Below are 144,179 nucleotides of genomic sequence, written 5' to 3' on the forward strand. Positions count from 1 at the left end.
GGTATAGACATTCAGATATTAAAGGCTAATCCAAGCATCTTCAAGGCACATCGAAGGGAAAGGAATCCACTGGCTTTTGAGAACTCAAAACTCATGCTATTGAGGACTATTCAGATTTGGTACAAGTGTGTCAACTATTGTCAAGGTTTGAAGTCATATGAGTAGTCTCTGGACCTAGGTATTTGGATTTTATTCTACACTGTTCAATACTGAAAAAAAGAAACTGACCTCTCAAATTGACAAAGATAAATTTATATGGAAGCAAAAGGAAATTCTTTATTAAATATGTTTATGGCATTTAAGTTTGTACTTCAAGTTTGCAAGTTTGGCCTATATCATACTGGTCCTTGATGTCTTAGTTTCTCTACCTTGGTGTTTCATCATTCTGTTGATTAGTTTTTGTAGAGAATTAATTGAAACCAAACTTTCTATGGAATATACATTTTTTCTTGGCTAAGTATGAGGTTTAAGCACTTTCAAAGACTCTGCAAATCCTGAAAATTCTTCTGCACCGTTGTTGGCTTCTTCATCCTCACTTCATCATATATTACCTGTCTTAAGGTTTTGGCTTGACTTGTAGGCAGGGGTGATAGCACTGAAGTGTCCTCATGTCATTTTACTCAAGAAACCTACCAAGAATCCAAAACCAGAACTTTGCAGGGTAGGAATCAATGGATTATAAGGTGATTATAAAATGTACAAAGAACATTTTAAAAGAACAAATCTCCATTTCTTCCGCCTTGTCTCTGCACCTTTTGCAAAGCCTCCAGCAGCACCATGTGGGGGCACAGCATCCAGAGGCTCATGACTTCTGGGATCTGCAGGAGCCGCCGTGAGGAAGGAACAGGGAAGAAGTTGCCATTTTCAGTGGAAAATAAGTGGCAGTTACTAATTATGACTTTGTACTTTGTGCTGGATTCGCTACACCTTTCTTTATAGTAAGACACCAATTGCTTAAGAAATAAGGATGCTTTAGTTCAACCATGAAACGTCATAAGAAGCACAATCCAGGAAAGTAGTTCAAATTCTTTTGAAATTGTGTAGCATACTGGGTATGTTTGTAAATAAACTTACTACATGGGGCGGGGGGTGGGGTGGGGTGGGAGAATGAATCCCAGCAATTCCTCCAGCCACTGTGATATTGGCCCACATAATGGAAGGTGCTGGCAGACTTTGGCTGCCCTGTTTACCTGGCCAATCTTTGGGCATTCCAACCCAATTGGATTCAGGAGTATTCTACTGTTTTGTTTTGTTTTTTGGCGGTGTTGGGGATTGAACCCAGGACCTCATGCATGGAAAACAGGTGCTCAACACTTGAGCTACATCTACTCCCCTCTAATGATTTTTATATCAGCAGGCACAGAAAATGGGAGAATACTTGAGAAAGAAGTATCAGGAAGGATCAGGGCTAGAAAATCAGGGAGAGTGAGGACTGGGGTGATATTTCACCTTTTATTCTGGTTTATCTAGCCACAGATGAGCTATGAGAATCTTGGATAATTAGAGAAACCATGGTCTGTTCTTATTCTCTTTTATGAATGTAAACCTTTTAATGATTGTTTAAATATATTGTCCTTCTTTAGGTAACATTAAGTTCTGATCCTTCAGGTTGTTCACATGGCCTTCACGTTTCCTGTCATACTCCTATTCAGGGTTGTGGTGTGCAAGTCAGTGATGGCTAATAAAAATGATTTTTTTAAAGATTCATGTCCTTAATTCTTAAATATTCAGTGAGCTCATATTTATGTTCAAGTTATCCCCTGTGGTGCCTTCACCTGCCCCAGTAGTCATACCTTTTCACTCTAACTTTCAAACCTTCCCACTACATCTACCTACCCACAAGCATGGACATATTTCCTTCTTTTTTAAAGATTTATTTATTTCCCTCCCCTCCTGCCCTCCCCACTCCGGTTGTCTGTTCTCTTTGTCTATTTGCTGCATCTTCTTTGTCCACATCTGTTGTCAGAGGCACGGGAATCTGCGTTTCTTTTCGTTGCCGTCATCTTGCTGTGTCAGCTCTCCGTGTGGGCTTCACCATTCCTGGGCAGGCTGCACTTTCTTTCGTGCTGGGCGGCTCTCCTTACCGGGTGCACTCCTTGTGCGTGGGGCTCCCCTACGTGGGGGACACCCCCGCGTGGCACGGCACTCCCTGTGTGCATCAGCACTGCACCTAGGCCAGCTCCACACGGGTCAAGGAGGCCCGGGGTTTGAACCGCGGACCTCCCATGTGGTAGACGGACGCCCTAACCACTGGGCCAAGCCCTCCGCCGACATATTTCCTTCTTACCATCATTAATCTTACTTTTAGAAATTTGAGCCTGTAGATTTTTAAATATTACTTGAAAAATATCTTTTGAAGTATCATGTTTAAATGAAGCAACATAACTTATAGGGAGAGGCCTGGAAGCAAAGTACTAGTTTTTCCCACTTGTATTAGTCAGCTTTCTCCAAGGAAACAGAACCAATATGAGATATATATATATACACGCACATACATCATGATATACATGTATATATGATTTGTATATATTATGAGATTTATTATAGGAATTGGCTGACATGACTGTGGGAATGGGAATTCTGTAGGGCAGGCTGCAACCTGACAACTCTGAGGAAGGTGACAGTGAATTCATCAGGAAAAGCTGACTGGGTGAAGGAGACAGAAGTTCTTTCTGACTGCAGAAATCATCAATTCTCCCTTTAAGGTCTTCAGCTGATTGGAAGAGACTTCTGTCATTGTTGAAGGCAATATCTTTGTTGATTCAATATCTATGTTGTATTCAGCCATAGATACAATCAACTGACTAGTGATTTAATATCACAAAATATCCTTACAGTAACAATCAGGTCAGTGCTTGCTTGACCAAAAAACTGGACACCATAACCTGGCCAAATTGACATATGAACTTAACCATCACCCCACTCAAGCTTTCACCCTACATGAACATGCTTATATTGAACCCCTGATGAAATGCTTCTCTTGGGGTGCATATTTTCATGCTACATCATACATTTGGTGAACAACTCCATGAGCCACTAAATCTTTTTTAGCTGGGATTCAAGATGGGCCACCCTACAGTGCTATATAATTCAGACATAAGCTGGGTTCCTTTTTCAGGTAGTGAATTTCAAAGTGCTGTGGGAAATGAAGCGTTTGTCCAGTGGCTCCTTTCCGTGCTAGTTTTTATACCAATATGGAGAAACTATCCTGCAGAAACAGAGGGCCTTCCTGAAATGCTTATTCATAGAACTCTCTAAAAAGTTCATCTCTGTAGGAAGTGGAGATCTTGTGTAGCATTTTGTTTGCAGCTCCCATTCTATAAAAAATAAAACATGAGAATTTAAATCCCTTTTGAACCTTAGATTCATGGAACTGGATAGGACCCAAAGGATTTTAATTTATACAGTAAGATTCATACAATTCATATAATACAGGATGAGGTCTAAAGCCAACCAGAAAATATGATTCTAATCTGCCCTGAACTTCTCAAAAGGAAATCTCCTTTGGTCTCCCATCCCAGTTTTTAATCATCCTGACTACCAGAACATTCTTTCTTATATTTAACCTTATTTTTTAATGCTCACTCTAATTAAAGCTCATTTCCTCTTGTTTTGTTTTTGGTAGAGACAGAAAGAAGTGAAAGCCTTCCTTGTCTTGAATCATACTTCTTATATTTGAAGGTCATTATTAAATTAGCCATTTGGTGGAATCAATTACAGGGCCTTTAACCTTTATTCAGAGAGTGTGTTTTGAAGCTATTGTTCACCTCTGTCACTCTCTTGGAGCTTCTTAACTACTCTTGGCATCAGACACTTCATCTTAAAAATGAGGGTGTTGGACCAGTTCCCAAAGATCCCTTCCAGCTCTGGAGTTCTACAAGAATTTCAATATGCTGAAAATAAGATAGTTCCCAGAGCTGTTGAAACTCTAACTACAATCAGCTATTAAAAAAAACTGAAGGCATTCTACAGTGGCACTGCTTGGGCCAGTTGCAGATTGCCAGCTGGTGGAGCTGCAGCTGAGGAGAGTGGGTTGGGCATTTCCTGCGGGATCCCCATCCCTGCAGTGTGAGTCCCCCCGGCCTGTGGTGAAGCAATCAGTCTTCCCAGATGAAGTTCTTGGGTCTAGCAATTGGGCAGCAGCAGACTTAGGTAATGCAGAGAGAAAACAAGTTCTTGAGACTTATGGGTGCAGGAGAGAAAGAACCAACTTTAGCCCTCTTGTTTTAGGAGACCACAAATCAACATTTCATTTTGGAACAGGGGAAGAAGACAAGAAAATTGAAGAGGAAGTGGGGTCTTAATATATGCAAAGTATGGACTGTAAATTAATAGTAGGATATTGAGGATATGGTGGTCATCATGTCAGTAAGCTAGAAGATCATGATGGAGAAAGTGATGTGGCTGGAGATGGTGGTGATGATGATGATTCACCTGATCCTAAAAGTCCAAATGACTCCGAAAGTGATTCAGAGTCTGAGAAAGAAGAATCTGCCAAAGAACAAGCCAGTGAACACCTTAATGAAGTGGAGGATCACCTCAACAAAAAAAGATGCAAAAAGCAATTATAAAACAATGTTAAATCCAGTGGTTCATAACATAGTCTCTGTATTAAAAGTAAGACTTATTGTCATAATGCACAGGTGGAGGATTGCTTATAGAGCACAGATCTTTGTATTACTATATAAAAAAAGAGAGTTATTTTATTTCTCCCTACCCTCTCGTTGTTTGCACTTGCTGTGTCTGTTCATCTACTTTGTTTCTTTAGAGGCACTGGAAACTGAACCTGGGATCTCTGATGTAGGAGAGAGGTGCCTAACTGCTTGAGCCACCTCTGTTCCCTGTATTACAATTTTTAAAAAGTCCCTTTTAAATAATTACAAAGAGTGTTTGCTTTCAGAAAACATGGATAACACTTTTATGGACATGACTATAATTTTATAAAGAATTAGAGTTGTATAAAATAAGAAATAAATGCAATACTCAGCTTCAGAAAGAAAGAGAAAGAGAGTGAGAGAAAAAAAGAAAAGGAAGGAAGGAAGGAGGAAAGGAGGGAGGGAAGGAAAGAAGGAAGGAAGGAAAAAAGGAAGGAAGGAAGGAAAGAAACTGGAAATGGATTGAAGTAACCAAGTGTTCAAATCAGTGAACACAGTGAAGGCACAGAAAAGGACTAAGAGTCAGAAGACTCCATCTCTGCTTTTATGGCTAATAGTGGGACTTTGGAAAATGGTCATTTTCTTCTGTGTAAAATGAGCACCGTGTAACCTGTATACCTCTGTCTATGAGACTCATATTTGAATGATTAAATGAATAAATATTGTAAAGCAAATATTATAACAATAGTTTGTATAGAATCCAAAACAAGTGGTGCCATTAGGATATTTTTTCATTGGCAGAAAATTTATGTCACCTAGTCTTTTTTTGAGCCACTGTGCTTTTGTCCCATCAGCTCTTCTTAAAACTTAATGAATATAGCAGAGTAAAATTAAAGTAAACATGAAAGTGAAAGCTTACTAGGACCTTAATGAAGTCATGATAAATGTAAACAAAGCTAAAAAGTATAAAATGAATAAAATATTTTCCTTTCAAGTTTGTTCTTTGTAAAACCATGTTTATTATAAAAATTTTTAAAGTCTTTCTCTAGTTGACCCTTTCCCCGAATTTATATTTATCTTATTGTTGAGTTGTGATATGTTTCTGGTTAGATCTTAGAAACCAGAGGTCAAAGGACCACGTCTAATCTGTTCTTTAACAATTCAATACCTGTAACAATGTCATGCATCTGGTAGTTACTCAGTAAATGCTATTTGTTGCCTAGTAATGGAAGAGGTTAACTGCTAAATACAAATAGGACCATGAAAATTTTGCAGTCCAGATAGAATTTTTGTGGGTCTAATGAATTCTGAGAACCCTAAAGCTGATTTAAAGCATCTTAGACAATGACAAATATCTCGTGATATTCATGAGGCCAATTATAATATGGAATAATGAGGCTTAGAAAACCAAACAACAAACACAAGAATTTATGTACCCAAATGAATGCTGATCTTCAAAATAGGGAGGCTCAATGCTTTCCCCAGTGATACTGCCATTATGCCAAATAGTATGCAAATTTCTCTTTTTTGGAATTTTGTTCTGAATCAGATTGTCAGTCTTCATGGAGTCAGCCTCATTACTTATAGTCACACATGTAGTTAGTGGTGTTTCTTTTTCCTCTCTTGTTGTCATCTATTCCCTCTATTAAGCATCCGTCATCAAACTGGGTGTTTCGTACGAGTACCAGTGACACTATACCAATTATGGTATAATTGGAGTTAAAGATAGGCCCTGCCTAAGAGGAGGGGAAACTAACATCATGGAGCGGAGATTGACATCGTTCTTACTACAACCCTTAGGTAGTACTTTTGTCAAGAATAGGGATCCATTCAAGGACATACCTATCCTGGGCCATGGGTGGGTCCAGACCGGCTGTGCAGAGTCTGAAGATGCAGATGGTCATCACTCCTGCTGAGAGTCACCTGGTGCATTGCTCGCTGGAAAACCCTCTCAGGACACAGCAAAACCATTACAGACTCTTAGCCTAGCAGCAGTGCTCATAATGGCTGTGGAAGTTGTTAGCTTTGGTCAAGTTCCCAACCCACTTTCTGGTGTGGGGACTAAGAGTGTTAACCTGGGCAGTGCCAGGCAGTCCTGAGGCCAACTCTGCTCCTCTAGGAGAGAACCTAGAGGAAGGAACCACCTTCTTCCCTTCTCAACCCCTCCCAGTCCTCTCCTCCTCCCCCGGGGTGGTCTAACCTCCTCCTAATCTATTGATTAAGGATAAATGTTATGGTCTGTCTCACGGGTGTTTGGGTTTTGATGCTTTCAACAAACAAACAAAACAACAAACCAAGTTTTGGCTTTTAAAACAATTGTTACATTAGGGCCAATTGGAAATTTTGAATGTAGGGCCAATTGAAATTTTTTCAGTTCATTTTTCATGAACTGAGAAAAGCAGGTTGTGAAACTTATGTACGGTCTAAGTTCTTTTTCAGATCCAGAAGGCTCTACACTAAGGGGTTTCATTAAGAGCCTTTGGGGGAAGTGAATGTGGTTCAAACGATTGGGCTCCTGCCTACCACATGGAAGGTCCATGGTTCAGTTCCCAGTGCCTCCTAAAGAAGACAGTGAGTTGGTGTGATGGGCAGGCATGGCAAGCTGACCCAATGATGACACAACAAAAGACACAAGAGGAAAATCATAACGAGAGACACAACAAAATAGGAAATGGAGTGGCTTAAGTGATTAGGTGCCTCCCTCCCACATTGGAGGTCCTGGGTTTGGTTCCTGGTGCCTTTTAAAGAAACAAGATGAACAGACACAGCAAGTGCAAGCAACAAGGGGGTGAGGAGAGAAATCTTTTAAAAAAATTCTTTGGGTGGTAGAAATACATAATTTTGCATGTCTATTCTAATTTTTGCGGTACACAGGTATTGCTTCTTTCTGTAATAATAAAAGGTTATTTTTAAAAAAATGATTTTGATTACTTTTTTTAGGAATATATTTAGGAAGTCAAAAACTAAGCATTATTTATTTTTCTTTACTTTGCTATTAAGCATTCTCTTTTTACATGAGGTAATGGAAGCCTTAGACTGAAAAAGGGGAGGGTCAGGTATACTGAAATGGGGAAAGGAATACAGGAAAAGCAAAAGACAAGCCATAGACAAAGGACTAGATATCCAGAATACATAATGAATTCTTATAAATCAATAGGGAAAAGACACTACCAGTAGAAAATGGGAATGGAATAAAAAAGGAACGGACACTTTACAACAGAGAAAATCCAAATGGCCAATAAATGAAACAATGCTCAACCTAAAAGTAATCAGGGAAATGCATATTGAGGCTACAAGGAGATAGGGTTACACATTCACCAGAATGACTAAAATCTGTCTTTGAATACTGAAAAAGAACAAGAACTTTCTTACATTGCTGCTGGAAGTGAAAAGTAGCGCAGCCCTTTGGAAAGTAATTTATCATTATCTTACACAGTCTAAAATAAACATACCTCATGACCTAACATTTTCTTTCTGGGGTATATTCTCTAGAAAAATGCATGCCCTGAACCCTAAGATCTAATAATATTTGCAATAGCATTGTTCATAATAGCTCCAAACTGGAAACAACCTCCAAATCCACCTGCAATAGACAAATTATGGCATAGTCATTTGATGGGATACAGGACAACAGTGACACATGCCCTGTATGAAACTCACAAACATAATGATTAATGAAAGACTCAAAGGATTTCATATAATTGATTTTATTTTGTACAAATTTCAAATTATAAAAATAAATTGTATTGTTTAGGGAGGCATGAGAGGTGGTGAATATATAACCAGGAGCTAAGCATTGACTATCACCATGTCAGACAGTATAGAATGAGAGGGTTAGGGGCAGGGAGGAGCATCAGGCATGGAGTCCTGTCCCATCTTCCAACTTAGGTGGTGGTTACTTTAGAGTTCTTTTTCATTTTAAATTTTGAAATAATTATAGAGTCACTGGAAGTTGCAAAGGTAATACAGGGAGGTCACTTGTATCCTTCACTGAGTTTCCCCAATCGTTACTCTTTCCCCCACCCTGAGTGACTCCTTGTCTGCCTGCTCATTGTCTGCTTGCTGTGTCCACTCATTGTGTTTTCTTTAGGAAGCACTGGGAACTGAATCCAGGACCTCACATGTGGGAGGTGGGCACCCAACTGCTTGAGCCACATCTTCTCACCCCACCCGCCCCTCCAGTAGTTACTCTGATACAATCACAAACAGATTGACATTGGTACCATGTGTGTGTATAGCTCTATGTCATTTTATCACACGTGTGGATTCATGTAAGCACCACCACCATCATGTATAGGTTTTTGTGTGGACATACATTTTCACACCTCTGGGATAAATGCCCAGTAGTGCAATTGCTGGGTCACACAGTAGTTGTATGCTTAGATTTACTGAATTATTTTCCAGAGTGCTTATACCGTTTTACATTTCTACTAGCAATGTGTAATTGATGCAGTTTCTCTACAGCCTCACCAGCATTTAGAATATTCACTACTTTTTATTTTTAAAGTTCTAATAGATGTGTAGTGTTACATCATTGTGATCTTAATGTGCATTTCTTTAATGGCTAATAGTGTGGAACATCCCTGAAGCAGGGGCAATGTTGTATCTTCTGATTTAGATTACTTCAGAGTTGGGTTTTAAACTATGCATTTATGCTTTATATACAGCTCTATAGTTATTTTTAATTTCATAATATAATAATTAAGAAGAAATGAAAAATGCCGAGAGGAATATTTTGAGATTTTGCCTTCCTATGTCCATTTTTTAAAAACAGGGTAACTGGTGTAAAGAGATTAAATAACCTGGCTAGTGGTAGAGCAGAGGCAGGCGAGCCTGGGTGTGAAGCCTGTCCTATTTTCACTTGTCCACATCACCTCTGTGTAAAACAGGTTTCCAAAAAAGTAGACCTCGTTCCTAAGCAGACTGACAGGGAGTTTTAGAACACCGAGAAGAAGAAAAACTTCCTTACGCATGTGCATTGCATATGAGTTTCATGATGGAAAGTGGAATGTTCATATCAGAGTAAGTTGAGTGAAAGTGAGAAAGCCAGCACCTCGTTTCCCATTAGTTGCAAAAAGCTTTGAAGAGATGGAAATTTAAGAGCTGGTTTTAAAAGGCTTTTTATTTTTATTTTATTTTTTTATTTTTTATGTTTTTAATTTTTTTCTTTATGTTCTTTTAAATGTTACATTAAAAAAATGTGAGGTTCCCACATACCCCCCACCCCACCCATGCCACCCCTCACCCATCAACAAACTCTTCCATCTTTGTGGCACATCCACTGCACCCGGTGAACACATTCTGGAGAACCACTGCAGCACATGGACATGAGACTGAGATGGGGAGCTATGGGGTAGAGGATTGTCACTTGTCATTATAAGCACTTCCCCACTTTGTCTTAACTTTGATTAGAAAGAACATACAGTCAGATATGGACTATAGTTAGTAAAACTTTAATGATGCCCTTTCATAGTTTGTTACATATGTTTCAAAACATTGCAAGGCATTTGCGGTAGGGTGATGTTTTGAGCCCTGGATGATGTTAGACATGTTTGCTTTGTAAGTTCACAATTTTTACTGTATAGTTACTGTTAATGTGTGTACATGTATGAATGATACTCTTCCACAAATTTTTAAAAGAAAAAAAAGAAAAAAATATAGAAAAGATGGAGGAATTTTGGCATAGCCTTTAAAGGGTAAGAAGAGACAATAAAATTTAAGCAGATTTACAGAAGTAAGCAATTTGCAGGAATTCACAAAGACACCATCCTCAAACTGTGGGGGAAATGATTAATTCTGAATTTTTATGGATTTCCTAGGCACTCCCTCAGGGCTAGGTGACCCCAGAAGTTTTCCTGGTCCTCTGCCTCCTGCTGCTCTTGTGCCAGTTCATTCTGCACAATATTTCCAAAAAGTCACCATGCTACCCATCAAGCCATTCCTCTCCTCCAAAACTCCTGGTGGCTTCCCACTGGCCACTGCATAAAATCCAAACTTTTCATCACGACAGACAGGGGTCTCCATAATTTGACCCCAGTGAGCCTTCACCATCTCCTCTCTCTCTCCCCACACCCTCTAAGGCCCCTCTCCTCCAGCCAAACTGGCCACTTACTCCATCTTTCATTCTCTGAGCCTCAATTTTCTATGTAAAATATCTTTTGATTCAACGTTTCCTCACATACACTCTTCCCATAGACCTTCCTCATGCGACCTTCCTCAGTCAGAAAGCATCTCTCCCTCTTTGGCCTTTGTTTATACCTTTGTTTTAGCATTTACCACATTTACTTGGGGAACCTGTGTCCTTGCATCCACCCTTTGAAGACGCACAGAGCCTAATGCAGCACTTGACATTGAGCAGGGACTCATTTGTTGCATTAATAAGTGCACAATGTTTCTTTTTAACAAGCCCAAATATTTCATTATATTAATCTTTATGGTTATAGATTCTCCTAGGAATTTTAAACTGTCACATTCAATTAACTTGTTTATTCATGCTATTAGTTTATATAACATGAGACAGTAGATAAATAATAATTCCTCAGTATTTGTGGTTTAGTTGCATAATTCATATAGCTTCTCTGTTTTTTTTTTTACTGCAGTTTCCAACTCAGTTTTGTTCTTGACTTGTCTGGAACCCGTCTGGACAGCTTTAAGGGAAAGCTTCAGATCATGTTGAATATAGCCTAATATGACAGTTTTTTTCCTCCAGGATAATCATAATATCATACAATATAATTTAAGAAAAATAAAATCCATTTAGACTATAATTATACTTTAACCAAAGCCCAATGATTGAATTTCTGAATATAAATATCTCACCTAAACAACATCAAACACATAATTTTATTGTACAATGCATTCATGAGGAAGAGTCAATCTTTTTTTTACTAAAAACTTTATTGCAAATTCACAAAAATAAAAGAACAGAAAAAGGCTGCTTTAAAAAGTTATGGAGGGAAACAGATGTGGCTCAAGCAGTTGAGTGTCTGCTTTCCATATGGGAGATCCCAGGTTCATTTCCCAGTGCCTCCGAAAAAAACCTTATGGAAACATTACTCCTAAAAAGTCCTTTTTCAGGACTTTTATTTCATCTGATTTCAACTGCTAATGCAGTTGTTCCTCTGGTGTTCAGAAAGATACATAGATGAACACAGATTATTTAAGTGATGCAGACGACCCTCCCTCCCTCCTTCCTTCCTTCCTTCCTTCCTTCCTTCCTTCCTTCCTTCCTTCCTTCCTTCCTTCCTTCCTTCCTTCCTTCCTTCCTTCCTTCCTTCCTTCCTTCCTTCCTTCCTTCCTTCCTTCCTTCCTTCCCTCCTTCCTTCCTTCCCTCCTTCCTTCCTTTCCCCCTCCCTCCCTCCCTCTGTTCCTCCCTCCCTCCCTCCTTTTCTCTTTCTTTCTTTTTAAGATCAGGACACATGCAATCTTACAGCCATTCACATTTTACACCTTACCCTAAAGTTCTAGAGGTTGAGAAGTGATGTTCATAATGGAGGCTCTTAGGTCATAGACTATTCTGTCTTCAGAAAAGTTCCAATTGTATCCTCTAACCTGGACTTGCTAGGGTAGTAAGTTAGGTTATAACATTTTAGAAAGATGCTGAAGCAAAAAATGTTTCTAGGGTCAAGTTACAGTTATTCAGAAAATTGGGTATCCAAGGTACCTAGGCTTCATTTGCTGGGGCTGTTATAACAAAGACCAATGGTTGTCTTAAGAAATAGGCATTTTTTTGGACTCAGTTTTGGAGGCTAAAATTGCAAAATCAAGATTTTGGCAAGATCATGCTTTCTCCAAAGTCTGTGGCATTCTGGTGGTGGCTTGCCGGCAATCCATAATTCAATCTGCCTTTGTCATTGGGTCATTTGTCTCCTCTCTCCTTATTCCTACCACTACCTCTAAATTTCCTCTGCATATAAGGACTCCAGTCATATTGGATTAAGGCCCACCCTGATTCAGTTTGTGCTCATCTGAAGAGGATCTTCCAGGATCCTATTTTACACATGGGTTCATATCCAAAGGACTGGAGATTAAAATTTGAACATGTCTTTGTGGAGGATGTGATTCAGTTCATAACATACCTCATTCATTCATCTCTCTGCCTTTTGGGATATTGAGATTGGGTTCCAAATAGACTGTCTTTGACCAACAAGGTATTCATTGAAATTAAACAGAGAATGTAGAGTACCATTACAAACACTGTACGTTTGTTAAAAATTTAATTGCCAGTGAGTTGAGATATGAATCCAGATGGACTGGTTCTGTAGTCTGTGTTCTTAGGCACTAGATTATACTATTTCTCATGAAATTAAAACAATAGCAACATAAATGTTAGCAAAGTACTTTTTATAGTACCTTGGCATACAGTAGGTGCTATATGAATGTTATTTTTGTTTTTCTCCCTCTTTATTTTCCTGTTCTTCACTTGACTTGTAATTTTGCAACACAGATATATTTAGGAACCACAGAGTAAAAGAGTTAGTTTGTTTTTTCAGAAATTATTTATATCCTTAAGGTTGTCCATTTCTTGGAGTTTTTCTGCTGCTAGACAAATGACCCTAAAGATAAAACTTGCTTGAAAAGGAGAGAATAAACAGTTCTCAACAATGTTACATTTCATGTGATTTTAGGACAGGCCAAATCTAGAGACATGCAGTAACATGAGCGTGTAGGTAGGATTGACTTCAACTCCTGAATTCTGATTTTAGAGCTCTGAATTTTAAAGAAATGTTGTAAAGATAATTGTGTTCCCACTTACATCTGTGGAAAGTGAGACTTTTTTTTTCCAGGTCATGTCCTGCTTTTGGTAGTGTTAACTTAAGGTTTACTGAAAATGAAACTGAGGATGCCTTTTTGAGCTGGATACGGTTGGTTGTGGGGTTTGATTTTTCCCTACTTAAAAGCTAATAAATTAACCTATTGCTGTTTCATTTATGCAGAAGACAAAGACTCCTGGGTAAGAGAAATAGGACTTTATTATTCATGGTAGAACAAGCAGCATGAGCATCAGCATTTGCACTGATTCCCCTTGTCCTGAAGGCCCAAATGGGCTAATGGATGTTCCATGCTCAGTGGGATTGAGATGAAGCTGAGAAACAGAGAGAAAAAGAGGAATTCTTCATTCCCACTACTGAAGTCCTCAGTTCTCTCTTTAAGGACTCCCATGGTTGGATGTAGTGATTCCTCTCGTTGTTGAAGATGCTCTCCTTTGTTGATTGTAGATGTAACCAGCCAAAATGCTGGCTAATGATTTAAATTCCCAAAACATCCTCACAGTAACAATCAGGCCAGTGCTTGCTTGACAAACAACTGCACACTATAACCTAACCAAGTCGACACATGAAATTCACCATCACACTGCATAAAATCATACAGCGTGCCCTCCATCCTGTTTGGATTCTTTTTCTCTGTGTAATCTTTGGGAAATTCATCCATGTTGTGTGAATCAGTAATTCATTCCTTTTTATTGCTGAGTAGTATTTTGTTGTATGTATATACCATAATTTTTTTCCCATTTTCATGTTGACAAGACATTTGAGTCATCTCTAATTTTTAACTACTATGAATATGGCTGCCACGAATATTCTGTGTAGACCATTAAGGTAAGAAAAAAGTAGTTCAATTACTTAGCTCAGAAACTGCATTAGTTTACAATGGCATTTTGAATCTACCTTGTATTTTCTTTTTATTAAAGATTTTCTGTTTTTATTTATTTATCTCCCCACCCCCCTTTGCTGCTTGCTTGCTGCCTGCTCTCTATGTCCATTCACTGCATGTTCTTCTGTGTCTGCTTGTCTCCCTTTGTTGCATCATCTTGCTGCGCCAGCTCTCCCTGGTTGCGGGCCATCAGCTCTCTGCAGGTGCAGGCTGTCAGCTCTCTGCAGGCATGGACCAGCTTTCCTTCACCAGGAAGCCCTGGGAAGCGAACCCAGGACCTCCCTTATGGTAAATGGGAATCCAATCAGTTGAGCCACATCTGCTTCCCTACCTTGTATTTTTTAGAGGAAAATTGTTATCAAAATATAAGAGGATGGTATCATCAATATGTGTGCTGTAGGCCCCTTATATCATACATTATCATCTAGTGCTCTAATTTACTAGTCATTTGACCTCCCAGATCCTCAATTTCCTCATATGTAAAATAGAGATTAAAAATAGCATCTACCTCATAGGATGATTGTGAGAATTAATGAAAATAATGTGTATGAAGCACTTAGTGTCTGACATATAATAAGTATTCAAAAATTTTAACTCATAATTATTATCATGCAGCATTTTACAACAACTCAATGAGAAAAGCATTCTTACCCCATTTTCAGAGGCAAGAAGCAATTTGTCTTAGTTAAAGAAGCTGCCAACAAGGGACTCAAATTTGGGTCTACTTTGCCACCAAAGCCCAAGTCATTACACCATGTCTGCCAGGTAGGATTTTTTCATGGAGTATGTCTATGAAAAACTCTGTAACTTAATCCTTACACCAATCCTGTTGGATGATTTCTGCCAATATGAAATGAACAAGACGTCTGTGAAGGAAGGAAAATAGTGAACTAAGAAAAAAATAGTATAGATGGAGTCTTGGAGAAACTAATATAATCTGGTTTGCTGTGTTTTTTCTCGAATGGTATAGCATAGATGCAGTCTATTTCATAGTATCCTCTTAAAATCCTTTTTATTTCCATGGGGTCAACAATAATTTTCTCCTTTCCCTTTCTGACTTCAGTTTTTTGTGTACTCTCTCTCTTTCTTTTTTTCATTGCCAGTCTAGCTAAAGGTTTATCAATTTTATCAATTTTTTCAAAGAACCAACTTTTGAATTTGTTGAGTCTCTCTATTGTTTTTTCCCTCCATTTTATTTATCTCCACACTAATCTTTGTTTTTCCTTCCTCCTACTTGCTTTGGGTTTGGTTTGCTCTTTTTTCTCTAGTTCTTGCTGTTTTGAGGTTAGGTTTCTGATTTGAGATCTTCTTTTTTAATGTAAGCATTTAATGTATACATTTCCCTCTCACCTCTGCCTTTGCTGTATCCCATAAGTTTTGATATGTTGTATTTTCATTCATCTCAAGATATTTCCTAATTTCCCTTGTAATTTCCTCTTTAACCCATTGATTAGGAGTGTGCTGCTTAATTTCCACATATTTGGGAATTTTCCATTTCTCTGTTTGATATTGATTTCTAACTTCTTTTCATTGTGGTTGGAGAAGATACATTATATGATTTCAATATTTTTAAATTTACTGACACTTGTTTAGTGAACTAATACATGGTCTATCCTGGAGAATGATCCATGTGCACTCAGAAGATTGTGTATTCTGTTGTTGTTGGGTGAATGGCTCCATATATGTCTGTTAGGTCTAGTAGGTTTAGAATACTGTTTAAGTCTGTATTTCTTGATTTTCTGTATAGATGTTCTAGCCATTGTTGAGAATGGTTTATATGGAAATCTCCTACCATTAGTGTAGAACAATCAATTTCTCCCTCTAAATCTTTTAGTATTTGCTTCATATATTTTGGTGCTCTGATGTTAGGTACATATATATTTATAATTTCTACATCTTCTTGTGAAATATATGTAATATCCTTTATCAGTATATAATACCCATTTTTGTGCCTTATAACTGTATTTGACTTACAGTCTATTTTATCTGATATCTACCCTAGCTCTCTTTTGATTAGTACATGTATAGTATTTTTTTCCTGTCCTTTCACTATCAACCTACTTGCTTGAATTTAACATGAGTCTCTTGAAGGAGCCTGCCTTTTTATCCATTTTGCCCATTTCTGCCTTTTGCCTGGAGGGTTTAAGCCATTTACATTTAAAGTCACTACTGATAATGCAGGATTTTCTTCTGCCATTTTACTTTTTATTCTTCGTAAGTCATATACCTTTTTTGTCTTTCAGCTCCTCCATTAATACCTGCTTTCATATTTATTTGACTTTTTTTTTTTTTTTGCATTGTGCCTTGTTGAGTGACTTCTCATTTCTATCTGGGTATTTTTCATATATTTTCCTGTGGTTACCATGGGTTTAAATTTTAACATCCTAAATATATAACAATCATTTAGTTTGATACCAACTTGACTTCAAGAGTATACACATACACTTTTCCTATACCCCTGTTCCCCTACCTTCTTTTGTACTTACTATTATTTATATCTTTGTACATTGTATGTCCTAAACCATAGATTTATTATTACTTTTTTTTTTTTTGAGGTATCACTATTGGGGATTGAACCCAGACCTTGTATTTGGGAAGCTGGTGCTCAACCACTGGGTCACATGTCTCCCCTGAACTGGTTTTTCTGTTTTTTGTTTGTTTGTTTCTTTTTTGTTTTTAGGAGGCACCAGAACCAAATCCAGATCTCCCATGTGGGAAGCAGGCACTCAACTACTTGAGCTACAACCACTCCCCATCATTACCTTTTATGCATTTGTATGTTAGCACCTATAGGAAGTTAGAAGTGGAGTTATATACAGAAAAATACAATACAGTAGTACTGGTCAAATGGTTACCTTTACCAGAGGCATTTATTTCTTTATGCTGCTTTGAACTACTGTCTAGTGTACTTTCATTTTCAGTCTGAAGAACTCCCTTTAGCATTGCTCGTAGGGCAGGTCTAGTGGTAACGACCTCCCTCAGCTTTTGTTTATCTGAGAATGTCTTACTTTTGCCCTCATTTTTGAAAAAGAGTCTTTACAGATATAAAATTCTTGATTGGTAATTGTCTTTTTAAAAAAAAAAGATTTATTTATTTATTTCTCTCCCCTCCCCCCCAGTTGTTTGCTCTCTGTGTCCATTCGCTGTGTGCTTGTCTGTGTCTGCTTGCATTCCTGTCAGCAGCATCTGGAATCTATGTCTCTTTTTGTTGCATCATCTTGCTGTCAGCTCTCCGTGTGTGTGGTGCCATTCCTGGACAGGCTGCACTTTTTTTGCACTGGCTGGCTCTCCTTACGGGGCACACTCCTTGCATGTGGGGCTTCCCTACATGGGGGACACCCTTGCATGGCACGGCACTCCTTGTGTGCATCAGCACTGCGTGTGGGCCAGCTTATCACATGGGTCAGGAGGCCCTGGGTTTGAACCTTGGACCTCCCATGTCATAGGCAGACACCCTACACATTGGGCCAAATCTGCTTCCCTAATTGTCTTCTTTTAGCACTTGAAGTATGTCTACCTATGGCTTTCTTACCTCCATGATCTTTGATAAGAAATTGACAATCTAATTGGACTCCTTTGTACATAAAACACTGCTTTTCTCTTGTAGCTTTCAGAACTTTCTCCTTGACTTTGAATTAGACAGTTGGATCAATACTGGATGGTGTGTGTGTTTTCTTCATGTTATCCTGTTTGGTGTTCTCTGTGCTTCTTGGATGTGCATATTCATATCTTTTGCTAAATGTGGGAAATTCTCTGCCATTATTTCTTTGAGTATTCCTTCTTCCCCTTTCTTTCTTCTCCTTCTGGGACTCCTATAATGCATATATTGGTGTGTTTGATGGTATCCTAGAGATCTCTTAGGGTATTTTTGCTTTTATAATTCTTTTTTCTTTCTGCTCCTCAGCCTGACTCATTTCAATTGTCCTGTCTTTGAGTTTGCTGATTCTTTCTTCTGCAAGCTCCAATCTGCTGTTGGAAACCCCTTGGTAATATTTCATTTTGGTTATTATGGTCTTCAACTCCAGTAGTCTGCTTGGTTCCTTTTTAAAATTTCTCTCTCTTTACTAATATTCTCATATCACTCATTCATTATTTCCTGTTTTCCTTTAGTTCTTTTTCTGTATTTTCCTTCATCTCCTTGAGCAATTTTAAAATCACTTTTTAAAAGTCTTTGGTTGGTATGTCCACATTCTGGTCTTCTTCATTGGTGTTTTCTGTATTTTTATCCACTTCCTTTGATGGGCCCATTTCCTATTTCTTTGTCTTGCACTCTTTTCTTGCACATGCACAATTTAATATTTTTAAATGCTAATTTGGAAGTTATTCCCTGAGATGTCTTTTTTCTTGATTTTGTAACAGCTGGTAATATGACAGAGATTTTCTCGAGAGTCAGCCATTCTATCAGGAAAGTCCACCCAAGGCAATAGCTAAGTTCAGCGTCCTCCCTTTCTTGCTGGGCCTGTGTCTTGTCCTGGGCTTGTGCTTGTTAGCTGCTTTGGAGTTCCCCTGTTTACAGGAGTTTGAATGCCCCCACTACTTCCAAGGAATCAGAACTTCTTCTTTTGGGTGTTTAAAACAAGTAATCCTTTGCCCCAGGTCATCTGCCTCAATGAATTCTTACACTGCTTTTGTCTGGAGGGCAAATTGGGGTGGGGGTGGGGGGATGGAGAGGGAAGAGAGGAGTTTTCCAAGGAGGTCCAGGACCCATGAAGTGGGCTCAGACTAGCTCCAAACTCCCTGGGGAGGGGACCAAGAAGGATGCCAGGAGTTTCTTCCTAGGTGTCCCAAGTTGCCCTTTCTTCACCAGCTCAGCAAATGCAACCCTTGAACTGTCCCCTACAGCTCTGTGTATTGTCTTTTTGTCTTCTCAGCCTGGGGCATGTTGGAACAATGGTGGTTGTCAGAGTAATCTGAAGTCACTAATCAAAAGTTGTGAGCAGTGATTGGCTGTGCCCAGCCTTGATCTTGGGTAAGTGGATTTTTGTATTCCTTTTTGTCACCAGTCCAGGGCCATACCCCACAGTAGCCTGTGGCGAGAGTGGGGGATGTGTGCTGGTAACCATCCCAGAAAGAGCAATTTACTGGTCTTACCACACTTTATCAGCCCTCTTCCTCCTGCTGGTCCCAGGATGCCGTGTTACAGTGTTTTACTGGACTCTGCAGTTTCAAAATAGTCGTTTCAGACAGTTCCTGCCTGTTAATGGTTTTTCTGGTGGAGAGACTTAAACTTGGAGCTTCCTATTACCACCATCTTCCCACAATCCTCCAAGTTAATTTTTAGTTTTCTATTAAAGTAATACATGCACATAGTTCAAACGATTAAAAGTGTCAGTGCCCTGCTGGTGTGAATATAAAATGGTGTAGCTGCTATGGAAGACAGTTTTGGCAGTTCCTCAGAAAGTTAAATATAGAATTACCACATGACCTGGCAATCCCATTTCTAGGCACATACACAAAAGAACTGAAATCAGAGACTCTAACAGATATTTACACTTCAGTGTTCCAAGTGGCATTATTCACAATTGCCAAAGGATAGAAGCAACCAGGTGTACAGGAATGGGTGAATGGGTAAACAAAAAGTGATATATAATATACAATGGAATATTATCCAGCTGAGAAAAAAAATGAAGTTCTGATACATTAGACAGCATATATTAAGCTTGAACACCTCATATTGAGTCAAATAAACTAGACACAAAAAGACAAATATTTTATGATATTACTGAAATGAAATAATTGGAATAAGCCAACTCAGTCAGAATCTAGAATATAGGTTACCAGAGGCTCTCTGTGAGCACCAGGCTGGCTCCTGACACACTGAAGCCTGGCTTCAAGTGTCAGAACAACCCCCAGATGTTCAGGAACTTTCCTTTTTCTTTCTGAAAAAGATTTTGTTACAGGGAAGTGGACATGGCTCAAGTAGTTAGGTGCTCACCTATCAAATGGGAGGACCTGGGTTGAGTTCCCAGTGCCTCCTATAGAAGATGAGCGAGACAGCAAACTGATGCGACAGGCTGGTGCATTCAGCATGGTCAGTGAGCTGACGCAACAAGATGATGCAACAAGGTGGTGCAATGAGGAAACACAACCAGGAAACACAATGAGAGTCACAACAAGCACAGAGTGGAAGAAGCTCAAGTAATTGGGCACCTGCCTCCCATATGGGAGTTCCCGAGTTCAGTTTCTGGTGCCTCTTAAAAAGAAGACAAGCAGACACAGAGAGCACACATTGAACAGACACAGAGAACAGACAGTGAGCACAAACAAATGGTATGTGTGTGTGTATGTGGGGGGTAGAAATAAATAAAATCAATCTTTAAAAAAAGATTTTGTTATAAAACAGATGTCCCCTGACCTACCCTTCCCCACTCCTCTCACTTTCCCTCCCTAATGGCAACCATTTTGGGCTGTTTTAGGTGATTCGTCTAGTATTTACCCTGTTCTTTATTTTGAAATAACATATAATGCTAGCTTTGACTAAGCAATTTTGATATTAGCTATTAATTTCCACTTAAAGTATATAAGTAATTAGCTTTTTTTTTTTTTTTTTTACACTCCTTCCTCTCTCTCATCCTCCCATTATAGCTATATTACAAGTTTTGGTTAGTTGATATGCAGAATTTACATTATTTTCTTCATTACTGGGAACACTATCAGGACAACACCACTTGACCTGTACTCCTGTGGGCCTCCCTTGCAGAGGCAAGTTGCTTATCTTGCAGAAAAGGAGGAAAATTTTACCTTGAAAATAGGAGTATATGGAAAGAGTAAGTGACAGCGGCTGAGTCAGTAATGTTTTTCCTTTTTCCAAGCTCATCAATCAAGATGCCATACTCCTCTGCCCTATGGGGTGGTAGATGAGAACCCCAAAAAAGGCCAGCAGTATGCTTCCTCTGTTTTTTGCCTCTGTGGAATAGAAAGGAAATTTCCTCTCTTTAGTAGAAACCTGAGGCAGGAAAATAAACACACCCACCTGCACAGTCCAGAAGATTTGAATTTTTGTGTGCCAGGGACCTGAATCCTACCTGCACTTTTAAACTACGTAAGCTTCTGTTTGGAATTGAGGGTGGCAAGTCGGTACCGAGGAATTAACTGCTTAGAAAGTTCAGGGTGGAGTGTGAGGCAGGTCAGATTCCACTGTTGTTAGCCCATTGCATTGGACTCCACCATTAATCTGCCATGTTCAGTGTCCTGCTAAACAATAGACTTTAAGAATGATATATACACACAGCCCTAAATTTGCTGAGCTATTCTCAAACTCAGCCGAGCTCATTTCAAGGCATTCAGACTGTACCACAATTAGCTGCTGACACTATCCTAAAATAATATGAAGCCAGGACAGTAATTACAAGCTAAAAGAAACTATGTATAGAAAAAACTGATTAACTTGTGGGGTGGTGCAATTTTCCGATCTGGGAACATTTCAGATAGGATGGTATTGCTCTGTTGGTATGGATGAAAATGCAAGTGTAAATCCTTAGCCAAGTATTTCACAGCATTTCGCTCTAAAAGCATCCAAAAGGTCTTTGGCGTACGTGGGTCATAGGATTGAAAAGCATCAGGTCTTTCCCTAGTTTACCTATAGATGGCACTGTGAGAGTAGTGGAGGGAAGACCTACACTAACCTGGCAGCCCTTGTGACCACAGCTGTCACTCAGCATGGTCAGTATCGTTATGATCATCATCATCCTCATCATTGTAGTTATCTTCGTTACCATCATCCGCTTACGAACTAATTGCCTACGGCCTAGTTCTGAACATCATCTCCCTCTAGTCTCTAACCACAAACTTCGACTCCCAGTCAGGTAATCCCATAAGGATATGAACTTGGCTTTGGGATTCCCACCTCCGGGCTTTGCGCCTGTGGTGTCCCTTGAATGGGATGTCCTGTCGTGCCCTCACCTGCCTTTCCTGCTGTAGTCACCACCACCTCACTTGAGTTCCTGAGATGCAGCCCAGGGAGGCCTCTGTCAAACATAACCATTGCCTAAAAAAGGTTTTGCTCTTCTTCCCTGCCACTTTCCTACCCCAGTAAGGTGTTTGCTTCTCTTCTAAGGCCAAGGTCTCCCTAAGTCTTAAGCATCTGTCTCCTGGGCTCCCTTTTGTCTACATCCGTCTCTCCACAGAACCATCCAGAGTGTCAGGTAGCTCCTGCTGTTCCTCATTCATCTGACTGCAGCCCCCTGCCCCTCCTCTGTGCACACAGTGTTTCACAGTATCATTTCCTTGACATTGCTTGTGAGCACCTAACCTTCAGAGTCCTTGTCTTATGTATTGTTATATCCCCAAAGTTAGATGCATGGTTAAGTTGTCAACAAATATTTGTTGAATGAATGAATGAAAGGAGGTGAAAATTAAGTAAAAGAACCCATAATGCACCTCCCTAAAGGCAGGAATTTGAAAAGAAAGAGAAATATCTAAACTTCCTCTCACTTAAATGTTTTACCCCAACTTTAGTGATCTTAACAACTTGTGGGGAAGAAAGCAATCTATGAGAAAGTGTCTGCTTTGAGGAAACAGTATTATATTAGCCCCTTTTGAGGTAGACGTGTTGGATGCCTACCCAACAGCAATTCGTACCCCTTTTCCTTCTTGGCAGAGCCCTAAATTTGTGGCTTCTGTCCCAGTCCCACGGGTGAATAATGATTGATTTTCATGGCCACCTCATTTTCCTTGCTAGGGAATGGTTTAGTCCTGAAGCTGATGGGAGCTGAGGGGATCCTATTAGGAGATTTGGGGAAAGATTTATCTCTCTAAAACAAAGAAACCCATGGGGCAAAAATGTTCTTATTCTTGACTGGATGTTGTTGGGTTGGTGGGTGCTGCCCCGAATACCCACAACCCTCATGGCACGTGGAAGGAGACCTTACTCCAGTTCCGATGAGATGAAAATCCCCTGGCTTTTGAGAATATTGTGGTGCCATGGATTTAACTAGCCTTTGAACCTACCTTTCTTTTGGGCTTATTGTAAGATAATAAATCCCTTATCATTTAAACTTCTATTAGTTGGGCCTACTCTTTCCTATAGCCTAACATGTCGCAATTGAAGCATCTCACAATTTTTTTTTTTCTGTCATGTTTTTCTCAATTATTTCTCCAGTATCAGCTGAGGTCCCTCCCTAAAGTGAGTAGGCAGAGGAGTTGGTTCACTGGGAAGGGTTTGAAGGAATAGAGTTGTGGAATGTGTTGGGTGCTTCCCTTTGCCCTTCTACTTTCCATCCTCCTCCCTGCTCTCTTCTCCAAAAGCCTGAACCACGTGGTCTATCTTGGTTTTATCTCAGTGATGGGATAATAACCAGCACCTTTTGGAGTTCTTGAATATGTCAACAAAGTCTTTCTTCCAAAATTTTCTCTGCACACATCATGTGACCCCCTATTTTCCCTTTTGATTTTACACAAGGCTGAATAAAAAATTGGGGGGCTTATAATTTTATTCCACATATCTGTCAGGGTCCCCACAAGAAACCAACTGCTCACTCAAATTTGGATAATTCAAGCAAGATTTATTTATAAAGGTAAATAAAACGGTGTGAACAGGATGGTAAGGAGCCACAAGGTTAGTGAGAAGTTACCAAATTCTGTGCTTGAATCTACCTCAAGCAAATTCAAATCCAAAATCAGTTAGAAGCCTAGTTCTTCCCAGAGTGTTGCTGGATCAAATGTCACCCACACTTCCTCTTAGTCAAATTCTTCTCTTTCTTTTAGTAGGATCTCAAGTTGCATTTTTTTCTGGAACGTTTCCCTGTCCTTGACTAACCGATACTCACTGGGCTTTCACTTACATTTGTATTCTACATTGCTATTAACACCCAGCCTGTCTTGTAAAACCTCTATAAAACCTCTAATTAAACTAAGCAATACCACCATTATAAAAGGTCATTCTTTATTATGATTATTTTTAAAACAACCTTCCTTACTGAAATATAACAACATGCAGAAAAGTGCCCCAAAGTGTGGGACTTGGGGAATTTTTATAAAATAAACACATATGTAAATCACAGCTCTGATTAAGAAATAGAACATTACCAGCAGCCTAGAAAGCTCCTTTGAGGCTCTCCCAGTCACTACCAAAAGTAACCATCACCCTGACCTTGACCTCTATAGATGAGTTTTAGCTGCTTTTGAATTACTGGAATTATAGTATGAAGTCTTTTGTCTGACTTCTCTTGCTCAATATTACAATTGTGAGGTTTAACCATGTTTCTGCATGTAGCAGTAGTTTGCTCATTTTCATGTTGTATAGTATTTCATCAATGGACTTCTCTAGTTAAATAGGCTATAAACCAGTTTGGGTGTTGCTGAACAAAGTGGAAGTTGTAAGTGATGCAAACTCTGTACAAGTCATATGTGGCATCTCCAACTGGTTGAAAAAAACAAATGACAAAACAAAAACAAAAACAACCCCCCCCCAAAACAAAACAAATGACAATACAACAACAATAGTGTCTTACTTTGCCAGGCTTCTTATAACACATATCACAGACTAGTTGGTTTAAACAACAGGAATTTATTGTCTCACAGTTTTGGTGGCTAGAAGCCCAAAATCAGGTGTTGGCAGGTGTTTTAGTTTCCCACTAAAATAAATCCTATACAATGGGTTGGCTTAACAACAGGAATTAATCAGCTCACAGTTTCAGAGGCTAGAAGTCAAGCTTCCTCCCTGGGTTGTTATCTTCTGGCTGGTTGTCAATCTTTGGGGTTCCTTGGCTTTTCTGTCACATGACAGTGCACATGGCAGTGTCTTTTCCATTCTCTTTTGGTTTCCATCGACTTCTAACTTCTAGCTTCTCCTGTGGCTTCTCTTTCAGTGTCCAATTTCCTTTGCTTATAAGAACTTCAGTCCTATTAGATTAAAGCCCACCTTCACTACATTTGGGCACAGCTTAACTAATAACATCTTTAAAGGTCCTATTTACAAATAGGTTCTCACCCACAGGACCAGGGGTTGGGACCTGAACATAGCTTTTTTTTTTAAGATTTATTTTATTTATTTCTCTCCTCTTCTCCCCCCAACCGCCTGTGTTTTCTGCTCTCTGTGTTCATTCCTGTGTGTTCTTCTGTGTCTGCTTGCATTCTTTGCGGCACAGGGAATCTGTGTCTCTTTTTTTTTGTTGTGTCATCTTGCTGCATCAGTTCTCCATGTGTGTGGTGCCACTCCTGGGTATGCTGTGCTTTTTTCCCATGGGGCAGCTCAATGCGGGGTGCACTCCTTGTGCATGGCGCTCCCCAAAGCAGGGCCACCCCTGCGTGGCACGGCACTCCTTTTGTGTGGCAGCACTGCGCATGGGCCAGCTCATCACATGGGCCAGGAGGCCTTGAGTTTGAACCCTGGACCTCCTGTATGATAGGTGGACGCTCTGTCAGTTGAGCCATGTCTACTTCCCCTGAACATAGCTTTTTGGAGAGGACATGGTTCAATCCCCAATAGTAGATGATGCTCTCTGAAGTATGTGGCATTTCGGTGGTGGCATCTTGGCAAACCATAACTCAGTCTCTGACTCTGTTGCAGGGCCATTTGTCTGCTTCTGTCTCCTCCTCATTCCTATTTCTATGTCCAAATTTCCTCTGCAGTTAAGGACTCTAGTCATATTGGATTAAGGTCCAACCTGATTCAGTTTGGTCTCAACTTAATATGATCTTCAAAGATCCTAGTTACAAATAGGTTCAAGTCCATAGGTTTGGAGATTAGGATTTGAACATGTCTTTGTGGGGGATGTGATCGAATTCATAACAAATAGCAACAACTGTGCTTCACCCCAGAAGCACTGCCCTAGACTTCCATAATTATGTGAGCCAATTAATTTTCCTATTGTTTAAGACAATATGAATTCTATTTTCCTTAATTTGCAGTCCAAGCATCCCGACTAGTATAGTGAGTCAATCCAATAGAAATGTGAGACCGCAGATACTTTTTGTAGGGTGTACCTATTGCTTAATAAGTATGTAAATGTGTGTATGTTCACTTTACTCTGGTGTTGGGTAACCATTTCTCAATTTTAGCAATTGCAAAAATTTCAACAAGTTAAGTTATTTTGGTGCTTCTTGCCTGATGCTGCCATTTCCAGGCTCTAGTTCTTTGATCTGAATATGGTGCCAGCATCTAACACATGGGAGAGACTGTGGAAGAGTAAAAATTCTGATTAAGTTTTTATTTTTGGATTTCACAACTTTTCTGATGTTAGGAGAATATCAATGGGATTTAAGAAAAAAATTCTTAATCCCTTTATGGCATTATCAGAATTCTAGTTAGTAGTCATATAAACTAAGAAAAAAACAGAACTTTGTAATTTAAAAAAATTCCAGTCAAATAGAAAAAGAAAAGAGCTATAATGAAATGATTATTGTGTGGATATGAATGAAATGAATGCATTTATTAATAGATGTAAAACTTATTTTTGTGACTATTCTTTGTGGATATTGTCTTGATCCTAAAGGAAGGCTTTCAGGGTATTAGACTATTTTCCACATGAGGAATGACTGTTTTTTATACTATCTCTAAGATATTCTTTAAACTAGTCATCTGGGAAAAATTGTATGAAATTAAAATGCTTAATTATTCTTGTAATAGTGATGATGAAATGGGAATAAGTGATGATGAAATGGGAATAAAACTACATGACAAATTGAACAGTAGTATATGCTGCCGCAGCCTTTAAGAGTTCTGGAAGTACTGCCTAGTGTTGAAAGATGAGGCAGATGGGGTGTTCTAGGGAACAACTAGAGAGTTTATTTTGGCTTTGAAGCTGGTTACTATTATAAGAGATAGAAAACTGGGCAATGGCAAGCTACAGCAGAAGGAATGGCCTCCACAGATGAGCCCGATATATTATTTTAAGAACCAAATCATAACACCTCATTGCTTTGTATGTAGTAGAAGGTACATTTTCCTTATAGGACTTACTTTCCTTGAAGATGATGGTGAGTTGCATAAATATGGATCTTTTGATATAAAAGTGGTGGAGCTCTTGATTCTATTACAAAATAAAACACCAGATCATTAGTGTATACCTTGTTGGAATAGCTGTGTCCCTTTACAAGTGGCATTCCTTAACCTGTCCCCTGGTTCCATGCTTTTTAATTGGCTGTATGGTGCAGACAGTAAGTTCAACAAATATTCCATGTGCTCCGCTAGTTCTTAGCCTCCCTTGTAATTGGATCGGGGCCTGGGTCTATTTCAGGCCAAAGGGCCATGAGAAAAGGGATTTTTGTCACTTTGGGTCTAAGGTAGTTAAAAACAAGTATACGTTTTTCATTATCTTTCTTCCCTTTGATGGTGACCATTTTGACATGGAGGAGCCACAAGATGGTAACAGCCTCTAATTTTGAATCACCATGTCAAGAAGAACATCACTGGAGTGCTCTTTACCTGAACTGGACATTTGTTGAACAGGAATGAAACTTTTGCTTTGATAAACCATGGAGATTTTGGTTTTTGTTGTTGTTGTTGTTATTGTACCATTGGCTATTATTACACTAATTCTTACAAGTAGTTTTGACTAAACAGCCATAGTGGAATTGGGAACTACTAGCCAATTTACCTTTCATGGTGTTGACGCAATCCCCAGAGCATGATGGTTGCTATCTGCTGTAGATGTGGGCTCATGGAGCTGCTGTGGGCCCTATTTTGGCACTTTTCACTTCTCTCCACTCTGTTACCATGTGAGCAGGGCTGTGCTAAGAACTGTGATGGTATAAACAAACCAGAATTCATCCTATCCCTGATCAGTTCAGCCTAAGCATGAATAACAATAAATTTTAAGTCTAGTAGGAGAGATAGGATAGACTTTAAGAAACTGAAATACAGGGTAGAGCAGGGGTTTCTTAACCTTTTTTGTTCCCCAGACCCCTTTGCCAGTCAGGTAAAAACCACAGACCCCTTATTAAATCCACACTATACTGCGTATTCTTTAATAAATATGTCACACCCACACCAACATGTCTCCACAAGCATCATGGTTTTTTTTGAATTTCAATTCAAGCTCACCAACCCCTGGTTAAGAACTCCTGGGGTAGAGGGATAAAGAACGTTTCACAGGCTTGGGGGGATTACAAATTGCATATTGTACCCTAGCAGGAGAAGACAAGCCACCCACATTAGCCCAAATAGAAAACAAATACGAAGTCCTAAGTATTCATGCTTGAGTTTATGTGTCCTAGAATATAGTACTATATGAATTTGGAAAGTGAAGAGGTTTTTATGAGATTAGATTTTTTGAAGGATAACTTTTTTTTTTTTTTTTGAGATACCAAGGTGGGGATTGAGCCCCAGATCTGTGGGAAGTTGGTGCTCAGCCACTGAGCTACACTGGCCCCCTGAGTTTTTTTTCCCCCCACTTGTTTGCTTGTTTGTTTTGTTTTTGTTTTTAGGAGGTACCAGAGATTGAATGAACCCGGGTTCTCATATGTGGGAAGTAGGTGCTCAACTACTTGAGCTACATCTGCACCTGATAATTTTATTTTTTATGTATAGAAAAGTTAATATTGTACATTTGACCCCATTGAATGGCAAGTTCTTTAGCCTTTGCTTTTCTGGCGTGGCAATGTGAGTCATAGATTTTGGGTCTACCATGTTGCCTACCCATTGATGGCAGACCTCATGAAATCTGTCTTTGTAATTGGTCCTGATATATTCCATCAGCTTAGTCAGAGCTCTTTGAGTTAAATTGTGTGACTGTGACAGTGGTGTAGGACGAGACATTCTAGACTGGCCTTTTCCTTGGTAATGAAGTAGGAAACTCCCATTTTACAGCACAGGGCAGGTAGAAGACAGACCACCAATTTAATGGATGCACGTTGTGTCCACTCACCATCAGCCTGAGCCTTCTAGCTTGCCAACAGTGACAGTGTTGGCTCTTGGTAGGGACTTGCCCTTTGTCTGCTGCTTTCGTCTCAGCTGCGTCAATAGCCTCTGCCTTTTTCCTTGTTTTGTCTTTGGGCTCTACTTGTGGGCCAGCTTAAGAGGTTAAGTAGCTGTTTGGCAGCCTGAAAGCCTGGGCGAATTGGTCAATCACAGGAGGACACTTTCAAATGCTTATGGATGATAACCCTTTGTCAGTGTTGCTAACGTAGTGGGGTCATTTGACAAAGCAGATGGCAGAGGTGATTGCTGCATCCCACTTTGCAGGCCCACCTGGAAATGATAATTTGCTTTTGATTTGAGCGTTTATAAACATTTTTATAAAATTTAAAATTTTCGTCAGAATAATACATGTACATGTTTAAAATGAACAGGCCCCTATCAGGCTTGTTCCCACTTTAGCAACCCATGATGGTTTTCCTTTTGTACAGGGATTTTTCTGATTCTTCTCACAGAAATAAACCTGATTATTCAAGGCCAGTCTACATCTATACTTCTAGAGCTCAACCTATGTAAATGTGACTACAACATTGAGTTTTTTCCCTATAGTAGGGACTTACCTTTTTTTTAAATATCAAATCAATAGTGTCGCTTTTCTTTTTGGTAGGCAAAAATGGATTTTTCATATTCTATAAAGACAGTATCAGTTATTTTTCCCCTCTTGATGAAAGGTATGATATAAGAAGTATTACAAAAATAGTTTATAAATAACTGTACTAAAAGACATGCTGTTGTTTGTCTGTTTTAGCTAAGTTACTTTCTCTTACCTTTGAAATTTTAATAATCTACTAATAAAAAATAGAAAAGAATAAAAATTGGAGCACTTTATTATTGCTAGAATATAAATTATATGCTTAGAAAAATCTGGGCCTGGTATAATTTTCAAAAGAAATTATTCTAGTATATCTGATTATTATATATACTCTGAGCTAACCTCACTAGTTTTTATTTATATTTTTCTCTTGGGAAACATAAACCAGGCATTCCACAGTGGAATAAAAAGCAGATTTGACTTTTGGGAATTGAGAAAGTTCTGGTGAAATGCCAAATGCTGAGCTGCATGTTTTCAAAATGGTTTATTTTCAAGCCCGAATAGTTTGAGGAGATATCACATATAAGCCTCATGTCATTGCTATTGTCAATGAAATAGGTCACCTACCCAGGTGGTATCTAAGGAAAAACCCATGGAAATAGGTAATAAATAAGTCTCTTTTTCAGCCCAGCCTCTATTAGCCATATACGAGGTTCTGCAGGGTTGGTAATCACTACATTTCTTGATTACTCTTCGTGTGGTGGTCTGACTTCTTTATAATCATGATCACAGTTACTGAAAAATCCAAGATTATTATTATTTTTTAACTTTGGAACTTCTAAATCCAGTTTTGATATATTTAGTGTAACTCGTAACTGCCACTCTTGTTCCCAAGGGACACAGGCTTAGGTCTTTGTTTATAGCAAATCAGTCTGGAATTCTAAATGCTGTTGTTCAGATTCTCATTTATGTGGTGAACTAACTGAATGCACATCATGTATGAGGGAGCAGCAGTGAGCATGGAAAGAGAGATGGGAAGATTCCCAGACCTGAATGATACCAGGGGGAAGTGGTAGAGAAAGACCTGGAGCATAGCCCTTAGAGGTGGAGGAAGCTTTTCCTTCTTTGCCCAATGTGGTAAGCCTGTTTCATTAGGAGAAGTGGTTGTAGTTATATTCTTTTAAAATGTTATTTTATTTTTTAAACTCTTTTTTGTAGTAATATAAATACAATTCAAAATTACCCATTTTCACTACTTTCAAATGTACAATACAGTGGTATTAATTAACATTCATGATATTGTGCTTCCACCACCAACCTTCATTGCATACATTTTTTCATCACCTCAAACAAAAATTCTCCACCCATAAAGCAATAATTCTTCCTTCCCCTTGTCCTCTTCCCCTTTATGAATTTGCTTATTCTAAGTATTTCATATAAGTGAGATCATACACTGTCTTTTTGTGTCTTGCTTATTTCACTGAACATGATGTCCTCCAGGTTCATCCATATTGTAGCATTTATCAAAACTTCATTCTGTGTTGTTTTAGTTTCCTGGGCTGAGCAAGCAAATATCATGAAATAGGTTGGGTTAAACAATGGGAATTTATTTGCTCATGGTCTTGAGGCTAAAAGAAATTCCAAATCAAGGCACCATCAAGGCAATGCTTTCTTCCCAAAGACTGGTGTTCTGGGGCCAGCTGCTGGCAATTCTTGGTCCTCAGCTTGTCACATGGCAGGCACATGGTGGTGTCTCCTGGTCTCTCCCTTCTTTTCTGGGTTCCACTGATGTTCAGCCTCTTGCTTCCCGTGACTTTCTCTCATTTGGTCTGAATTTCATTCCACTTATAAAGGATTTCAATAATAGGATTAAGGCCCATCCTGATGGGCTGTGCCACACCTTAACTGAAATAACCCCATCAAAAGGGCCTATTTAACAATGAGTTCACACCCACAGGAATGGATTAGGTTTAAGAACATGTTTTTCTAGGGTACATACGAATTCAAACCACAGCATGTGTTACGGCTGACTAATATTTCCTTATAAGTATGCAGCACATTTTGTTCATCCATTCATCTATTGTTAACTATATTCTTTATCTTGTAGACATGATGATATAAATTGTATTTGCTATAGAAATGGTGAATGAAACTGTTTTGGAAACATTCCAGTTAGTAATAAATAGTAATCTCTTGTTAATCTAGCCATGGGTGAGGTCACTGCCGTAAGCAGGTGCCCCACCCACCGGAATATCCATGAAGGACATCTGCAGGAGAGAGACCTCCCCTTACCTCCTTCCTCCCTGCAATGCCGGGGATTAGGGAGGTTGTGGTGTGGGGTGGACAGCAAAGGGAATTCCAGGATCCAGGAACATTTAGGTCTGACCCTGAAGAGGCAAGGCCTGGGTACACAGGGAAGGGATTTCTGCAGACAAAACTCTTAGGATATCCACATAGCTCTCTAAACTGCATGGATAAGCTACAACATGGGGTTTGAAGTGTCTCCTTTGAACTGCATTTAATAGAGAATTCCTTCCAAGAGAGAAAAAGCTCAAGAGAGACAAAGCTCAAGAGATCACTAAAGGTAAAATGAACTAAATTGTCAGAAACTTTTATTTTAAGAATTTATATTTCAGGATATAGTATATACTCAGAAGATAGAGATTAAATTAGAGGAGATGGTTGCAAGAAAAGGCATTTCATTAATTATGAAGGATGCCACAAACATATCCTAGCCTAGCCTGGAATACTGCATCAGACATTTAAAGCACTATCCAAAGCATCTAAACAGGTTTTTAAAAAAATTGAAGTGAAATTCTCATAACATAAAATTTACCATTTTTAGTAAGTATACAATTCAGTGGCACTTGGTTCACAATGTTCTATAATGTACAACCACCATCTCTTTCCAGTTCCAAAATATTTTCATCACTCCCAAAGAAAAATTCCTATACTCATTAAGCATTCGTGCCCTATTTCCCCCTCCCCCCAGTCCCTGCCAACTACCAATCTGCTTTCTATCTGTATGGATTTACCAAATCTGGATTTTTCTTATAAATGGAATATTACAATATGTGAACTATTTTCCCTGGCTTTTTTTTTTTCATTTGGCTTAATGTTTTCGAGGTTCATGCATATCCACATATTTCTGAGTGCTAAGAGGATTTCATTTACCAATTCTTAGGATCCAAATGAGGCACAGAAGATTCTCAGCCATTTTATAAGTAGATAAACTGCAGCTCAGAAAGATCTGAAAAAGAAAAGATTTTCCAAAGTTTCAAAATAAAATGAAAAAAAAAAAAACCACCCCAAGAAACATTAAAATAGATTTAACTGCATAATATTTTGCATAACACCTTAAATATATCCAACTGTTTTTGTTTCAGATATGTATTCCCATTGAATATATCAGGCAAGCCTCCTAACTAAAAACTTGCATAGGAAAGAGATATGGTGGAAAATCAAGAAGATTCTATTTAAATAATTGCTTGATTTAAAATTTTTAAAAACTTCTACTAATATTAATAATATTCTGTTTCCTTTTTTGAAGTGTACCTTACAACAATGTACATAAGTCTCAAGTGACTAGCTCGATTAATTTTGTATATTGGTGAAACCACCACCCAGATTAAGCTTTCTAGCACACCAGAAGTCTTTTTGTGCCCCTCCCAGTCAAAACACCCCTCCCCAAATAACTGCTCTTCTGACTTCCAGCTCCACAAGTTAGTGTCACCTGTCTTGAACTTCATATAAGTGGAATTGTACATTATATTCTCTTTTGTGTCTGGCTTCTTTTGTTCAACTTTATGTCTGTGAGATTGATCCTTGCCCGTAGCAGTAATCTGTTTAATAGTACATTGTATGAATACACTACATTTATTTATTGTTCTTCTGTAGATGGGCATCTGAGTTGTTTCTAAATTGGGGACTATTGTGAATAATGCTGCTACAAACATTTGCGTACTTATCTTTTAGTAGTGATAACTCATTTCTCTATGATTTATGCCCAGGAATGGAAATGCCAGATGATAAGGCATAACTCTGTTTAGCTTAGTAGATATTGCCAGATCATTTCCATAAGAAAGTTCTAATCACTCCTCATCTTTGCCAATAATTGGTTCTCTCTGTCCTTTGACTTTAGGCATCCTGGTGGGTATGTAATAGTATCTCACTGTGGTTTTACATTCCCTTAATGACTGGTGATGTTGAGTACCATAATAAATACTTAATAAAAAACCAAAAATCCATAATTTTACTACTTTATTTTTCCATGTATCTTTTCAGTGTAGTCCATACTTTTACATAATTATAATCAGAGGATATATAGTTTCATGTCTTTTTAAACATTTTAAAGTTTGTTACAGTTTTCACAGGTATCTTTTAAAATGACCTTTTTTTGCTTTTTAAAAATTTGCCATTGTAACTGTTTTTAGTGTATAAATTACATTACACTACATTGCGTTAATTGCATTTACAATGTTGTTTTACCCCCACCACCATTCGTTAGCAAAACTTTTTCATCATCCAAAACAGAAACTTGTATGCATTAAGCAATCCCCATTCCCTCTCCTTCCAGGCCCTGGTAACCTGTAATCTACTATCGATCTCTGTCAATGTGTTTATTTTAGGGATTTCGTGTAAGTGGAATCATATAATACTTGTCCTTTGAGTCTGGCGTATTTTACTTAGCACAGAACTTCATTCCATTTTATGCCTGAATGTTGTCCCATTGTATGGATATTCATACCACATTTTGTTTATTCATCTATTGATGGACACTTGGGTTATTTCCAGCTTTAGGTTTTTATGATTAATGCTACTATGAATGTGGGTGTTCAAGTAACTGTTTGAGTCCCTGCTTTCAATTCTTTTGAGTGTATACCTATGAGTGTAAAATGGCTTCTTAATATCCCACTGAGTTTGATGTATAACTTACTTAGCCATGTCCCTCTTATTGATCATTAGGTTACTTCCTATTTTCCTATTCCTTCTGGTTCATTTATGTCCACAGACAGAAGGAATAGAGATGCACAGGCCTAGGTAATATTTCAATATTAATGAAACTACCATTCACAGAGCATAATATGCCAGGTACTATGCTAGAGACTTTGAAAATGGCAATACTCAATATTATTTAATTGCAGTATAAACTCCTGACATGTATTACCTCTGTTTTACAAATGGGGAATCTGCTTCTAGGCTTTAAACTTACCCACAGTCATATACCTACTAGATAAAGAGCAGGATTTCCAGCCCAGGTTTATCAGCCCCAGAGCACTTATCAGCAGCACCCTGGCTCTGCCCATCCCATTATCCAGTTGTGTAGAAGGTTCCCCCAAAATCTACTTCCTGGTTCTCCTTGGAGTTTCTCCTTGCCCATTTCCCTAGCCTCCCACCGGGTGGCACTGTTTCAGATTACAGTTCCAATACTTAGTACAAAATATGTTTTTTTTCCTTCACTGTCTGCTGGGTTCTCATCTATGCTTCTTACCAGGTCCCCTCTTAAGAATAACCCAGGGCTCAGAGATGTTGGCTCCCAGTCCTGCTGGAATTATTTTGCACTTACCTTGAGTGGGTGCTGTAATTGTGAAGGTTGTGTCTTGAGTTCAGGAATAGGTATTTCCAGGGAAGCGGACTTGGCCCAGTGGTTAGGGCGTCCGTCTACCACATGGGAGGTCCGCGGTTCAAACCCCGGGCCTCCTTGACCCGTGTGCAGCTGGCCCACGTGCAGTGCTGATGCGCGCAAGGAGTGCCCTGCCGCATAGGGAAGCCCCATGTGCAAGGAGTGCGCCCTGTAAGGAGAGCCGCCCAGCGTGAAGGAAAGTTCAGCCTGCCCAGGAATGGTGCCGCGCACACGGAGAGGTGACACAACAAGATGACGCAACAAAAAGAAACACAGATTCCCATGCCGCTGATGACAACAGAAGCAGACAAAGAAGAATACATAGCAAATAGACACAGAGAACAGACAACTGGCGGGGGGAGGGGGAAGGGGAGAGAAATAAATAAAATAAATAAATCTTAAAAAAAAAGGAATAGGTATTTCCATATAGAGACTCGTTTGGCTTAAATTTAAGCATCTTTGAAATCCATAAATTCCATAAATTTATTTTATTTTATAAATCATCTTATTTATAAATTTAAACAACAGAGTTTGCCTAAGCTCATGTGCTAGAGTGAGCAGAGATGAAAGCTGGAGAGTTCAGAATGGTTCCTGGTTTCTGGTGGCCACCACTTTTGAGGCTCTATTGGTTTCTTTCTCTTGGGTTCTGTGAAGCTCCCTATAGCCTCTTTTCTGCTTAAGTTGTTGGGCTGGTATTTCTTACTTACCACAAAAGAGCTTGTACTAAAATCTGCCTCCTATGGATCTTGGGAGGTTAAATGAGATGATTAATTTATCATTTGTCATGGTGCTTCACACATTCTAAGTGTTTACATTTTATCATTATGATGTGCTGTAGTAAATGATCAGTGGTTTCATGAGCATAGATAAAAATTTGGGTTAAAAATAATTCCAGACAATGGATTGGAGAAGGATTTAGTACGGAAATCAGAAGGAACTTAAGGGGATCCTGGATTCTGGGATCTGTAGGATCACATTTACTTGAAAGTGTTCATAGTATCAATAAAATACCTTTTCTTTAGGTTCTGTCTAAATTGTGAAGATTACATTTAATGTACTTTTACTAGAGTAATACTACTTGTGTTCAAATCTTAGCTCCCACCCTTATTAAATGAGGTTTATGGGTACCATGCCCTGAAATGTGGATTTGCACAGTCATAATTAAATTCTGTCTTTATGGGCTCAGTGATGATCATTTATCTTGTTCAAGATTCAGTTTTTTGTCTGTCCTTGACTTGTATAGGAAATCTTTTCTGACCTGGCCTGGTATAATTTTACAGCCTTATCTTTCCCACTGCCAAATGCATACACACTGAAGTACATGCTGTTTCCCAAATACTCTGTGCTCTCCCTGCCTTGCCTTTGTTTTAAAATTTTTAAATTTTATTATTATTTTTAAAGAAGGTTTATATTACATAAATGTTACACGAAAAGATAATATAAGGGATTCCCATATGCCCCACTTCCTTCTTCTCCCACTCTTTCCCATATTAACAACATCCTTCATTAGTGTGGTACACGTGTTACAACTGATGTACATGTATTGAAGCATTGCTACTAACCATGGACTAAAGTTTATAGTTTACACTCTGTCCCACACAATTTTGTAAGTTATAACAAAATATACAATGGCCTGTATCTGTCACTGCAACGACATACAGAAAAAATCCAATGTCCCGAAAATGCCCCCATATTATACTTATTTTTCCTTCCCCATCCCTCAGAACCTCTGGTGGCCACTGCCTTTACATCAATGATAAGAGTTCTTCCACCGCTAGAATAATAATGTTTATGGTAGAATAATAATAAGTCTTCTTTAGTCCATTGTTCATTCCCCAATCTTGAGAGTTTTGGGCTGGTGATGCCAACTCTGCTTCTAATCAAGAGGGAGCTTAGATCCCATGGGGCAGATGGTTGAAACTATCTTGCTTGCAGTTGCAGACACTCTCTGTTTCTTGGGGATGGGTGTTGTCCTTCATCTCTGTTAGTTATCCTGGGTGAGTCCAATGTACTGGAGAGTAGGTGTTGCAACTCTGTGAAATTTAGGGCTCAACTGGCACATAGAGAGACCAAAGATTTAAGTCTCTGGGACATATATTTATCAAGTATAGTGCTAATTATAGGTTCAAATAAAAAGGGCAGAAGAGCCATATGTAGGGAACCTATAAATGAGTCTAACTCTATTACACTGGGGACCATAAATTCCAAAGTAAGGCCAATTGACAGAGTGCAGGATTCCTGAGCTGTCTGCCTGCTTTGCCTTTGAATGTGATGTCCCCTTTTCCTGGAATGCCTTCTCCTGTTGGGCTCACTGCCATTTGTACTGCAGGAGTGAGGTCTAGTCCATCAGATCCTCTTGATGGCCTCTCCCAAGCCTGATGGCTTTGCTAATTCCCCTCATGTGTGCGCTTTTAGATTAAAATCCACTTGTGTTCAGTTGTGGTTACTGGTTCATTTGTTCCTCTCCCACCAACTGTGAGACCTGCAAGGGCAGAAATGTACACTATTCACCTCTATATTTCCAGGAAAGAAAAACTGATGGTGTAAGGTAAACAATTCGTAAGTATTTACTGAATGAAAGAATTCTTCCTGGCTTGGGAGGAAAAATATTATAGCAACTCTATTAGATAGTGATGGCCAGCCCTGATTTTACCTTTGTTATTTAGAAATGGAACTGTGACTTTTCATAAATGACTTGGAAGATTTAATTGCTTTTATACAAGTTTAAGTAAAGTGCTTTTAATTTTGAATTTCTATTTATTTTGGAATTTAAAATAGTGCCAACTTTTTCTTATGAATTCAATCGCTTTTTAAAAAAAATTAATGGCATCCTCCTTTTTTTTTAAACATTTATTTATTTACTTTTTTTTTTTTTTAATTTATGCTCCCTCTCCCCCAGATGGTTCTCTCGTCTGTCTGCTCATTGTTTGCTCGCTTTCTCCAGGATGCACCGGAAACCGAACCCAGGACCTCCCATGTGGTAGGTGGGCACCCAACTGGTTGAGCCACATCTGCTTCCTTCAGTTACTTTTAAGCAAGTTTAAGTACAGTGCTTTTGAATTTGAATTTCTAGTTATTTTGGAATTTAAAATAGTTCCTGCTTTTGCTTCTGAAATAGGTTTAAATCAAAGGTAATCTCACATCTGATCTGGTTGGGCTATTATATAAGCTTACTAATTACTTCTTTTCATGCATGTATTTGACATATAATAATCATATGTATTATTAAGATTTGTAAAAGAGATTCTACAACATGATGAAGTGAGGTTGCTACCACCTTCATTGAAAAGTAAGAGTAAATTAAATAGATACTGGCTCTTTAATCATTAAAAAAAATGTTGTTCCCATATCAACCTTCATTAAGTGGAGACAGATTGGAACTGTGAGGTTTTTCAGGTCTTTTTTTTTTTTTTAATGGACTCATTAAACTCAAAAATAATTAATACTTGTTTCTTTGCTTTCACTTCTTGACCAGAATCACATATCATGACCAAAATTGCCTACTCAGGAAGAGTTTGCAAATTAATGATGTTTCATTGAACTAACTGCCTCTCCCAAAACAACATTCTTTTAAAAGAGTATGAAGTTCAGATATCTGTTCTTCCTTTGTTAATTTGTTTTCTAGTGAAATGAAAAGTTGTTGTCACCGATATTTATTTTTATTGTGCTATTTAGTGGTGGGGGAAAAGAAGTTTTGTCTATATTCTGTTTCTATTATTCAGATGTATCATTTCCTTTTATTTATTAAACAGTGCCAGCTGTGCTGGTCAGAGGTGTCATGAATATTCTCGAGTTTCTAATATTGTATATGTGGTTCATGCTGTTGGGCCACAGGTTTGATCATGTCACATTAAGGTTTGTCTTTTCTACGTGATTGCTGCATGACAACCTGGGCATTTCAGTGGCATACAACAATAAACATTCATCCTTCACTTGTTGGTGTGCCAGCTGAGGTAGCTTTGCTTCATGTTGCAATCTGCCTGGCATGGCTCTGCTTGACGTAGTTGTCATCCTCCTCCTGGCTCAGCAGGTTGGCAAGGGCCAGTTCTCTTGGTGACAGAAGAATCAGAGAATAAGCCCCCATGTGAGGCACATGCCAGGTACTTCTATGTGTCCAAGTCTCTTTGGCAAATCACGTGGCACAGTCAAGTAGAATCAAGGGGTGGGGAGGTCTACCTCATCTTTTTTGTAGGAGTCATTGCTAAATGACATGACAAAGAGCACAGATACAGGAAATGGTGAAAAAGTGAGACAATAATTTAGTCTATTACAGTACTGTACCTTAAATTAAATACCTTTTAGATGGAGTATTTAACTGTCTTTTTTTTTTTTTTAAAGATTTATTTATTTCTCTCCCCTTCCCCCTCCACCCCGGTTGTCTGTTCTCTGTGTCTATTTGCTGTGTCTTCTTTGTCCGCTTCTGTTGTCAGCGGCACGGGAATTTGTGTTTTCTTTTTGCTGTGTCATCTTGTTGTGTCAGCTCTCCATGTGTGCGGCACCATTCTTAGCCAGGCTGCACTTTCTTTTGCGCTGGGCAGCTCTCCCCATGGGGCGCACTCCTTGCGCATGGGGCTCCCCTATGCGGGGGACACCCCTGCGTGGCATGGCACTCCTTGCGCGCATCAGCACTGAGCATGGGCCAGCTCCACACAGGTCAAGGAGGCCCGGGGTTTGAACCGCGGACCTCCCATGTGGTAGGCGGATGCCCTAAGCACTGGGCCAAGTCCGCCGCCTTAACTGTCTTAAAAACAGGAAAATCCATACTAGTTTATGACAAGTTCCAGAAATGTAGTCTTTCAGTCTGTAGCTTTGTCTTAGTTCGCTTGGGCTACTATGACAAAGTTCCATAAACTGGACAGCTTAAAACAACAGCAGTTTATTATTGTCTCACAGTTTTGGAAGGTAGGAGTCCAAAACCAGTGTGTCAGCAGGGCCATGCTGCCTCTGAGGACTGCAGTTTTCTGGTGGTGGGTTGCCAACAACCCACGATATAACTCAGTCTGTCTCAGTCACTTGGCTGTTTCTCTCTGTCTCCTACTGACTGTGTCCAAACTTCTTACAAGGACGTCGGCAATATTAGATTCGGACCCACCCTAATCCAGTTTGGTTTCATCTTAATTAACAACATCTTCAAAGAACCTATTTCCAGGTAGGATCACAGTCATGGGACCCAGAGTTAGGACTTGAGCATATCTTTTTTAGGAGACATGATTCCATCTGTAACAGTCTGCTTCTGACCCCTCCCTCCATCCCTAATGCATTTCCTTCCATGTGCAAAATACATTTACCCCATCCCAGCATTCCTAAAAGTTCCAAACCATCCAGCATCAACCCTAAGTTCCCAATCTGGACCAAGAAAAGGCAGTGGGTATAGAGGGGATTGAGGCACTAACGTGGGGGTCCACGCGTGGTCAGCTCTCTGCCTACACTCGAATTTATGACTCTGTGAGTCTCTGCTCCCTGGTCTCTGGCCATTCAGGAGGGAAAGAGGAATTGCAGCTCCAGTTTCACCCTGAGAAGTCTGGCTCCCACAATCAGGTGTAATGACACACTCAGGCTTTCTACTTTTGGACACTGTTACAGACAGTGTTGTAAAACATGTCAGAATATGAGTGTGTGTGTGTGTGTGTGTGTGGCATGGACAAAGGTGACGGGTAGTGGGCTAAAGGAATGGGCTGGAAAAGCAAAAGTCAAATGCCTCAGGCCTTGTGTGCCGGGCTGGTTTGCTCCAGGCTTTCAAGGACACCCAGGCCCAGTGCAGACCCAATTTCAAAGATAGCTCAGGGCCGACAGAGTGGAAAGGTAGGTCAGGGTCTGCTTGTCCTCATAAAAGAAGCTCAAATAGATCTTTTCCCTGCGCAAGCATGGCTCAGAGAGAGAAGCAAAGCAGGCACAGCCATTTTTTAGAACTTTCTCTCTTAAATTGTTTTCAGAACTGGGAATTACAATTTCTAAAAAAGATAATAATAGTGGCTAGTTGCCATCTGATCGAGTCATCAAGGTGTTTTACGTTGTCCTAAATTTGTCCTGAAATTTTACTGCCTGTAATAAAATTCAATTTAAACATGCTGGAGAAAGGCCAGTTAGAGTTTGTGGGACCCCTGAACATTAGACTCTTTAAAAAAATTGGCATTGCCTTTTATGTTATTTTAGGTTTCAGGCTATATAGAGATTCAAGCTGTTTATAGAGTCTTTGTGAGTAGAGGCCTGTTGTGACTCCTCCTCACCCATCACCACCCATCCTGCTAAGGAAACTGCTCTCTCCCAGGTGCTGAGTAGTCCACTTGCAGCGAGAGTCACTCTCCTTTTCTTCGCCACGCCCTGTTCCCTGGGGGGCTGACCTCCAGACTGCATTGCCTGGACTACCTTGACAACTGGCTTCTAGTGGAAGATACCGGGTGGGAGGAGCTGGGGAGAGTGTGATGGGGGGGAGGGGGTAAGATGGGAGGTGTGAGTAGGTTTGAATGTGGGGTAGATGTGAGAGGCAGAGATGGGAGGGTGGAGAGGAGAGGGATGATGGCACTGATTCCCTGGCCCCTCTCTGTAGGGCTGTGGCTGCCTCCTCTACTGAAGGCCATAGCTCCTGTTGGGTGTCTCCTCCAGGCACAGTTCCATTGGGTCCTGGAAACCTCACTTACCTGACTCCTTCAGGTCTAGGGATGATAATGGTTTCCCTTGCTGTTTTTAGCCTCAGAGCACTTCCGCTTGACTGGCTTCTCTTAACTCTGCCCAGAGCTCTGTAGAGTCTCTTTATTAAACTCTCTTTGGATCTGCCATCTCTTTCCTGCTGGAACTCTGATCACAGGAACCAGAGACCTCCTAATGCTCTCCTTACCTGCACACATCCCAGTTCTTATCTTCAGCATCTGACTGTGGACAATTCTGCATTGATAAACTTCTTCCCCTGGTTTCCACTACTCCAGCTCTCCCTTGGTGCCACCCACTCCTTCCTGTTCCTCCTCAGTCTTTTTCAGGGCATTGCCCGGCTTGCCCAATCCCTGCGCATACTGTTCAGTTCTTGGCCCTTCTCCTTTCACTCTTTGTTCTCCCCTTGGATGATTTTAAACACACCCATGGCTTTAACTTAGAGATGAGAACTAACACTTGTACTTCTGTGTGAATGTCACATGATGTAGTAGTCTCCCCACTCCTAAAACAGATAACATACGAGGGGATACCTTAAACAACAGGAATTTGTCGCCTAGGAGAAGACCACCATCGAGGCATCTGCAAGGCAGTGCTTCCTCTTAGAAGACTGTGGTGTTCTGAGGTTGGCTGCCAGTGTTCCTGGATCCTTGGCTTTTCTGTCACCGGACAATTCACATGGTAGCATCTTCTTTCTCTTCCGGTTCCCTTGACTTCCAGCTTCTGGCTGCTTCCCGTGGTTTCTTTTTCTGTGGCCTTCTCTATAAGGCCTCAAGTAATAGGTTTGAGACCCATCCTGATTCAGCTGGGCCACACCTAAACTGTAGTAACCTCATCAAAAGCTCCCAAGTAGAGTGAGTTCACACCCACAGGAATGGATTTAAGATTTGAACATGTTTTTCTGGGGTATATAATTTCAAACAACCACAGGTGTTTTATCCCATTATTCATTTGAATATTTATTCTTTTTTTTTTGAGTACCTATTATGTGCCAGGACCCTTCTAGGCTGAGGATACATTACCTCTTTGACTCTTCACAAGGCAAGTACTACTGTGGTAGATTGAAGCACATCTCCCACAAAGACATGTTCCAGTCCTAACCCCCAGCCTGTGGGTATGAACTCATTTGTAAGGACGATCTTAAGATGTTAAGGTTGGGAGGTCGGCGGTTCAAACCCCGGGCCTCCTTGACCCGTGTGGAGCTGGCCCCTGCGCAGTGCTGATGTGTGCAGAGAGTGCCCTGCCATGCAGGGGTGTCCCCTGCATAGGGGAGCCCCACACGCAAGGATTGCGCCCCGTAAGGAGAGCTGCCCAGCATGAAAGAAAGTGCAGCCTGCCCAGGAATGGTGCCGCCCACACGAAGAGCTGACACAGCAAGATGACGCAACCAAAAGAAACACAGATTCCCGTGCTGCTGACAATAACAAAAGCGGACAAAGAAGACGCAGCAAATAGACACAGAGAACAGACAACCGGAATGGGCGGGGAGGGAAGAGAAAAAAAAAATCTTAAAAAATAAAAAAAGATGTTAAGGTCAAACTAGATCAGGGTGGCCTTAATCCAATATGACTGAAGTCCTGAGCAGAGGACATTTGGATGCAGTTAGTAGAAATCAGAAGAGGAGACAGAAGGAGACAGATTGTCTCACGATGGGGGCAGAATCCTACAGACTTTGGAGAAATGATGGCCTGCTAATATCTTGATGTTGGACTTCTGGCCTACAAAAGTGTGAGAAAGTAAATTCCTGTTGTTTAAGCCAACCCACTATGTGGTATTTGTCATATCCATCCTAGCAAATCAAGACAACTATCATCTTCATTTTATAGATGAGGACTCTGAGCTTCAGTGAAGTTAAACAATGTGTCTAAGATCACACAATTACAACCAAGCAGAGCTTGGATTTTAGTCTACTTTCTTGCCCCCAAAGCCTGAGCATTTCTTCCTATATTGCAATAAACTGAGAACCTCTTGGTTTACATAGCTGAACTTGGATTGAATTTAGCAGAAACTACATAGCCTAAAAACAGCATGGTCTGACTTTGGGGGTTTAGTTCCACTACGGGGATCTAAATTTTTTGTTAACTCAGTCACCAGAAACATTTACCTTACTCCAGATTTGAGCTTCTGTTTGCTCTGTAACTCACTGTGATTCTAAAAATTACCCCTGCATTCCCAAGTGCTTTATAGTAGAATCATGGTATCCTGACAATATAAGATTAATTTAAAGTCAGAGTAGCAAGATTTATTTGAGAGATGCCTGTTCATCTCAGAAATTAGAAATAGGAGTAATTGTTTTCATTTTCTTTTTTCCAAATAAAACACAATACAGATAGGCCTTTTCCTGGGGCAGGGCTGGGTGGGTGTAGGCCCAGGGCCACCCCTACAGCCTTGGAAGCTCTTTCATCATAACTGTTCATTACTGTGACCGTGTTAAAAGGAGAAGTGGAGAGAGGCTTTGAGAATGGAGCCTGACATGGTGGATCAAGCTCAAGGTTTGGAATCCAATAGACTTGATCCCCAAAACTAGGCTGGGTGATTTAGGGCAAATTATTTAACTTGTAGGGTCTTCAATTTTATCAACTGTAACATGGGGATACTAGATAATTAATAGATAATAGAAATGAGTATATAGGATCGTGTATAATGCTTGATGATTCAGAGCCATTCTCCAAGTGTCACTGTGGAGAAGACTTTGATTATTAGGGGGTGGGGGAGGGGCAGAGATCATGCCCCCAATCCAGGACCCTTAGAAAGCCGAGTACTGGAATGAACATTCAACGATTCGCATAAAAAGTTCTCGACTTTCTAAGAGGGAAGGGCCGAAGGCCAACCTCTTGACCCTAAGATTCAAAGTTCAGAGTGTGCTTCAGAGAGATCCAAGAGGCCCCTAAGCAGGGTCAGAGTGATGAAGATCCTGAGGTAAAATTACCGATAGGGTAGAAAGAAGTGGGGCCTGGGCGTGGAGTTTCGCTTTGCCCTTGCCTTGAGTCAGTTAAGAGAGGAGAGTCCAGGTGGTTCTTGGTCTCTGAGGAGACAGTCCTGCCTTCTACTTGTCCTTATCTAGCCCTTCTCAAGGCAGGCGTGAGCCTTAGAGGAAGTAGCTCAGAGCAATAGCCAAAAAAAAGAAAAAAAAAAAAGACACCCAGTATCGTGTGTGGAGTAATATTCTTTAGTTTTTAGTATAAGGAGGCTGAAACAGATAGAACTGTCTGGAAATCCACTCCCTGACTAGTGAGCACATGGGGATTCCTGGAGACTCTTGAGGTGGTAGCGCTTTCCTGATGGGGGGTGGAGCTGGACTTCCTGCTAGTCAGGGTAGTTGGACTGACAGAGTCACCTATGGGCTAATGCCTGATACTTGTTACATATGTACAATTCTAAGCACAGTGCCTGGCACACAGTAGGTTATCAGGAAGTGGTTGGTAGCTATGAGTATGACTGTATTATTACTAAGAGAGATCTTGGGGAGGAAACTAATTCATAACTATTTAGGCTGATGGAAGAGGGGAGTATACTCTGTTGTACTCCATCACCTTTGCTAAGTGTTGGGCCTCTAGAGGTTGTCACCTGGGGCAGGGGTGGGAATGGTCTGCAGGTATAAGGCTGACGTTTTTTCTATATTTTCACCTCTAGTGGCTGTCACTCTGTCTTTGCTGAGAAGCTTGGTTGAAAGAGGTTAGACATTACTCATTCCCCTGCATCCATTCCCACCCACAAAGTGTAATATTTAGAGTCTTAGAATCTTGGAAGGAGCCTAGAAATCATCTTCAAGTAGTTATCATACATTTTAAAGCATTAAAACCCATTTGTGTTTGAATACAATTTTATATGCTGTCTTGATATAGAAAACAAAATATAAGTGGTATTTTCCTAATAATATATTTTTAAGTTGAAATGTATTCTTTTCTACTTATGTTAGCTTCAATCAGTGAGAACAGTGAAGGCATTCTGAAAATTCCAAAAACGAATAATTAGGGCTTTGGAAGCTGGTTTCAATTTTCTATCAGACTTAGCATCCACACATTTCAAATCAAAATGCAAATGGAATCCTAGAAGTACACTCACAATACTCAGCATACCTCTAACCTAGGTCATCATATGAGTCATGCTTCTACTGGGAAACACTTTGTACTCTCAAATTAGGATGATTCAAGGAGGCTCTAATAATTGGACCATTACAAAGGTATAGGCTGTTCCAGGGGACCCACAGGGAATGGTGTAGTACCCCAGGACTAGAAGCAGGGGGGATTTTGCCACGACTAAGCCTGAGGGACAAGGACAGGGAGCAGACACCAGAAGCAAGAAGCGCTGTCATGAGAGAGCAGTGATATCAGGAGAGGGACCTGGATAATCCCAGGAGACCCCACAGGGAAAAAGCAGGGGGATAAATACCCCAGCTTTGCTCTCCTCTCTCCCTCTCACCTCCCCCTGGGGCTCCCTATTGGCAGGAACCAAGCATAAATCATAGAGCAAAAGAACCCTCTAATGTAATTCATCCAATCCCCTCTCCCAGGACAGAAAGTAGCTTGGAGAAGGGAGGAGAGTGAAGCTGGAGGGACAAATAGACACCAGGCAGCACACTCCTGTGCCTGTTTTAAAGATGGCAAGAAGGAAGGCTCAGAGTTTAGACTGCTTGCCAAAGTTCACAAATTTACAAGCTGACGATAGGAGGCCAAGTGCTCCAATCCAGTTTAGGCCTCATTCCACCATGCCTTTTCATTTCTGTAGTCTGGGAACTACTCTAGATATAGAAATGCTAATGTCATCTCTAGCCAAAGCTACTAATGTCCTTTATTAGGGTCATCTATGATGCATTGTTGCTGTATAGCTCACTATGACTTTGCAAGTCTAAAGACAAAGCACAGCTCTTTAGGGACACAGCACAGCAAGGAGATCTTTGGCCTTCTGTCCCACATTTTCAACTCAGCCACTTTCTCAGAAAGGGCAGGAAGAATGTCAGCCAAACAACGTAAGAGAGTACATGGAACATGGGTGTTAATTCTGGCTCAGAGCTATCCCAGAGGTTCCACGTCTGTGAAAGTTCAATAGCTGCAGAAAGCTCTCGGATCCCTGATGACATTTGTGCTATATTCAGCAAGCTTCTTAAAGATTCTACCCTAATCTAACTACTTATAGAACTTTGGCTTAAAAGGATTTCTTCTAAAAGATTTTTTCCAAAAAAATGTTCCCATCAAGGTGGAGGAATACTACCATTGCCTTATACTCTTTCTGTATTTTGGGAGAATTAGAGTTGAGGGCCCCTTTACTTATTAACTCCAAGTCATTTGCAGTTTGCAGCGTGTTATGTTTAGTTGATGTGAGGGGCTCCTGATTCCTTTGACTTAGTTGGAACCTGTGGACCAAGCAAGCTTTATGGTGAGGTGAAGGCTATTTCCTTATTGATAGTTTAGAGTGTAGCAGTCAACTCACAAAGAAACTACATGAGCCAGCATCTTTGCAAACCTTAAGCATCTTAGCTAGCCTTTCACAACTAAATAGCACATGACGACTCCTAGCCAACCGCACTTGGCTTTCCTAGATACATTCCTAGTCTAGTCTGCCAGTCACAAGCACTTTCTCCATGGCTGCCACCCCTCCCCTCAGTTGATAGATGTCCTGCCTTTCTTTGAAAAAGGTATTTATTCAGTTAGGGCTGACTGGGTTATATAGATATAAATTCTGTGCATTTTTCTTTCATGGACTGTTGAGTAACTTTGCTATCCCCAGGCAATAAAGGGATTATTCTGACCTTCTTTCTCTTTCCCTCTCTTCTCTTTTAAACCAGTAGCTCAGCTTCCTTTCTGTGTTTTTTCAGACTAAAGAGTACTAATTTGTGACTAAAGAGTACTAATTTGTGACTCAGTTAAGGCGGTTCTGGTCTGTGCAGCTCTAAAGTCAGTAAGATCAACATCAGTCACCTTTAGCTGTGCACCATTCTAATAAGACTTTGTCATCTAGAGATCTTGTTTAACCTAGAACACTGTGTACCTACCCTAATTGTTTAGGATTATAATGTAATACCACAATACATCATTTGCATTTTTTAAAAAAGATTTATTTTATTTAATTCTTCCCCTCTCCCTTGCTGTTTGTGCTTGTTGTCTGCTTGTCTTCTTTTTAGGAGGCACTGGGAACCAAACCCAGGACCTCCCACGTGGAAGGGAGGTGCCTAATCACTTGAGCCACCTCCACCTTGTTGTGTCTTTCATTGTGTTTCCTTGTTGTGTTATCTCGTGGCATCATCTCATGGAGTCAGCTTGTTGTGTCAGCTCGCTTCATTAGCTTGCTGTCTTGCTCATCTTCTTTAGGAGACACTGGGAACCAAACCCGGGACTTACCATATGGTAGGCAGTTGCCCAATTGCTTGAACTACATCCGCTTCACACCATTTACATTTATTTATTTATTTATTTTAATTTTTTTTTTGTTGTTGTTGGAATAAGCTTTATTGGGACTTACAGACAGAAAAGAATTGTTGATGGTGGCTGGTCAAAGAATGAATGAAGTTAGCACTCTGCAAAGAATGAGAAAATGAAGAGTGATATATAAGGGGTTTTAGAAGACCATTTACATTTAAATGGATGTGACCACTTCACAATTTTCTGTAGAGAAGAATTTGGTCCTATATAAGTCATTCTGTCAGATATAATCAGAGAGTTTTGAAAGTCCACTTTATATATAAGCATCACTTATAAGGATGAATCTCCAAGTATGGTATCATTCCAATGCCTCGGTCCTAGGCATGGTCTAGCCTATAATAAATCCACACAGTGCAATGTTAAAACAAAAGGCCAAACAGTGTCTCATATTCACAGCAGGATATGTATATTGTGTACATTGCTGGAACTGAAGTAGATTATTTGGCCTTGTTTATATATGCCAGGGAAGGGAAAAGATGACTAAGCCTGGGTCCTTGCTGTAAATACACATAAATTCTCTCACTTGATAAAAAACAACAAACCCTTAATAATACAAATAACATGGGGTTTCTTCCTTTCACTGATTCATTAACTCTCCATTGCTATCTATGACATCTAAAATCTTACATAATTTTGATGAATGAATATAAATTAGTCACTCTATAATTACATCTATATTTAAAATATCTTTCATTTATTTTCTTTAGCTAAGACCCTTAAGTAAATGTTTCATTTACACCTAATGCCTTACACTTTGTCTCATCTTTTCCAATGTAGCAAAATGTTAAATAGCACATTATTAATAGGAGGCTTGACCTAATTATTCACCTATGTTGTAGTATTATTAATGAGGATTAGGATTCAGGAATAGATTTTTAAATTGCTTAGCAAATATTAATATTTCAGTAATTTTTTTCTTAAAAAGACAGATTTCCTGTCTAGTGAGTCACTTCTGCCTAGATAACTTTTTAAAAAATAAACTTTAATTTTAGAATAGTGTTAGATTTACAGACAGGTGATATATGGCTGACAGGGAGCTATACAGGGCATATGTCCAGGGTGCATGGTAATGTTTGGATATACTCATAGTGGCAACAATTAAAAACTACAGCTGGGGGGGGGTACTAGGTTACTGGCCGGGGGTGCTCTGTTGTGGTCCCTAGGGGAGCAGCGGCAGTCCCCCAGGTGCAGCGGCAAGGACCGAGAAGGAATGAGGGTCCAACAGTGAGCCCCTGATACTAATGACTATGCTTGTGAGCTTATATGCCTGAAATAAGAACAAGGCCTAGAGCAGCACTGTGCCTGGGAATTTCCTCCTGACAGCCTTCATGTTACTCAAATGTGGCCAGTCTCGAAGCCAAACTCAGCATGTAAATGCAATGCCTTCCCCCCAGCATGGGACATGACACCCGGGGATGAGCCTCCCTGGCACCGAGGGATCACTATCAACTACCAACTAATGATGCAACTGGAAAATGACCTTGAATTGAAGGTTCTATGCGGATCAGCAGAATATCCCTGTCTACATATAATAACATGACTTTAAAATGCTGTTTGACCTAATGTAAGGGGGAAATGGAAAGGAGAAATGAGTTTATATGGCTACAAGTCTCTAAAAAAGAGTCTGGAGGCTGTCAGAAGGATTGCCCTTATGCACAACTGAACAGAGTCTAAGAGACAGATAAAGTAGATACAATCCCCAGGTATTGGTTCCTTTGAGGGCTAAAGAGACCCACGGGTTCTATGGTCATGGCAGATGGGGTTCACTGCCATGTCAGATGGCCCTTCTTTGGAGCTGGTGTTTCTGCGTGATGAAACTGGACTCAGATGGGATCTCTTTTCATAAGACTTTCATGTTACTTTACTGGAATTGTAGTTGGTGTTGGGGTTTAAGATATATTTAGGGGATTTGAATCTCTGGACTGACAATATGATAGCCAGGCCCTGAGCCTCAACAGACTCCAGTTCCTACAATCTGATTTATTGGACTCACCTCACTCAGCTAAGATGGAGTTGAAGAAGGACAACCACCACACCAGGGAGCCTAGAGTGCCTACAACTGAAAGCAGGAGGATTGCATCCAGTATCCATGTGGAATCTGAGCCTCCTCTTGACATAGAAGTGCAACGGACACAACCAATCCAAAGTCCACAGAGAAAAGGTGGCATTGGGGTGGGAAAAGTGGACATGGTGGCTGATGGGTATGGGGAATGGCAGGAAGAGATGAGATGTGGAGGCGCCTTTGGGACTTGGAGTTGCCCTGGATGGTGCTTCAGGGGCAATCACCGGACATTGTAAATCCTCACAGGGCCCACTGGATGGAATGGGGGAGAGTATGGGCTATGATGTGGACCATTGACTATGAGGTGCAGAGATGCCCAGAGATGGGCTTACCAAATGCAATGGATGTGTCATGATGATGGGAGTGAGGGTTGCTGGGCGGGGGAGTGGTGGGGTGGGGGTGGTGGGGTTGAATGGGACCTCATATATTTTTTTAATGTAATATTTTTACAAAATCAATAAAAAAAAAAGGGGGGGGAAGGGACCTATAGGAAATAAATACAAAAGCCACAGAGAAGGAAAAAAAAACAAAAAACAAAAAACAAAACAAAGATAGTACAGAGTTCCCATAGATTCTAGCCCCGTTTCTTCTAGTATTAACATCTTAGAATAGTATGGTACAATTGTCACAATAAATGACCCAATATTGATCCCCCCCATTATTATCTAAGGTCCATACTTCCATACTTTATTCAGATTTCCTTAGTTTTTACTTCTTCCATTCTAGGTTCCCATCTGGGACACCACATTACTGTTAGTCATTGTGTCTTTTAGGCTTCTCTTGGCTGTGAGAATTTCTTACTCTTGCCTTGTTTTTGATGACCTTGAGAGTTTTGGGCAGTATTGGTCAGGTATTTTGTAGAACGGGGATTCTGATGTTTTCATCATGGTTATACTGGGGTTATGGATTTTGGGAAGGAAGTGGCACAGTGATAAAGTGCCATTTTCATTACATCATATTAAGGGTACATATTATCTACTTGATTTATGATAGTTGCTAGTGACCTTGACCACCTGGCTTAAATAGTGTTTGACAGTTTTTTCCACTGTAAAGTTACTCTTGTCCTCTTTCCCAAATTATACTGTTTGGAAGAAAGTAACTATGCATAGCCCACACAGAAAATTACGAAGATAGTACAGAGTTCCCATATATTCTAACCCACGTAATGAGTGGGGAGTTGTGTTCTACCTCCTTGAGGATAGAGTATCTACATAAATTAGTTGGAATTTTTCTGCACAAGAGAGTTGTCTCGCTTCCCTCATTTGTATATTTATTCAGTTACTTGTTTATATCAGTACAGACTCATGGATATTTATTTTACAGTTTGTAGTTAGTTTACAGTTGTTTATTTTACTACTTTATGTTGTTGCTCAAATCATTCCAGTTTTGGGCTTTGGGAGCTCTTTCTTTGGGCTCCTGTGTGGACATACCCTGTCATTTTGCATGTGTGTGTGTCCACGCGTGTGTGTTTTTCAAACACTTCCTTACTTTCTGGTACTACAAGATATACCAGGTTCATCTTGTATATTTCCTATCGCAGTTCAAGAGGCACTGGTTCCTTTTATTCAAGAGCAGTGTTAGGAATCAAGACCTGGGTACCAAGTACGCTCAGTGCTACTGAGGTATCAGTAACAAGCCCTCCAGCTGATTTGGATGCATGCTACAGTGTGAGAACCATTGCCTTAGAATAATGTGGCCTCTGCTTACTTCTTTAGCCTTATGTCTTGCCAATATTGCCAGCCCCTCCATTCTGCATTCTATGTCCTCTCTAACCATGCCAAAATCATTCCCTAATCTGCTCGTACTGGCTCAGGGATTTGTGATAGCTGCTCCTCAGCTTGCAAGTCCCTGCTACCATTCCTCATTACCCCTGTCTCCCAACATTAGAAACTTGTTCCCTCTTAGAACTAAATATAGATGCAGAGAGAGATTAGGGACGAATACTCTCACATAATCAGCAGAGGCGTCCAAGCCTCCCAGAGTAGGGACCCAGGACAAATATGCGTTTTGGGCTCTAGGACTTCCCTGTCTGAGTAAAAGGTGACTTGAAGAACTGGGGCTGCGTAGAAGGGTGGGTAGTCATCATAACTATCCAAGGCCTTTCATTATTGTTTTGAAAAACAATAATGTTTCAAATATTTCTTTGCAATTCTTGAGCTTTGAATTAGCTATTATTGTGTGGAATGCGTCTCAGTGTGGCTGGAAGTTAGGGAACTTCAAGTTGGGTTAGGGGAGAGGGTAGGCAAAGCAATCTTTCTCTGGCTTACCTAGCTGCCCCGTGTTCCCATTTCACAAGTTCACAACATAGCTCTCATAAATACATTGCGTATTCCTGACCTAGAGGGCCTCCTTGTATGGTTCAAGTCAATTCTAAGAGGAAGAATAAAGAAGTTAATCTCAGATGAAGTACTTGCCTTTTAGGTAATTTGCCTCTTTTATGGAGGCAAGCAATCAGCTAGAACTAAGAAAATTATTTCCAGGTGAATTTCTCCACTTTTGATTGATGACTCCACTTCTGCAGGAAATGCATTTTACTCACAGAGCAGCTCTGTGGAATCAGGCCTATCAGGTTTCAATGGCCATTCACCAGGCTTTTTCACTTTGATTAACTTTCTTATCAATTCTACCCAACACTCAGCAAGGTCAAGTTTTTGTTGTTTCTTAGACATTTTTTTGGTTCCCTGTAAATATGAGAGATACCTGTGTTAAAACCTGATGGAATTCTTTAGTATTCTTTAGTATTGTCCATACTAACTTCAGTTCTGTGGGTGAGATAACCTGAGCACTGGAACCAAAATGAACAAACATTCTTCATAACCACTATGACCCATTAATTTGAGCTGAACTCATCAATATTTCAGTTGTTCCAATTCAGACTCTTACTACAATCCCAGATCTTTCAACTTTGATATATATATATATACATATATCAAAATTTGCTATATAATTTTGTATTTCATAGTTTTAAAAATTCATAGCATTGTCTAAAACCATAGAAAAGGAACCATGGAATTTCATTTTTGAAGCTTCACAAATATTAGAGGTGGACTATTGGAGCTGAGGGAATTTGTCCAAGGTCTCAGTTAGTCAAATTTGGAATTAATTTGCAAAATTTATTCTTAATGATACATGTTATGGCTGAATTGACTGTGTCACATGCCCATAGCTCATCTGTGTAGTAATATGATTTAATTACTAAAGCAGGACTATTGCCCCAAATCTATCAGGTTATACTATTGGAGAAATTTCCTGGCTCTTTCATTTATTATCTGTGTAACAGTTACTTAATCTCTCTAAACCTCACTTTGGGCAAGTGGATGTAGCTCAAGTGAATGGGCTCCCATCTACTATATAGGATGTCCAGGGTTTGATTCCTGGGGCCTCCTGGTGAAGGCGAGCTGGCCTGAGGGGAAAGCTGGCCCACATGAAGAGCTGGCCAATGCAAAGTGCTGGCCTGTGTGGAGTGCTGGCCCACACAGAGTGCTGGCCTGTGTAGGGAGCTGGCGCAGCAAGATGACACAACAAAAAGAGACTCAGAGGATAGACAATAAGAGATGCAACAGATTGATCAGGGAGCTGAGATGACACAAGAGATTGAGCACCTCTCTCCCACTCCAGAAGGTCCCAGGAATGCTTCCTGGTGCCACCTAAAGAGAAGCAGACAAGCAGACACAGAACACACAGCGAATGGACACAGAGATCAGACAGTGAGTACAAAACAATGAGGAGGGGGAGAAATAAATAAATCTTAAAAAAAAAAACCTCATTTGGCATCAGGAAAAAGGCATAATCATATCTGCTTTGCTTATCTGATATTATTCTGAGTATTTCATAAACTTGGTATACAAACATGGTCTCATACCTTTAAAAAATGAAAACTGAACCAAAAATGCATATCCCCAATGGACAGAAAGGTCAATGTCTTCTTGGGGAATTGTTCAAGAACCCAGGGATTGTATAATACTGAGGTGGGTGTTGGTGGTTTGGTGCCAAGGCCAGACTTTGGTCAGTTTGCTGTTGCCACCATCCTCACTGCTGCACATTGCCACTGTCAGAGCCACCTCTGTGCCATTCAGAGATTTTCTAGAAAAGGACACCCTTCTGGGTAGACACAACTTGTGGACCCTTGGCTTGACAAGTGAAGCATGGGCTGGATTTCAGCCCCACTTACTTCCTTGGCTCTTACGTCCTTCATCGCCATGAGTAGTGACCCTGGTCAATAAGGACAGCTGGTCCTACACAGCCTGATAGGAGGACCCTGGTCTGACACTGGTTGAGGTTTGGCATAGTCACTGTGGGTCTTTGAGGATTCCAAGGTCCTAGCTCTTACAGCTCAGTTATTTCAACTCTTCTGGCAGTCATTCCAGGAGGCAAGAAGCACCCGGTAAGGACCTGCACGGTCTCCTCCTCCTTCCTGGAGAGTCATACTTTTCATCCTCAGAATACAGAAGGTCTGGGGCTTTGCCTGGAGGAGGAGGTGAGTGGGCAGGCAGGAGTGCCTTGCCCCGGAAGTGGCGGTAGTGGTCGGTTCCTGCTTTGTAGTTCGCTGAAGATTGACAAGACAGTGATAAATGATCATGGGAATGGTATGACTTCAGATAAATTACATAAAATGCTAAGCCTTGGCTTCAGTGACAAAGTAACCATGAATGGTCATGTCTTTATTGGATTGTATGAAATGGCTTCAAGTCAGGTTCCACGTGTTTGGGTAAAGATGCAATCGTTTTTACAAAAAAAAAAAAAAGGAAAAAGCGTGAGTGTGGGCTTCTTGTTTCTGACCTGCTTGAAAGCTGTAGGAGCAGAGCATGTTATTGTCCCAACAGTATCTTTCAATTGGCACTGACAGATGATTAATTTAGTAGAATCAAAAGCAAGTCTTGCTGCATTTCTACAACATTCTCTATTTTCTATGAAACAGAAATTGCTGGCAGAACTTGATGCTATTATGGGTAGGAAGGGAATGAGGACCATTATTTGGAATCTTTGAAGCTACAAAAATGAAGCAATAGAGTTTAATTTTGATAAGGATAAATATGACATCAGAATTCCTGAGGATTTAGATGAGACAACTGGGAAGACAGGGTTCAAGACGCAAGAAAGGATAGACCAAATTGTTGCCCCCAAGAGTAACTCTCCCCTGAGGGCTTACTGCTTTATATTTTATCTTAAGCTAGGAATGCAGATCATCTTACCTGGACAGAAAGTGAAGACACAACTAGTTTCAAAGAGTCTTACCTCATTGAACGTGATGTTTATTGACCTAGATTTTTAACTAAAATGGTGAGAATTATTTTTGGATTCAACTGCAGAAATAAAGATCATTATGAGATAATGATGTATCACAGAAATGGACTCATCAAAACTTATGAAAAAGCTGGCTATCAGTTAAGGGCAAACAACATGGGCGTTGGAGTAGTTGGAATGATAGGATGAAATTTCCTAAAGCTGTCTCATTATAAAAAAGATTTTAACTATATTAATGAGTATAGGCTTACAATAATAGCACTAGGAGACAAGCTTAATGTTTACTGGAATGAAATGAAAGGGAAGAAAAGTGCAGAATATTCTTTAAATTTGCCAGTTGAAGATATACAGAAACTTTCTGATCAGACATGGGTTCAATGTGATTCCTGTATAAAATGGCAAAAATTACCAAACAGGATAGATCAACTTCCAGAAAAATGATATTGCACCAGTAACCCTGACCAACAGTTCAGAAATTGTGATGTTCCAGAAGAATCTGATGATATGTTCCAGAAGAATCTGAAGATGAAGATTTGATGCATCTCACCAATGAAAAAATGTGCAAAAAGAAAGACAAGGAAAAATGCCCTCAGATTAATGTTGAAAAATTGTTTTCTATCACCCCTGTCTCACGCCAAAGCTTTTCTCCTGTGAAGGAAAGTGTTCCAAAGGGACATCTCTCAGAAGGGGCAAATATTTATGCAACAAGAATTATATAGGGAAATGGACTTGGCCCAATGGATAGGGTGTTTACCTACCATATGGCAGTTCTGCCGTTCAAACCCCGGGCCTCCTTGACCTGAGTGGAGCTGGCCCACGCACAGTGCTGATGCGCTTGAGGAGTGCCCTGCCATGCTGGGGTGTCCCCAATGTAGGGGAGCCCCACGTGCAAGGAGTGCTTCCCGTAAGGAGAGCCACCCAATGTGAAAGAAAGTGCAGCCTGCCCAAGAATGGCGCCACACACGGAGAGCTGACACAACAAGATGATGCAACAGAAAGAAACACAGATTCCCAGTGCCGCTGATAAGGATAGAAGCAGTCACAGAAGAACACACAGTGAATGAATACAGAGAGCAGACAACTGGGGGGGGGGGGAGGGGAGAGAAATAAATTTAAAAACTTAAAAAAAAGAATTATATATAATAAAGTTTCACCCCAGTCTGAACTTGAGAGCAACAGCCTAAAATGGAGACTTTCTTCTGTTTCCTCAATTTTGAATGTAAAGAATTGGAAATTGGCTAATTAAGCATTTGAAAATTCAGCTTATATAGATGATGGTGATGAAGATGTCATCATCTTAGAAGAAAACAGTGCTCCCAAACCTGCAGTAGATCATGATATTGAAGTGAAATTGGAGCAGATCCATTTAGAGCAAAGTGGTATTCAGGTTGAACTTGTGGATGATAAGGAATCTTGTGGCCAGACCAATTCAACAAGTACCTCATCACCCAGATGTGATCAGAGAACTGCTGCAACCACACAGACTGAAGTACTAAGCTTAGCTGTTTAAAGAGAAGAAACTATTGAATATGAGAGAGATGCAAGAAAAGATGCAGCCATACTACCATGTGTGTAGAAGCTGAAGGAAAAATACATGAAACCCAGGAGAACTTTGATAAATCTGTAGGTGATGCTCACTGCCAGTTAAATGACCTGAGAAATGAGCTACTTCTAGTCACCCAAGAAAAAGAAAATTATACAGGCCATGTTAAAATTCATCAAAATTTGTAAAAGTATATGGCCCAAAATATAAACCATAATGTAAACCACTGACCATGGTGTATTAGTCAGCCAAATGGGTGCTCATACGAAATACCAGAAATCAGTTGGTTTTTATAAAGGACCATTAAGCATAAATTACTTCCCTTACCAAAGACTATTTCCACATGTTGGAGCAAGACGGTTGCTGATGTCTGAGAGGGTTCAGGCTTCCTGGGTTCCTCTTTCCAGGTCTTCTTCTCTCTGGGCTTATGGTTCCTCTCTTCCCAGGGCTTGCTTCATTCCAGGCTCAGGGTTCTTCTCTTCCCAGGGCTCCAGCTTCATCATCAAAACTCCAACATTAAAACTCCAACATTAAGAACCTTCAACTCTGTCCAATGCCTTAATGATGTGGCCCAATCAAAGCCCTAATCATAATTTAATCATGCCGAGGTACAGATCAGATTACAAACATAATCCAATATCTATTTTTGGAATTCATAAACGTATCAAACTGCTACACTCCATCCTCTGAATTCCAAAAAGACATTACAATATTCAAAAAAACTTTAAATCAGTAACAATGCAAGTACTAAATCATATCACAATCAATTTAAAGAAACAGTTTGTCTTAGGGCAAAGTCCTGTCTACTATAGACCTCTGAAACTTACAAAACAATTTATCTGTTTCCAATACACAAATGGACAGATAAAGGATAAACATTTTCATTATAATAAGGAGAAATTGGGAGGGAAACATGAGTTTCAGTTTCTCTACAGTTCAGTAGACCTGCAGGGAGTCCTGTGTTCAACTTCAAAGTCTGGGAGTCATTCTTAAGAAGACAGTTTCTTCTCCTTGGGGCCATATAGGGACCCACCCTTTCCACTGGCTTGCCCAATGGCCATTTTCTTGGCTCTACCCTCATTAAGCATCTGGGTGTCAACCAAGCTCCAGACCTCACCCTCCAAGAGTGTTGGGGTGATTGCCACAACTGAACCAATCTTTGGTTTAGAGTCTTAACCCGCCTCGTACAGTGATGTGAAGGCAACATTCCCCCTAACCTTTGGCATACAGGCTCAATTCTCTCAGAGCAATGAGTTGACCACCTGGGCTTCCCTAACCTTTGGGGAACAGGTCCACTCCTCCCAGACCTGTGGGGCACAGACCTTAACCCCCCTAATACTTGGGGAATGTGCTTCACTCTCTCTGTACCCTGGGGCAGCAAAACTCTCCCAGAACATCAGACAGGAACATCTATCCCCTTCAACTCCTGGGCAAACTCACCCTCTCTGTACACATGGGTGGGGTTCCTCTCTTGGCCCATGGTGAAGTCTTAATTCCAGATCTCAGCTTCCATGGTTTTTCTCTTAAAGCTGTTTCTCCTTTAATGTCTCCTTCCCATGTCTCTTTTATTCCAGGTTGACTTTGGTTTTGTTCATACAGCTCTCTCAAAAACCTTGTTGGTTTAGTATGCAGGAAGTAGGGGTCCAAGTCATCAGGCAGTAAGACTTTCCACAAGTCCTTCCTAGATAACTGCATCTTCAGTCTTGATTTACCAGTTCCAAGTTTAGTTATGTCCTCCAATGGGGCACAATCATCTGGAATCTTGATTTTCAGAAGCTTGGAATTTCCAGAATCAGTTTCTGTTTACTTTGTACTTGACTGTTCAGTCCTCAGCATGTGTCTCTCATCTAGCATTTTGCTATAAACTGCAAGCAGAAGCCAAGCTGCATTCTCTAGGTTTACTTCAGAAATTTCTTCAGCTAAATGCCCAGGCTTGCCATTTTCAAAATCTGCCTTCCATAAAACACCAGTAGTTAATCTTGCTAAGTTCTCTGCAATTTTAAAACATGGATTGCCTTTCCTCCAGTTTCCAATAATAGTTTCATCATTTACTTCTAAGGCAATTTAAAAAGTCTTTTTAGCATCCATATTGTTATCAACAGTCTCTTTAAAGCATTATAGGTATTTTCTTCCAAGCATTTCAGAATTCCTCCATTTATAAAACCTTACCCATTTATAAAACCATTCCAGCATTTCAGTAATTGCAAAAGTACTTCCCCATTCCTTGGTATCAAATTCTGTATTAGTCAGCCAAAGGGGTGCTGATGCAAAATACCAGAAGTTGGTTGGCTTCTATAAAGGGTATTTATTGGGGTAGGAGCTTACAGTTACCAGGCCATTATTATAAAGCATAAGTTACTTCCCTCACCAAATCTATTTCCAGGTGTCTATTTACACATGGTTAATAGCAATGTTTCAATATTTTGTATATCAGTTATAACAAACATATCATCCACATATACAGTGTTATTAATAGGGGAAGGGGGGAAGGGAGGAGGATGTTGGGTATATGGGAGTCCCTGTATTTGGTACATGACTTTTCTATGACCTAAACCTTCTTTGAAGGCAAATTGAAAAAAGTAAGACACTGGGGGAATAAATGGAAGAAAATATCACTGTACCTATAGGACAACAGATCTTAGGGTGATGAAAAGCAAAATGTCAAAAAAAAAACTTTAAAAATATTTTTTCATTATTTTTTATTGTCCCCAATTTTTTTTTCATTTTATCTTTTTAAAATTTTTTGTACTTTATTTCTTAATTTAAAACCTATGATTATTATTTCATTTTCTTATTAATTGTATTTGGCTATTTTATTGGCTTTACTTTTTAAGAGGTTTTGTATCACAGAAGGATTACAACTGTGGCAGAGGAGGGTCATTTGTGTGGAGTGTCAGTGATGGGGGAGACATGGGAGGCACCTCACCTGGGCATACATATAAGGCATATAAGTGTGTTCACACGTTCATGGAGCATTATCACGGTGGATGAAGAGTTATACAATAACTGAAAGAGTATCAAATTCCCATCATGGTGAGCTCTGCCATATTCTCTAATGGAACAGCAAGAATCCCCAGAGTACAGGGGCAATGACTAGTGAAGAAGGATGGTCTATCGACCGGTCCTTGATATTGATGACTGTACTTTTGAACCTTTACTCTTGAAATTGAAACTTAGCCTGATATTATAGGGTGCCTATGAGTTAGTCCCTGAGAGCCTCCTTGTTGCTCAAATGAGGCCTCTCTTTGAGCCGAACTCAGCATATAAATACATTACCTTCTCTCCAGCATGGAACATGACTCCTGGGCATGAGCCTTCCTGGCCCAAAAGGATTACTACCAAACACCAACTAGCAATGAAACTGGAAAAAGACCTTGACCAAAAGGCGGAAAAGGTAAAGACAAATGAGTTTATAAGGCCAAGAGACTTCAAAGTGAGTTGGGAGGTCATCTCAGAGGTTACATTTATGTACATCTCAGCAGGATCTCATTGAATGCCAAAGTAGATACTACCCCTAAATAGCAGGGTTCCTGAGAGCCCTGGTGACATCCAGACACTATAGTCAGGGCAGATAGCTCAGGGGTTAGGTGCATTGCCAGTGGGCCCTACTTTGGAATTTATGCTCCCCAATGTGATAGAGTTGGACTCAGTCGTAAGTTTCCTTTTATTTGAACCTATAAACAGTACTAGAGTTGGTAGGTGTACATCCAAGAGACTTAAATCTTTGGGCTGTCCATGTACCAGCTGGGCCCTGATTCTCAACGGAGTTGTAACACTCTCCAGTTCATTGATCTCACCCAGGCAACTAACAAGGTGGCAATGATGTACAACCACCATACCAAGGAACTGAGAGTCTACAACTGCAAGCAAGAGAGCCCCATCCATCCCCCATATGGGATCTCAGCCCCCTCTCAATTAGAGGCAGAGTAGGCATCATCATCCCAGAATCCTCAGGATTGGGGGATGAATAATGGACTAGAGTAGACTTACAAGTATTCTACTATAGACTTAGTGTGATACTAGCAATGGAAGAGCTTATATCATTGATGTGGAGGCAGTGGCCACTGGAGGTTCTGAGGGCAGTGGGAAAAATAGGTGTAATACTGGGGCATTCTCTGGACTTGGGAATTGTCCTGAGTGACATTGTAATGATAGATACAGGCCATTATATATCTTGTTATAACTTAAAAGTTGTGCAGGAGAAAATTTAAACTATAGTCTAAACTGTAATCCATGCTTAGTGGCAATGCTCCAAAATGTGTTCATCAATGGCAATGAATGTACCTCAGTAATGAGGGATGTTGTTATTGTGGGAAAGTATGGGAGATGTGGGTAGTGGGGCATGTGGGAATCCCCTATATTTTTTATGGAACATTTATGTAATCTATGTGTCTTTTGAAAAATAAAAATAAAAAAAAGCAAACTGCAAAAGAGAAAAAGAAAATTATAAAAGACAGTGTCATATGTTTACCACCCAAGTGAAAGTTTTATAGCAGAGGATTATAGAAACGAATGACAAATTCTTTGAAGAAGAAAACTTGCCATCAATCTACTGAAATGGATGCAGTATTTTTACCTGAAGTTATTAATGGCAAATCTGAAAGTCCAGACCAAATGGCATCTCAATATCAGCAAGCTTTGCAAGAAGTTTCAGCCTTTCTAGGCTGAAAAAACAGTACAGTGCTTTGAAACATGTAAAGGCTGAATGTAGTCCGTGTTCCAATAATGAGAGTAAATGTGGACTGGATGAATTGGCTGTGCAGCTTGACGACGTATTTAGACACCTGGACAAATGCAGTATTGAGAGGGATCAGTGTAAAAGTGAGGCTGAATTACTGGAAATGGAAAAATCACAAATCCATTTACAGTGTGAAAACCTCAAAACTGAAATTGGACAGTTGAAATCTATAAGTCAACAGAAAGGAACAGATGTTTCAACTTCCAGTAACATTGAGGAGTCTGTAAATTATACTGACGGGGAAAACCTCAAGCTTTGATCTCTTTGAGTTAATGTAGGTCCAGTGCTGGTCGAGGTCTGTCATAGTCATTGTGGGTCGTGTAGGCAACTGCTGGCCGTGGTTGTACCTGATCTAGCAGTAGGACGACTGCTGGCCATGGTTGTACCTGATCTAGATCTTCAGCAAGTAAATTATGATGTTGATGTAGCTGATGAGATTTTAGGACAAGTTGTCGAACAAATGAGTGAACTCAATAGTACTTAGTTTATTTTATGTGGGATAAAAAAATATATATATATTTGCTCACTCCTTTTGGTTGTACAGCTTTCAAAATATAGACAATATGATAGGCAATAAACTGAGAACTATAATTTTTACTGTATCCTGTGCATTCAGGTGTGGCCACAAATATTACAGACATAATACCTTTTAAAATACCTGTGAATTCTGTTGGTATTGAGCAGCAGAATATTTAATTCAAGATTCTTATTTAAAATGTAAATATTTGTAATTAAGTCTGCACATATATTTTTATTGTGCTAAAGGACTTAAGTATTTTTCACCAAGATGTTTTCAGTTACCCCTAACTTTTGTGCAATCTGTTCTCATTTCCCAAAGTATATTTTTTTCTGAATTGAGGCTGTGCCATAAAACAAATGGAAATGTTACCTTTGGTTTTCTTACAAAAAAGTTTAAAATTATAGAATTTTAAAATGTAAAAATATCCCTGATAAGAGTCTAATTGTAAGTGAATTGAGCATTAATACTTCCTTTCTATAAATTCCTATCTCTTGAAATATTTGTTTCATGCAAATAAGATAAGGAGAAATTGACCCCATTTTGCCAGTACTTTTCTTGTTCTGAGATTGCCAATCATGGTTAAACGGAGAGTGCTTTTCATAGACCAAAGAAATGATCTTTAATATAAAAAACAAAAAGTGTTGAAAATATTAAATCTACCACCCAGTTTACTTTGAAGCCCAATTTTGGCTGCTTGGTCAGCATAGAGTAGGAACAACGATTGCTTAATGTTTCTTTTTGTGAAATTTCCTGTACAGCCTTTTGTAGGATTATTAGAGGTTAATGTAAGAATTTTAAGGAAGACCTTTCTCAAATAATATCACATACCTTTTATTCTATTACAGATCTAAATGCTTCATATAACGGAGTTAAAGCAACAAACTGCCCTAGGATTTATAGTATTACGTGTTTATTACAATAAAATATGCTTTATTGGGCCCATGTTTTATTCACTTTTAAAGGGAAGACTGTCTATTAAGTATAATTATGTATATATAACTAAGAATCATATTTTTCACAACTAAAATGTACTTTTATTCCCAAATGTTCATCATTGCTATTTATTTATTTTCATATTAAACTTGTAGTTTTATTCAGGTTTGTGCTTTTTTTCCATATTAAATTTGTAGTTTTATTCAGTTTTTTTTGCTGTTTATTTTGAGTTTTGTTTCTGAACACTGAGTACTTATTCATTTTTTTGTATGCTTAATTACATGTCTATCATACAATATTAAGTTTTTACTGTACATTAACTTCTGGAAAGAGCAAATAAAAAAGTTTGTTTTTGTTTGCTTGGGGAAAAAACAACAATACAGAGGGTCTGATTTTTGCCCCCTTCGTGAACTCTAGAGCAACCTTCCCCCTGCCCCCCCCCCCCCCCCCCCGCCCAGTGTTAGCTCTCTGTGACCATTCGCTGTGCCTGTCTTCTCTTTAGGTGGCACTGGAAACTGATCCTGGGACTTTCTGGAGAGGGAGGGAAGTGCTCAATCTCTTGCACCTTCACTTCCTGGTCTGCTGCATCTCTTATTATCTCTCCTCTGTATCTCTTTGGTTGCATCATCTTGCTGCGCTGGCTCTCTGCTCGGGCTAGCTTACTGCATGGGCCAGCTTGCCTTCACCAGGATACCCCAGGAATCCAACCCTGGATCTCCCATATGGTAAACGGGAGCCCAATTTCTTGAACCACATCTGCCTCCCCTTCCTTCCTCCTAAGGGCATTCTCCTGAATGGCTACAGGGAGGTTCCACTTACCTTTATTTTAGTCCTCCCTGTAATGATGACTTACCCTCCAAAACTTGACAAACGTGACTTCTAGAACATTCTGTCACTGAGGAAAATAAGAAACAATGCAGATTACATTTTCCTTGAGATCCTGATAACACATGAGCATAGTATTAAATTATGATTTCTGTTTTGGTTTCTAGGGCTCTGTAGCCGTTTGATATTATGAATTCCAAAAGGAGATATGGATTGTGGTGTAAACTTGTCTATTTTTCTGTGTGTGATACCCTTGGATTGTATGAAATTCAGCTGAGATTTCTTTGATTAAATTATGTCAAGATTAGGGCTTTGATTTGATCACATTGGTAGGGTGTAATTCAGATTAAGTCCCCACCCCCTTGTTGGACTCAAATAAATGGACACTCACTTAAAAAGACACACAGAAGAAGATACAGAAGAAGAGAGAACCTTGTCAGTTTTGTTCCTGGAGCCGGGGGAGAGATGAGTCATTCACCTGAGAGTTTACTACTGACCTTGTGAAGAGAACAGAGCAGCTGAGAAGCCTTGAGAGATGAGCCCTATGTCCACCTACAGATGATCAGAAGAAGCTGGCCCCATGGTATCTTAAGAGGAAGAAGGAAAGAGAGACTGGGAGAGATTGTCTGCCATCTTGCTTCAACACGTGGCAACTGACTGGTGAGAAATCAACCTTGAGTTGGACTCTTTTGGGCCTTGTAACTGTAAGATTTTACCCCAAACAAATATCCTTTATAAAAGTCAACCGATTTCTGGTACTTTGCATCAGCACCCTTCTTAACGGACTAATATAGACTCTAACAAAGTACCAGAAACTGGGTGGCAGAGAACAACAGGAATTTATTGCCTCACAGTTCTGGAAGATAGAAGCCTGAAAACAAAGTTTCAACAGGTCCATGCTCCCTCTCTAATCTGCAGGGAAGGATCTTTCCTTGTCTCTTCTAGCCTCTGGTGTTTTTCATCAATCCTCAGTGTTCCTTGGCTTGTAGGGACATCACTGAAATATCTGCCTCGGCCATGCAAAGACTCTGTATCTGTGTGAGTCTGTGGTTCCTCTTCCCTCCTGATAAGGACACCAGTCATGTTAGGTTCGGGGCTCCCTAATCCATTTTGGCCTTGTCTTTACTAACCATATCTTAAAAGACACTATTTCCAAATAAGTGTCTTATTTGGAACTTGAAAATATCTTTTTTTTTTTTTAAATGATGGCTTCAAGGTTATCTATGTTGTCATGTGAATCAGAACTTCATTCATTTCGATGGCTGAATAATATTCCATTGCCTGTATATACCACATTTTGCTTATCCATTCATTGGTTGATGGAAATTTGGGTTGCCTTTATCTTTTGCCTATTGGGAATAATGCTTCTATGAATATCTGTGTGTAAATATTATCTGTTTGGATCCCTGCTTTCAATTCTTTTGGGTATATACCTACAAGTGGGATACCCAGGTCATATGATAATCTTATATATAGCTTTCTGAGGAAACACTAAACTGTTTTCCACCATGCACTATTATCAACGAGTGAATATTCACATGAGGAATTTCTTCACATCTTCTCCAATACTTGTTATTATTTTTTAATAGTAGCCATTCCAGTGGATATGAAATGGTATTTCGTTATGGTTTTGATTTCTATTTCCCTGATGGCTAATGATGTTGAGCATCTTTTTTCATTAAAAAATTTTAATTGAACCATATCATTCATACGTGAACATATATAAACAATGAGTGTATAGTAAAAATTGTGAACTTACAGAACAAACATTCATAACATCATCCAGGGCTCCCATACATAACCTCACCACCAATACCTTACATTGTTGTGAAACATTTGTAACGAATTATGAAAGAGCATCATCAAAGTATTATATTAACTATAGTCCATTGCTTGCATTTGGTGTATTCTCCTCCAACTCTCCCTATAATTTTTTTCATAAACCATAAAATTTATCTAAAGTGTGCAATCAATGGCATTGATTTTAATCATGGAGTTGGGCATTCATCACTTCAATCAACATTTGAGCATTTTCATTACTCCAATAAAAAGAAAAAAAACCACAAAAAACAAACCTTATCATACTCATATGTTAGTCTTACTAACTACAAATCCTATTATAGCAATTTGGTATTGTTTATGAATTCCAAAAATAGATATTGGATTTTGTTTATAAACTGGTCTGTTCCTCTGGGCATATTCCGATTTTATTAGATTCAAAGATTTCACTTTTACCTTATTAAATCAAGATTGGGGCTTTTATTTGATCATGTCTTAGGATGAATTGGCTTGAATCCCCACCCCTCCCCTCTTTGTGGACTATATAAATGGATGTTCAGTCAAAGATGAGGAAGTAAACACATGGAGAAGGAGAACACAGAGAGTGGAGTTTTGATGCTGGAGCCCCAGGGAGAGAACCGAGCATTTGCCTGATAGTTTACAGCTGGTCTTGTGTAGAGAGCAGAGCAGGTGAGCCCAGAAAGAGATGAGCCCTGGGAAGAGGGACAAACCTTATGCCAGCCTACAGCTGAGATCGGAAGAAGCTGGGACCATAGAACCTGAAGAAGAGGAAGGCTGAACCCTCACAGAGATTGGGAGCCATCTTGTTCCAACATGTGGCAACAGACTTTGGTGAGGGAAGTAACTTATCCTTTATGGCCTTGTGACTGTAAACTTCTACCCCAAATAAATACCCTTTATAAAAGCCAACAGACTTCTGGTAGTTTGCATCAGCACTCCTTTGGCTGACCAATATACCTATGATGTGCTTTCACCATTTTTATTCATTTCCAAACATTTACAAAAAACTCTTTATCAAGTCTGCCCAGATTAAATCTCAGCTTTCCATTCTCTAACCACATGCTCTTCTCTGGTGACACATAATCTAGCTATTAACTCCATGAGTTTGCTCATTACATTTAGTTTATAATAGCAAAATCATACATTATTTGTTCTTTTGTGCCTGATTTGCTTCATTCAACATAATGTCCTCCAGGTTCATCCATGTTGTCATATACCTCACAACTTCATTTCGTCTTACAACTGAATAACATTTCGTGTTGTGTCTATGCCACAGTTTGTTTATCCATTTGTCAGTTGATGGACACCTGGTTATTTCCATCTTTTGGCAATTGTGAATAATGATGCTATGAACATCGGTGTGCATATGTCTGTTTTTGTACCTGCTCTCAGATCTTGTTATATACCTTGTAGTGGTATTGCTGGGTCATATGGCAGATCTGTATCTAACTTCCCTGGGAACTGCCAAACAAAATTCCACAGTGGCTTACTTTTCTACATTCCCACCAACAGTGAATAAGTGTTGCTATCTTTCCACATCTTTCCTAACACTTGATATTTTCTGTTTTTTAATAGAGGCCATTCTAGTAGGTATGAAATGATATGTCGTTGTAGCTTTGATTTGCATTTCCCTAATAGCCAGTGTTGTTGAATTTTTTAGTGTGTTTTTTTTTTCCCTTCACCATTTGCATTTCTTCTTTAGAAAAATGTCTATGCAGGTCTTTTGCCCAATTTTTAATTGGGTCATTTGTCTTTTTATTGTTGAGCTGTAGGATCTCTTTATGTATTATGGATATTAAACCCTTGTCAAGTGTGCAATTTCCAAATATTTTCTACCATTGAGTAGGGTGCCTTTTTACCCTCTTCACAGAGTCCTTTGAAGTACAGAAGTGTCTAATTTTGAGGAGGTCCCATTTATCTATTTTTTCTTTTGTTGCTCATGGTTTGGGTGTAAGTCCAAGAAACCACCACCTACCATAGATTTTTAAGATGTTTCCCTACATTATCTTCTAGGACAGGGGTTCTTAACCTTTTTTGTTCTGTGGACCCCTTTGCCAGTCAAGTGAAAACCATGGACCCCTTCTCAGAATCTAGCAGCAGATAGTTTTTTGACACTCAACTAACACTGGGTCTAACAACTTCCATAATTTTGAAATATGGATTAGTATAAGCAATTTTTCAAGATATGCAACAACTGTAATGTGACATGAAATGAATACTACTGTAATTTATTGCATACAATTATAAGTGAAGGAAATGCTAGATTTCAGTTAGAAGTCAGAGAAAATAAAGATAAGAAGTTGAATTTTTTTCAATTCCAACTCACAGACTCCCTGAAATCTTTCCCTGGACTGCTTGGCGGTCCATGGACCCCTGGTTAAGAACCCCCTGTTCTAAGAGTTTTAAGGTTCTGGCCTTTATGTTTAGGTGAATAGTGAGAGTTTTACTTCATTTTTTCCAGTTTGGATGCCTTTTATTTCTTTTTCTTGCCTAATTGCTCTAGCTAGAACTTCTAGCATAATATTAAATAACTGGAGATGGTGGGCATCCTTGTCTTGTATTTGATCTTAGTGGAAAAGCTATCAACCTCTCCCCATTGAGTAAGATGTTGGCTGTGAGTTTTCATATATGCGCTTTATTATATTGAGGAACTTTCCTTCTATACCTACTTTTCGAAGTGTTTTTTTTTTTTAAATGAAGAAAGGATGCTGGATTTTATCAAATGCCTTTTCGGCATCAGTCAAGATGAATGTATTTTTTCCCTTCTTCAATTTGTTAATGTGGTGGATTACATTAGTTTTCTTATGTTGAACCACCCTTGCATACCAGGAATAAAATTCGCTTGGTCATGGGGTATAATTCGTTTAATATGCTGTTGGATTCAATTGGCAAGTATTTTGTTGAGAATTTAAAAAATCTATGTTCATTAGAGAGATTGGTCTGTAATTCTCTTTTCTTGTACATCTTTATCTGACTTAGGTATTATGGTGATGTTGGCTTCATAAAGACTGTTGGGTAGTTTTCCCTCTTCAAGTTTTTGGAAGAGTTTAAGCATGATAGGTGTTAATTCTTGAAACATTTGATAGAATTCACCTGTGAAACCATTTGGTCCTAGACTTTTCTTTGTTGAAAGATTTTTTTATTTTATTTTATTTTATTTTTTATTGACTTTGTAATAATATTACATTAAAAATATATATGTGAGGTCCCATTCAACCCCACCCCCCCACCCCCCCTCTCCCCCCCCCAACAACACTCGTTCCCATCATCATGACACATCCATTGGATTTGGTAAGTACATCTTTGGGCACCTCTGCACCTCATAGACAATGGTTCACATCATGGCCCATACTCTCCTCCATTCCATCCAGTGGGCCCTGTGAGGATTTACAATGTCCGGTGATTACCTCTGAAGCACCATCCAGGGCAGCTCCATGTCCCAAAGACGCCTCCACCTCTCATCTCTTCCTGCCTTTCCCCATACCCATCGTCCACCATGTCCACTTTTCCCAATCCAATGCCACCTCTTCTATGTGGACATTGGATTGGTTGTGTCCATTGCACCTCTATGTCAAGAGGAGGCTCAGATTCCACATTGATGCTGGATGCAATCCTCCCATTTTCAGTTGTAATCACTCTAGGCTCCATGGTGTGGTGGTTGTCCTTCTTCAACTCCATCTTAGCTGAGTGTGGTAAGTCCAATAGATCAGATTGTAGGTGCTGGAGTCTGTTGAGGCTCAGGACCTGGCTATCACATTGTCAGTCCAGATATTCAAATCCCCTAAATATATCTTAAACCCCAACATTAACTTGTTGAAAGATTTTTGATGACTTATTCAATCTCTTTAGTTGTGAATGGTTTGTTGAGTTCCTGTATTTCTTGTAGTCAATGTACATTGTTCGTGCATTTCTAGGAATTTTCCTACTGTTTCTCATAATATCCTCTTATGACTCTTTTTTTTTCCTGTGGTGGCATTGCTCTCATTCCTGATTTTATTTATTTGCACTTTGCACTCTTATTTTCTTTGTTTGCACTCTTTTTTTCTTTGTTAGTCTAACTAAGGGTTTGCTGATTTAATTGATTTTCTCTGGTTTTTTAAAAGATTTATTTTATTTTTTGTATTCTCCCCGCCCCTCTTGTTTGAGCTCGCTGTCTGCTCTTTGTGCCTATTCTTTGTGTGTTCTCTGTGTCTGCTTGTCTTCCTTTTTTTTAGGAGGCACCAGGAACTGAACCTGGTACCTCCCATGTGGGGGAGAGGGGCCTAATTGCTTGAGCCACATCCACCCCCTGCTTATTATGCCTCTCATTGTGCTTCCTTGATGTGTCTCTTCATTGCATCATCTTTCTGCATCAGCTTTCTGTGCCAGCCTGTCATCTCAACTCACTTCTCTAATATAGGAGGCACCAGGAACTGAAACCGGCCCTCCTATATGGTGGGCAGGTGCTCAACTGCTTGAGTCACATCTGCTTCCCTCTATTGTTTTATGTTCTCAATTTCATTTATTTCTGCTCTAATCTTTGTTATTTTTTTTCTTTCTGTTTACTTTGGGATTGGCTTACTGTTCTTTTTCCATTTTTCCAGGTGTTCAGTTAGTTCTTTGATTTTAGCTCTTTCTTCTTTTAATTTTTTTAATTTTTAAAATTTATTTCTCTCCCCCTCCTCTCCTGTCCCAGTTGTCTGTTCTCTTTGTCCATTTGCTACGTGTTCTTCTTTTGTCTGCTTCTGTTGTTGTCAGCGGCATGGCAATCTGTGTTTCTTTTTGTTGTTGTTGCTGTGTCATTTTGCTGTGTCAGCTCTCTGTGTGTGTGGCACCATTCCTGGGCAGGCTGCACTTTCTTTCACACTGGGTGGCTCTCCTTATGGGGTGTACTCTTTGTGCGTGGGGCTCCCCTACACGGGGGACACCGCTGCGTGGCAGGGCACTCCTTGTGCGCATCAGCTCTGCGCATGGGCCAGCTCCACATGGGTCAAGGAGGCCCGGGGTTTGAACCGCAGACCTCCCATGTGGTAGATGGACACCCTATCCACTGACCCAAGTCTGCTTCCCTTTTTTCTTTTTTAAGAGAGCCATTTAGGGCTATAAATTTCCCTCTAAGCACTTCCTTCACTTTATTCCATAAGTTTTAATAAGTTGTGTTCTTTTTTTCATTCATCTTGAGATTTCTACTAATTTCTCTTGCAATTTCTTTGACCCACTGATTGTTTAGGAGTGTGTTTAGCTTCTATATATTTGTGAATTTCCCTCTTTTCATGCCAATTATTAACTTTCAGCTTTGTTCCGTTATTATAAGAGAAGGTGCCTTGTATAATTTCAATATTTTATATTTATTGAGCACTGTTTTGTGGCCCAACATGTGGTCTATCCTGGAAAAAATCCATGAGCACTTGAGAAGAATGTATAACTTGATGATTTGTGGTGAAATGTTTTGTATATGTCTGTCAGGCCCAGCTCATTGATCTTATTTTCTAATTCTATCTATTGATGTGAGTAGTGTGTTGAAGTCTCTTACTATTATTGTAAATACATCTATTTCTCCTTTCAATTTAGTCAGAGTTTGCCTCATGTAATTTGGGGCACCCTGGTAAGGTGCATAGATCTATGACTATTACTTATTCCTGGTGGATTGTCCTTTATATTAATATATAGGGGCCTTTGGCATATCTTACCACTTCTTTGCATTAAAAGTCTGTTTTGTCAGGTACCAGTATAGCTACCCCTGCTATCTTTTGGTTGCTGTTTGTGTGATATATCTTTCACTTTCAGTCTAATTGCATCCTTGAGTCTAAGGTGAATCTCCTGCAGACAAGGTATGGATAGCTCAGATTTTCTTACTCCTTGTCAACCCATGTCTTTTGATTGGAGGGTTTAATCCATTAACATTCAATGTTATTACTATAAAGACATTACTTACTTCCACCATTTTATCCTTTGGCTTTCATATGTCATATCTTATTTTTGTCTGTGTTGTTTCTATCCTTTGGTTACCCTTTATGATAGTCTTCACTTCTACACTCTCTTCCAAGTCTCTCTCCTATCTTTCCCTCTTTTTTCTGCCTGCAGTATTCCCTTTAGTGTTTTCTGCAGAGCTGGATTCTTGTTCACAAACTCTCTTAGTTTCTGTTTATCAGTGAATATTGTAGACTCACTGTCATATTTGAAGGACAGTTTTGCCAGATAAATAATTCTTGGTTGAAAGTTTTTGTCTTTCAGTACCTTGACTATATCATACCTTACCACTGTCTTCTTGCCTCCATGGTTTCTGAAGAGAAATCCACAATGGGTCTTACTGGACATTCCTTGTATGTGATGTTTCACCTCTCCCTTGTTGCTTTCAGAATTTTCTCTTTATATTTGGCATTTGGTATTTTGAATATTATGTGTCTAAGTGTAGATTATTTGAGTTTATTTTCATTGGAGTACGCTGTGCTTCCTGGACACATATATTCATATATTTCATGAGAGCTGGGAAATTTCTGGCTATTATTTCCTCAAATACTCTTTCTGTCCACATTCCCTTCTTTTCTCCTTCTGGAACTCACATTCCACGTATGTTGGTATGCCTTGTGCTATCATTCAACTCCCTGAGCCACGACTCATTTTTTTTCATTCTTTTGTTTCTCTGTTCTTCTCTTTTTTCAATTTCAGCTCTTCTGTCCTCTATGTCACTGATTCTTTCTTCTGGGATGTCAACCTGCTGTTGTATGCCACTATTGTATTTTTAATCTCACTTATTGTGTCTTTCATTCCCATAATGAAGGAGACTAGTACAATAGGGAATCAATAGATGGATCTGGAACCTGTCAAGAAGTCCACATGGGCATCAATAACCCCAAAATGGCTGGTAGAAGGCCCTCCCCAAGATTCTGCCACTCAGAAGCAGACTTCCTCCAAAAGCCAGGAGAAGCCCTGGATATTCCCCAAGGACTTTATCACTGGGCCCTCATGGGAGATTGATGGGAGAAATAAGCAATCAAAATAGTAAACAGCTGGAACTCCTCCCCTGCCATTAGCAAAGGGGTGGGATAACCAACAGTTCAGAAAGCAGGCGTGAGGCCTGAGCTCTCTCTCTCGCCTCTGGACCTTGACTCTGGCTGCCTTCTCTCCTGCTGGATCATTATGCAAGTAAACTTTTAAAATAGGCATTTTTAACCTATAATGGGGAATTGTAGTCTATAAATCAGCCGTCTTTATCACTTTTCAGCCCCCTCCTCTCTACCTGGGACCCATGATTTGTTATTTTCTCCCATTTCTCATCCCTCCCTACCTGAATAAATGGCTGGCCTAACTCACCTGATGTGCTCTTGGAATTCATTTCTGCAGCATAGTCAAGAACCTAGACAAAATCGGAGTAACAATAAGTTCTGCTATTTTTCTAGCCAAGTTTTCCAAATTTTCTTTATGCTCACCCAGTGTTCTTACTGTCTTTTATTTAATAACTTCAGCCATATTTCCCTCAACTCCATGATTTGATTTTGGAGACTTGTATGAACAGCACTGATTAGGTATTTTAGGTCCTGTGAATCATCTGGAGCTTTAATTATCCCTTTGCCTGAGTCATATTTTCCTTTTTCTTAGCATGGCTTATTTTTTGCTGATGTCCAGCATCTGATTATGATGCTGAGTTTACTCTGATGTTCAGTTTTTCTCTCATTGCTAAGGATTGACTGTTAAGTAAGTGTGTGCTACCACTGATCTTTGGTTCTTGTTTCAACTCATTCTAGATATTTAGGATTGCCTCTGTTTAACTGCTCAAATGAGGGTGAAGGACCCAGTAATGGGGTACAGGTCAGTTTCCAAGGGCCTTAGAGAGGTGGGCAGTAAAGGCAACTGACTCCTCCTTTTATTTATTTCTTACTATTTTTCCCTATTTGCATGCACTTTCCTGTGGTGCTAGCAACAGATGGAGCTCTTCAGTAGACCTCTTAGTTCAGGCCCCAGACACCAGGGGGAAATGCATTTACTGTAACCTTGCCTGGGTGGGTGGTACAGAAGCAATATCCTCAGGATGGACCAAGCCTTACAAACAAAATATCTCAGAAGCGGCTTTCCTCCGTTGGCCAGCCACACTTCCCTCCTTTTGATTCCTCAGCAAACAACCCATGGCAATAGGGAGGGAATTTGAGAAGGCAAATTATCTTTAGCTCCCTGCTGGGTCTCCGGGAAAACAATGTCATGGCCCCACCTGGCCTGAAAATATGCACCCTTCCAATGCAGTAGACCAAGTCTGCTGGCCAGAATCTGAATTTGCTGTAGCCTGTGTCCTTCCCTCTCCCCTTTCTTAGGGAAGAGGGCCCCTGCAACTCCCTGAGTCTGTGGCTGCCTGCCAGGGCCTGGAGGACCCAGGGCTGTTTGCTCTGAGGTTGGGTGGATGGGCCCATCAGCTGTTGCTGCATCTTTACTCACAGGATTTTTCCAGCCAGCCAAGACTCCTTTCTTTGCTCTTCTCTCTTCTGGATAGTGTTTAGCTTTCTCCTGCTGCCCTTAGTCCAGAACAGTTTTCCAGACAGTTTCTGCCTGTCCACAGTTATTTTTCTGAGAGAGAAGTGAACGCTCTGCCTCTCTAATCCTCTGTCTTCTCAGAAGACTGAGAATATCTTTTTGAAAAACACAGTTCATCCCATAACATGATCTTTAAAAAAAATTGCAATTATTCTATAAATTAGATAGATTGTGAAATGAGCTGGTGGCTTCGTAATCTTCAGCAGGAATTTCCAAGGATCTGGACTTCTCAGGAACTCAAAAAACGTTTTTTCTTCTTCTTTTTTTAATGGATGGGGCTCTCGCTATCAGGTTATCATTTGCATATGAACTTGCAGGTGCTGACTCAAGCTTTTAGTTTTTCTGGTAGCAGAAATCGATTGTTGCATCTCTCAGGTGGTCTCCTTTGTGCAAACAGATGGAGAATTAGAGGCCCAGCCTGGGGTCACGGTTTGGAATTCCTTCACCTGGGAGTCTGGCTGGGCTTTCCTCATTAGCATATTTTCTTCCCATCTAAAATAGACACTAGGAGCAAGTTTCCACAGAACCTGGGGGAACAGATGTAGCTCAATGGTTGAGTGCCTGTCCCCCATGTTCAAGGTCCTGGGTTTTAACCCCTGGTACCTCCTAAAAAGTAAAACTAAAAAATAGCACATAACTACCAGGCCCATGGAAGATTATTACAAACATCAAAGGTTTATTTCTCTTGGAATTCTAGCAAGACTGACTTTTTTTAAAAGCTATTGGAGCTTGATTAAGTCAAACCAAGGATTAAGTGAAAATATCAGCAAACAAAATCAATAAAAATTTTTAAAATGGACCTTTGTGGTCTGTTGCCTGGCTTGCTTTGCACTGTTTTGGAGAGTTCAGTGACTTTTGATGTGGAAGAAAAAGGTGATGATAATGATTTCCCTTAGCTGAATTCATTGATTTTCAGTGTTGGTAGTGAAGGGCAGAAATCAGTGCTATACCGCCACCTAGTGAATAAAAGAACCACATTGACAGTGCACAAATGGCCTCCAAGATTGTTATGCCATTCTTTAAACAAGATTAATGCATTTTGATGAAACCTAACTACACTAAATCATATGTGACAGAGAGTAAATAAAATTCTTTCAAGACATTCTCTGTCTTCTGATTCCTATGCCTTCATTGTGCTAATAAGGGGAAAGAAGTAGAGTGTAGATCCAGGAAACTTGTAATTTATTTGTGAAGTTGGAAATAATTCCATGTCAAGTGGCAGGAGGTGAGGAAGAGAAAAGACTGGAGAAACAGGAGGGAGAGTGCCCAAGAGCACTCTCTGAAAGGTCAACTGTTGTTTTGAGAGAAAACAGTTAGTGATTTGGGGGAAAGAAAGTCTAAAGAGGATTTTTAGGAAATTTTGCTCTTTACTTTTCAAGGTTTTTTTTTTGCTGTATGGCTTATGGGTGTAAGTTTTGCCTAAATGTCCACATTTTATTTGGATTACCTATAAGCACGTGGCGTCTACTGTTATTTTGCTGGGTGAGTTAAAGACTATAGGGGTTAAATGTCGTCTGAAATATGACAAATATCTTTTGGTCCTTCCCTTTGTGCCAGGTACCTTCCTAGCTGTGCTTTGAGAAAAACACAATATTGTGAAAGTCTGGGGAAAAGGCAGAGTGGAATGAGATAGAAAGGAAGAAGGTGAGTTGAGGCTGACAAAGCAGCTGAAGGAAAGCTGGAAGAGGTAGAAAGTTCACGAGCCAAGAGCCCTTGACATGGATCCTTGGCCTGTCTTTTGTTTCATCCCTTTACCTGTTTAATGTCAGCTCACCTGAAGGGCAGGGGCTGCTGTTTGAAAAGCAGTGTGATGTTCTCTTCATGGGATATCCAGACATGCTGGAGTGTGTAAATCAAATAAGCTGCTGTTTTTTTTCTTGTCCATGGTACTGTATTGCTATTAAATATCAAATATGGCTATGATGTTCCTTTGTACTAACTTTCCAGCATTTCAGCAGGCCCTGAATGCCACCATCCCATCCATCCATCCATCCATCCATCCATCCATCCATCCATCCATCCTTTATTCTTCAAGTATTTATTGAGTAGTACTTACTGTGTGTGGTAGACTGAATTATGTACCCCAAGAAAGGACATGTTCTTAACATTCCTGTGAGTTTGAAACCACTTGTAAATAGTATCTTTGACTATGTGAAGACTAAGGTGAATCCAAGTGTAGACTTATTTGTGAACAGAGTCTTCTAAGATCCTAGTTAGGTATGGCCCAGTTGAATCAGGGCAGGCCTTAATCCATGTTACTGGAAGCCTTAAAGAGAGCAAGCCACAGGGGGAGGAGCCAGAAACCAGAAATGCCAACAGGAGAGAGTGGTTGACATGTGTTGGGAGGTAGGGGAACAAACTAAGGAATGCCCAGATTGCAGTAAGCCAGCACCAGAACACTACAGACTCCCAGAGAAAGCGTGGCCTTGCTCACACCTTGATTTTGGACTTCTAGCCTTGCAAACCATGAGCTAATTAACTCCTGTTTTTAAGCCAACCCATTATGTGGTATTTGTCATAGCACCCTGGTAAATTAAGATGCTGCAAGTCAGGCAGCCCATGAAGCATTGAATTTTAATTGGTGCTCAGTGCTCCAGGGAGTTCATTCAGCACCAACCACATTCTACAGGGCTCCGAATATGACAATCCCGTATTCGTTGGAGAGAGGCATATTCCTGCAGAGCACTGGCTGCTCAGCCAGTTGGGCTGTTGCAGCAGCTGCTGCTGGGGGTCCATTCCTTGCATGGTAGGACCAGATGTTACCTCTCATTATTCTTCCCTTTCATGTATGTCACACAAGAAGCTTCAGTGTTCATACTTGCATGTGTATTGACCTGCCAAGCTTGGGATGAGATATTACAAGGGACAGGCAGGCTGTTAGGAGGTGCCATGGGTTCATGCCTCTGTGGCTATTGTGGGAGTTGACTTTCCTTTGGCTACCAAAGGTAATACAACCCATGAATGTGTGTGTGTGTGTGTGTGGGTTAATGTCCCATGGGATAAATTTTTAAAAAAACTATTTCCTGTAGTAACATATATACAACTCAAAAGTTCCCATTTTAACCACTTCCAAATGTACAATTCAGTGGTGTGAATGACGTTCACAATATTGTACTACCATTACCAATACCATGGGAGGATATTTGACCAGTGAGGAGATTGGAAGGAGCTGGTGGATAAACTACTCTCCCATCCTCCTCTTCCCTGATGGATGTTCTAAGACATGGTGTGTCCATACTTTTTCTGTGGAGATGTCCTCTGTTGACCAAGCAGCCAGGTTTTTGGTGGCATGTGACCAGCTCCGTAATGTACCACCTTGTTTTTGCTTTCTCTCCCTTCCAGTCTTATATCTCTTTTCCCCTCTTGTTTTTTTGGGTTTGTACTACTCAACAAAGTGTTAGCATGTAAGCTTTCCCTCAAGCTTTAATTTTCTAGGGGACTTGAGCTAAGACAGTTCACATGTTTACCTGTGAATCTATTACTGGCTCAAGGGTATGGAGATACTTATGTGGCAGTGGGGTCTGAGGCACTGTGAATGAAAGTTCCAGCAGGATCACGTGTGATGGGGGAGGAGTTCCTCAGAGGAATGACAAGGATAGGGAGGAGCTCTCCAACAACATGTTTATGGCAGTCCACTTTGCTGTTCGTTAGGTGACCAAACAATTTCTAAATCATTAAGTCTGTGTTGTCCAATTTCGGCCAAGTGATCAAACTATAACATCCCATCTGATATCATGTGTCTTTGATGTGATACAGTATGAGGGACATGGCATCACTCGTGGAATATTCTCAACAAATTCTTTGATTTATAGCCAACCAAGCATTTAGATATAACCTTCAAGTTATAGGAATTATAGAGGGACAAGTTAAACAATGCATATTCTTTCAAATCCAGAATGTAGAATATTCTACAAGACTACTGGTCCGTTAAAAAATTCATTGCCATAAAGAAAACTGAAGACTAACTTGATGAAAAAAGACTAAAGGCATAGTCGTAATATGTAATGTATAAAATGTTTTTGGATCCTGGTTCAAATAATTGACAAAAAATTATATTTTAGGACATGTAGGGAGATGTGAATATGTCCTATGTATTAGATGTATGAGGGAATTAATATTAATTTTTTATGGTATTGTGGTTATGAGGGGTACTATTCTTATTTTTAGGAGTTACTTGCTGACATATTTAGGGCTAAAACATATATACATACATACATCACAGAAGAAATGTTAACAACTGCTGAATCAGGTGGTGGGCATAAATAGGTGTTTAATATACTTCAATTTTCTATATGTTTGAAGGTTTTATTAATAAAAATTGTGGGAGTGAGGATTGTGGAGTGCATCCTCCCTGGTCTTTAGTTTTTTTTTTCCCCAAAGATTTATTTTATCTATCTATCCCCTCCCCCCATTGTTTGTGCTCATTGTTTGATCTCTGTGTCTGGTCACTGTGTGCTCATCTTTTTTTTTTTTTTTAAAGAGGCACCAGGAACTGAACCTGGGACATTCCATGTGGCAAGGAGGCACCGGATGACTTGAGCCACCTCCACTCCCATTTGTTGTGTCTCTCACTGTTTCCTTGTGGTTATTCTTCGTTGCATCATCTCGTCACATGATCTTGTTGCATCAGCTCACTGCACCAGTCCATCTTGTCAGCTCATTGTCTTTAGGAGACACCGGGAACTGAATCAGGACTTCCCATACAGTAGGAGGGCACCCAGCAACTTGAGCCACATCCACTTACCTGATCTTTAGGTTTTTTTTTTAAGGATTTATTTAATTAATTAATTTATTTCTTCCAACCCCCTCATTGTTTATATTTGCTATTCTGTTTGTCTTCTTTGTTTCTTTAGGAGGCACTGGAAACTGATCCTGTGACCTCTGATAAGGGAGAGAGGTGCCTAATCACCTAGGCCACCACCGTTCTCTGCTTTTGTTGTGTCTCTCTTGTTTTTCTTCTGTGTCTCTTGTTGAGTCATCTTGTGTCAGCTAGCCATGCATGCCCATTGCATTAGCTTGCTGTCTTGCTCGTCTTCTTTAGGAAGCAATGGGAACCACTGCTCCCTGCTTTGTTGGGTTGCTCATGTTTTTCCTCATGTGTCTTGTGTTGTGTCATCTTGTTGTGTCAGCTTGCCATGCCTGCCCATCACACCAGCTTACTGACTTCTCTAGGGGCGCTAGGAACTGAACCAGGGATGTCTCATATGGTAGGTGGGAGCTCAGTTGCTTGAGTCACAACTGCATCCCCCTGGCTTTTAGTTTTAACGCCAAATTCTGTCCAGGCATTCTGTCCACATCCAACCTAATTTTAGGTTGGGGGTCCCTGTCTTGGAGAAATTGCTTGCCACTAAAGCATATTTTATGATCTTCTGTTTTATTGATGGGGATAAAAACCTTCAAAAATAATGTAAATAATGGGAAACGGACTTTGGCCCAGTGGTTAGGGCGTCCGTCTACCATATGGGAGGTCTGCGGTTCAAACCCCCGGCCTCCTTGACCCGTGTGGAGCTGGCCATGCGCAGTGCTGATGCGCGCAGGGAGTGCCGTGCCACGCAGGGGTGTCCCCCGCGTGGGGGAGCCCCACGCGCAAGGAGTGCGCCCGTGAGGAGAGCCGCCCAGCGTGAAAAGAAAGTGCAGCCTGCCCAGGAATGGCGCCGCCCACACTTCCCGTGCCGCTGACGCTGACGACAACAGAAGCGGACAAAGAAACAAGACGCAGCAAATAGACACCAAGAACAGACAACCAGGGGAGGGGGGGAAATTAAATAAATAAATAAATCTTTAAAAAAAAAAAAAAAAAAAAAAAAAAAAATAATGTAAATAAAATAAGTCAGTCATGCAGTCATCTTTTACATGCGGGTGGTCTTAATGATTCAGATCTAGTATTAACTAAATCTATAATATTATATATAAAAAAGAGATTCCATGGCGTCCTGGATTTGTAATCAGACAGACCTTGTGTTCAAATCCTGTTTCTGCCATTTACTACCAGCTCTATGGCCTTTGTTACATTACTTATCTGTTCTGAACCTAGTGTGTCTAAGAAGTGGTGACTAATACTGCTTTGCAAGGATCCAATGAGGTATTATATTCCTAGCACATGGTCTAATACCTGGAATATAGTAGGTACTACTATTAGTTTTCTATGCTGCTGTAACAAATTATCCCAAGGTTAATGGCTTAAGGTAACATCCGTTTATTATCTTACAGTTCTGTATGTTGGAAGTCCAACATGGGTCTCATTGACTCAAATCAAGGTGTCAGCAGGGCTGTGTTCCATTCTGGAAGCTCTAGGGGTGGATCTGTTTCCTTGACTTTTAAAGCTTATAGGAGCTTCTCACATTCCTTGGCTCATGGCCCCCTTCCTCCATCTTCAAAGCAAGCAGCCTTGCATCTCTCTGACCACTCTTCCGTAGTCACATCTTCCTCTGCCTTTCCTTTTTCGCCAACCCTCCTCAACTTTTAAATGGATTACATCAGGCCCCCTCAGATAATCCAGGATAATCACCCTATCTTAAAGTCAGCTAATTAGCAACCTTAATTCCACCAGTATTCTTCTTTTTTTTCAAAGCATCTCTTTTTTTTTTTTTAAAGATTTATTATTTATTTATTTAATTCCTCCCCCTCCCCCGGTTGTCTGTTCTCTGTGTCTATTTGCTGCGTCTTGTTTCTTTGTCCGCTTCTGTTGTCGTCAGCGGCACGGGAAGTGTGGGCGGTGCCATTCCTGGGCAGGCTGCACTTTCTTTCACGCTGGGCGGCTCTCCTTACGGGGCGCAATCCTTGCATGTGGGGCTCCCCTACGCGGGGACACACCTGCATGGCACAGCACTCCTTGCGCGCATCAGCACTGCGCATGGGCCAGCTCCACACGGGTCAAGGAGGCCCAGGGTTTGAACCGCGGACCTCCCATGTGGTAGACGGATGCCCTAACCACTGGGCCAAGTCTGTTTCCCCCACCAGTATTCTTAATCCCCCTGTGCCACATAACCTAACATATTGATAGGTTTTGGGATTAGGAAGTGGACATCTTTGGGGGACCATTTTTCTGCCCACGACAGTGCTCACTTGAGAGAAATCATTATTTTTTAGATATCCAAAAATTAAGCCCTACCCCATTAATTTCCATATTCTTATGATTTAGATCTCCTCAGATCTTTGGAAACTCCATTTTCCTTTTCCTTTCTGGGCACGGTTAGTCCCTGAAGAGAGCTAACTTCCAAGGAGCCTCCCACTGTCCTTAGGTGCTGTGCAGAAGCTTGGATGTTTGGGTCTAGTTCCCCAGCAGGGATGCTAACCTAGGTCTTGTACTTGCTGCCAGGGATCACCCTGAAATCTTTAGCTTAACAAGTTTCCTCTGATCCTGATCCTGGGACCTCCGGAGTGGGAGAGAGGCGATTACTCTCTTGCGCCACCTCAACTCCCAGTTCTGCTACGTCTTCTTATTTTCTCTCCTCTGTGTCTTGTTGCATCATCTTCCTGTGCCAGCTCACCATGTCAGCCAGCACTCCTGCAAGGGGTGGCTTTTCCCGTGCAAGGTGGCATTCCCAGACAGTGCAGCACTCCTGTGGGAGGCCGCATTCCCGCATAGGCCGGCACTCCATGTGGGCCAGCTTACCCTCACCAGGAGGCCCTCGGCATCAAACTCTGGACCTCCTACATGGTAGACAGGAGCCATATCTGTTTCCCTCAAAAGCTTTCTTGAAGTCACTCAGTTGAGTAATGAACAGGAATGAGAACACTTGTCCTCACACTTAGAGCCAAATGCTCTTTGGACTCCTGGGGAGTTTTGTGGTGCTTCATTTTGTACCAACTCTGGGGTCCCTGAAGGTTTCTGTGGAGGTCGGGACAGTGGCCTCTTAGTCTTAGTAGGCTGCCTATTCCTGGAAAGCAGAGTGAGTATCTGTTGTTTTTGTCTGCCTCACACCATTTCTCTTTCTTCTGGGTCTGCAAATGAAGCCAGCCCAGAGACAATCAGTACCTGAGAGATGGAGTGTGAGGCCTTGGGCCCTGAAGTTTTGTGTTGAGCTGCTGAAGTTGGTTGTGTCTGAATCCAGTCATGTTCCTGGACTTTGTAGCTCTTCCAAGAGACAATCAATTCTCTGGTTTTGACTAAACCAGTTTAATTAAGAGTCTGTGGCTCACACCCAAGAGAGGTCTGCCAAAGATACAAAGCATCTTGGTTTGATGACTCAGAACTGAATGGTGTTGTACTTAAATGTGACCACAATTACTAATATAGTCACCATATGGTGCAGCTAGCATTGCTGGGAGGAAGCGGCACTCTTTGAACATGTCTAGCAAAAGTGAGATTTTGAGAGCAAGAATGGATAATTGCAGACCCTTTCACTGCTAGCAGAACAATTCAGTGAATTTCCTACTGAGGATGGACCAGCATTTCCAGTTCTGTATACAAAGAATTGAGTACTTTTTGAAATACATATTTTGAAAATAGAGGTAGTTCATTTAAAATACTGTTATTAGTTTATTATTTTAAAAACATTTTTATTTTCAAATGTTTTAGATTACATAAATGTTACATAAAAAATATAGGGGATTCCCATATACCTTACCACTTTGGCCCATTAACAACACTTTTCATTAATGTGATACATTGTTAAAATCGATGAACACATATTGAAGCATTGCTACTGACCATGATCTACAGTTTACATTATAGTTTACATTTTTCACCATACAACTTTATAGGTTTTGACAAAATATATAATGGCCTGTATCTGTCATTGCATGTCATGCAGGACAATTCCAGTAGCCCCAAAATAACCCAAATTACACCTCTTCTTCCTTCTCCCTCCCCTCAGAACTCTGGTGGCCACTGCATTTATATCAATGATACAAGTTCTTCCATTGCTAGAATAATAATAAGCCCACTTTAGTTCATAGTTGCATTCCCTCTTTGTGCTTGTTCATTAGTCAGTCTTGAGGATTTGGGGATGGTGATGTGCTCTCTGTTTCTGATTGAGAAGGGGCTTAGATGCCGTGGGGCAGATGGATGGGACTGCCTTGCTTGCACTTGTAGACACTCTGTTTTTTGGGATGGGTGTTGTCCGCCATCACCCTTTTGTTAGTTGACCTGGATGAGTCCAATGAACTAGAGAGTAGGTATTGAATGCTGCTGAGAGTCAGGGCTCAACCGGCCATGTTGTGCAGCTGGGCTGCCTGCTCCTTGTGGTTGTCCAGCTGTCCTAAGGAACAGGGCCAGTATTTGTCCACCCAGAGGCTCATGGCAACTCACATATAATAAAACCCCGAGGAGTACTGAAAGGATGATACAATTAAAAAAAGATCCAGATAGATTATGGGCCAAATACATTTTGCAAAATTGTGTGGGCTTTAAATGGGGGTTGTTTTTGTTTCCTTGGCTGCTCAAGCAAATTCCATGCACTGGGTCGGCTTAAACAATGGAGATTTATTTCTTCATGGTTTTGAGGCTAAAATAAAGTCCATATTTAGATATCATCAAGGTGATGATTTCTTCCCAAAGACTGGCATTCTGGGCCGGTTGCGCTCAATCCTTAGTGATTGGATTGTCACATGGCAAGGCATGTGGCAGCATCTCCTGGTCTCTCCCTTCTCTTATGCGTTCCCTTAATGTTCAGCTTCTGGCTGCTCCCTCTGTGGCTTTCTCTTTTTATGTCTCAGTTTCATTCCACTGATAAAGGACTCCAGTAATATGATTAAGACCCATTCTGATTAAGATGGACCACACCTTAACTGAACTAACCTCATCAAAATGGCCTACTTACAATGGCTTCATACCTGCAGGAATGGATGTAGTTTCAGAACATGTTTTTCTGAGGTACATACAGCTCCAAAACATCACAGGGGTGAAAGGGGCAATCTTTTGAAAGACAGTAACTCTAACACTGAAAAATAGTACGATGGTGATTTATTTCATGTAAAGTAATTGCAACAATAAATGAAAAGCTTTCATTAATGTCTTTCGGAATGAACAGTGTCTAAGTAAATACTAATCTGATGTCAGAAATTTGTTATTTTAATACAATTATATCAAAACCAATTTCACTTATGCATTTTGATACAATATGGTGTCAGAAGAATATTCAACTTATGCCACAGAGGAGGTGTGAAATATGTTCCATGAATAAATTTGAAACTTGTCTGCTTGATCTGAAGACAGATTGGGACAGCTATCAATAATACCAGGGAAAAGTTTCTCCCTGGCCTTAAAATCAGATGAAATTTTCTAATTTACTTCTCCAGGCTGTGGAGGACAGATTTTAAAAAAATCAAGATTTCATATAGAGTTTGAATTGAGGTCCTGAAATGACTATATTTTCAAACTTTTGAGAACTCTTATGATTATGACAGTGTTAAAAATAGGATGTGACATCATTTAAACATGGGTTTGAGGGAGATTAAATTTACATATAAAATTTCCTCAAAGACCAATCACAACACATGCATCTCTCAGATCTCACCTCACCAACCTTTTTTACTTTTCAACTACTGAAAAGTAAACTCCTTACTTTTTAAATATGTAATTATTGTAAAGTGAAGTGTAACTAATCTAGTAGCCCCTTGAGAACTTTGATGGAAGGTCTAGATAAGGCTTATGAACTGTGGAGTAGGATTTTAAGTAGTTTTAATGACAATGTTAGTGTCAAAACTCCCAGACAATTAAACATCATGTAACCTGACTTTGCTTTGGAGTGCCTTAAAAGAAAACTTTTGCCAGAACACAAGGATCATTCTCCTTCACATTTGGGTTGGATGGGAACTGAACGCAACAACACAGTTTCTGTGTATTTCAGACCTATGAGCCACTTTTCTTCAACTTTTGGGTAAGTTGGATAGATATCCTGTACTATTGTTTCTATCTCATTTTATTTTTTAAAAAGATTTATTTATTTATTTATTTCTCTCCTCTCTCCCCCCAGTTGTCTGTTCTCTGTGTCTATTTGCTGCGTGCTCTTTGTCCGCTTCTGTTGTTGTCAGTGGCACAGGAATCTGTGTTTCTTTTTGTTGTGTCATCTTGTTGTGTCAGCTCTCTGTGTGTGTGGCACCATTCCTGGGCAGGCTGAACTTTCTTTTGTGCTGGGTAGCTTTCCTTATGGGGCACACTCCTTGAGCATGGGGCTCCTGTGCACAGGGACACCCCTGCGTGGCACGGCACCCCTTGCATGCATCAGCATTGTGTGTGGGCCAACTCCACATGCGTCAAGGAGGCCCAGGGTTTGAACTGCGGACCTCCCATGTGGTAGACGGACGCCCTAACCACTGGCCCAAGTCCGCTTCCTCTATCTCATTTTAACATCACCTGCACCAGGTATATATTTCCTTCATGTATTTAATAAACATTTGTTGGACACTGTGGAAGGCTGAATAAAGGCCACCCAAAGATAACAGACCCTAATCCCTGGAACCTGTAAATACAACTTTATAAGAAAAGAAGTGTCTTTGCAGATGAAATTAAGTTAAAGACCTTGACATGGGGAGATTATCTTGCATTATCTGAATACAATCACAAGTTTCCTTATAGGAGAGAGGCAGAGGGAATTTGCACACCCAGATGAGAGGGTGATGTGGAAGCAGAAATTACATGATGAGTTCACAAGCCAAGGACTGTCTGTTACCAGAAGCTAGAAGAGGCAAGGAAGGATTCTTCTCCAGAACTCCTGGAGGAAGCGCAACCCTGCTTACACTTTGATTTCAGAATTTTGACCTCCAAAACTGAGAGAATGAGTTTTTCTTGTCTTAGGCCATCATGTTTTTGGTAATTTGTTATAGCAGTCACAGGAACCTACTGAACAGGACACTGTCTAGTTCAGTACTTTAAAGAAGAGACAGACAAGTAAACTTCTAGTGGCAGTTCAGTCTTAAGACTATTGCATTGCATGAGGAAACCATAAGGAGAAATAATGTCTGGGTTAAAGTCTCAAAAGCCTCTCCAAGCCTCAGTTTTCCCATCTCTAAAATGAGAATACTAACTGCCTCATAGAATGGAAATACAAGATGAACTTATAGAATGGACCTTACACAATTTTTAAATTTACCTTAGCTTTAGTTACATAGAAACCCTGAATCATCAGTCAATTGGTGAATCAATATCTATAATTGTTGTTGGAGAAAAGCGGCATTCACTGGGACACAGAGACTGATTGACCACAGGCAGAAAAAGAATTTATTGAGGGAAGTGGACTTGGCACAATGTATAGGGCATCCACTTACCACATGGGAGGTCTGCGGTTCAAACCCCGGGCGTCCTTGATCCGTGTGGAGCTGGCCCATGTGCAGTGCTGATGCGCACAAGGACTGACATGACACGAAGGGGTGTCCCCCGCATATGGGAGCCCCACTCACAAGGAGTGTGCCCCGTAAGGAGAGCTGCCCAGCGTGAAATAAAGTGCAGCCTGCCCAGGAATGGCACCTCACACACGGAAGGCTGACTCACCAAAAAGAAACACAGATTCCTAGAACCACTAATAATATGAGTGGTCACAGAAGAACACACAGCAAATGGACACAGAGAGCAGACACTTGGGGCTGGGAAGGGGAGAGAAATAAATAAAAAATCTTAAAAGAAAAAAAATTTATGGAGAAGCTCTCCCAGTGGAGGGGGTCCAAAGAACAGACTTCAGCCCCCCCACCAGCATGGTGGGGGTCTGAAGAGAGACTTCAGCCCACTCCTGGAAGGGGGGGACTTAAATTTATACAGAACTTTCCTAGGTGGGGAAATGATAGTTGGTGGGAGGGGGTTGAGGGTCTGAGTAAAGTGCAGGGACCAATAGGAAGCCCCAGAGGTGAAAATAGTCCACGATAATGATTAGAGAATAGTGGGTTAGGGAGTTTTTGGTTTGTCTGTAGGGATTAAAGGGTTTCTTTATCTCCCTTCAATATGTAAATATGAAGGTTTCTGTCTCCCTCTGATTTGCAGGTTGAGGTAGTAAAGATCTCCATCTCCCACTGATATGTAGATAGTGAAGATCTCTATCTCCCTTTACTCCTGTCTCTAAGGTGTTTCTTTGTTTAACCTGTGGGAAAGTGCCCTCAGACATGGGGGAGGGGGTTTGCCTTTTTCCCAGTGCATATCAGGGGAAGCTGAGCTACAGCTTGTTAATTATTGCAAACCTTTAACAACTGTCTTTCTGCCAATTTCAAATTCTTGGTGAAGGTCTTTCATTAGCTCAGTCTGGGCCTAATTACCCTTCCTGGTTCAGTGCTTTTAGGCTATTTGTGCACAATGTGTTTACCAGAATCCTATTCCTATGAATTGGGGGGATTGAAGAGCATCATTGTGAAACAGACAGAAAGTTCAAACCATGTCTACTCTACCTACACGAAGATGTTGTTGTGATTAATAAAATGCAAGTTAAAATTTTATTGGATTAACAATTTATTTCCATATTCTAATTTTTTATAGCTATTAACAGCATGGCTCTTATGTAGGGGTCCATTAACAATTTTTTTGATACTCCATGTTTTTCATACACAAATAATCAAAATACTCTTATTCTAGGGAAGAGACATTTACACAAGTATTTCTAGTACTTTAGGCTTTCTACAAAAATGAGAAAACACAGACACTAGATAGACTTGCTGACACATTTTCAAATTTGATAGTTTCTCATTTCAAAGCCAAATGCTTTCAGCTCAAAGAAAACGTGATTCCATCAGGCTAGAATTCTAGTTATTGGCTGTATTTTAAATTTATGTCTGCAGACTGAAAAACTAGGAATAGGTACACAGTATTAAACCCATTAAGAAGAAAACCACCTGTAGGCATTTACAGTGTAGAGTGTGAGAAATTATTCATCGTTTGTTGACCATCTCCACCTAGGGACATACTTTAGAGTAGTCATTCATTTTACAAACAGAGATAAAGGCCTACTAAATGCAAGGTTCAGGATAGATGTGCAGTACCCTGCAAACAAGACATCCAGGGTCCAGGTCCCCACTGAGCTTATACTAAAGCAAAAGAAACCATCAGATAAGGAATTGCCAGTCCATGTAATAAGTGTTATGATTGCTGTGGGAATACATAGGAGATTCTCTTCACTGAAATCTTGGATTTCCTGGAGGAAGTGATGTGTAAGCCCAAAGGTGAAGAATAAATAAAAGATAGCCGGACAAAGTGGCAGAGGAAAGAATGATGCAGGCAGAGGGAACACCATGTTCGAAGATCCAGAGGTGAGAAAGAAGATGGTGAGGTCAAGGAATTGAAGGAATTTCAGAATGTTTGAAGAGTAAGGTTGTTTTTTTTTTTAATTTTTATTTTTTTAAAGATACTTAGATTACATAAGTGTTACATAAAAATGTAGGGGATTTCCATATACCCCACTCCCCACATCTCCCACAACTTTCCCATGTTAACAACATCTTCATTAGTGTGGTACGATCACTGCAATTGATTAACACATTTTGGAGCATTGCCACTGAGTGAGGATTAAAATTTATATTGTGGTTTATACTCTACCACCCAATTCTATAGATTATGGCAAGATATATAATGGCCTGCATCTGTTGTTGCAATGTCATTCAGGACAATTCCCAAGTTCCAAAAGTGCCCCTGTATAAAACTTTTTTCCCTTTCCTGCCCTCCGAACCTCAGTGGCCATCGTCTCCTCATAAAAGACATAGTTTCTTCCCTTGCTAGAATCACAATAAGTCTATAGTAAAATATCAGTAAGTCTACTTTAGTCCCTAGTTCATTCCCCAATGCTAAGGATTCTGGGATGGCGATATCCACTCCACCTCTAAATGAGAGGGGCTGTAATCCCACAGGGCTGATGGATGGGACTCTCTTGCTTGCAGTTGTAGACTCTCTTGGTTCCTTGATATGGTAGTTGTCCATCATCACCTCCTTGTTAGTTGTCCTGGGTGAGACCAGTGAACTGGAGAGTAGGTGTTGCAACTCCTTTGAGATTCAGGGCCCAGCTGGCACATGGACAGCCCAGAGATTTAAGTCTCTTAGGTGTTATACCTACCAACTCTAGTACTAATATGGGTTCAAATAGAAGGACAGAAGAGACATGTGCAGGGATGTCCAACTCTGTCACACTGAGAAGCATAAATTCCAAAGTAGGGCCCACTGGCAAGGCACCTAACTCCTGAACTATCTCCCCTGACTATAGTCTCTTGATGTTCCCCGAGCCCTCAGGAGCCCTGCTATTTGGGGGTAGTAGCTACTTTAGTACTCAATGAGATCCTGCTGAGATGTGTGTAAGTATAACATCTGGAATGACCTCCTGACTCACTTTGAAGTCTCTTAGCCATATAAGCTCATTTGTTTTTAACTTTCCCTGCTTTTGGTCAAGGTCTTTTTCTAGTAGCATTGCTAGTGGAGGTTTAAGGTTAGCGAGAAGCTTCCATGGGTAAGATTTTGCTAAGTGGTTGCTGCAGAACAGTAAGGTAAGGGATTTAGGAGGTTTGCAAGAGCATGGTTAAAGCAAGGAACCATGAAATGGAGGTTGAAATGGAAAGGGAGAGAGGTCCCAAGAGCTGAAGACCTCAAGAACTGAGCAGTAACAAAGTTCATTGAAAAGTGAGAAGTTAAGAGCAGGTTCTGAAAGTCACAAAGCTGCAAAATGGGAAGCAATATAGGATACTGGTTAAAGTAATGAGCTGAGAAAGCACACAGACTTAGTTCAAGCCCTGCTCTGTTTCATGAGTATGATGTTGGGCATACTCTGTCATTCCCTCTAAACCTCACTTTCCTCATCTGTAAAAAAGGGGTAGGAAAATGCCTACTCATGTGGTTATTGAGGCACAGCATCAGGCAACAGTCTGGCTTGCCTCTCTGGCCAGCTCTGGCGCGAAGTAGGTACCGCTTCCGCTAGGGTAAGGGTGGCTGGTACGGGCGCTCTGCCCTCGGCCTGGTACGGGCGTCACCGCCCTCGGCCCGCCCTTCGGCCCTCCCACCGCACGTCATCTCATGCCCCCCCCTGCTTGCCGAGCCGACCGCCTGACCTTATAAGGGCATTCAGCCCGCCCGGACCAATAGGGAGCCGGGGCCAGCAACAGCCCTCCCTGCGCCGGCCTGCAGCGCCTCAGCTCCCATACCATAGATAGGCAAAAACCCCGTGCTCACCAATCAGCTCTCACCCCGCACTAGCCCCACCCCCGTTCCCTCGGGCTTATATTGTCAAACACTTCCTCAATAAATCGGATCTGCTCCATCAGCCAGTTTCCGTGGTCTGTCTCCTCTAGCCGGGCCGCATCGTCCTCGCCTCCTGCGACCCCACGAAGCCCCGCAGAGGCTTCAGTTATTATAAAGTGAAATATTTTTATTGTTAAGTAAGTTTTGCCATGTATACTTCATGGGATATGAAATGCACATACTAAAGTATTTGTGATGAATATGTACTATCAAGGAAAATACTCAATAAAATAGTGTTAAGTGTGAAAAGCAGAATTATAATTATGCTGTATTATCACATGATGGAAATATATAATATTCATTTAAAAAATCAAAATCTAGTCATAGAAACAATTTAGAAGATACATCAAAATGGTGGTAGGACCATAAATGATTTTCCCCATTTCTTGTCTCTCCCTTTTTTTCTTCAGAATTGCACTACTTATCTGCACACAATTGTACAAATAACTTCATATAAATGAAAAACATGCCCATGAAATGAGAGACTGGGTGGAAAACTTTCATTTACCACAGTGGCAGTGATATTTTCTGTCCTAAATCTCAGCAGCTGTGGGAAGTAATGCTGAGGAAAGGGATTAAAAAGGGAAAAGGAAATTAGAATGGAAGAGGAGAAGTAAGAGAAGGATATATAGGGTGGTGATGGGGACAATGGACACCCTTGTTTTCTGACTCTGGTGATGATCTCCTGATACTTACCCCTTCTTTTTAACACAGATAGAATGATGGTTACATGGGAAAGGTTATACTGCTGCAATAAATGTTCAGATCACTGTCAGCTGCATTTCCTTCTTGTAGTTGGAAATGAACTGTCAAGAGCTCAACTGGCCATGACCCCTGGGATCATAACCACAAGGAAGTGATAGCGTCCCCTTTCCTGCCAACTCCTTAATAGAAATAATGTCCTGTGTATTCTGGGTTCTGCAAATACAAAGGGCAAGTACAAAGTTTATGGGATTTGAGATTGCATGGGAGAATTTAGGGATAATTTTAATCCAGACTCCCTCATTCATGGATTAGGAAGTTTGAGAATTGGAGCAGTAAAATGTCTGCATAAGGCATGGAGTGGGTGTAGCTCACTGGATGAGCACCTGCTTTGCATGTACAAAGCCCTGGGTCCAATCCCTAGTACCCCACCACCCCCCTAAAAAAAAATGACTGCATAAGGCAACATACAATGCTAGCAGCAAATCTGGGTCAATTCTTCTTGCACAGTCTTGGCAAACTGGTCCTTCTTCTGGTCTGTTCCTGGAGACCTGATGGCAGGATTCTTAGGCTACCAGGAGAGTGCCTCCATTGGGTGACCCCAAATTTGTACTTAATACCTAGGAGTTCTCAGAGTGTAATCTGAAGGAAGGAGTTATCTAGAGAAGATTAGGGACTTCTCTCTTTCACATACTTCCAGGGAAGTAAATGATGATGATGATGATGATGATGATGATGATGATGATGATAGATAGATAGATAGCTAATATGTATGCAGTACTTATTTATTTTAAATGTTTTTATTTATTAATTTATTTAATCTTCTCAATATTCTTATGAGGTAGGAACAATTATTATCATCACTTTAGCAGCTGAGAAAACGGAGGCACAGAGAGGTAGAGAAGTTAAGTGACTGAAGTGACTCTACTAATAAATGACAAAGAATTTGAACTCAGACAGTGGCATCAGAGTCCTTGCTCCTAGTCACTATTCTGCTTAAGAGCTGGAGGGTGGAAAAGGAAGATAGAGACATGGAGAGAGCCAGAGAGGGGTGATAGAGACAGAGAGGGAGAAAGATGACAGGGAGAAAGAAAAGGGTAAGGAGTGGGAAGGGAGGAGGAAAAGGGATGGTGATACTTATTAAAGATCTGTATACTAGAAAATATATGTCTCCTCACAGAAATGAGATGATTTAGGGAAAAATTCTCTGATTTCTTTGTGGGAAACAAAATTTAATTGGAAAAAATCCAAGATTTTCTACTTACAATGAGTCTTGAATGTAAAATAAAAAAACTTAGTAAAGTGTTATGATGTTATCAAGATTTAGGAACACTAATTCTTATACCTAGAACCTAGGGCTACTGAAAGTCTTGCCAAGACCATGGAATTGGTGGGTTTCCAATCTTCTTCTTTGTGTTTTGGAGTCCAGGCAGATGGAAGAGTGGGAGTGTACACTGATGGAGAGGGAGAGGGCGTCTTTGTATTTATTGAGACTTGTTGGAAATTTCTGTATTTCGTAGCCAAAAAAGTTTATTTTAAAATTTCCTGATGAATAAACAATCCTGTTTATAAGATGATGTTTGGCAATATTTCCCTTATTTTTTTTAACTTTATAATATTTCTTTTATAAATTTGCTCTGGTATCTGAGAAAGTAATAAGCCTTATTGGCATTAAAAATAAGAGCAGAAAAAAAGAAAAAAAGAATGCACTTTCAATTAATGATTTATTTTGCTAGAAAGGTAACAATGGTTTAAGTGATATTTGGAATAAGCTGATATCTGAACTAACTAGTCATATCCATGATAAAGCTATGATCTGATATTCTGGTCAACTTGCCTAATTTTTGTGGCTTTGAAATCCATAGATTAACGCTCCAATTGTATTGGCTATTGTTTTAAGTCTGGACAGTCTGGTGGTAAATGGATGGAAATTCTCAAACCACTAGTGCTTGGCTAGATATGCCTTCACAAGAGTTTAGAGTAAGCAAAATCTATTTTTGTCCAGTTTCGCTAGGACTTTTATTTATTTATGTAGTACTGTCAAGCTTTCTCTTTGTTCTCATTCTTCATCTAAAACTACTTCAGATACTTCATTACACTCCAGCAAATATGAACACACAGGGTTATTTGAATTTTGACAAGAATCATAGCCTTAATATCAAGGGATAGAACATTTGTAGAAGTAAAATATGTGATAAAAAAAAATAGCATAAAGGCTAGGAAGTGTGAAATGGAAGTACAGTGTTGTAAGGTCCTTATACTTTAGGTGAAGTGGTGTGGTATTTCTTGAAAGCTTGAAGGTAGACTAATAAACTAAAGAGGCATACTGTCAACCCTAAGATGATTACAAAGAAAACAAAATTAAGATGTATAGCTAAGAAGCTAACTAAAAAGATAAAATTAAATAAAAAAATAATTCAAAAGAAGACAGAAAAAGAAGAAAAAAGGAGCAAAGAAAAGATGTCATAAATAGAAAACACATATTGCAATGAGAGATTTAAACCCAATAACATCAATAATAACATTAAATATAAAAGGTTTAAACACTCCAATTAAAAGGCAGAGATTGTCAAATTGGTTAAAGAAACAAAACAAGATCTCTATATGCTGTCTACAAAACAGATGGATTAAATGTAAAAGGATGGGTCAGTGGCATCATCAAGAAGGGGACATATGATGTCCCTGGAAAAATTTCCCCCAGAAACTAATAAGAGAATAAATCCTACTTGTTTTTGGAACTCTGGAGGGCAATACAGACTGGAGAAAGGCTCCACAAATGCTGAATTGAAAGAAAAAAAAAACACAACAAAAGAAGGTAGGACCTTTACAACTCAGAACTGCTAGTCTGGGACTCTCCCCCTCACTTGGTCCCATGTGGTTTAAGAGTCACATGGTAGTAGCACTTCAGTCCAGGCACCTCCTGCCATGGGCATGGGCCACAGTACACACTTACAGCAGTGATTTAGAACCCTACACAGAGCCATTCACAGCAGTGATTTAGAACCCCAAATAGGCAACATAGATTCTGGGCAGAGCCTAAGCAGTTGGTGAGTGTGTGCATACAAAAGGCTCCCCAGCATTTTCAGGGCTTGGAATTGTTCTGAATGACATTGCAATGCCAGACACAGGTCAATATATATCCTGCCAAAAGCTACAGAATTGATTGGGAGAGAGTATAAACTACAATGTTAACTATAATCCATGCTTAGTGGCAATGCTCCAAAATGTGTTCATCAATTGCAATGAATGTACCACACTAATGGAAGAAGCTGTTAATGTGGGGAAAAGTGGGATGTGTGGGGACTGGGCATATGGGAATCCTGTATATATTTTTTTACATAAAAGTTTTTGTAATATGTGTCTTTTAAAAATAAATAAAAATATATTTAGGAAAAAATTACTATAGTACATTCATCACAATTAATAAACTGATATTGGTACATCATTTTTAACTAAAAAAAAAAAAAGTTCCTCCAGGAAAAAAAAGAGACTCCTAGTGGAATTGTTGGAAAGTGGTTCAGGTATCTGCTCACTAATTACTGGACTACATAATGTAAAAAAAAAAAAGGGATTTTGAACACTGACTCCATCTAACTCCCTGGGGTGGGATACCTTAGCATGAAAGTAACTTGAAGCAAAAAAGCCCATGGAAAAAAGGGAAAAATTAACTTCTGTAAGGCAGGGTAGGCCCCAGGACTTAAAGCTGTAATGTGAAAAGGGGGCACTGAGCAAGGGAGAGCAGTTGAGTAAAGTTGCACAGGAGGGAAATCTGCAGAAAAACGGCCAGAACACCCCAGAACTTCTGGAGAAGAAATAGAGGAAAGAAAATCCTCTGGAGGTGAGATAATTGTGTACAAGACAGCAATTTTAAAAGTTGCACCACATGTCCTGGGAAAGAAACTGGTACAGAAGGCATAAGAAAATCTGAACAGCTAATTGTAGGGTACTCTAAAGGTTCAGTATAAGCTGGGCCATGCAATGGAGAAGAACCTTAACACACAGCCAGTCTACAATAACTCTAAGCAAAAGGGAGAAACTTACAGAGTTAGCACAGGAAAATAATCAGATGCCCAGACATGAGCAAAAAATCACAAGAACTTATGCTTCATTCAAGGGAACAAATTAAAACTTCAGAGGAAACACAGACTTGCAACAATTAATTAAAGAAGTTCAAATAAATATAAATCAGTTCAAGGAGTTGAAGGAAAATATAGATATAAGCAAACAAAAATGGATATAATGTTAAAGGTATTAAGAGCAAAAAGGAAATTTGTGAACAAAAAGAATTATAAAGTTTAAAAAGAAATATTGCATTACTTATGGGGATGAAAGACAATAATGGAGATTGAAAAGACACTAGAGACATACAACAGCAGATTTGAACAGTTGGAAGTAGGAATCAGTGAACTGGAAGACAGGACAATTGAAATCATACAGTCAGAAGAACAATTAGAGAAAAGAATAAAAAAAAAAAATAACCTGAGCAAAGTCTAAGGAGTTGTGTGACAGCATTAAGCATTCCAACATATGCATCATTGGTATTCCAGAAACCGAAGAGAAGGAGAAATGAACGGAAGGAATAAATATTTGAGGAAATAATGGCCCCAAATTTCCCAACTCTTATAAAGACATAAATATACATGTCCAAAAAGAACAACATCATGCAAACAGGATAAATCCTAATAGACCTGCTCCAAGACACATACTAATCAAAATGTCAAATGCCAAAGATAAAAAGAGAATTCTGAAAGCAGCCAGAGAAAAATGGTTCATTACTTATAAGAGATCCTCAATAAGACTAAGTGCTGATTTCTCATCAGAAACTTTGGAGGCAAGAAGGCAGTGATATGTTATATTTAAAGTACTGAAAGAGAAAGAAAAACTGCCAGCCCCAAATTCTTCATCCAGTAAACTGCTTAAAAAATTAGGGAGTGTTTAAGACATTCAAGGATTTGAAAAAAAAAACCCAAAAACTGAGAGAAATTCATCTCCAAAAGACCAGTCCTACAAGAATTGCTAAAGGGAATTCTTCAGGTTGAAAGGAAAAGACAAGAGAGGCTTAGAGAAGTATGGGTAACTAAAGAACAAATGCAAAACCCAATATGGCTGTATCCTCAGTATATAACTCTACTCTTTCTTTTCTATAAGAGTTAGAATATAATTGAATAAGAAATAATCATATTTCCTTATTAAAAACATGCAAAAAATAAAGAGGTAATGTGTGTCAAAAGCAACATAAAGAAGGGAAATAGAGGGATATAGGAGCAGGGAATGTGTATGCAATTTAAGTTACCTTTTTTTTAAAATACATTTTTTATTTTTTTTAAAGATACTTAGATTACACAAAATGTTACCAAAAAAAAAAAAAATAAGGGATTCCCATATGATCCACCCCCCACACCTCCCACACTTTCCCATATTAACAACTTCTTTTATTAGTGTGGTACATTCATTGGAATTGACCAACACATTTGGAGCATTGCCACTAAGCATGGATTAAAGTTTACATTGTAGTTTATACTCTCTCCCACTCAATTCTATAAGTTATGGTAGGATATATAATGGCTTGTATCTGTCATTGTAATGTCATTCAGGACAATTCCAAGTCCCAAAAAATGCCCCTATGTTACACCTTTTTCCCTCTCCCTACCTTCAGCACCTCTTATGGCCACTGCTTCCACATCACAGATATAATTTCTTCCATTGCTAGGACTATAATAAGTCTATAATAGAATACCAGTAAGTCCACTCTAGCCCATAGTTTATTCCCCAATCCTGAGGTTTCTGGGATAGTGATGCCCACTCCACCTCTAAATGAGAGGGGGGCCTTGATCCCATATGGCTGATGGATGGGACTCTCTTGTTTGCAGTTGTAGACTCTCTCAGTTCCTTGGTGTATTAATCAGCCAAAGGGGTGAAATACCAGAAGCCTGTGGCTTTTATAAATGGTATTTATTTGAGGTAGGAGCTTACAGATACCAGGTTATAAAGCATAAGTTATTTCCTTCACCGAAGTCTATTTTCACATGTTGGAGCAACATGGCTGCCAATGTCTGCCAGGATTCAGACTTCCTGGGTTCCTCTCTTCCTGGATTTTGCTTCTCTCTGGGCTCAGGGTTCCTCTCTTCCTGGGGCTTGCTTCTCTTTCCTCTGTGTGCTTACTTCCTGGGGCTCCAGCTTAAGACTTTGGCATCAAACTCCAAAAGGAAAACTTCAACATCAAAAACTCTCCAACTCTGTCCTTTGCCATGCCTTCTCTCTGTGAGTTCCCGCCCATCCCTTGGTGGGCAGGGACTCACCCTACTGATGTGGCCCAATCAAAACTAATCATAATTTAATCATGCCCAGGTACAGACCAGTTTAAAACATAATCCAATATCTATTTTTGGAATTCATAACAATATAAAACTGCTACACTTGGTATGGTGGTTGCTCATCCTCACCTCCTCATTAGTTGTCCTGGTAAGTTAATGGGTAGGTGTTGCAATTCTGCTAGGCTCAGGGTCCAGCTGCCACATGGATGACCCAAAGATTCAAGTCTCTTGGACGTACACCCACCAACTCCAGCACCAACTATAGGTTCAAATAGAAGGGACAGAAGAGGCATGTGTAGAGAAGTCACAACTGAGTCCAACTCTGTAACACTTGGGAGCACAAACTCCAAAGTATCGCCTACTGGCAAGGCACCTAACTCCAGAGCTATCTGCAATGACCATAGGACCTGGGTATCTCCAGAGCCCTCAGGAGACCCACCATAAGTTAAGTTATTATCTTTTCAAACTAGTGGGTTATGTGATCAGATTTTTTTAGTACAAACCTCAGGGTAATCACAAAGAAAGCAATTTAAAAATATGGAGAAACAGAAACAAGAGAAGGTTCAAACAGTTACATCACAAAAGATCAACTATACACAAAGGGAGGCTGTAATAAAGGAAAAGAGAGACAAAAAGATGACATATATAAAACAAAGGACAAAGTGGCTGAAGTAAGCCCTGTCTTATCAGTAATAACACTGAATATTAATGGATTAAATGCCCCAAATCAAAAGACATAGATTGGATAAAAAGCATGATCCATGGGAGCCTATGCGACTCTGTGGTTGAGCACTGGCTTCCCACATATGAGGTCCTGGGTTCAATCCCCAGTCCAGGTACCTCAAAAAAAAAAAAAAAGAAAAAAAAGAAAGAAAGAAAGTATACACAGAAAACATGATCCAGTGAAATGTTATTATTATTATTTTTTAGGATTTATTTATATTTATTTATTTCTCTCCCTTTCCCCCCCAACCTGATTGTCTGTTTTCTATGTCTATTTGCTGCATATTCTTTGTCCGCTTCTATTGTTGTCAGTGGCGCGGGAATCTGTGTGACTTTTTGTTGCGTCATCTTGCTGTGTCAGCTCTCCGTGTGTGCGGCGACATTCCTGGGCAGGTTGCACTTTCTTTCACGCTGGGCGGCTCTCCTTATGGGGCACACTCCTTGTGCGTGGGGCTCCCCTACATGGGGGACACCCCTGTGTGGCAGGGCACTCCCTGTGCACATCAGCACTGCGCATGGGCCAGCTCCACACGGGTCAAGGAGGCCTGGGATTTGAACCACAGACCTCCCATGTGGTAGATGGACACCCTAACCACTGGGCCAAGTCTGCCGTCGAAATGTTATTAATATGAGACTCACCTTAGACCCAAATACACAAATAGTGTGAAAGTAAAAGGATGGAAGAGGACAGTCCATGCAATAGAAACCAAAAGATAGCTGGGATAGCTGTACTAATATCAGACAAAATAGACTTTAAGACAAAATCTGTTACAAGGGACAAATAAGAACATTCTTTATTAATAAAAGGGAAATCCACCCGAAATAAATAACAGTAAATAACATTTATGCACTTAACCACAGTGCTCTGAAACACATGAGGCAAACACTACAAATTGAAGGGACAAGTAGACACCTCTATAATAATAGTTGGAGACTTCAATACAGCACTTTCATCAATGGATAGAACATCTACACAGAAGATCAATAAGGAAACAGAGAACTTGAACAATACGATAAATAAACTAGAACTAACAAACATATACAGAGCACTGCACCCCCAAAGAGCAAAATACACATTCTTTAGTGCACATGCATCACTCCCCATGATAGTCCACAAGTTAATCACAAAACAAGTGTCAATAAATTTAAAAAGATTGAAATTATACAAACCATCTTCTCAGGCCACAATGGGTGAAGCTAGAAACCAGTAAGAGGTGGAGAACTGGAAAATCCACAAATATGTGGAATTAAACACACCCCTGGACAATCTATAGGCCAAAGGAGAAATCATAAGGGGAATCAGGAAATATTTGAGATGAATTAAAATGAGAACACGAAATATCAAACCTTATGAGGTAGAGTGAAAGCAGTACTGAGAGGGAAATTTAGAGCACTAAATATTTACATTAAAAAAGAAGAAAGATTTCAAAGTCAGAGACTTAACTACTCACCTTTTGGAACTAGGAAAAGAACAGCAAACTAAACCCAAAGTGAACAGAAGTAAGGAAATATTACAGCAGAAATAAATGAAATAGAGAATAAAAATGAGAAAATTACCTCTTATTTTTTTAATGTAACATTTTGTGTGATCTATGTATCTTTAAAAAAAAGACAGAAAAAAGAAAAAAAGATCAAGTCAAAATATATATATGTAAAAAAGAGAGACTTAACAAACCCAAAAATTGGTTGTTTAGGGAAGCAGCTGTGGCTCAATCAGTTGGGCTCCCGTCTACCATATGGGAGGCCCTGGGTTCATGTCCCGGGGCCTCTTGTGAAGGCAGGCTCGCCCGCAAGCTGCAGAGCGCCACCCAGCCCGCAGATGCTGCTGAGAGCCGACTCAGCAAGGTGATGCAACAAAAAGGAAGACAAGTAAAACACAGAAGAGCGTGCAGTGAATGGACACAGAGAGCAGACAACAAGCAAGCTGTGGGGGGAGAGGATAAATAAAAATAAATATAGGCACACAAGAACACACAGCAAATGGACATAGAGACAGACAGCAAACAAGCTGTGGGGGAGGGGGAGTATAAAAAAGTTGGTTCTTTGAAAAGACCATTAAAATAGGCAAAACTTAAGCTAGACTGACAAAGAACAAAAGTGAGAGGACATGAATAACTAAAAACTGAAATGAAAAGCGGGGCAATATTAGTGACCCCGCGGAAATAAAAAGGCTCATAAGAGAATACTATGTGTAGCAGTTTGATATAGTTATGAATTCCAAAAACAGATATTGGATTATGTTTGTAATCTGGTCTGTACCTGGGCATGATTAAGTTATGATTGCAGCTTTGATTAGGCCATGTCATTAGGGTGTTAAGTTCCCACCCACCCAGATAAAAGACATGGCAAGTTACAGAGTTGGAAGCATTTCGATGTTGGAGTTTTTATTTGGAGTTTGATGCTGGGGTCTTGATCTGGAGCCCCAGGAAGTAAGGACAGAGAGGAAAGAGAAGCAAGTCCTGGGAAAAGAGACCTGAGCCAGGAGAAGAACAAAGAGGAATAGAGACAGCTCCTTAGACATGGCAGAAACCCCGGGGAGAGAGAGACAGAGCCATTCCCCTGTCTATAGCTGACCTTGTGAAGAGAGGTAAAGCCTAGAGAGCCTCATAGTCTACAGCTGACCTTGTGGAGAAAACAGAGGACCTGAGCCCGGAGAGAAGCAAGACTTGGGAAGAGAGGAACCCCGGAAGCCTGAACTCTGGCAAACATTGCCACCCATCTTGCTCCAACATGTGGAAATAGACTTCGTTGAGGGAAGTATATTATGTTTTATGGCCTGGTTATCTGTAAGCTCCTACCCCAAAATTACCCTTTATAAAAGCCACCAGATTTCTGGTATTTTGCGTCAGCACCCCTTCGACTGACTAATATACTATGCAAAACTGTATGCCAACAAATTAGAAAATCCAGACAAAATAGACAAGTTCCTAGATGCATGAAACCATCTACATTGTCTCAAGAAGACAGAAGATCTCAACAGACAAATTTTTAGTAAAGAGATTAAATCAATCATCAAAATCTCCCAACAAAGAAAAGCCCAGCACCAGATGATTTCATAGGTGAGTTCTACCAACACTCCAAGAAGAATGAACAACAATCCTGGTCAAACTCTTCTAAAAACTGAAGAGGAGGGAACACTCCCTAACTCATTTTCTGAGGCCAACATCAGCCTCATACCAAAGCCAGATAAAGATACCACAAGAAAAGCAAATTACAGACCAATATACCTTATGAATATGGATGCAAAAATCCTCAACAAAATACTAGCAAACTGAATCCAACAGCAAATTAAAAGATTTATATGCCATGATTGAGAGGGATTTACTCTAGGTATGCAAGGGTGGTTCCACATAAGAAAATCAATTAACGTAATATACCACATTAGCAGAACAAAGAAGAGAAAACCACACATAATCATCTCAATTGCTGTAGAAGAGGCATTTGACAAAATCCAGCACCTCTTTTGGATAAAAACACTTAGAAAACTAGGAACAGAAGGAAATTCACCAACATGATAAAAGGCATATATGAAAAACCACAGCTAACATCCCACTTAATGGTGAAAGATTGAAAGCTTTCCTTCTATAATCAGGAATAAGATAATGTTTTACACTGTCACAACTGTTATTCAACATTGTACTGAAGGAATATGGGCAAGGAAGCAAATCTTAAAACAGTGCCAAAGAGAATTTACAATACGACTGATAGTAAATATTTGAAAATGGATAGAGGTGATGGGAACACATATTGTGAGGGTAATTAACAGTGCTGAATTGTGTGTACAATTGTGGTTGAAAAGAGAAGTTTTGGGTCGTGAATGTGACTAGAAGGAAAGATAGAGGACAAAACATGGGACTGTATAACATAGTGAACCAGTTGTGGATGAGGTCTGTGGTTAATAGTATGAATATAAGAATGTTCTTTCTTGAATTATAACAAATATACATCATTATTAAAGTGTTAATAATAAGGTGGTGTAGGGGAAAATACAACTAATGCAAATTATCAACTATGATTAACAGTAATATTATAATTTTTTTTCTTCAGTTGTAGCAAAGTACTATACCAATGCTAACAGTCAATAATAGGGGCACATAAAAGGTAAGCGGATTTTTGTATTTGTTTTGAAATGAAAGTAAACGTCCATACAAAAACTTGTACATGTATCTTTATGCAGCTTTATTTGTAATAGCCAACTACTTGAAACAACCCAAATGGACTTCAAAAGGTGAATGGATAAGCAAATTGTGGCATATTTCTGTAATGAAATACTACTTACTAATAAAGAGTAACAAGAAATTGATGAATGTCACAACATGGAAGAATTTCAAAATAATTATATTGAGTGAAAGAAGTCAAACAGGAATACATACTGCACGATTTCATGTTTATAAAATCCTAGAAAATGCAAACTAATCTATGCTGAGAGAAAGAACAATGGTTTCCTGGAGAGGGAGGAGAAATTGGATGGATTACTAAGGGGTATGATGAAACTTTTGGAGGTGATCAAATGTTAATTATTTTGATTATGGTGTGTGCAGATACCAAAATTGGTGGAATTGCAGCATATAAAACATATGCAGTTTACTATGTTAATTATATCTCAATAAAGATTTTAAATAAGCAAGCAGGAAGCAGAAGGTGGAGAAAGATGTTTTGGGGCCTTTCCTGATGCTCCTGCACTTTAATCCAGTAGACTTTCATGTGCACTGTCTAAATCCAAGGTTGGCTCTATTTTGTTGTCAGAGAAAATAGCTATTTTCAATCCAGGTTTCCTGTTTGGCAGGCTTCTCAATATACTATGTATTTATTTCTAATGGACCAACTGTTTCCCTGTTACCTTGCTTACGAGTTCCCAAGTTGGAACTGGCAGTACCCTGGAGTTAAGCTCATTGCTCCAAGTACCAGAGTATGAGGTATGAGGCAGCCCAAAGAGTTCTTAATTTTAATCATATTTCTCCCCCAAATGAAATATATAACCTGTGTCAATGCTTCAGAACACGGAGGATGAACACAGATGGTAAATCAAATTTAGGGAGGAGGATTACTCTATATAACTCCTAAATGCCAATTTCAAAACACTAGATGGCTCCCCTCATGTATTTTAGATTGGAGTTAAAAATAGGGCTCCTCATCAGAATTATTGAGAAAGATGACAATCATTTTTCAAGGAACGGGTGCATCCATATGGGCTTTTGCTGATGAAGGAAAGCAAAATTGAGTTCAGGCGGAATAAAACACTCTAAGGGAATGTTAAAACTTTTTATTGTTCTTTTTCATTAAGGCTAATATACTCCATGGGGAGCTTAATAAGTTGGTTGCCATTGAAGGAATCAGGGATATGTTTTTTAAAAATGGGCATATATTATTTCAGAAAAGAAACAGCAAATTTTTTTTTTAAACTTGTAATTTGATGGTTGCTGTGATAATACGGTTCATAAAAGGGAAAGCTGGCATTGCCAAGCTTATCTTTTGCTGAGATCCTAAGTGTGTTTTGGAACCAGGTTTGTAGAGCTTAATTTTCTAAACAGATCAGATATGCATGGGCTGACAGCTTAGAGAACCCGATGGAGAAGAAAAGGCAGAGGTTTGGAAGTAGTCTTTCTCAAATATTGCTAGATGTGTGAATTTACCTCATTTTTATCATCTGTAAAATGGACATTCAGTAAATGTTAGTTCCTTTATGCCCACTAATGGGCAGTCTTCACTGTCTTTTTGTGTTTAATAGAAAAATATACATCTGTATTTACAGGGTTCCTTAGAGTTTACAAAGTATTTTCACATGTACGAGTGATTTGTAATAGTTTTTTAAAAAGCAACACACCTCTTCTTGAAATGAAATATTATATGGAAGCTCAGTATGTAAGAAAATATAAAAGTGGATTTTTCTCTGATCAGGTGGGTGGGGCTTTAATTCTTTTTTTAAAAAAAGATTTATTTTTATTTCTTTCTTTTCCCCCTCCCCCTGCTCATTGTTTGCACTTGCTGTCTGCTTTCTGTGTCTGTTCATTGTGTGCTCATCTTCTTTTTTGGGAGGCATGAGGAACTGAACCCAGGACCTCCCATGTGGGAGACAGGTGCCCAATCATTTGAGCCACCTCTGCTCCCTGCTTATTGTGTCTCCCATTGTGTTTCCTTGTTGTGTCTCCTCATTGCATCATCTTGTTGTGTCATCTTCTTGTGTCAGCTTGCTGTCTTGCTTGTTTTCTTTAGGAGGCACCAGGAACTGAACCTGGGACCTCCCATGTGGTAGGTGGGGACCCAACTGCTTGAGCCACATCTGCTCAACTTTTCTTTAGGCATGTTATTCTGAGAGACAATCTGGTTTGATTGCAAGGTGCTATAGTGATGGACAACAGGGACATTTTTCCCAGATGGTCTGTTGGTTCACTGAGTTGTCAACTTTTCTGTCTCCATTTCCCTAACTCTAAAATAGTTCTATTAGTTAATAACAGTCTCCCTTCTGTTTTCAGGGATACCAGGAAATGGACTCAAGTTTACTGTATGAATCATTATGCAAGCCAGAGAGAAATAATGAACCCAATTTGAAAATGGATGTGGGTAAAGAAATATCTTTTCATCTTGAATAAGCCAATATTTTCCTTGATGCCAATTTTTATAAGAAATCTTGGCTTAGTGACTAATAATGGAGTTCTACCTTTTGGATTGAAAAAAAGAAATTGCTAGTGTAGTGGCCCACAGGAAATTTTTCTGAAATAAATGAACCCTTATTCTCCAAGGTTGAGGTGATGACGATAACCCCTTGAGAAGATGATGATAACCCCTTCCCAGAAAATAGTCACACCCAAAGCATCTCCTTCAAACTCCACAGAGATGAATGATTCCTGTACCAGCTTATAATGATTACAGCTGTACTAGGCCTGCAGATTGCTGTGTTGTGATAAGTAGGTCATTTATATTGTGACCCTTTGGTGCTTTGACTCCTGACTTCAGCTCCCTGTTAACTAGGCGATTCAATAGGAATTTTAGAGCTTGTTTGTTAGTCTCTGCTGGGCAAAGAATCTAACTGTGGGAGGGCTTTTTTTGTGTGTGTGCAAGGATCTGATTATCTAAGATGGATGATTCAATCATTTGTGTCTCCACCTCCTCCCTTCTGTTGCCTGATTTTAGCCATCAAGGAGAAGAAGAGAAGAGGCACAGAGGACTTCATCTGGGTTGGCAGCTTTTGCAGATTTGGTACAAGAACTGTTGTATACAGTTCCTGGGTTGGGTAATGATTTTTAAGTCTCCAAATTTTTCATATGTATGTGTGTATATATATGTGTGTATATATATGTGTGTATATATATATATATATATATATATATATATATATATATATGTGTCAGATCCTTGGAAGAAGATAGCTAATCTTTATTTTATTTTATTTTTTTAAAAAAGATTTATTTATTTCTCTCCCTCCCTACCCCCACCCCGGGTGTCTGTTCTCTGTATCTATTTGCTGCGTCTTCTTCTTTGTCCACTTCTGTTGTCAGCGGCATGGGAATCTATGTCTCTTTTTGTGCGTCATCTTGTTGTGTCAGTTCTCCGTGTGTGCGGCACCATTCCTGGGCAGGCTGCACTTTCGTGCTGGGTGGCTCTCCTTAAGGGGCGCACTCCTTGTGCGTGGGGCTCCCCTACGCGGGGACACCCCTGCGTGGCACTGCACTCCTTGCGCACATCAACACTGCACATGGGCCAGCTCCACGTGGGTCAAGGAGGCCAGGGGTTTGAACCGTGCACCTCCCATGTGGTAAACGGACGCCCTAACCACTGGGCCAAGTCCACTGCCTAGCTAATCTTTATGTTCATCTAGGAAAGTAACCCTAGATATTGGAATTTTATGGATCAGGAAAATTAAAAAACAATTTTGGGGTAAATAGAAGGTTACCTATTCCCTATTCTTTCAAATTAAGGTCTTTTAAAAAACTACTTTTGTCTTCTATCATTATTATTTCATTTAAAAAATGACCTTCAAATGCCTATCCCTTCAGAATGAAGGAAGCATATAATCCCCAACAAAAGGAAAATCCTTTAAATTTAATAAGTTTGACTTCATGAAAAAATTCATTACATTCTCTTCATTTTTCTCATTTTGCTGTGGAATTGCAGGAACTTTGAGGTGGATTAAAGTTTGAGAACCCCAGCTCTAAAGACTCCTGGAGCACTAGGGTAGAACCCTTAAGGAAGTGATTTCACGAATAATCAATAATCTCTTCAGGAGTAACAGTTTCACAATCTCTGCAGGGGCTAATTATTAATATGAGATGCTCAGCACACTGTCATTAAGAAATTAGAGCCTTTCATGTTTTTAGTTGTCTTCTTGGTTTCAGGGAGGTATCAGAGGGAGGAAAGAAGTAGAGAGTATCACCTCACTCATAGATCAGTGACTGCGTTTAATATAAACTGAACACATGGGGAGACAGGGAAAGGGAGCCCTGCCATTTTGAACCTGCCCTGTGAAAGAGAGGACCCCAGGATCTGCTAGGAGCTGACCTTTGGTGAGAAAGCATCTCTGACGATGCCTTGCTTTGGACATTTTCACAGCCTTGGAACTGTATGCTTTTACCCCTAATAAATTTCCCATTATAAGAGTCAACCCATTTCTGGTATTTTTGCATCAGCAACTTTAACAAACCAGTACAGGAGAAAATGTGTTCTCCTCCCTGCAGTATGGGCATTGCCATTGACCGCGTCAGTATCAGCTGGGATGGGAGAACGGTCACTGTTACAGCATCGACATAGTCTTGACAGAATCAAGGCCAGGTCAGTCCATGTTAGGGAAATAGGACTGTCAGAGGCACCAAGGTCAGAAGGGCAGAAAGCAGGGTGCCAGAGGGCAGAGGAGGGCTTTAGTGATGACTAGAAGAACATTTGACTTGATTCTGCCCAGAGATGGGAGAAGCTTTGGAGAGCTCCATTTCCAGGACTCTACTTATAGGGCTGCAGAGTCAAAAACCATTTTTGTGTCCATTACTATTGTTACTCATATTCCTTGATTGTTCTTGCTCTGATTATTGTGCAGGAAAAGCTACAGATGGATGATTGACAATTGGCAGATTAAAAAAAAATTAATGTCCCCGACTTTTAAAAAAATCATGGTAATATATATAACAGAATTTCCATGTTAACCATTCTTAAGTGTTTACTTCAATGATATTAATTACATTCACGTGTTGTGCTACCATCACCACCATCCATTACCAAAACTTTTTCATTATCCCAAATAGCTCATATAATATGACTTTCAATCAACTAACCGTCTGGAGAGTGAAGTTGGAATGAACTGAGGCAAAAACTGCTTGGCTTTGGATCCTGGCTGCCAGAATTCATTTTCTTTAGAGATGAAAATATATTAAGAAAATTAAAACATTTACACCCTCCCCCTGCAAAGTAAAACACACAGTGCTGAGCCTAAGGTATAAATCACCTAAATGTTAATCTTCTTTTCTGTTACATTTCCTATCCTATCAATGCTCAGATATACTTCAATATTTGGGACTCTTTATTCCCAAGAAATCTGTTTATTTTTCAAACAGGGAAAGGTGGTAAAAGGTCTCTTCCTGAAAGTTTAGATCCAGAACTCAGAATTCAAAATACCAGCCTATTTGAGACTACTCAGAATTGTTTTTAATAGGAAGAATTTCTAAATTAAAATGATCCTTACAAGATACAATCCCAACCGAAATAGTCATCTATACATATATTCACTAAAAGATATAGATGAGTATTCTCAGAGCATTGTTTGTAAGAGTAATATCCATTAATAGTAGAATGGATAAATCAATTGTGATATCATCTTGCAATGGAATAGTATATAGCAAAGAGAAAGATTGGTCTATAACTTCATAATGCAACATGAATAAAGATAACAATCTTCAGTGAAAGAAGGTGTATAGAAGTGTACATACTGTTTAATTCATTTATGTAAAGTTAAAAAACAGGTAAAACTCATGTGTGGTGTTAGAAGTCAGGATAGGGGTTTACCTTTGTGAAGGCTCTATTAGGGTTCTCTAAGGAAAAGGAATCAACAAGAGAGACCTTTAAATAGTAAAGGATTTTTTTTTTTTTTGGATTTTTTTTTTATTGACTTTGTAATAATATTACATTAAAAATATATATGTGAGGTCCCATTCAACCCCACCCCCCCACCCCCCCCCTCTCCCCCCCCAACAACACTCGTTCCCATCATCATGACACATCCATTGGATTTGGTAAGTAGATCTTTGGGCACCTCTGCACCTCATAGACAATGGTCCACATCATGGCCCATACTCTCCTCCATTCCATCCAGTGGGCCCTGTGAGGATCCACGATGTCCGGTGATCACCCCCGAGGCACCATCCAGGGCAGCTCCACGTCCCAAATACGCCCCCACCTCTCATCTCTTCCTGCCCTTCCCCATACCCATCGTCCACCATGTCCACTTTTCCCAATCCAATGCCACCTCTTCTATGTGGACATTGGATTGGTTGTGTCCATTGCACCTCTATGTCGAGAGGAGGCTCAGATTCCACATGGATGTTGGCTGCCATCCTCCCATTTTCAGTTGTAATCACTCTAGGCTCCATGGTGTGGTGATTGTCCTTCTTTAACTCCATCTTAGCTGAGTGTGGTAAGTCCAATAAATCAGATTGTAGGTGCTGGAGTCTGTTGAGGCTCAGGACCTGGCTATCACATTATCAGTCCAGAGATTCAAATCCCCTAACTATATCTTAAACCCCAACGTTAACTGCACCTCCAGCAGATTAGTATGAAAGTCTTATGAAGGGAGATCCCATCTGAGTCCAGATTCATCACACATAAACACCATTTCCAGAGAGGGGCCATCTGCCCTGGTAGTAAACCCCATCGGCCATGACCATAACTCTCATGGGTCTCTTTAGCCTTCATAGGAACCAATATCTGGGGGTTGTATCTGCTTTATCTGTCTCTTTGACTCTGCTCAGTTGTGCATGAGGGCAATCCTTCTGCCAGCCTCCAGACTCTTTTTTAGAAACTCGTAGCCATATAAACTCATTTCTCCTTTCCATTTCCCCCTTACTTTAGGTCAAACAGCATTTTAAAGTCATGTTGTTTTATGTAGACATGGATATTCTGTTGATCCGCATTGAACCTTCCATATAAGGTCCTTTTCCAGTTGCATCATCAGTTGGTATTTGATAGTGGTCCCTCGTTGCCAGGGAGGCTCATCCCCGGGTGTCATGTCCCACGCTGGAGGGAAGGCATTGCAATTACATGCTGAGTTTGGCTTCGAGTAAATAGTAAAGGATTTTATAAAATTCTCTCACATGACCATGGGAATGCACAAACCCAAATTCCACAGGCAGGCTGCAAACTGGAGGCTCCAATGAAGATCCTTGATGAGTTCCCAGGAGACACAGGCTGTCTGAAGTTAAGCTGGAAAATTCTCTCTGAATGCTGAAATCGCTTCCCCCTTTAAGGCATTCAACTGATTGGATAAAACATCACTTATTGCTGACAGCAATCTCCTTGGTTGATTCTAGATACAATCAGCCATTTATGCAATAAACTCACTGATGACTAAGGTCCATAAATGCTCTTTTATTAAAATTAGCCTAGTGCTTGCTTGACCAAACACCTGGGCATAATTACCTGGCCGAGTTGACACATTAGCCTAACCATCACAAGGGAGAAACAGTACAAGGGGGCTTCCAGGTACAGGTAATGTTTAGTTTTGTGATCTAAATGCTGGATGCGTTGATGTGTTTACTTCGTGAAAAGCTTTTAGTTCTAAGTTTGATTTGTGCGTTTTTCTGGGTGCATTTTATACTTCAGTAAGAAGTTAAGAAATGATCCCTGTGGCAGTTTGATGTTATTTTGAATTCCAAAGAGAGATATTATGTTTTTAAACTGTTTTTTTCCTCTGGGTGTGATACCACTTTGATTGTATTAAACTCAGAGGTTTCACTTTTACTTAATATTTTTTATTTTAATTTTTTAAACTTTATTTTGTACATGTAATAGTTAAAAATAAAAAGAAATATAGTTGAATAAAAACATTTCTGAAATAAATGTACTGGATACTTATAAATTTTTTTTTTTTTTTAAATTTTAATTAAAAAATTTTGTTAAATCAAGATTAAATCAGGATTAGGGCTTTGATTTGACCACGTTATTAGGGCATGCAGGTTTGAGTCCCTGCCTACTTGGTGGGCTGATAAAACACACTCTCACATGGAAGAAGACACACGGGAGAAGAACACAGAGGAATAGAGATGGCTCATTAGACATGGCAGAGGCCTCAGGAAGAGAGATGAGCCTGATAGTCTACAGCTGACCTTGTAAAGAGACCAGAGCAGCTGAGCTGGGAAAGAAACAAGCTCCGGGGAGAGAGACAAGCCTTATGCCAGCCTACAGATGAGATCAGAAGAAGCTGGGACCATGGAGCCTTAAGGCTGAACCCTTGCAGACATCACCCACCATTTTGTGCCAACACGTGACCAATAACTTCGGGTGAGAAAGTACCTCCTATGGTACCTTGAGTTGGACGCTTTAGAGCCTTGTGACTGCAAGCTTCTATTTCAAATAAATGCCCTTTATAAAAGCCAACAGAGTTCTGGTACTTTGCATTAGCACCCCTTTTGGCTAACTAATACAATCCCTTTTCATGTTACAGCAAACCTCTGAGGAAAATACCCAGAATTTAATATTATTTTTTTTAAAAAAAAAAGGAGAAGAGAACTCAAGATAAAATATATCCAATAACTTGGATTTTTTTTGCATCATCAAGAAGTTTGACCGCTTACCGTCACAGGAATTGATTATGTAAATCAGTAAAGGGAATTGACTTCAATGATAAGTGTGAATGAACAATCAGAGAAGGAGAAGATACTCTTAAGGCTTGATAATGGTCTCTAAACACATTACATTCTTTTGAAGCAAATGATCAGTACTTATAAAATGAATTCAAAAGAGGCAGTTGTAAAAACTTCACATTCATGGAGATTTCAACTGTAGATGCCAAAGCAATGTCTAATTTTTTGCATGGCAGTGGCATTGCAGATAAAGTTATACTTTTTTTAAAAAGGGCATGTGGAAATGGTAAGGTGATGGTCTTCTTCTTTGGAGTGCTAAGTTTCCATTTCATGGGACAGCCTCATTTGTCCCTCAGCTCCTCCATCTAATGGTTTTTGGAGCAGGTTTGGTGAGCTCTCAAGAGTTGCTTGGAGCGGCAGACTTGGCCCAGTGGTTAGAGTGTCCGTCTACCACATGGGAGGTCCGCAGTTCAAACCCCGGGTCTCCTTGACCCATGTGGAGCTGGCCCATGTGCAGTGCTGATGCGCGCAAGGAGTGCCGTGCCACACAGGGGTGTCCCCACGTAGGGGAGCCCCACACGCAAGGAGTGCGCCTCATAAGGAGAGCTGCCCAGCGCAAAAGAAAGTGCAGCCTGCCTAAGAATGGCGCCACCCACATAGAGAGCTGACACAACAAGATGACGTCAACAAAAAGAAACACAGATTCCCGTGCCGCTGACAACAACAGAAGCGGACAAAGAAGACACAGTGACTGGACACAGAGAACAGACAACTGGGGTGGTGAGGGGGAAGGGGAGAGAAATAAATAAATAAATTAAAAAAAAAAGAGTTACTTGGGATGCTTCAGGGAAGGAAACATTGGGAGAATACAGGATGGGAATGACTTCTAAACTTTTATACTTATTTGTAGCTGGAGTTCTTGGATAAATAATTGTACATATCTGGCTAGACTTTTGGGACTCATTGGAAGTTTGCTCCTTCCACATATTGTAAATATTTCTCAAAATATTTCTATATCTTCTTAATCATGATGCCCAATATACTATTGCTTTTTATTCAAATCTGTCTGCTCTTTACTTATCTAAACTATTCTGATGTTTCTTAGGATTGAGCAATATGCTCTGGTAGAGTTCAGACATGGGAAGAAGCCAGGCCTGTGTTAGCCAAGGTCAAACTTTGGCAACAGTGTAGTGAGTCAGATGTAGCTATGTGCCAGGAAGGCAGTAATTAAGGTGAGGTGGGATTATGAAGCCAGGTAGATCAATCAGGAACAGGTGTAGTGGGCCTACAGTAAATTTCTGTTGGGCATAAAAAATAGTTGAAATCAGTCAAGATCCAACAAATACTGAATGTCAATGTACAAGGTCAGACACCAGACATGAAAGGCAGAGAGTTAATGAAATGTATCCCCATTAGATACTTTTAAATATTCTAGTTTATGTGCAACTTGCTGTGTTTAACTTTCTATAAGTTTCTATAAGTTTACATATGACTCTGTGAGGTGTTATATTAGTCAGTTTTTGCTGCATAATAACTACACTTCTATGGCATACAATGATAATTAGTTATTTCTTGTTCATAGGTTTGCTGGTACTCGGGCTGTGGGCCAAGTTCAGGTTTCCCCTATGTGTCTATAAGACCAACATCATCCTCATATCAAAGCCAGGTAAAGGTACCACAAGAATAGAAAATTACAGACCAATATCCCTTGTAAATATGGATGCAAAAATCCTCAACAAAATACCTACAAACTGAATTCAACAGCACATTAAAAGAATTATACCCCATAATCGAGTTGCATTTATCCCATGTACACTGGCCTTAGTAAAAGGGTGATGTGATGTTTGCATCATAGAATGAATTAGGGAGTGTTCCTTTCTCTTCAGTTTTTTGGGAGGAGTTTGAGCAGGATTGGTGTTAATTCTTCTTGGAATATTTGGTAGAATTCCCCTGAGAAGCCATCTAATCCTGGGCTTTTCTTTGTTGGGAGGTTTTTGATGGCTTATTCATTCTTTTTACCAGTTATTAGTTTGTTGAGATCTATTTTCTCTTGAGTTATTATAGGCAAGTTGTGTGTTTCTAGGAATTTGTCCCTTTCATCTAGGTTATCTAATTTGTTGGCATACCCTTGTTCATAGTATTGTCTTATAATTCTTTTTATTTCAGTGGGGTCAGTAGTAATGTCCCCCTTTTCGTTTCTGATTTTAGGTATTTGTGTTATCTCTCCTTTTTTTTGGTCAGGCTAGCTAAAGCTTTGTCAAGTTTATTGATCTTTTGAAAGAAATTTTGGATTTGTTGATTCTATTGCTTTTTTATTGTTTCATTTATCTTCACTCTAATCTTTATTTCCTTCCTTCTCCTTGCTTTGGCTTTAGTTTGTTCTTCTTTTTCTAGATCCTCCAGTTTTGAAGTTATATCTCTGATTTGAGATCTTTTTTTATGTAAGCATTTAGAACTATAAATTACCCTCTGAGCACAGTCTTTGCTGCATCCCATGTATTTTAGTATGTTGTTTTCCATTTTCATTTGCCCCCAACATTTCCTAATTTATCTTGTGATTTCTTCTTTGACCCATTGGTTGTTTAATTTCCATGTTATTTGTGAGTTTTCCATTTCTCCCTCTGTTATGGATTTCTAGCTTCATTCCATTGTGGTCAGAGAAGATACCTTTTATAATTTAAATATTTTTAAAATTTATTGAGACTCATGTTGTGTCCTAACATATAGTCTATCCTGGAGAATGTTCCATGTGTACTAGAATATAATGTGTTTTATGCTGTTGTTGGGCGAAATGTTCTGTATATGTCTGTTAGGTCTGATTGGTTTAAGTATCATTCAAGACTTCTATTTCCTTATTGATCTTCTGTCCAGATGTTCTATCCATTGTTGAGTTGTGTACTGAAGTCTCCAACTATTAAAGTAGAACCATCTGTATCTCCCCTCAAATTTCTTAATATATTTGTATAAATATATACGCATATTTATACTTATATAATCTATCAATTTTTGGCCTGTCAAATGGTGACACTTTCCTCATACAGTTCTTGTGAATGTTGAATTACTGTATATCAATCACCTAATACATTATAACTTATGATGTATAAGTTATACATTATATAACTTATAGTGGCATTGATAAAATATAACAATTCTCATAAGTGATGTCCAAATTCCTGAGGGGAGAATGGAAAATACACCTTGCTAAGAAGTAGTCTCATGTTAAATCAAGAGAGTCTATTTTCAGCATTATACTGCCAAATGGTTTTCCTTTAAATTACTGTAAAATCAAATGAAAGAGGACTCCAAGGTAGCTTTATGGCCAGGTGCATCCAGAATACCTTTAGGGGCTATAAATAAGGGCTAGAACAGAAAATATAGGCTGGAGGCAGAAATCTATTAAATACCTCAAGAGAGAGTCATCTTTTGGCTTCCATTGTCGCTAAAAAGAAGTCAATTGCCATCTCATAATGTTTCCTTTGCAAGGAATCTTTGAATTTTATCTAGTTTTTAAAAAGTATTTTCTATTTGCTTGGTTTTCTGCAGTTTCTCAATGATTTGCTTAGGTTTGGTTTTCTTTTTATTATTTAACTCAGGATTCCTTAGTCTTCTAAAATCTGTGGTTTGGTGTCTTAAATCAGTTCTGTTAAATTTGTTCTGATAAAACTGTTAAATTTATCAGCCTTTATTTATTTAAATATATATTTTTTTATCCTAGTCTCCCCCAAACATAAAGGATTTGCAAATGCTCCTGGGGCAACAATGGCTTCCATGTTAGTTTACCTCTCTGGCTTCCTAACTTCCATTTACCTTTAGCTTAGTAATTCCTTTCTATCTGGTATTCTTTGATGCATTTAAGTATGTGTGTGTGTGTATTTTTTTAGGAGGTACTGAAGATTGAACCCAGGACTTTGTACATGGGAATTAGGTGCTCAACCACTGAGCTACATTTGCTTCCCAATCAGACATGGTTTTTCGTTTGTTCGTTTTTAGGAATTCCTGGGGCTTGAACCCGCGACCTTATACATGGGAAGCAGGCACTCAACTGCTTGAGCTACATCTGCTCCCCTAAGAATATATTTTAAAATATTTTAGTTAGCATTTTTAGTTGTTTTCTGTGGAGGAATTTGATATGTGGATTGAGGGAGGAGGGAATGTTGATGTTAAGAAGACTAAGTCATCTGCTCATGCAACTTACTTGTACATTTTAGACCTGCCTGAGCCTGAGCTCTCATATGCCAAGTTTCCTCTTGATGATAGATTCATGCTGTGCCTACCTAACTTTATGACTTGGTGAGTCAGACAGCACCCAATTTATCATAGTCACATGGTTCCCTGACGCCCCATAATTAGGTGTTTACTCTGACCCAATAATAAGCCAGAAGCTGTTTCTTAAAAGCAGAATAGCAATCTGTAGAAAAGGATAGAAATTTGCCCCTGGTTCTAGAGATATTTCCTGTGATTTCTCCTACGGGTACATGTAAGAGGCTTCATATAGTATCTCTATTTGCTACAGCCTGACTGAATTATTGGGTCTGCAGGATCATAAGGCTTAAGTGGAAGACAAGCTTGCATTCAGTCTGGACTTGTTTCTATTACTCTGGTCCTCAATTGAAATTTAAGTGACTCAAAATATGATTCAAAATAGCACACTCACATATGATAATGTTGCTTCCAAAATCAAAGAAGAAACTGATATGTTATGCCTCCTTTCTATGGTAGTGTGAGGTACAACAGTTTGCTTTCACCTACAAAGGGATACAGTGACATTTTCCAGTACATTGGACCCCCAGAAACTTCACTGAGATACCAAATCCCTGAGTTTTTGTGGGGCTTAGTTTCCACTCTCTGGTTTGCATATGTCTTATCCAGGAATCTCAAGTACTTGCTAATTCCTTGTTATTATATCCAATAAACATAATGTCATCAATAGAGGAACTACTATAATTTTTTATTTTTTATTTTTTAATGTTATACTGATCAAGGTCTCAGTGGACTGTATTATGGCAGAGATAGGAGAATTGAGGGAGATGTGGGGCAGTACTGTGAATGTGTACTGTTAACCCTGCAAAGTAAAAGCATACTGTTTCTTGGAATCCTTGCAAATTTGTATGGAGAAAAAAGCAAAACCAGTTCAATAGTTGCCCACCAAGTGCTAGGGTTGTATTGGTTTTCTCCAGAAAAGATATTACATTTGGGACAGAACCTTCCATTAGCATTATTTCCTGATTCAACATACAATAATTAATTTATTATCCAAGATCCATTCAACTTCTGCACAAGCCAGTAAGTAAATTAAATGGGGATCTGATAGGCATTATCACTTCTGCACCTTTCTACTCATTGATGGTGCACTAATCTGTGCAATTCCCTCAGGAATTCATACTACCTTGGTATGGAAGGAAAATTCCTGGGGCTTCCACTTAGCTCATGCTACCATAATGGTCCTTATCCCATGAGTTAGAGTGAATATGGAGATCCCATCAGTTCCCAAATATGCCTTTTCCAATGAAACATTCAAGTAATCTTCTAAAGGTCTAGATATTTCCTTTCTCCAGTGCATAGTTCTTTTAGTAAATGGCTGTATGACCTTTGTGGAAGGCTTGAATGAAGTTTTACAGTATATGTTTATGGCACTGTTGCAGAGTTCTCCATCAAGGAGAGCCAGCATTCTTTTAAATCAAGGACCTCTGGGTCTGCAAACTGGCTTAGGTATGGGAACTGGATGAGAGGCCATAACTTGCCATTATGGCAACAAAAGTCAAGTTTTTAGTCATTGGAGCTAGAGTTTATCTGTTTTGTAGATTAAAAAATCTAATAGTCTGCCCAAGAATTTAATTCCTAGGGATTCTGCTTTCATTTAGCTATCACTAGAGATCCTTTCAAGCCAAAACAATCTAATTACAACTATCATGGCTGCCTTTCATGATAAATGCACCCATTTTGTCTTTGGCAGTTGTACACTGCAACTTGATATCATGATTCCCACTGAATCAGAGAGCCCACCTTAATGGTAGGAGCTTCCATGGTCATATCTGACCTGCAATGGAGAGCAACCACAGAGCTTTTCAAAAGTACATGTGCTCAGGAAGCGGATGTGGCTCAAGTGATTGGGCTCCCATCTACCATATGGGAGACCCTGGGTTCATTTCCTGGGGCTGCCTGGTGAAGATATGCTGACCTGTGCTGTGGAAAGCTGACAGCCTATGTTGCAGAGAGCTGACAGCCTACAGCAGAGAGCTGGCAAAGCAAGATGACACAATAAAGTGAGATGCAGAGGAAAGACAGTGAAAGACACAGCAGACCAGGGAGCTCAGGTGGCTTAAGCAATTGAATATCTCCGTCTCATGCCTGAGGACCCAGGATTGGTTCCTGGTGCCTTCTAAAGAGAAGACAAGCAGACAAGATCTCCACATTCACCCTAACTCATGGGGTAAAGGGCCATTATGGTAGGATGAGCTAAGTGGAAGTCCCTGGAATTTCCCTTCCATACCAAGATAGTATGAATTCCTGGGGGAATTGCACAAATTAGTGCCACCATCCATGACTAGAAAGGTGCAGAGGTACAGAAGAACACACAGCAGATGGACACAGAGAGCAGACAGTGAGTGCAGGTGGCAGGGTGGGGGGAATAAATAAAATAAAAAACAAATCTGTTTTTAAAAATAGTACATGTGTGTGGGAGGAGGGGCACCCGGCTTGCCTCAGTGGCAAACAGTGCGGCAAGAGGTGACACCGCCTCTGCCCACCAGGCCTAGATAAGGTGACCACGCCTGACTAGGCCTTTGCTGCTAAAGGCTAGCCGGCACAGCCCTCCCCCTTCCTATCTCCGCCTAGCCCAGCTCTCACTTCCCCTCCCCCCTCCCTTAAACCTAATCTCTTAGTACGCTGTTTGCCCAGCAACAGCTTACAACCACCTATCAGCTTAGTAACAGTGACAGCCTATCAAGAGTTAGCACATACTCTACTGGCCAATCACTAGCCCAATGCCAGAACATTGCCTTGTATGGAAACAGCATTTGCCCTAGCCAATCAGAATCCGCCACACCACTCCCCAATCTTATAAATCTGCATCCCCTTCCACAATAGACCAGACTTGTGCCATCAGCCTGTCTCCGCGACTCCTTCCTGGGTCGTGCACCCTCCACGCCTTCGGAGCCCCTGAGGGAAGCCTCAGCTGCCGTACGAGGCTTTCTTCCCCACACCAGGGACCCCGCTCATCCCACAATGGGACCCCACTCGTCCTGCAACAGGGACCCCGCTCGTCCCATAACAGGGACCCCGTTTTGTCCCTCAACTGGCGCCCAACGTGGGGCAAAGCAACCCCACCACAGCACAACGTGGGGCCAAAGCAACTCCACCACTGCACCGCTCCGAGGGTAAGGGCCCCGAGAACCTCTGCCGCCTCACTCCATAACCTGGCGGCCCCCCCCTCCTCTCTTCTCACTCCTATCTTTTTGCTCTGCATTGCTGCTCCTGAACCTTGGCGACCTCATACGATCCACGGCGGTCTGGAAGATTCGCTGGATGGCTTTCTCCTTCCATGTCGGGGGCTTATACCGACCCGCTATGATCAAGAGGCACCAATAAAACTCTCAGGAGCGTGTGCCTGAGCACCTCCGCCCCTGCCTTCACCTCCGCGTCCTCCCCCGCCAACGTCGAGAGCCCCGGCATATTAAAAACAAAGGGGGAGATGTGGGAGGAGGGGCACCCGGCTTGCCTCAGTGGCAAACAGTGCGGCAAGAGGTGACACCGCCTCTGCCCACCGGGCCTAGACAAGGTGACCACGCCTGACTAGGCCTTTGCTGCTAACGGCTAGCCGGCACAGCCCTCCCCCTTCCTATCTCTCGCCTAGCCCAGCTCTCACTTCCCCTCCCCCCTCCCTTAAACCTAATCTCTTAGTACGCTGTTTGCCCAGCAACAGCTTACAACCACCTATCAGCTTAGTAACAGTGACAGCCTATCAAGAGTTAGCACATACTCTACTGGCCAATCACTAGCCCAATGCCAGAACATTGCCTTGTATGGAAACAGCATTTGCCCTAGCCAATCAGAACCCGCCACACCACTCCCCAATCCTATAAATCTGCATCCCCTTCCATAATAGACCAGACTTGTGCCATCAGCCTGTCTCCGCGACTCCTTCCTGGGTTGTGCGCCCTCCATGCCTTCGGAGCCCCCAAGGGAAGCCTCAGTGGCCGTACGAGGCTTTCTTCCCCACGCCAGGGACCCCACTCGTCCCACAACGGGACCCCACTCGTCCTGCAACAGGGACCCCGCTCGTCCCATAACAGGGACCCCGTTTCGTCCCTCACATGTGCTTTCCTCATTAATGCATTTTCCCATATCTTAGTGAAGATTTTTTCCTCAAAAATTCTTAGGAATTACAGCTGAGGAGATCATGCATGATAAAGCTACTCCAACATTTCTATTTTTTTTTTATCAGCACAATTTTTAAAATTTATTGATCACACTGTCAGAAATATCACATGAGGCAAAGTAATCCACAACAAATAGTAATTACATATTTATAAAATTATACAAACATTAGTTCTTTGTTGAACAGAGATACTATGTTGTTTCTCATCAGTTTGTCTTTACTTTTTTTTTTAATGAATCAATTTTATGGATACATATTAATAAAGCATAAAAATATCCATCCAAAGTTTATAATCATTGGCATTCAGTATAATCACAGTTTTCCTTCATCACTTCAATCATTTCTAGAGCATTTTCAATATTTCAATAATTGTAATGATAATACTAAAAAACATAAACCAATCAACCGGCCATACAAACAAGACTCATCACTTCTCAATCTCTTTGTGCTTTTCTGATCATATGTAGCTACTATTCTGTTTCCTTCTCTCTAGTTTATTTGTATTTATATTTTGTAAAAACAGTCTTACATATGCAATATACTCATATTCGTATCAACATTTCTATTTTGATATGCCTTTGGATTCCTTTCTCTGTATCATGTCAAAGAAGCTCTGGCATTTCAATCTCATTGAGTGTAGGCTACCAATCAGTCCAATATTTAGTCCACCAACCAACTAGCTTGTTAAAGCCACTTCCAGCTGAATGAATTAATATATTACTTCCTCAATAGCTAGCAAATGCACACATATGAATTTAATTTAATCTAGTGTTATAGTCCACCCTTCATCTTCTACACTCTTGGAATATATTCCCACACATAGTTCCCATGTTTCTGCCAAATACAGCAGCAACATTTTGCAATAGTTTTGGTGAATACTACTTGACTCCTTGGAACACGCTGAGACTTGATCTTGGTAATGGTTCAGGTAATAACCATTACCTAAATGAGTATCCCCTTGCAAGGCATCTTGAGAATGAGCATCCCCTTGTAAAGCATTTACCCTAGATGAGGTAATCACAGGTTTTTATTTTTTTAAATTTTTTTTCTCTCCCCCGCCCCCAGTTGTCTGTTCTCTGTGTCTATTTGCTGCATATTCTTCTTTGTCTGCTTCTGTTGTTGTCAGCAGCAGGGGAATCTGTGTTTCTTTTTGTTGTGTCATCTTGTGTCAGCTCTCCGTGTGTGCAGTGCCATTCCCGGGGAGGCTGAACTTTCTTTTGTGCTGGGTGGCTTTCCTTATGGGGTGCACTCCTTGTGCGTGGGGCTCCCCTATGTGGGGACACCCCTGCGTGGCACGGCACTCCTTGCGTGCATCAGCACTGTGTGTGGGCCAGCTCCACACGGGTCAAGGAGGCCTGGGGTTTGAACCGTGGACCTCCCATGTGGTAGACGGACGCCCTAACCACTGGGCCAAGTCCGCTTCCCCACAGGTTTTTAAAGTAGAGCAAGACTTGTCTTCTCAAAGAACAGGAGGGCTAGCTACTTCTACTGGCAAGGGAAGCTCCTATGACTCAGGGTTTCCAAGAGCCTTAGTATCATCTGAGTCCAGCCAGATGTCCTCATACCAAATTTCAGTGTTCTGTTCTTTTCCAATAAGTGCCCTAACTTTCACATTATAAACATGGAGACATTGTGAGTTGAACTAATATTGTAATTCTACAATCTGCCCAATTTGAGTTTTAGCAATATGTTCTCTGTGGTTATAAGAAATAAGAGATTCTTTTAGAGTTGCCTTGGAAACTCACTTGTTTTCACATTGTGACTTGTACTGAGAGTTTAAGGGCCTGAGTTTATAGTTTTCTTTCTCTAAGGACCACTGGGCATTCAGAATAACCCAGCCTACCAGGCCTTGTCATCATCATTACTGCCATATTGGTCAGACGTATCAGGCCCGTGATTTCCCAAAGGACTTGTTTCATTGTCTCTTCATCACAGTCAACCACAGATAATCACATAATCAATTGTGATGCCACAGCATTTCATGGATTACTAGTATCCAGTTTGCAGAGAGTTCAGCACTGTGTTCAAGTCAAAGGAAAAATCAAAGGAATTCCAAAATTCCTTTTTTTTTTTCCAAAATTCCTGTCTTTGAGGGTATGGAATGATGCCCAATACCAAATATTACTCAGTTAGTATTCATTCAGTAGACAGAAACCATACCAATAATTTAAACAGGGAAACTTTAATACAAAACTTTTACCTAGTAAAAAGGAAGCTAACTATTAATAAGGATAAAATAGGACTCTAGGGTGTACTCAAATAGCAACTGAAGAAAGCAGCTACTACATCTATAACTGAGGGAATGGGAACAAGTAAAGAACATAGCAGAGATCTCTGCCTTCCACAACGTTTAGATTCAGTCCTTTTGGACTGGTAGCCACAGAACACGCACACTGCCATGGTGGAAACACATGCTGGAGGGTGGGGATGAAGCTGGTCCCTAGGAATGGCCTATTCCTACGTAGTGGAGAAACTTGCCAGAAGGAGAAGACTACCAGTCTGCAGCAAGAAACTGGGGGGGGGGGGGGGGGGGTGCTGGGCGGCAGCTGGTCAGTGAAGGTTGCCAAGGTGAGTGCTACATGGATGAGCAGTACCAAAGAAGGAAGGAGAGTCCTTTCCTCCTGCTTCGGTCTTTCATTGTCCCTCTGGTGGCCACTATTGATAAAGACAGACATCCAGCTAACTTGGCAAAGGAGAAATGTCTAAGGGTCCAGTTCCAGTATTACAAATTCAGGGCAAAGGAAGATGGATTTAGAGTTGAGAAGCAGTAAAATAACAACTGGAACAACTTCCGTTATATAAACTCTTGCTAGGAAAATGGTATCCAATAGAAAATAGGGACAATATTTCTTTCTTCATATGTTCTACTTTCACTGAAAGAAGGTGATAATATCACACCAAGATAAAATCCTTGGTGTGTTCCCCAAATACCTTTGGGGACAGTGAAAAGAAAATAAAAGTATGCTAACTTTACTAAAGGAGAATTAGAGCTTGAAAAATGCAAGATGATTAGGAGCAAAGCACTTTGTGCATCACTGGGAAACCAGGAAACAGTTCAGTGTATAAACAGCTCATTGTATAAAACATTTTTCATGTTTCCTACTTTATGTTATTTGTGAAATGGGAAGAGAGAACAAATGTGAGTAGATTCAATATATGACTAAAGAAGAAAAAAGCTGGGGTACTGGTTTCTATTCTACATACTAGGGGCTATTAGAAGAAAAGCTGGGAGCAGATGTAGCTCAAGTGGTTAGTGCCTGCTTCTCACATAGGAGGTCCCGGGTTCAGTCCCCAGTGTCTCCTAAGAACACAAAAAACAAACAAGCAAACAAATGAAAAAACCAACTCAGGGGTTCCAGTGTGGCTCAGTGGTTGAGTGTTGAGCACCAATCTCGCACAATCCCTGGCCCTAGTACTTAAAAGAAAAAAAAGCAACTTCCCTTACCCTTGACTGCTTTTCAGCTAGTTGAAGATCTACAAGTCACCAAGACTCCTTTTCTCCAAACCAAATAATCTAACTTTCATTACTGTTACTGGTGCATATGGAAGACAGGTGTCCTTTATCTGCTATTTATTTTGTGGCTTCAGTTAAAATAGTTCTACAGTTACACAAGTTCTGCCTTTGTAATGAGGAGTTTGAACCAGAGATTTCTAAGATTTCCTTGTTATAAATTTTAAAACATACATAGTTTTTATAGTCTTTTCTTGATCATAAGTTCTTCATGAGTGGTCTTTAGTATACATATATCTGTCTCATACTGTGATGTCTAGAACTGAATTTGGTAATACAAGGACAGAATGAGGTATGGCCAGAACTTCTCTGGTAAGATCTGTTCCCATTAACTTTTTGTAAAACACAACCCACTTTTTTGAGCATATTGCATTCAGCTTAGCCTATTTTGCCTATAATCACACAGAAAGGAAAACCAAAAGATAAAATACAGAATCAGATGCAGTATCATTCAATTTCCATTTAGAATGAACATTTTTGAGGGTAGACTCTAGATAATGTCAGTTTTTGTCTTTTTATTTGGAGAGTCATTCAGCTAAATGCTATGGTCATCTGGGTTTTCAAAAAATGCTGGTCTATGTGTATAGATTACATATGTTCCCATCTTTGGTGGTTACATTTTTAAAAAGATCAGTCTAGAAAAATTAGATGGTGTTTGGCCTGAACCTCTTAACTTTGGTAACTCGATGGAAGTTATAATGAACTCTGGATTGTATTACTTCAGATTCAAAACTTCCACTTTACCCCATACATCTAAAGGGAGTAGGGTTTAATTCACACTAATAAGAATCATAAGACACTTATGAATAATAGAGAATACCAATCTGTTAATTTGTAAGAGGTGACAGTATTTGATGGGCCAAGACTCAGAATGTCTACCATGTAGATATCCCTTCGGAGGGAGTTGTTCTACCCATAATTGTTGATGAAAGGAAAACCTATGTGCATGGCATGATGCCGTCCCCCCTTTAGATTGACCCAAATCTTCCTGCCACCACTCCCAGCTAATCAGTTTCTCTCTTTCAAAAATCTGAATTTGCAGAGTAGATGTGGCTCAAGCTGTTGAGCTCCTGCTTCGCACATGGGAGGTCCTGGGTTCAGTTCCTGGTGCCTCCTAAAAACAGCAAGCAAACAAACAAACAAAAACAAACATAGGAAAGCCTATGTGGCTCAGTAGTTTAGCACCAGTTTCCCACTTACTAGGTCCCCAGCTTCAATCCCCAGCCTTGGTACTGAAAAAAAAAAAAAATTGAATTTAAAACATGAAGAAAAAGTGCTAAAACTCAAAGATTACTATACAAAGAAAGAGAGTTGGAAGAAACCATGATGAACCATCTGCAAGTATAAGTTAAGAGGGGGTAGAAATGATGAACCTATGGAAGCTGTGTGGTAGAGAAAGGATACACCGAGTAAATGGAAGGAACCAACCAGTGGTCAGAAAGAAGGAAAAGAGGCAGGTATGTAGAGAGCCATTGGGAAACAAGGAGAGGATAAAAAACCAATCAAACAAAAAAACTGCCTGATAATATAGTTGTGCACTATCTGCTATAAGTACTATAATAGCATGCACTTGGCAGAACTCTAGCCTCAAATCATTGTAAATTGCCAATACTTACAGTAACCAAATAAACTTGGTGTCTCTCTTTTTTTCCCTCTCTCACCCTTCAATCCTAGCTGAATACTAATGCCTCTTGACTTTTAAAATTTATTATTATTATTTTTAATTTTACCTAGAATAGTGTTCTTTCACTCCCATTCTCAGCAACTATTCAGTCTCCTTGACCAACTGTTCCCCTTCCATCTCAGCAGACAGCCTCACCTTCTTTGCCGAGAAAATGAAAGTCATCTGTATTCTTTTTTTTTTCAGTTATTTTGTCTTTATTTTTTTAATGTTACATTAAAAAATATGAGGTCCCCATATATCCCCCACATCCCTCACCCCCTCCTCCCCCTAACAACAACTTCCTCCATCATCATGAGACATTCATTGCACTTGGTGAATACATCTCTGAGCACCGCTGCACCTCATGGTCAATGGTCCACACCATAGCCCACACTGTCCCACAGTCCACCCAGTGGTCCATGGGAGGACATACAATGTCTGGTAACTGTCCCTGCAGCACCACCCAGCACAACTCCAACCCCTGAAAATGCCCCCACATCACATCTCTTCCTCCCACTCCCTACCCTCAGCAGCCACCATGACCACTTTCTCCACACCAATGCCACATTTTCTTCGATTTCTAATCACAATAGTTCATTTATAGAATATCAGTAAGTCTACTCTAATCCTACTCTATTCCTCCATCCTGTGGACCTTAGAATGGTTGTGTCCACTCTACATCTATGTCAAGAGGGGGCTTAGATGCCACATGGATGCTGGATGCAATTCTCCTGCTTTCAGTTGTAGGCACTCTTGGCTCCCTGGTGTGGTGGTTGACCTTCTTCACCTCCATGTTAGCTGAGTGGGGTAAGTCCAATAAACCAGAGTATAGGAGTTGCAAGTCTGTTGAGGCTCAGGGCCTGGCTATTACAGCCATCTGTATTATAATTCATGAAGTGTGTCCATGCCTGTGCCGCTCCTCACCTCCTTCCCTCTTGTCTCTGAGGTGCTGTACCCTCCTCCTGCTTAAGGCCAGGCCCATCCACTTATCCTTTCTTGCGTCTTCTGCCTTGCTCCACATATTACTTTCTTTCATGAGTCTTGACAGTCTCTCTTTACTGCAACAGTCTCCCATATATGTGAACATGTGAAGAGGAAACACTAAATTCCCCCACTCTAGCTATCAACTAACTTATAAAATACATATTAACTTCCCATCCACTCCCAAAACTTATTGTAATTTGACTTCTGCTCTCCACCTTACCACTGAAATTGTATTCACCAAGGCTGGCAATACTAATTTGGCTGCCAAATCAAATGGACATAAATTCATTTTTCTCATTGGAAACCTTTGGCCACTCAATCCTTAAATTATCCACATGCTTTGCTTTGGATGTTATTATAATTATTATTGTTTTCTTTCACCCTAACTATTTTTTGTTGATTTTCATGGAACTTGTTTCCTTTTTTAATATCAGTTAAACACACATGCACATTTTAATTAATCTCTTTATGGGTCTTTTTGCTAGATTGTGAGGAATTTCATAATAGAGATGGTATCTTTTCATCTTTAAATTCCCAATAACTGTTGTAAAATCTTTTCCTTTTTTCTTTCTTCTTGCTTGTTTAGTTTTGGTAGTACTGGCCTATTGAATTAACCCTTGTTACAGTGCTGGATAAATATATTATCAGTTAGGATGAACTTCAGCTGTAAGGACAAACAGTGTCAAAGAAGAAAGGGATTGACTTTTCTTTCATAAGAAAAAGCCAGAGCCAGGCTCCAAGACCTCAGCAAGTTCCCAGGGCAGTCTTTCTTCTCCACCATCCTCAGCATGTGACTTTCTTCCGCCTGGTGGTAAAATGGCTGCCTGGCTTCCAAGCATTATGTCTTCATTCTAGGCAGGAAAGAAAGGGCGTAAAAAGTTGGAGGGTTGAAGGGCAAGGGGGCAAACTCTTCTCACTGTGAGGTGTTACCTTTTTAACCTGGAAGCCCTCCTCAAGGATTTCTGCCTGCACCTCATGGACGGTGGGAAGCCAAATGCTATAGCAGGGCAGATTGCTATACTGAACAACGTTGGGCTTCAGCTAGAAAGGAAGAATGGGCATGGGAAGGCAATTAGCAGTTTTCCTTTTTCATTATTTCTTATTAGTGACCCCCAACTTCTATTACTTCTACCTTACTTCATGATGGACAAATCATAGCTGATCACTTTCATTTTAGATCTTTTTCCTGATAAGATTTTAGAATGTGTCCTGGCTTCATCAGAAATGCATTTAGAATGGATCTCTGAAGTAAGCTACTTTCTGGGAAGATGTTCATAGATGGCTAATCTCATATACTTTAAGTTGATTCTTACACATTTCAAGCTCTGGAGTTAATTTTTCTGATTTGTTCTCAGGTTATTGGGAACATGTCATTTTTGAGACTCATGATCCTATATATACTTATAAGGGGTATACAAGTCTAATATATACATATATTGGGATATAATAATTTATAATATATATATAATATATACTGTAATTATACATTCCATGATTAATTTATCTCATATGTCTACTTTGTTAAAACATATGTTTATTTTTAAAAGTTATTCTCTTTATTACAGTTGAAGGCTATTTCTTTAGAAGAGAGGGAGCTGAGCGGGTGCTGGAGAGACAAGTCCAGCCATTCAGGTGAAAGGAAATATATATCAAAACGGAAAATGAAGAGACAGATTCACTGTATATTCTGAAAACAGCAATAATATGATGCTCAGTAAATGACTTGGTAAAAAATTTCATTGTGTTTCCTGAATAACCATTAAATCCACCAGATGGGGCTCTAATATTCTTTTGGGTCAGTGACCGAAAAGCCAAGCATTTACTGTTAGCTTTAGAGAAAGAAAATAAATCTCCCATTTTAACCTCCAAGAGCATTTGCATGAGATAGGATTATGCTCTAATAAGCATTATTATTATTATTTTTAATGAGATACCTTATATTTTCTTTGTTCATATTAACTCTTCAAAATTCAATGTAATTTTTTAAAAAAAGGTTTTATTTTACTTATTTCCCCCTTCCCCCCAAGTTGTTTTTTGCACTTATTGTCTGCTCTCTGTGTCCATTCTCTGTGTGCTCTCTACATTCACTTGTCTTCTCCTTAGGAGGCACTGAACCTGGGACTTCCTATGTGGGAGAGGGGCATTCACTTGCTTGACCTACCTCAGCTCCCTGCTTTGTTATGTTTCTCATTGTCTTTCCTCTTTGTGTCTTCTTGTTGTGTCATCTTGTTGCATCAGCTTGTCACACTAGCTTGCTGTTTTGCTCATCTGCTCCAGGAGGCACTGGGAACCAAACCTGGGACCTCTCATGTGGCAGGCAGGAGCTCAGTCACTGGAGCCACATCTTCTTCCCAAACATTATTATTTTTTTAATATATTTAATAACATGAGGTAATTTATATACAAAGTGGCCAAATTGAGGAATCCAAGTAGTGGAATGAAAACAGTTCAAGTGGTTCTGAGTTAAATCCTTTGGTGAGCCTTCTTTTAAGGAAACAGACAAATTTGTACATAAATATGTGCATATTGCTACAGTGCTATTATGTGTTTGGATTTACTGACATTTTAAAATATGGATTGTCTAAAATTATATTAAATGATTGTGAAATGTATTTCAGCTGCAATTTACTCAGCCCATTCTAGCTAATTTTGTTACGGCATGCTTCAAGAGTTGAAAACAGATTTTTAAAAGGCAGAAATGTGGATTCTCCAAGGAAAACATTTTGTTTCTATTTTTCTGAGGTTTGGATCTGGAAACTGAAACGTCTTCTTGGACTCCTTTTTCCATGACTCATAACTTTTTGTGAGGTTCACCCTGGAAAGAATGCCAACTTGGGAAGATAGATCTGAATTATGATTTAGAAAGTGGGTGGATCAAAATCATAGATTTGAGATTGAGCTGGATTAGTTGGGTAATGATTCCCAGTGGAAGGATCCTGAGACACGACCAGGAACCATGATTTAATGTCTCAGGTCAGCCAGTCATGAAACAATGACAACAGTGATAATTGTTAACATTCACCAGATCTTCCTATACATGAACTCATTTAGTCTTTGCATTAACCTCCCTGTGCCTGAGAAGATGGCAGCTGAGTGCTTAGAAGCAACGCTCCAGCCCTGGTAGATGGGTGCTCAGCCTATCTTTCATTGCAACCAGGGCCAACCAGTTGCATAGCTGCATGTGTACTGACATGTGAATGATGCAGGGTTGAGCAATGCCATGGCTCTGTTTACACCAATATTCCTAGTGGAGAAACTGTTTTAGAATAAAAACATTAATACCTTTTCTTTGCAGTGTATGAATTCTAGAAAAACCATAAGTATATAAACAGACCTAAGACTAAGTTGGTCCCAGAAGAGTTAGTCACCCATATTTCACATTTGTGAATAAAACAGGAAAAGTATTAGAATATACATCCTTATTTTAAAAAATTAGATGTATTTGTCCTATCTGGTGCCATGGCAAGGGATGGAAAGGATTTCTGAATAGACTACGAGGAGCAAGACACTACAATCCTACCCACCTTTCGAGTGGGACTGACACAACCACTGGTGAGAGACAAGCCCAAAGGTATAGGAACAATATAAGAGCTCAGTTATTTAAATGGGAGTACAGCAGGCCAGCTTTGGTCACAGACAGGGCTGAATTTCTGCGGAGTTATATACAGAGTATTCAACTCGAGCTTCTCACTCCCTCCATGAGAATCAGGGTTCTCCCCAGGTTTGAAACACTGACCTGCATTTTATCATTTATCCATTCAGTCAATATATATTTCCTGTGGCTACTGTGCTCCAGGCACCATGCTGGGACCTGAGTCCTGGGGAGGCAAGGTGACTAAAACGCTGCCCCAGACTCCAAAGGGCTCACAGTCTATTAGAGGAAATAGAAAAATAGATCATTATTTTAAATCTGTTCAAGGTAAGTGCAGGGACAGAATATGCACAAGGCCTGTGGGTGCCCTTGGCCATGGGTGGCCCAGGCAAGCCAGCAAGGCGGTTTTCTCTACCACTCAGTTCTTTTAAATATTTGTTCAACAGTGACTTAGTTGAGGCCCAGAGGAAAAGATGTTGTCATAATGAAACTGAATACAGAAACAGCCTAATATTTTATTTCACTTCCATTGGCTGAAGTGGAGGCAAAATGTTCAAAACTTTTCTGTAGTTCTTGAGCTCACTTCTGTTTCCTTTTGTGATTTTCTGAAGACAACTTTTTTATTCCCCTCAGGATCTAAAAGCGTTAAACTTCAGATGGAGAAACTGACTCCTCCCCAGTACATCCCACAATGCCATGCTTTATTTTGGTTTAGATTTTCAGTTTTCAGCCATCACCTCCATATGTCAAAAATAGCACACAGGCATAGGTTGGTATGAGGAGTGTTTGTTTTTCTTTTCATTTAGAATGCTGTTTAATTTGTGGGAAGTAGAATCAGTTTGAATTTCACAAGTTAATACATAACTGGAAACCTGACTTAATTGGCACCATTTCTACTTTATTCTAGAGTTGCTTTGTTATTCCTTGCAGACTGGGATATGGGCAGTGGCCTAGCTTCTATCTTAGCTGAAATCTTCCCATGCCTTCTTTGAGCCTCCTTTTTTTTGGCCTGTAAAATGGACTTAATAATTAGCTCAAAGATTGTTATAAAGACAGAGTAAAGTAATGCTTATAGTAGATGCTCAGTGAATTTAGATCCTTTTCAGCTTGTTTCAGTTTTAGAGATCATGCTGATAACCGTTAATGTGAGATACAGAATTCTAAAATGAGTGCATATGTATATAACTTTATTTATATAAATAGAATATAAATATAAAAGTATCTATATTTTAAATATAAATATGTGGATTAACAATAGGATGGGGGTAAAGGCAAATCTGTAATGGGTGGTCACAGTAAGCATATTTTCAACATCATCAATTAATAAATCTTGAGTACTTGTTACATGTGAAGCTTTATGTTATATTGTAATCATAACAAATTGAAAAGATATAAAAATTCCACATTTATGTACAAGAATTTAAACCAATTCAGAATCATAAAGTAAAAAACAGATCTCCAGTAGGCCCTCCACTTAGCTCTGTCTGTCCTCTCTCTACTAGTAGCCATTAAAAAAAACCCACAAAACTTTGCTATATTCTTTTACATGTCTTCTACTCACATATTTATATTATATTCCTTTTCTCAGTTATACTGTACATCTTCATCGTGAATAATTTAAAAATGTGAACATTTATCCAACTGAAATGACTCTTTGGTAGAAAGGGGCTGTCTGTGTTATATCCAACTAGAAATTAATATTGCTGATGGGATTACTGATGTTAGTATTTGCCTTTACATAGAAGCTGAAACCTTGTACAGGACTCCCTCCTGCTTGTGAGAACTAATGAGTCACAGCTGCTTGCCCTTGATAATTTAAAGCAATTGAGCAGAATGCACCTCACTTGTTGTTCCCAGACATCTTTTTATGATGGAAATGGTTTGGATAGATTCCTTCCTGGCCGAGGGCTCAGCTCTTGTTTTTTTTTTAAAGATTTATTTTTAATTTATTTCTCTCCCCTTCCCCCCCTTATTGTCTTCTGTGTTCATTCACTGTGTGTTCTTCTACATCCGCTTGCATTGTTAGGCGGCACCAGGAAACTCTATCTCTTTTTTGTTGCGTTATCTTGCTACGTCGGCTCTCTGTGTGGGTGGTGCCACTCTTGGGTGGGCTGCGCTTTTTTTTTCTTTTTTTACACGGGGTGGCTCTCCTTGCCGGGCACTCCTTGCATGCGGCAGCACTGCATGTGGGCCAGCTTACCACATGGGTCAGGAGGTTCTGGGTATTGAACCGTGGACTCTCCATATGGTGGGTGGATGCTCTATCAGTTGAGCCAAGTTTGCTTCCCTCAGCTCTTATTTTAGTGAGTGTAATGATAAAGAGTTTGGTTTAATATCTAAAAAAGATTTGGGTTCAAGTTCTGGCTATTTTTAACTTCTCTCACTATCACAAAATCATTCATTTATTCTGAGTACTAGATATGTGCCAGACACTGTTTGCTGTCCTGATGATACAGTAATAGACAAGGCAGAAAAAAACCTCTGCTGTCATACAGTGTACATTCCAGTGGCAGGTGAGCAGACAAGGAACAAATTATAATTCAGATTTTAAGCCATGAAGCACTATCTGAGTGTTAGTTTTATGTTTGATATTTGGCTTTAATGGTGGCTGCTGTCTTCTTGGTAGAGTATCAAAGCAATATACCCCCACATCATGATGCTTTGACTAAACCAGTCTCTGCTTTGGTTAACTATGGTAAAAATAATCATATTACCTCTTAATTTCCTGATATGACTAGAAAATTGATCATAAAATATCAGATTCATTATATAGTGTGTACCTCTGTAATTCCATGAATTCTATGCAAAATACCTGGGTTTCTGAAAAATATGTAGCAGGATAATGTCAAAAGAAAATGCATTATTTTGGTAGGAAAAATTGATTGAGTCTTTCTGATGAGTCATTTTAAGTTGATTTAATTTAAATTAAACTCACTGCAAAAAGCATGAAAATTCTTTGAAAACATGTAATTTACACTACACTAATACAAAGTATTGTCAGTTAAGAATTGTAATAGACTCTGACTCCTTTTTTTATGGCTTACTGCTGACAGCACTTAAGGCTCCCCTCTCCCCTTCTCTTGTTCCCCACATCTGAGCAAGCTGATAAGAAAGCCTGGATGCTTCCTACTTTGGTGTCAGTGGGAAGTTTAAACCATACTCAGGGAACCCTCACCACAGCCCACCCCCTGACCACAGTAAAACCCTAGACCAGTCCCCTCTCCTTGCTCTCTTAGGCCATTTTTGGACCAATTTGGAAAGCCTGCCCTGCTCTCCCTGGAAAGCCTCCTTATACGAATAATAAACCTTTTCACACTCTCTTGGTGTCTGTGTAGTGCTGTTATTAGTCTAGACATCCAAAGCAAACTTGAGGTGGGGGTACATCCTGACTGTACAGAGTGTCCAAAACAAGAATAGCTGTCCATAAATCTTCAAAACCTTACTCCCTGTTGTTTACCAGGGAGGTAAATATTTCATTGAGTTAGTTTATTTACAAAAACCAAGTGGAACAATTAGTCATCAACTACATCCAGATTGTCTGTCAGCCCTTGGTTTCCCAGCCACACCCAGTTCTGGAAACAGTGAACTTCCAGAGACCTGGAATTAGATATGCTGTTAAAATCTTGATGCCCTTTGTGTCTAAGTCATGGACATGCGTGTATCTACTTGAGTCTCACCTTCTCTTTACTATTGTTGAGATGATGCAATCCCTACATGGACTCAGTTTCTCCCCTGAGCCGGGAGCCTTGGCCCAAACCCCTTTTCTATAGAGGAAGGGAGCCTTAACATTTTCCTACTGTATACACTGTTCTCCGTTGCTCCCAAGCACCACCTGTATGGATTGTTGATAGACTGATGGTCTAAGACTGGGCTTACTACCTGACCAGCTGTTGGCTGCTGTGATGTTTCACCATTCAGATAAAACCTCTCCCAAGACTGATGTCTACCCAGAGAAAACAGTTTGCCATGCTCAGTACATTGGACTTTTTGTCTACCCTTTGCAGGGATTGGTGCTCCAGTTATGACAGTTTCTCCGGCCCCATCTTTCTCAGTTTTGGTTTCTATCTTCATCCTTCCCTTATCTCCTAACATATGTGTGCATCCCCACACCCTGTGATGCCTGCACAAATACAAACACATTAATTCTACCTGAGTTACTTTTGTCTTAGTATGCTTCAGGGCCAAGTCTGCCAAGCTATTTTACACATGAATTTAAAATTTAAGTTTTCCTTGACTGATTTCTTATGTAATGATCCTACATTATGTTAATCTATCCAGTTGGTGAGAACATTACCAAAATATACTTTGTAGTCATATTTGCCTCCACACACAGTCATCTGGAACTATCCTGTGAGGACTTCTTGACCTTCTTTCTTATGGATACACATGGGACTAACCTCAGGCCGAGCATAACACCAGGGTCCTTGAAGGCCCCAAATCTTCCCCAATTTCCCTGAAAGATGCCTTTAGAGCCTGACCTTTTAAATTAGATATCTATTGCTGCGTTACTAATTACTCTGCTATGTAGTGGCTTCAAGCAATCAACATTTCTTATCTCACACATTTCTGTTGGTCAGGAATTCAGAGCAGCTTAGCTGGGTGTTTCTGGCTCAGGGTCTCTCATGAATTGCAGTCTAGACATTAACTGCAGCTATCTTAAGGTTTACCTGGGGCTAAGGGATCTGCTTCCAAGGTGCTGACTCATCTGGCAGTTGGCAGGAGGCCTCAGGTTCTTTGCCTTGAGGACCTCTCCACAGGCCTGCCTCAGTGCCTTCAAGTCATGGCAGCTGGCTTCCCGCAGGCGTGGTCATTCAAGAGGAAGCAAGGCAGACGCTGCTCTCTTCCACGGCTGAGTCTCTGAAGCCACACATTGCCATTCCCACAATATCCCATTGGTTACACAGGCCTATTCCGTATGGGAGAGGATGACACAAGGGTGTGAACGCCAGGATGTGCGGTCACTGGAGGGCCTCTTGGAAGTGGGATACCATACCTCTTTAGGTTAATTAATTTAGCTTTAATAAATATGATCAGTTTAGATGTCATTCAGTTCTTTTTACTCCAGGTTGTACCACAGAGTGCTGAGTGGTTTAAGGATTCACTGTCCTTGATTTACCTGTCAGCTGTGGCAAAGCGGAGGGTCAAGAGTGGGGGGAACCTGTGGTATAAATCTAATTTGTATAGGCCATGATGCATAAAGCAGGATGGTTTTCTAAGAACAGGGACCCACCGAGGACATCTTCAGTATTCACTTTACTCTTATAGAAGAATGTGAAAATAAGAAAAAGAGGATGTAAAAGAGAAGCAAATTATCTACCTGAGTTTTTCTTAGGAGCCTGGCCCGTCTTGGTACCTTCTCCTGTGCAGTAGGCACACATCAGGACTGCAGCCATGGCTGATGGCCAGGAGAGGCCAGGCTTCCACAAGTCAAGACTGCCAGATAACATCTTTAGAACAAAGGATTACTAGGATCACAGAATTTTAGAGTTGGAAGAGATCTGAAAAGATAATTTATTAAGACCTTATAACACAGATGATAAAACCAAGACCCAGGGAGGTGAAAATAATTTATCTCAGCCTGCACAAGTGGCATAGTTGGGACTTGAATTCCTAGCTCCTTGACAGTTTTCCTTCCATTATACTAAAGCTCTTCATTTTCAGTTAGAATGGCTTGAAAAATAGCCAGGGCTCATGGCTTGTTGATCTAGCATATCACAGCTTAGGTAAGTAGAAAGGACTAAGTCATCCTTCATTATTTCTCAGATTTTGAGCAAAATGATAATATAATTTTGGCAATATTTATTTTTGACTTAATTTTATTTTTTATTATTTTATCTAAATACAGAGATACATAAAACTTGGGACAAAATCCTTATGTTTAAGCATTTTACGATGATTCATTAAAATCAAACCCACAAAATAAATACAAATAAAAATTAAAAAACTGACAACATTATTGGATGTGGAATATGATGTTGTTTTGCTGAAACTAAATTGTTATTCACCACCTGACTTTGAAAATAAATTTGCTAAGCTTATATTCCCATGGGTTGTGTGATTGATCAATTTTCCCACCACTTCTTTTTATTTAAACATAGCAAACCTTCATTTGTGTAGTGAGTCATTTTAACATCGTTTTGTTCTCATTTAGTGATAATGCATCATTTATAGATCAATCTCACTTTTGTTCTCATTAGCTGGGTAGTTCTACTTGTCTCCAACATAACTCTAAATGCAAATGCAAACATGAGCCGTGAAATCTGGGGAGATAATTGGTTATAAGATAATTAGCCAGAGGATAGATTTACATTAATATAAGCATTGAGATGAAAATACACTCCAAAAAAAGTCAGAGAAGTTGCAGCTCCCTACAGACATGTCCACAAATCCTTGAGGGTCCTCAGGCTGCAATTAGAGGGACCATCGCATACATTTGTTTTTAGTCATGGTAGTATACTATAGCCATGTTGCTGTCTGTTGTTAACGTGACTTCAAAAGAAACAAGAAGGGCCATTAACATCTGTTCCATTGTCATTGACAACGTCTTAATTGAAGAACTAATTAATGAATGCAGAGAGTACACAGTCATCATTTTGCCTTTCCTTGGGGCACCCAGGTTAAAAGTACACGCTGTGGAAAGTGCCAAGGTTAGGGCCTTAGGCTGGGCTCCTGGGCAGTTCAATTACATTTGATACAGGGCACTTGCTTTGACCTTGTGGTGACAAGGCCCAGCTGGGAAACCGTAGACAAAGCAAAAATTGACTAAAAACCACATGCCGTGTGTGACCTGTGCTTCGGGTACAAGGAGCTGCAGTTAACAAATGACACCTTTTGGATTGATTTAAATATGAGTGTCCTGCCTGAACAATCACTTGGCTTCAGTGAATTTTTGGTCTAAACACATCAGACCATTGTGGTGCTATTTTCTGTGGCTCAAGAGCAGCATTCCACTCCCAGGGCCATATGTCAAGAGTGGAGTCTGTGACTAACCCCCTCAATGTCGTCCCTTCTGCTCACAGGCGTTCCACTTCTTACAACCAGTGGGAGGAAGGAGGAACACATTGTTCCCATCTCGCTGTGACTTCAGTGGAGAGAAAAAGAGGCAAATGAGGGGTTGAAACTGAATTAATTAGGCCCAACACATTTCAGTGGAAATTTTAAAGGTGTGAATGTTTGGGAAGTTTAGAAGAACATTTTAGATTTCCACCCCGTCTCCACCTGTTGAAATATTTCTCCTCTGAGGCTCATCCCCAAAGCTACCTTTTCCCAGAAGCTTTTCTGGATTCCCACCAGATAGGGTTTCAGCCTCCCCTGAGCCCTTTGGCCCTTTTTGTGGGAACTTGCTTAAAGTTTTGCCTTGTGTTATAATTACCAGTTAACATGTCACCTCACTTTAAGGCTTTACATTTCTTATAAGCCACACTATCCTCAGAATGCTTTGTGAATGAGATGAATTTGATGAGAACCGGAGAGATCAAATAAAACTCTAAAAGACAAGTAAACAGATAAAAGGAAATAACTTTAACCAGAGCTAGTTTTGTTTTTATAGTGTAGTTCAAAAACAAAACATCACCTTAGATTGTGTTGGGCTCAAAGAAGAGGCAAAAGAGGGTATGGAAAGCTCCAGCCATGGCCTCAAGATGCAATCAGAAAACCGCTACTCACCACAGTTGAGAGGCCACCAAGTTTCTGCTAAGGAAGCTAAATGCTATATATATTAATTTTCCGGGGGAACATGCCCACAGTAAAGGACCTTCAGGGCACCAGTGGTGGCTGCTGGAATTGCTGGTTTGTCCTTCTCACATTGCTGAGATGTTTTCCTGAGAGGAAATTCTCCCTGCCTGACGGATACATTTTTGGCTCAGCCTGCTTTTTTCTATTGGATCCTCTTGGCAATAGCTTTTGCCCTGGGAAGAGTGGTTGGCAGTGGGATTCACAGCAGAAAATCTCTCAGAGGGAGGCACATGTCAGGAGAGTGAGTCCTGGTGTGTAATCACTGCGGAGCTCACCAGAAAGGAAATAGTTGCTCTGGACAAGTTCAGGGGCTCTAAAAGATCGTTACCCTCTGATTTCTCTACTGTTTTCCACCTCCTGATTTCTGACCTCATGGGATTGCAAATGGAGTTAATCAAGGTTCTTGATTGCAGGAGAAGGCTGTGATTAAGATTTAATAACCATTCATGGCTAGAGAACGTCTCAGCAGACACAGGGCAGGCCAAAGTTAATGGTTGAATGTGCAAGGCACTTTCATTTCCAACACTCACCAGTATCATTTGTTGTCTCTCATGCATGTGATGAAGGCTGCCCATTCCCTTCCATGAGAATGTGAATTTGGTGAGTGATTTACTTGGATTGGGGTGAGGAAAGGGAATAGGAGTTAGAGGTAGAAAGGAGGTAGAAAGAAATCCCCAAATGTAGGCCCATCAATCTTAGCACTGGCACTGTTCAAATTATTTAAGTTGGATTTTAAATTTGGGTTTGGGTGGAGGTAAGGCACTACACAATGGGAAACCGAGGCCATAATATATGAGAAAAGATAGTTTGCTACAGGTCCCAGGGAGAGAGGAGTGCCATGAGGGGTCAACGGGAAATACTTTTGGCTCAAGTAGCCTAACCAGTGGGTGAGGAGCACACAAGCAGAGCGAGAGGGATTCATGGGCTGATGCCTTCCTTGTGGTCTAGGGGTGGAGACTAGTAGGTTTTCTGCAGGAGTCAAGGATTGGTTGGTTTAAAGCAAATGCATGGGAACAGGGGAAGGGACTGGGAGTCCAAGGGCGGTGAGGATGGTTAGCTTGTCATTTGCGACCAGATGTAGGTTTTGGGTGAGGTGTGTGGGTGGTGGCCACAAATGCAGTTTTGGGCTCTGGGAATGCTTACGCCCCAAGGTTGGAAAGCTGCTGATTAACCAGGCCAAAGAGCAGTGCTCAGAGAAGTGGCTTAGCCCAATAAAGATGGGTGAGGGGGTAATACATGAAAAATTTGATAGTTATGACAGGCAGGGACACTAGAGGTCACAGCGTTCAGCCACCCACCTGATAGAGTAGTGAATAAATCTGATAAAAATCCCTGCCCTTATGAAGTTTATATTCTAGTAGAGGGTTGACTGGTAATAAACATATGTACAATTAAATTATGTGATATAGTAGAAATATATGCTATGAAAAAAAATTATAATGGGAAAGGAGTTGGGGATAGTGGGATCGATATGGGAAATGTTGTAATTTTAAATAGGGTGTTCTTCCCTGACAAGGGGTTATGCAACACTTGTTTTTTTAATTTTTTTAAATTTCTCTCCCCTTCCTGCCCCCACCCCTGTTGTCTGTTTTCTGTGTCTATTTTGCTGTGTCTTCTTTGTCCGCTTCTGTTGTTGTCAGCGGCACGGGAATCTGTTTCTTTTTGTTGCATCATCTTGTTGTGTCAACTCTCCGTGTGTGCAGCACCATTCTTGGGCAGGCTGCACTTTCTTTTGTGCTGGGCGGCTCTCCTTATGGGGCACACTCCTTGTGTGTGGGGTTCCCCAACGTGGGGGACACCCCTGCGTGGCAGGGCACTCCTTGCACACATCAGCACTGCGCATGGGCCAGCTCCACACGGGTCAAGGAGGCCCGGGGTTTGAACCGCGGACCTCCCATGTGGTAGACGGACGCCCTAACCACTGGGCCAACACTTGTTGAACACTTCTCTTGCTGCCTCATAAGGGAAGCCCATTCATTTTTTGGAGAGTGTTTTCCTGGAAATTTTTTCTGATACTGAATTGAAACTGCTTCTCTGTAAGAGGCACCCATTGGTTCTAAGTTTGCTAAACAATGCAGCATAGAGGCAATGTGGCAGTGTGGGTAAGGCCACAGGGTCTAGGAACATATCACTTGGGTTCAATCCCTGGATTTGCCACTTACCAATGAGGGCAAGTTGTAACTCCTTCATGACTCAGTTTTCCCATCTTAAAGTGAAAATGTTAATGATGATGATGATGATGATATCTACCTCATTGGATAGGTTATGAATATTGACTGAGTTGCTTAGATCAGTGTTTGGCACATAGCATGCACGATAAAGCACCTGAAAAATTATCATTGAGAGTGTTTGTAAAAATTAAGTGACATAAATACACGACAGTGCCTAGCATAGTGCCTTCATGAGAAAGCTTTCAGTAAATATTCTCTGTCCTCCTTGATCCTATTCCCTTTCTCTCTTCCCACTTTCAGTCCTTCTCTTTCTACTCTCTTTTCTTTGCAAAGCTTAGCTATTATCTCAGAGGTTCTATTAAAAGCATGTGTTCCGGGAAACGGACTTTGGCCCAGTGGTTAGGGCGTCCGTCTACCACATGGGAGGCCCGCGGTTCAAACCCCTGGGCCTCCTTGACCTGTGTGGAGCTGGCCCATGCGCAGTGCTGATGCGCGCAAGGAGTGCCGTGCCACACAGGGGTGTCCCCCGCGTAGGAGAGCCCCACAAGCAAGGAATGCGCCCCGTAAGGAGAGCCACCCAGTGCGAAAGAAAGTGCAGCCTGCCCAGGAATGGCGCCGCCCACACTTCCCGTGCCGTGCCGCTGACGACAACAGACGCGGACAAAGAAGCAAGACGCAGCAAAAAGACACAGAAAACAGACAACCGGGGGAGGGGAGGGGAATTAAATAAATAAAAATAAAATCTTAAAAAAAACCACAAAATAACAACAACATGTGTTCAATAGATATTTGCATGTTTTTCATGAAACTAATGAATCATCCCAACACCCTCACTTGCACAGCCCCTTCGAAGGGATAAGTCCTCAATGTGTTCACATGGCCATGTTTTTGAAAAATTTTGCAAAAGTAAGGTATTTTTAAAAAGTTTCCCTTACACTTAACTCTGTATAAAAGTCTATGAAATCCTAAGAAAAAGTAGAAAAATTACTGAATTCTTACAGTACTTCATAATTTCAGAAATTATACAGCATAGCTTTTGTGAATCCAGTAATTTCAGTTTATCTGATTCTGAAGCATACTTTCCTTGCCTTCCAAGTGATAGAACTCGGTTGATCTGAATGATTTGATGGATGCTATCAGTTACATCAATGGTGAATTGCAAGGGATGATGAAAAGATCTTAATACTTTGTAATTAATAGTGAGGAAAATATTTCCCTTTCATAAATATTTAAAATTCTTTCACATAACATATGTTCCATTTTGTTCAGATGATGCTGAACTTGGGTCAACAATAACTAATCTGTGTTTGCAGATCAATGCCCATAATAGTCTCTGAAATTTTCCCTAGAAGAGTAATATAGATCAAGAACAACAGAACTATTCATACTCCTTTCCCCCACTAATCAATCCCACTCCTAGAAATTTATCCTATGGAAACAAATTGACAGAATAAAATAAAAAAATATCTAAAGATTTTCATTCTCTAGTAGTGAAACATTTGAAACAGCCTATGTATCTAACAGTTTGGGATTTATTACATAAACCATGGTTGTCAGTTTAATGGAATATCATGTGTTGAAATGCTAACTGGGAAGATTATGTAGCACCTTGGAAGCTTGTTAATGAGCAATGATATTAAGTTGGAAAAACAGAATATAGAACTGTATACACATTAGATTGCTACATTGTAAAAATATGGCCTTATTCAAAGACGAAGATGGAATATGAAAAAAAAAATTGGATTTTTGTGAATGTTTGGATGATAGAATTATATTTTTCCCTTTTTACACTAATCTTTACGTTTGTTATATTATTTTTACAATGAAGAAAAACGACCTCTCTTTTGATTGTGTTGAGACGAACAAAATGCTTGAGAAGGACAAAGTACTGGCAAATATCTTAAAAATAAATAAAAATAAATGTTTAAAAAATAATTTCTCTTGAAAAGGGTCTTCTAAATTATTTAAACTTCAGGCCTACAGACTCTGGACCTGCCTCTTTTATTGTTATCATTTTATTTATTCTTTGGAAAAGAATTAGAATGAAAATGGAAGTGGCCCATAACTTCATTTATGAGAAAACCACCTTAATATTAAAAAAAAGAAACAAAACAAAACAAAAAGCAAAATATAAGTACTATATGCATATGGTAAGACAACACAAATACTCACAACCATGAAAATGAAGAGTAAATATTTCTAATCCTGATCTGAATCCCAGGTCATGATTTCAGACTTCTAGCCTCCAGTACTGTGAGAGAACAAATTTCTGCTGTTTTAAGTCACCCAGTTTGTGGTAAAGGACAACACATGACCAAGTGGGGTTGATACTGGAAATGCAAGGTTGGTTTAACATTTGAGAATCAATTAATCTAATTCACCATAACAACAAACTAAAAAACAAACTAACAAACTAAAAAAAGGAATGGTTTGATCATCTCAGTAGGTGCAAAGGAAGCACTTGACAAAATCCAGCCCAGCATCCATGCCTAATATAAACACCCAGCAAGGTAGGAATAGAAAAGAACTTCCTCAATTTGATAAAGGACATGTACTGAAAAACCAGCAGCCAACCTAACACTTTATGGTGAAAGACTGAATGTTTTCTCCTTAAAATAAGGAACAAGGCAAATATGTCTGTTTTCATCACTTCTGTTCAACATTGTACTGGAAGTCTTACAATCTATAAAGGTAAGATAAAGAAATAAAAGCCTCAGATTGTAAAGGAAGAAGTAAAGCTGCATTTATTTACAGTGACATAAACATTTATGTAGAAAACCTGATGGAATTTACAAAAAAAGCTAGTGGAACTATTTATTGAGTTTAGGAAAATTGCATGATACAAGATCACCATATGAAAATTAATTATATTTCTATAGACTGGTAGTGAATAATCAGAAATTGAAATTTTAGAAAGCATAAAAAATATTAAACACCTAGAGATAAATGTTTCAAAAGATGAACAGTGCCTACACACTGAAAATTATAAAACATTGCTGAGGGAAATTTAAAAAGACAAATAAATGGAGACCTAAATGAATGTTTTTATGGGCCAGAAGACTCAATATTGCTAAGGTGTAAATTCTCCCTAAATTAATCTATGGATTCAAAACAACCCAATCAAATCTCAGCAGACTTTTTGTAGGAATTGATAAGATGATTCTAAAATTCTTATGGAAATGAAAGGGACCTAAAAGATCCAAAGCAACTTTGACAAAAAATAAAGTTGGGAGATAACACTACCTGATTCAAGACTTATTATAAAATTAGAGTAATAGAGACAGTGAAGTATTAGTGCAAAGATAGACAAAAAATTCAGAAATAGATGCACAGGTATGTGGACAACTGATTTTCAGCAAAAATGCAAAGGTGATTTAGAGGAGACAGGGCAACCTTTTCAACAAATGGTACCATAACTATTGGATAACTACATGTAAAATATAAATTTCTATTTATATCTCCTCTTATATATAGAAATTGCCTCAAATGGATCATGGTCCTAAATGTAAAATTTTAAAATGTAAAATGTATAAAAGAAAACATATGAGAAAATTTCTGAGGCCTTGGGTCAAGCAAACATTTCTTTGATTCGATACCAAAGGCATGACTCATAAAAGAAAAAAATGATAATTTTGACCTCATAAAAATAAAAAATAGCTGTTCTTTGAAAGATACTAAAAGACAATGAAAAAACACATTGGAGAAATATTTACAAGTTATATGTGTGATTAGGGACTTGCATTACCAAAGTATAAAGGACACATAAAATTTATTAATAAGAAAACAAATAACCTAATGAAAAATGGGTGAAATAGGACAACCAGCAAGATGGTGGCAGAGTAAGGAGCTCCTAGAGTCAGCTTTTGCTACAGAACAGTTAGTAATTACCCAGAGCTATCTAAAGCACCTGTTTGGGGGCTCCAGGGAACCAGAATAGCATCTTGAAGCATCCCTGAAGGAATGGAAGGAGGAGACTGCCCATCTGCAGAGAAGACTCAGCAGTAGAGCACTCCATACCCTGGAGGCTAGTGCCCATTCTCCACTGGAGGCACAAGCCACCTTGGGGGCTATTCCTCAGCTGAAATTGGAAGCTCCACTTCCTAAAAAAGGGGGAGGAAGAGACGGTTGGGCACCAACTTCAGCTACTGATGAGTAAATTTCGTGGGCTAAAGTATAATCCTAAGAACAGCTAAAGTTTGAACCTACCCAAGTCAGAAAGAGGCCGGTAGTTGACATCTTAACTCTGTCCCTGGCACAAGCGGAAACGGGGCAGACTGAAAATCACAGTGCTCATAGGGACCGGCTTCTTTCCATCCTGATCAGATTGAAGCTCTGGCCTAGGCTCCAGCCCCACCTTTGGCAGGGAGGAAGTTGGAGGGACCTGCACTAGCCTCTCCGGGTTACAGGCCATGCTTCAGAGGCCAGTGATCATCCTACTAGGGCGGTGCAAACCACCCTAAAAGTGATTCTGTGACTGGAATTGGAAGCTTCGTTTCCCAAAAACAGGGGAGGGAGAAACAGATGTGGCTCAACCAATTGGGCTCCCATCTACCATGTAGGAGGTCCATGGTTCAATCCCCAGGGTCTCCTGGTGAAGGCAATCTGGCCCATGTGGTGAGCTGGCCTATGTGGAGTGCTGGCCCACTCGGGAACGCAGCCCCACGCAGGAGTGCCGCCCTGTATGGGAATGTCACCCCACAAGGGAAAGCCACCCCATGCAGGAGTACTGACCAATGCAGAGAGCTGGCACAGCAAGATGATGCAACAAGAGTCACAGAGGAGAGGAAATAAGAAGATGTAGCAGAATAGAGAGCTGAGGTGGCACAAGAAAGTAATTGCCTCTCTCTCACTATGGATGGTCCCAGGATTGGTTCCTGGAGCTGCCTTATGAGAATACAAGGAGACACAGAAGAACACACAGCAAATGGACACAGAGAGCAGACAATGGGGGGAACGGTGTGGGGAGAGAAATAAATAAAAAAATAAATCTTCGAGAAAA

General features: G+C 40.0%; 1 long non-coding RNA gene and 1 pseudogene across 1 annotated transcript; both read left to right on the top strand.

Moving 5' to 3' along the window:
• The first annotated feature begins 19,140 nt into the window (after nt 1-19,140).
• On the top strand, nt 19,141-105,271 carry LOC131273536 (uncharacterized). The gene is made up of 5 exons (XR_009180788.1): nt 19,141-19,218; nt 38,161-38,241; nt 102,417-102,470; nt 104,843-104,930; nt 105,110-105,271. It is a non-coding gene; the product is annotated as an uncharacterized lncRNA (long non-coding RNA).
• LOC101441337 (MORC family CW-type zinc finger protein 3-like) lies at nt 54,973-62,396 on the top strand (annotated as a pseudogene).
• Nucleotides 105,272-144,179: the final 38,908 nt, after the last annotated feature.

This window comes from Dasypus novemcinctus, chromosome 15 (genome assembly GCF_030445035.2).
Source record: "Dasypus novemcinctus isolate mDasNov1 chromosome 15, mDasNov1.1.hap2, whole genome shotgun sequence".
In the NCBI taxonomy this organism is placed as follows: domain Eukaryota; kingdom Metazoa; phylum Chordata; class Mammalia; order Cingulata; family Dasypodidae; genus Dasypus; species Dasypus novemcinctus.